The sequence below is a fragment of the Emys orbicularis genome, chromosome 4 (assembly GCF_028017835.1).
Source record: "Emys orbicularis isolate rEmyOrb1 chromosome 4, rEmyOrb1.hap1, whole genome shotgun sequence".
Classification (NCBI taxonomy): domain Eukaryota; kingdom Metazoa; phylum Chordata; order Testudines; family Emydidae; genus Emys; species Emys orbicularis.
This window is the reverse complement of record NC_088686.1, coordinates 149,803,566-149,944,450: the sequence shown is the minus strand read 5'-3', so window position 1 is coordinate 149,944,450 and position 140,885 is coordinate 149,803,566. Positions and strand designations below refer to the sequence as shown.

General features: G+C 48.1%; 5 protein-coding genes across 8 annotated transcripts in view; all 5 read left to right on the top strand.

Annotated features, from left to right (window-relative positions):
* CSDE1 (cold shock domain containing E1) overlaps window positions 1–28,987 on the top strand; it is a 47,513-nt gene extending 18,526 nt beyond the window's left edge. Inside the window, exons 11-20 of the mRNA XM_065403812.1 lie at window positions 2,519–2,659; window positions 2,738–2,896; window positions 3,585–3,692; window positions 7,176–7,351; window positions 8,259–8,371; window positions 9,987–10,106; window positions 10,397–10,575; window positions 14,699–14,862; window positions 17,173–17,305; window positions 27,719–28,987. Of these exons, the coding sequence (XP_065259884.1) occupies window positions 2,519–2,659; window positions 2,738–2,896; window positions 3,585–3,692; window positions 7,176–7,351; window positions 8,259–8,371; window positions 9,987–10,106; window positions 10,397–10,575; window positions 14,699–14,862; window positions 17,173–17,305; window positions 27,719–27,766 (1,341 nt within the window). The 3' untranslated portion in view covers window positions 27,767–28,987. The remainder of the gene's footprint in view (window positions 1–2,518; window positions 2,660–2,737; window positions 2,897–3,584; window positions 3,693–7,175; window positions 7,352–8,258; window positions 8,372–9,986; window positions 10,107–10,396; window positions 10,576–14,698; window positions 14,863–17,172; window positions 17,306–27,718) is intronic.
* A 471-nt stretch (window positions 28,988–29,458) lies between these two features.
* NRAS (NRAS proto-oncogene, GTPase) lies at window positions 29,459–36,884 on the top strand. 2 transcript variants are annotated; one of them, XM_065403810.1, is made up of 6 exons: window positions 29,459–29,558; window positions 29,855–29,981; window positions 31,965–32,143; window positions 32,648–32,807; window positions 34,465–34,588; window positions 35,419–36,884. In XM_065403810.1, exons 2-5 carry the CDS (start codon window positions 29,871–29,873, stop codon window positions 34,582–34,584), a joined length of 570 nt encoding a protein of 189 aa, XP_065259882.1. In that variant the 5' UTR covers window positions 29,459–29,558; window positions 29,855–29,870; the 3' UTR covers window positions 34,585–34,588; window positions 35,419–36,884. The 2 variants fall into 2 exon arrangements, with proteins under 2 accessions (XP_065259882.1, XP_065259883.1); XM_065403811.1 differs by lacking the exon at window positions 35,419–36,884 and having other exon boundaries at window positions 34,465–34,619.
* A 14,613-nt stretch (window positions 36,885–51,497) lies between these two features.
* AMPD1 (adenosine monophosphate deaminase 1) lies at window positions 51,498–70,949 on the top strand. The gene is made up of 15 exons (XM_065403164.1): window positions 51,498–51,519; window positions 60,379–60,553; window positions 61,733–61,895; window positions 63,168–63,333; window positions 64,016–64,235; window positions 64,686–64,815; window positions 65,239–65,433; window positions 65,743–65,874; window positions 66,003–66,166; window positions 66,348–66,474; window positions 67,081–67,244; window positions 69,105–69,225; window positions 69,909–70,082; window positions 70,330–70,440; window positions 70,791–70,949. The coding sequence occupies exons 1-15, from the start codon at window positions 51,498–51,500 to the stop codon at window positions 70,947–70,949; spliced, it is 2,223 nt and encodes a 740-aa protein (XP_065259236.1).
* A 3,837-nt stretch (window positions 70,950–74,786) lies between these two features.
* DENND2C (DENN domain containing 2C) lies at window positions 74,787–125,670 on the top strand. Of its 3 annotated transcripts, none has more exons than XM_065402366.1 (20): window positions 74,787–74,857; window positions 97,261–97,429; window positions 99,835–100,809; window positions 102,953–103,101; window positions 103,615–103,727; window positions 104,772–104,933; window positions 108,588–108,684; window positions 109,467–109,511; window positions 111,030–111,217; window positions 115,540–115,649; window positions 116,241–116,310; window positions 116,808–116,885; window positions 117,774–117,914; window positions 118,341–118,489; window positions 119,079–119,256; window positions 119,599–119,640; window positions 121,899–122,004; window positions 122,670–122,909; window positions 123,043–123,129; window positions 123,602–125,670. In XM_065402366.1, exons 3-20 carry the CDS (start codon window positions 99,980–99,982, stop codon window positions 123,631–123,633), a joined length of 2,817 nt encoding a protein of 938 aa, XP_065258438.1. In that variant the 5' UTR covers window positions 74,787–74,857; window positions 97,261–97,429; window positions 99,835–99,979; the 3' UTR covers window positions 123,634–125,670. The 3 variants fall into 3 exon arrangements, with proteins under 3 accessions (XP_065258438.1, XP_065258437.1, XP_065258439.1); XM_065402365.1 differs by lacking the exon at window positions 74,787–74,857 and adding an exon at window positions 96,466–96,555; XM_065402367.1 differs by lacking the exon at window positions 74,787–74,857 and adding an exon at window positions 96,529–96,608.
* Window positions 125,671–126,222: 552 nt separating this feature from the next.
* BCAS2 (BCAS2 pre-mRNA processing factor) lies at window positions 126,223–134,811 on the top strand. Its single transcript, XM_065403231.1, has 7 exons — window positions 126,223–126,334; window positions 128,255–128,347; window positions 128,599–128,669; window positions 129,725–129,886; window positions 131,884–131,934; window positions 133,552–133,632; window positions 134,393–134,811. The coding sequence occupies exons 1-7, from the start codon at window positions 126,242–126,244 to the stop codon at window positions 134,517–134,519; spliced, it is 678 nt and encodes a 225-aa protein (XP_065259303.1). The 5' UTR covers window positions 126,223–126,241; the 3' UTR covers window positions 134,520–134,811.
* Window positions 134,812–140,885: the final 6,074 nt, after the last annotated feature.

Genomic DNA, 140,885 nt, shown 5'->3' with positions numbered 1-140,885 from the left:
CAAGTATCTTTTTTTAAAATGGATCTGTGTACATAGGCATGTACTCGGGGGGGGGGGGGTATGATGGCTTAATCAGGATTGTTCTGAGGTTTTTTTGCTTTAAGTTGATATATTCTAATGCATCTCTTGACATCTTCACTGAAAACTACTCTGAAGAAAAATGCTTTCCCTTTATTAGTAGTTTACGCTTAACACAGTACTATACTGTATTTGCTTTTTTTCCTCTACTGCTTCCTGATTGTGTATTTCTGGTTCCAAATGATGTGTGTGTGGTTGACTAGTCAGTTCATAATGCTGAGGTTCTACTGTATTTTAAATTAAGGCTTCCTGCTTGCTGACTTTTAAATCAATCCACTCACCCTGAGGTTCAGACTCTGTAAACTGATGTTAGCCCCAATTGTTCCTCTCTAAATCCACATAAGAACTTGTTAGCTCTTCAAACTGTGCGTGCTCTCTACTTCTAGTTTAAGAATTAAGCATAACAAATTCCATGTTTGCTCCAATTAACAGTGGAATTCAGAGAGCTGTTTTGGATGCAAAGTCTCTAACAGCATACTTGCCAAGGGATAGATTCCTGAAGCTTAAGGTAAAAGCTGCTGCAGGATCTACTTGACTGCTACATAAGGTTCTTCCTAAGGCTTCCTGCACATGTGACACCTTCAGTATGGTGTAATGGAAAACTGGTTAAAAGACTTCATTTTCTTCTTCACAGGACAGTTTATGCTCCCTAGTGATTTCAGGAGCTCAGACTCTGTGGTGGACAACACCAAAGAATGTGTGCTGAGGGGGGTGCCTTTCATCCCTATAGACAGTTGAAAAGGAATTAACTGTGGTTTTCAACATAATTTGGGGAAGTTGCTTGGGCCACCATATAATTCAGCATCTCGAATCCAACCAGACACCATAAAATATACTAAACTCTAGGTGATCTGCCTTAAAGAACTTTTCTTCTGCTGTAAGTCCTGACATGCATTTTCCATATATTATAGAAGTGGACAAGGAGGAGCTTGCTCTTGGTATCCATGTTAACAAGCTGTTTGAGTAGCATTTTATTTACTCAAAGACCTGGAACTAATTGACTTATTAAAGAAAAAATATTTGCTGCTAAATAACTCACTCTTCCTTTGTTGGTCATACATACTGTTTGAGTAGCTGGATGACAACTGGCACTCATGAAAGTTTTCACAAATGTTTCATGTTTCCTGAAATTCTCCCCAGATCTGGATTACTCACCATTGGCCTGTTAGTCTCTTTTCTAGTAACAGAGTAGAAATGATACCACGTGACCAGTTGCATGCTGTTTATTGCAGAGAGTGGATACTTGTAATGAACAATTCACAAAGTATTCAAGGTCTGAACTTAGTCCAAACTATTAGGCAGAAATCAGGAATTACTCACATACAGAAAGACCTAAATTACTTGTGTTCAAATACTGTTTGACCAGCTCAAGCAAAGAAAATACCTTGGGAGCCTGCCTGAGCTGAAAATGCAATGTTGAATATGAAGTCTCTCAAAGGGATTGATGTTTGTCTTCAAATGTCTCCTTTGTAAAAACAATGTATTTTGAGTCCCTACTTTGTTAGAGGCAGTGGGGATCTAGTCTCTTATGGGATGTTTTTTTCTTCCCAGCTACGTACTAAACTTCAACTTCGGTTTCTCAGTTTTGCTAGCATCAAACCTTTGGTTCTTCTGCCAGTTCATGTGGAGGTCCTGTCGCAGGCAGGTTCTTCACCAAGATCAAATATTTCTGGCAGCTGGGATCCAGGCATTAGTCATGAGGTCAGATACTGATTGCTAATGAGAAAATAAATAAATCTTTCTAGGCAGCCATAAATCTTTCACAAGAGAAGCATATGCTTTAAAGCTGAAAATATAATCTTTAGTTTCAGTCAAACGTTCCAGACTTTCCCTGAGTTCTGTTAGGGTCACTTGGTAGCTGTATCTATATACAACTACGGTTGTGCATGAATCCTCTAATAGTACATCCTATTAAGTTCTTACACGGACTACTGATCCTTCCTCACTTGAGTTTTAGGACTTCTGTCCATCACTTGCAGAGCTTAGAGACAGGTTTTGAGACTTGGGGTGATGTCTTGGAAATTTGGAATTACTTTTGTCCTTTGGACCACCCTCTAAGAGTTGTTACTGCTAGTTTCCCACAATGGGATCTATATCAGCAATTCTGAAAAGGAGAAAGATGCTTCTTTATACTGTAACTCTTCTAGGTGATTGCATATAAAGATCCATACTTACTCATTTCCCTTTTCAAAGACTTTGAGATGCAAAAGAAACTGGTTGAACCTGTTTTGCATCTCCTCTTGTCCCTGGGGTTGAGTACTATGATCTACAAGGGAGCATGTGCATGTACCAGCAATCATTCTTATAATGCTCTGGCCATGCACTAAGGATATTCTACATCCCACAAGTGCAGCTCTGTTCAGACAGACATCTAAGAACTCTAATTACTTTTCACTGGCTGCAGCAACTGACAAGGTGTCCTGTCTTTGTGTGTCCCCAGGGTGTGATTGCAGCAATGAGAGATGGCTTTGGTTTCATTAAATGTGTTGACCGGGATGCCCGCATGTTCTTTCACTTCAGTGAAATTCTGGATGGAAACCAGCTCCACATTTCAGATGAAGTAGAGTTTACTGTGGTTCCTGTGAGTAAAATTACAACTTTTAAAATACTAATACAAGTATTGTGTTCATTTTAAAGTACTGTGGGTCTTGTTTTCCAGGATATGTTGTCTGCCCAAAGAAATCATGCTATAAGGATTAAGAAGCTTCCTAAGGGCACAGTTTCATTCCACAGCCAGTCAGATCACCGCTTTGTGGGCACTATAGAAAAAGAAGCCACTCCTGCCAAAGCCACTAGCCCAAATAAAAGCAAAGAAAAGGTAATGCTGTTTCTCTAGGTGTGCATTAGCTATTTAGTGTTCTGCTTCGAACTGAGGATACACTTACAAAATGTATTTAACTTAATTTCTGGAAATTTACCTATTCATGAGTGACTGTACTGCATGGCTAATGGTAAAAGTCAGCCAAACAACTGGTATGGTATTTGGCTGAAGCAGAATAATAGAAGTGCAACTTCTGGCTCTCAGAAGGGATGTAGTAGCTGAAAAAATTAGTTCCAGTTTTGTGTGGGATAATTGTCTTAAGAGCCTTGTGGGAAACTTCTCCTCTGGTAGCGGTTTGCCAAGATGCGTGAATTTGCCAAAACACAGCCTAGAGGTAGAGTAGGCATATCCATGCCTCCCAAGTGTTTAAAATTGCCCCATCAAAAGTGACAGTGCTCACTACTTAAGTTTCAGCTAAATGCCTATTTGAAATAGTGGCGCATACCCATTTCAAAAATGTTGTATAGGTAAACCGTGTTTAACTGATAGCGTAAAATTTGGGACTGTTCCTATTTTCAGGTTCTGAATTATGTCTGCCATTTGGTTATTGCCTTTACCGACTACTGGACAGCTATCTTGTAAAACATGTTACATAAACTGCATTTGTATTGACTCAGGCACTTTAAAAAGCATGCATCTACCAATTAGTCTCTGCTTCATAATGAATCTTGCTATTTCTCTTTAGGAAGCTGAAGAGGGAATAATCGCGTATGATGATTGTGGAGAGAAACTGACTGTTCCTTATCAGGCAAAGGATGTGGAAGGATCTACTAACCCTCAGATAGGAGATAAGGCAATATAACTAAGTTCCCAAAATATATATGATCTTTCTGTGAGCTACAAAGTGTGACCTTTGCTTTTCATAGCTATTGCAGTCAAAGACTAGTTCAGAAAGGAGTGAAGAATAATGTGTGAACTGTTTTCCTCTTTACATTACAGAAGAGTAGAGTATTCCCTTTCCCATTTTGGTATTCAGAACACTTCTTCAACCAGGCCTGGTGAATAGCCCTTTTTTTTTTTTTTTTTTTTTTTTTTTCCCCCTGCCAATTATACAGAAGATATTTCTGAAGCTCTTCAGGTGTGCCTCATCTAAGAGTTATACATTGCTTTACTGGTAATTACTTATATGGCATCATACATGTAAAGGGTGCTCAAATGGTAAGAGAGTGTTCCTGAAGAGCATATACTAATTCAGTCTAATATGCATGGGACAATTGTCTACATGTTTTCCTGTGAGGACTGTCCAAGAGGAGATGGATGAAAGAAGACTTTATGCAAAGTGGATTTGAAGGAGAGGGAGAATGCCTGTTCATGGTGTGTAGGAAGCTATTCTTACTGTGAGTGGTAGTATAAAAGGCAGGGACCAATGAAGATCTGGAAGGAATCCCAGATACAGAGAGCGGGTGGTCTTCAGATGGCATACTACGAAGATACTGTTTGTTCAAGCGAATAACCCCCTTCCTCCCCACAAGACCTAAACTGAAATGGACAGTGTTGTGACACTCAAGCTTCTTGAGGATGGAGACAACTGTAGGACAGAAAGGTGAACTATAGGGAAATTATGCCTTGTATGTGGGTAAGAGAATTGATACATCATGCTACATGGTTAGCCTGCCTTTAGCAGTAGCTGCTTACTGCTCACCTGCTGCTTCAAATGGAGTAAGGGACGTCCAAAGGGAACCTATTGAAGTAGATATAAGTGTAATGGGCAAATGTTTGAAGAGCAGTCATCAAGAATGCACTTAGCAAAGGTCCATAGCACTTAGTGTCAGTGGCTACACTGTATAGCTTTATTCCAGGTGTCTAAAGGCTTGACAGGGTTATTACTAATCCGATGCAACCAAGTTAATGATGGACGATTATGTGGCTGCCATCAGACCGTGGCCAGGTAATTTCTTCTCTTGAGCTCAAGTCCAGTCTTGAGGGCTGAATGTGTGGGACTTTATCTCTGAGGCAGAGTATATGGTCAAAAAGTGCCAGACGGTGACTTCAGTCTTCTGAAGGCCTGTTCTCATTAGGATTCTCTGTCTGTCCCTAGAGGAAGTGTGTGAAGGCGGGACAAGATTATGATGATCAATAGATGGCTCAGGCAGTGGTGGAATAAGGAGGGTTTGGGGATGTTTAACCACTGGGAAGCATTTCTGGACAGAGGACTGTTCTTATGGGATGGACTCCTGGGATGGAGGTTGGCAGAACAGCTTTAAACTAGGAGTTCAGGATAGATGGTTGGGAGATGCTAATATTGAGAGGGAGGAAAATAAACTCAGATGATATAGTAATGGGGGGAAAGGAACAGAGGATAGGCAAATGGATAACGAGGAAATATGATGACAGTAACAAGTAGGCAATACTGGCAGTAAAATGACTATATTGGGTGGGGAATATGGGTGAAGCCAAGCAGAAACAACAAAGGTGTCTGTACACCAATGCAAAGACCCTGGGTAACAAACGGAGGAGCTAGAACTACTGGTGTAGGAATTGAAACCATATATCATGGGGATAATGGAAACAGGGTGGAATAGTAGTCAGACTAAAATATAGGTATTGAAGGGTATGTGCTGTTCAGAAAAAGACAAAGGCAAGGGTGGTAGAGTAGCAGTTTATTAATGATGAGGTAGACTAAAGAAATGTAGCAGTGATGGAATGGATAAAATGGAAACTGGGTCAAAATCACTTGAGAAAGAACAGTAACAGAGGCTCCACTGGGATAGTGCTTGTGCATAACCATTTTAGGGTTAATATTGTTAAGTCTTGAGGATCTCAGAAGAACTGGTTGTAGAGGACAAACTTGGTTCGAGTGATCGTGAGTTAATTCAGTTTAAGTGGAGGGATAAACAAGAATAGGTCTCCAACTAGGGTCCTTGATTTTGAAAGGGCAAACTTTAAAAAAATTAAGGGAATTAGGGAAGTGGAGTTGATTTTGAAGAACTCAGGGATCTGAATGTTGGAGCAGGCTTGAAATTAGTTTCTGCAACTTAATAGTATCGGAAGCCTGCATCCCAAGCAAGGAGAAAAAATTCGTAGGGATGGATTGCAGATCAAACTGGATGGAAAAAGCATCTGAAACAAGTTACTGTGAGGAAAGCAGAATGGATGGATCAGCAAGGAACGCTACCTCTTGAAGGCCTTAAAGCAGTGGTCTCCAAACTTTTTTGATCACGCACCCCCATCAGTAAAAAAATTTTGAGCACGCACCCCCTGCCGCGCTGGCTCTACCATTTTTGCCAAAGCGCCCAAAAAAAAAAAAAAAAAGCCACTCGGATTCTCGCCCGAACTGCCGAAGCGCACCAAAAAAAAAGCTGCTCGGATGAAGAAAAAAACGCTCCTCCTGCTGCGCACCCCCAAGGATCCTCTTGCGCACCCCACTTTGGATACCACTGCCTTAAAGTATAGGGGAAAAGTGAGAACTGCTAAAAGCCAAGCATCTTTGGACCTTGCAAAGGAAATTAAAGCTGATTCTTTAGCCATATTTAAAGAAGAAAAAGAAAGAAATGGGAGTGCTAAGCATTGAGGATGGGGTGGAGATTTGGGCCACCTCCTAAACAAATACTTTCTCAGTTTTTAACAGGGATAGTGAGGAGCTTGGGGGCAGTGGCAGGGTGACTTGGGGGATAAGGAAGTAGAAATTACCACATCTGAGGTGGAAGCCAAACTCAAACACTTAATGGGACCATATCCACAGGCCTGTATAATCTCCATCCAGGAATATTGGAGGAACTGCAGCATTGTATCACTTGTTGCTTTGAACTAGACTAAATGGTGGATTTTCTGTAACTGGAAGTCATCAGTAACTCAGCCAGAGGTTATGGGCCTCCTGCAGAAGCGGGTGGTTGAGGTTCTCTGGCCTGCAATACATACAGGAGGTTAGACTGGATGATCATGATGGTCCCTTCTGGCCTTTAAAATCTGAGTAATACATACCTATTGCTGATAAAAATCAAACCATCATATGCATCGTAGTCACTGAAATGCTTCCAGCTTCCTGAGGTCTTCTATAAGCAATGTCCATGTTTTTGATCTGTATAAGATCAGAAATGCAAAGGTTTGATAAATCCGTACATTTGTATTGTAGCCAATTATTTTAGTTTATTCATTTATTGTGTGATGTTATAACTTTACCTTGTTTGGGTGAAGAGCAGTGGCTGGAGTAATACTGCTTTCTCTCTCTTCTTCCCCAGAGTGCAGACATTTCATTAACCCTTCTAATAAAATAAATACGAAAGTTACTTTTTTCTTCATTTTGACAAGTCTCTCTCTCTCTCTCTCTCTCGAACAGGTTGAATTCAGTGTTTGTGAAGTGAAGAGAACAGGTACGCAGACAGCAGTTTCTGTCAGAATGCTTGGTCGCAACTACAGCTCCAAGAGGCTTGTGGGGTATGTGGCAACCCTGAAAGATAACTTTGGATTTATTGAAACGGCCAATCATGATAAGGAGATCTTCTTCCATTACAGGTGAGTGACTCCCTTTTATATTGCTGAGTGTTAATCTGTTTTCTACGCATCATGTGCATAAGTTCAAATACCTGAGAAACTTCTCATTAACCACTTCCACAGGGCTGCTGCAGGCTTTGCTGTTTAACATCCCATATCTTAAGTATTCAGAGATTATACCGTAGATTAGTAGTATAACTACAGCTAGAGGATTGTACTTTTTTAGAGCTTCATTGGTGGTGGCTTATGCAGGTTGAGACTCCTGGTGTAAAGGTATGCTTTCAGTATTCTGAGAGAGGACTTCCCTTAGGAGTAATGGGGATGACAGACTTCTTTTCTGAATCAGTCTTAACTGCCTGCTAGCAGGTTGAAGACACTCTGGCAAGCATATGTAATGGTAAGGAACCAATATCCTACATCAGGTAAGTTGCCCAGCAGAGAATTTGGGAATTGATCAGAGATGCAGTCCTGACTTCTAACGAGCTGGGAAACTCTTGGGATTTGGAACAGCCGTTTCATTTAACATGGGTTTATTTAAGGGATGCTCAGTTTTGGTCTATCCTTCATACAGAATTTAATGCATTATCTTAACAGTTGCTGGTTCAGATTAAGTCTAGTTATTCATGCCCTGAACTTGGATTACTGACAGTAACCTGCTTCATGGGAAGCATAATTTATTTCATTCTGTTCCAATAGCCAAATGGATTACTGTAAACTTCTTGTATGAAGAGGAAAATGGCTATTGGGTAGACTTAAATAATCTTTAAACACTGAGCAAAATGCTTGCATCCAAACTGTAAGGTCTTGTAGTAATGAAAATGGTGAGCCAGCTGAAGTGTAAAGGTTCTGTCCCTTCCACTTTGTTGCTCAGTGGCTTTGTTGATGAGCATGTAACTAAAGCAGAACGTGTATAACTTCTCTCATGCAGTGAATTCTCTGGTGATGTCGATAGCCTGGAACTTGGGGACATGGTGGAATACAGCTTGTCAAAAGGCAAGGGAAATAAAGTCAGTGCAGAAAAGGTGAACAAAACACATGCAGGTAAAACTATGTTCAATAACTTCTCTCTTAGCAAAAGGGCACTTGCAATTTTGTAAGGAGTCCTGGGTTAGTGGAACTCTGGTCTAAAGTAGAACTCGAACACGATTACAGAAATTGTGGTGATGGTGCACAGCAGACCAGAATTGGGCTGATCACTTTAGGACTTCTAAGAAGAGGGGAGAGATCCCTCAGAAAGAGCTCTTTGAGAGCTGCTCACTGTGTCAGGAGAAGTGGGAGCTAATCAAGCAAGAACAGTCTGTAGACAGCAACAGCTCAAAGATAGTGGCCCTTGCCTGATTCCAGCTTCTAGAGTATGCTGCCTGAGTTGTATCATGATTGGATTACTCTTGTCTACCAAATACTGACAACGTGCTTGTGACTGTACAAGACAATTGGCAACCCATGCTATGAAAAGCTTAGTCTAGGAGGGGCATAGAAAGTAGATTGTGAGGCCCTGAGGAAGAGTTGTTGGGTAACTTTCCTCAAACTTTTAAATTCTGTTCATTTGTTTTGGGGGCTGATTCCTAACAAAAATAGGTCTCTCGAAAGGATTTGAGGAAAGGGTTGTTGCCCTGGTATTTGGGGAGTGGGAGGGAATTCAGTGCATAGAAGAGAGAGATAAAATGATGAGCAATAGAAGATCAGGGTGGAAAGAACATGTGAGTAAGAGGTCATGGTTGTGTTAAGCAGAAGAAAAAATATGCTTTACAAAAGAGCATTTAGAAATGTCATAGTGCCTCTATATAAATCCATGGTACACCCATATCTTGAATACTGTGTGCAGATGTGGTCACCCTATCTCAAAAAAATATATTGGAATTGGATTATATTTTCAATTGACATATGCTGAGCAGATCAGTCTCGCAATTAAGATTGTGCACCAATAGCTATAGGTTGTGCACCATAGTTTTGTACTGCATAATGAATAGATGTAAATGTGTGTGAATTCCTAATGTAACTTTTCTCCATTTGTAAGCCTAGAAGCTGGGAATGAGGGACAAGGCATGGATCACTTGATGATTCCCTGTTCTGTTCATTGCTTCTGGGGCACCTGGCATTGGCCACTGTCAGAAGACAGGATACTGGGCTAGATGGACCTTTGGTCTGATCCAGTACAGCCGTTCTTATGTTCTTTACTCCTGTACATAAATCAAGTGCACCAGAAAAGGGAGCTGCAGCTGAGTAGCCTTGGTTCTTGTAGGAAGAATTGAAAATGAAATGAAAACTATGGCATGCCAGTTCAGACATCAGTGTCTGCAAAGCTTTAAGTGGAGTGATGCTGTGGAGACATCCCAGATTCCTGTCTTCTACAATGGGAATGATTAGAATGGCTCAGGATGCTCTAACCCACTCAGCCTTCCTGAATAGGCTGCCATGGGGTAGAATGAGAATCCTTTGGCTCTTTGGTTTGCTATCCAGTTTCTAGAAGCTTCTGGGTTCTTGATTAACACTTGCCCATCCCACTGCTAGATTCTATGTGTCTCAGGTATTGTGCTGAATACAGAAACTGCTAGTAATATTGCAGTGTTCCCAAATGGCCCCAATCGGGTAAAGGTCTCATTGGGTTAGGCTCCAAATTATGTAATCTAAACAGTGTGTACTGTCTGTTTTACAGTGAATGGTGCTACTGAGGAAGCTGATCCAACTGTCTACACGGGTAAAGTAATTCGCCCCCTGCGGAGTGTAGATCCCACACAGACTGAATACCAGGGAATGATTGAGGTCATGGAGGATGGTAAGCAGAAACAAACCTGACTCAGCACTTCTCTGCATTAAAGTGCCAACATACTGTTTGTAAAATTGAGATTACTTTTAATGGGTCTGTTCAGCTCACACTTGATGTAGTTTGACAATGAGCTTTGGCTGTAGTGTAGTAACCTATAAACTAGCAACTTATGTAAACTTTTTAATTCTTCGAGTTTCTAGCTAGAAAAACCATTGTGTCCAATGTAGAAACACTTCAAAATACTTCCTCATGAAGGAACAGAAATAGATCTTAAACTGTGTTTTCCTTCCCTCTCTTAGGGGAGACGAAAGGAGAGGTCTATCCATTTGGAATTGTGGGGATGGCAAACAAGGGCGATTGCCTGCAAAAGGGAGAGACAGTCAAGTTCCAGCTCTGCGTCCTTGGTCAGAATGAACAGACGATGGCTTGTAACATTACACCTTTCCGCAGAGCCACTGTGGAATGTGTGAAAGATCAGGTTAGTGGATTCTTCTTTGAGACAAGAGTTTTCACATAATCCTAGAAATGCAGGGGTGGAAAGGGCCTTGAGAGATTATAAAGTCCAGCCCCCACATTGAGGCAGGACTAAGTAAACCTAGACCATCCCCAACAGATGTTTGTCCTATCTATTCTTAAATTCCCAATGATGGGGATTCCACAGCCTCCCTTGGAAGCCTCCCAGTCAACAAATTCCAGAACTTAATTATAAGGGTAGTTAGGTTTTTTGTATTAGGAAAGACTTCCTAACTACTATATGAGTAACTGTCAAATGGTTCTAACTTGTGAAGATCTGAAATACTGGGACTTGAATTTTGAAGGAAAACAAAATTACACAGCAACATTTGTTCTGTTATCCCATGTGCCCAGTCACAGTCCCCTGTGTCGAGGAGTCATGGGAGCTTGCATCATTCAGCCTCAGTAGGCATGCGGCAATTCTCTAAAAAGGGCCGTATTTTTGGAGTTTAATGTACCCACACTACACAACCACATCATGTATCATTTGAAAGCTTATTTTGGGTACGTTTAGATGAGGTAATATGTAGAGCTGTTAAGTGGTGCCATAAGCCTCTGGGGAAGATGAAACAACGGTACCCAAAATGACTGACTTTGTGCACAGTTCCAGAAACACTCCAACATGATGGATTGCAGTTTATTGTTGATATTAATTTCAATACTTTAATGTGTGTGTGTTGATCAAAGCTACCAAACAATGGTGTATTGAAAGATTTGTATTGGTTTTGCAAGGACAGGTATTGTTTTCCAGAAAGGAACTTTAGCATGTGGCAAAAAGGGCAAATAGAATACTGCAAATGTTGATAACATGAACTGTTTTCATATCACATTCTTAGTTGTCAGAATATTGTACAGTGATTATATTTTCAATTGACATATGCTGAGCAGATCAGTCTCAGAATTAAGATTGTGCACCAGTAGCTATAGGTTGTGCACCATAGTTTTGTACTGCATAATTAATAGATGTAAATGTGTGAGAATTCCTAATGTAATTTTTCTCCATTTGTAAGCTTTGTACATACAATGTAGTTTCTAGCCTGTTTGCTAGGTTTTTATTTGTAATTTGCCTAGGCATGTAGTACTAGTCTTTGAAATATTCTAGAAACTAACTTTTTAATTGACATTTATGCACAAGTCATTAGTGTTAGAAATGACAGTACACAACTTCATACTATGAATGTGCAAAAGGTATGAGAGAAGTGGCCTAACAAGAAGTAGTGACGACAGTCCACAAACAAGTCCTTACCTTTGCACTGAAGAGGGATGAAGAGCATGGTACAGTTCTTGACCAGCCATGTCACCAACAATATGACAAACCCATTTAACTCTGAATCACATCCAGAGGTGCTTATTAACTTATGTACTGGACTGCATGTAACCTCAGATTTACAACAGTCTCTACTGAAAATACCAGATGTTGAAGAACAAATAGAGAGATTTGTGAGAGGTGTACTTGATTCTGATGGGACACACCACTTCTTCAGCCCAGTCAATAAATCTGTCATTAAAACACTTTGCTGGCATGGCCAAGATGACTGAATTTAAGTCTGGCAAGGGAAGGACTTAATCACAGCAGCTGTCAGTCCAGAAATTTGTTTTCCACAGAGCCTTGTCCTTCACAAGATGCAGAGATAATGTTTCAATGGCAACTGTTAGTCACACAGTGTGACCTGTGCCCCTGCCCCTCTTCCATGCTGATGGAACACTTAAGCTTGGTCAACACTACCAACTTACATTGGTATAACTGTTGTTCAGGACGGGGGTTGGGGGGTGTAGCGTTTCCAGAGCGACGTAGTTATACTGACCTAACCCCTGGTGTAGACAGTGCTGTGTTGATGGGAGGGCTTCTCCCATTGACATAGCTATCGCCTCTTGTGGAGGTGGAATATGTACACTGACGGGAGAATCTCTTCTGTCTGTGTCGGTAGGGTCTCCACTAAGCGCTACAGTGGTGCAGCATGGTGCAGTGCTCTAAGTGTAGACAAGCCCTTAAAAGGTCAGACTAAACTGAATTAGGGCATCACCTGGAAGCTCAAGCTGAAAGAATCCAAGAGCTAAGAGCATGCAACAAAGAAACCACGGTGTACATTAGAAATGCCCATGGCTGTCATACAAATGGCTGGAGACGCATTCCACACTTTCACTGATTTGGCTGCTGAGTACTTGAGGTAGGTCCTAACAGGATTTGACAAAGCTAATTCTGTAATCAAAATCTTTGAGAAATATGACAACAGTAACTCTGAAAACTTTGGAAAGACCGCACTGGATAGGATCTAAGATTGGATGCAACAAATAGCTTGACTGGCAGATGCCCTGTGCCTCCATAGAAAGTTTCTAAACTAAAGTGGCAACCAGCAAGCAGTCGCTTGTAAAAATTTGACTACATGGTTCAAAATGCACCTGAGTGTAGGAGCATATCTCCTCCTCCTTCCCCCCGCCCCTCCAGCGATGTGACTGTGCTACCCCTATTTGCTATATGCGGGGGAGGGGAGGGAACCTTTTTAATGTTGTCAAAACAAATGGAGCTCACTGCTTCAGAGATCTACCAAATTGGGGGAGAGCACAACTCAGCCACAATTTCTGCAGCAAGGATGTTGGTAGCAGTGCTGCATGACCAGAGAGAGAGAGAGAGAGAGAGAAGGAGCTCCACAGAGACCTGAATTGCTTGCACCTCAATCTGTCCATCAAAGAGGACAAATCACTGGCCAAACTCTCCCCATGTGAGGACCGTTCTGAGAGCATGTCAGAAGAGCATCTTGGCAAACAAAGATTTGGATGCCTTCACACATAGGTAAACCAGATATTGGATCACGATTGCAACATGGGTGAAAAAATGTGGATGATGAACTACTTTCTATGTTCTTCAAGGGCCCGATAGCATTTGAGCTTCTGCAGGGCTTTATTTTTGCAGTGATGCTACTGTTTAGGCACAATCAACTAATTATCTGTAGTTAAGTCTTCCCTGCACAGAACTGTGTACATTCCAAGGCAGTGAAGACTCTGGTATCCCATATGCACATGACTGATAACTAGAAATGTCACCAGCACTATTACATTTCAGTGATACCTGTACAAACTTTTGGCTATTTTTAGCTTTTAGATTGTTGTTGCTTTCAGGTCCCAAAGAAATCCATTGTCTTGAAATAATACATAGTAATTTAACACAAATTAATGCAAACAATTCAAAGTGGTCTTAACATGTTGATGGTGTCATTGTTCATACCCACATCCATGGTAACAGCACCACTGGACAGTCCCATATCCTACCTCATCTTGGAAATAAGCTTTCAAATCATTTGATATGCATGATGTTTTTCTTATGGGAGAAGTCTGTTCCAACTTCAAGTAGTTAGTCGTAGCTGTGTCCTGAAATATGAGGGCTGATATCCCTTCAGTTTTTATCATAGCTAATGTTGCTGCCAATAGATTATTCGTATAAATGTCTAATCCTTTTTTATTTTTCTACTAAACTTTCTGTATGCAAGTATCTTGTGGCAGTAAAATCCACAATCTGCTTGGGAAGAGATGAGTGCAGGAGGCGGAAGGATGGAATATGTTGCCACCTTAATTTCACAGGGCATTCACTTCTTGTATTAAGAGTCGATAGGAGCACCTGATGGAGGTTTTTGGCCACTTATTGTGTATACTTGCTCTCAAAAGAGTTGAAAATATTACCTCCTGCCTCCTTTCATTTGCTTTCTCTGGACTCTTTCTGCTATCAGACTTCTGAGATGGAGTGTCTGCAGTTTAACTCAGTATTCCACATACGTGTTCCCAAAAAGAAAGATGACCGTATCCGTATTAGGCCACGATTTTAAAAACGAATACGTAAAAGTTAGGCTTCTAAGGCCATATTTAGGACCATAAGAGGCCTGACTTCCAAAAATGCTGCAACACAAACCGTGCCCTTTGGCTTAATAGGTGTCTCAATATGGATTTAGAAGCCTGACGTTAGGCAGGGATTTCTGAAACCCTTGCCTAGACTCCGTTCCTTCTTAATACAACATATAAACCGAGTGGAGTTGAAATGCAATAGTGTGTCCATTTGAAATGACCTAAATGAACTAAATTGCACTGCTGTTTTTCAGTTTGGATTCATTAACTATGAAGTGGGTGACAGCAAAAAGCTCTTTTTTCATGTGAAAGAAGTTCAGGATGGTGTAGAGCTGCAGGCTGGAGATGAAGTAGAGTTCTCAGTGATCCTGAATCAGCGCACAGGGAAATGCAGTGCCTGTAATGTATGGCGTGTCTGGTGAGGAATTGGGATGATCTGGTTTAATCAGGAACAAATCGTCAAATCTCTGCATTTGGGGGGGAAAAGCACGACGTTTCCTGCGTGGGAAAGTGACGCTTGTTTTACGTGACAGACCTTAATGTGCTTTGTGTTAACTGGGCATATTTGGTAAATGACTGCCTCCTGTATTATCAAACATATTGTATAAATCCTGTTCTTAATAGCCACTGGATGGACAGCAGCATTCCTGCCTATTGAAAGGATTAGTATTGTAATTTACAATGGGAAGCACAGGTAAACCAAGTAAAATAATTAAATTAGAAGTCAAGATTTAATAGAATGGGCCACAGGGCTCTGTGAAGTATGAGACAAGGTGGGTGAGGTAATATCTTTTATAGGACCAACTTCTGTTGGTAAGAGACAAGCTGCATAAGTTTGAAAGCTCTTCAACCTTATGGAGCTTCTCTTATCAACAGAAGTTGGTCCAGGTAAACCACCTTGTCTCTCATACCCTGAGACCACCATAGCTACAACAGCATTGCATACAACATATGCAAAATGTGTGGCAGTTCAACAAGGGTTGGAGTCAAAGCTTATGACTAGCATTTTACTGATATTCAAAAAACTTCATTGTAGCTCTGCTGTATTTAGAGGCTGCACACTTGTGTTATAAACCTCTTTCCACTAATCCCTTACTGGTAGACATTTAATGGCAAGAAAATATGGCAGGCAGCCAACTTTGGGTGCTTTGGAAAATTGAGTGTTATGCACTGAGGGAGCTTTGGAAAACTATGCCAAATTTGGGGAGAAATCACCCTGAAGCAAGTGTAGAACACGGAGAGAAGAAATACTTTCCTGCCCTGTGCTGGCTAAGAGTGCACAAATCAAGGTAGAGATTTGTAGACGTTTGAATAAATTGCTTTGATTTTTTTTTTGAATAGCTGACCATTAATACATCAGTTTTACTTTAAAAAGCCTTTTGCAGTAGCAGCTAGGCACACACAAACTTTAAAGCCACGTGGTCACTCTCAAAAATGGGGAAAGGCTAAATCAAAAAGCTTCTTGCATTTGAGTTAGAGCTAATCAGCCTTTGTTTCTGTCACACTCAAGCGAGGGCCCCACCAGGGAGAACACTTGCCACCATTTGCAAAATGTTTAACAAAGAAGCTGACAGCAAGAGCCTCCCAGCTATTCTTAAATGCTGTGAGAGGTATGGGCCAGTCAGTCTTAGATAACCAGGTCCCAGACAACAGGGTCTTTGTTTTTCAATTAACTTCAAGTATTGAGTGTCCAATGTAATGACTCGAATGTAGTCACAGTGGCCTGCCCCACTCAGGAAGCAGGCAATTCAGGCCTTCTCCTGGATCTTCCAGATGTATTTCAAGCATATTCCTAAAGAGAACGGCATTAAGGAGCAGCCAGGCTAGGGGGGGGAGTGGTGCTTTTTCCAACCTCTGCATACAGAGGTGTAGTGGCTGAGTGGTTATGGCGGTTATTCAGACTACAATTCTGAAGGTCATGGGTTTGTCTCGCTTAACCTCCTACTGTGAAAGCCTGCCTCCAGTTCACCTGGCTTCAGTATGGCTACCTCATCCATTGTGAGGGCAGTCAAAGGTGGTTGGATGCGATTCCTGTACCATTGGCCATGAAATTGATGTGCCTTAACTGCATCAGCCTGAGGAGCCATTGGCTCTGGGGACCTATGACTTTGACTGTGTGCAAAATTTACATACCCCCCCCTAATTCTTATGTGAGGAATTACTTTAAATATCAAGATCACTGGGCATCTGCACTAACCCCTTCTGAGATGAAGAGGTATCTCACGCTAGTCAGAGCTATTGTTCCAAGCTCTGCAGACTCATGCAGTTTACGTTTTTGAGGTCATCTCTGCAACTGTAACAGCCAGTTGTTTTTCCAGAGATTCTGGGGAGTTGTTGGCATGTTGTACTACAGCATATCAATGGTTCCTGAGCACTGGCATTAAGCTTAATTGGGATGTGACAGACACATGGGCTGACTGTTGAAGGTTTGCACTGAGAGGAAAGATTGTAGCTTCCTGGCTAGTTGTAGAGGATAAAGCTCTGTGGTCCCCTGCTGCCATCTGAGAACCCAGAGGCTACAGTAGATATCCTAGGACCTTGAGGCTGGTATAACGTACTTTCCAGAAACCCCATTTCAAAATGAGATGAGTTCTTTAGTCTCCATTTCCTTTTTGTCTTGGTACAAATTATCCAGTTCCCTGTCACGTCATGTGCCTTCTTCCCAAATGTTAGCACATTGTCCAGGGAATGCTGCTGCTCCAAGTAACTAGCTCCGTTTCTGTTACAGTGAAGGCGCAAAGGCTGTTGCTGCTCCGCGTCCTGATAGACTTGTTAATCGTTTAAAGAGCATTACTTTAGATGATGCCAGTGCTCCTCGCCTAACAGTTCTTCGTCAACCAAGGGGACCGGATAACTCAAAGGTATACTCTTACGATAATAGCCTAGTGTGCAAAATTACTCTACATAAGTATCTAGAAATAATGGTAATTGAATCTTGATTCTTCAAGATGTGTTATCCATATGATTTGCACTCTTGGTGCACATGTACCCCAAATACATGAGATCAGATTCTTTTTTGCCAGCAGTATCCATTGGGGACAGTGCCTGTGCTCTGTCCTTGAACATACACGTCTCCATCGAAGGATGTAAAGGGGGGCAGTAGGCCCAGCTATCTTAATTCCTTTTTATTGCTGATAGCAATGAGATGAAACTTCTGCAGTATCCACTTGCTTCTGTGTGTATGTAGTTGTGTGTTAGGCTTGTTGGCAGTACACAAAAAATCCTTATTTTAATCAGCTTCTGTTTTTTAGGACAGAAACCTTCCCCTCTGTACAAGGGCTCTAGCAAAATAGCCAAAGTGAAATCTCCAGGATTTAAAATCTGCCCCTCTGTGCAAAACCTCAGTGCCACTTAATGGGCACCTGGTGCCTATTTTGGGAGAGCATTCTACTGCGGGCGATGTGTCATATGTATGTAGATCTGAGTGACTCAAAGAACCGGAAAAAGGCCCACTGAAAATGGTTCTTCCTGGAGTGTTCTGTGGAAGCCTTCCTGGACAGTGAAAGGAAGGATGCAGCTAGACCTCAGTCTTCCGTGAACACCTCGGTGAAGAGCGATTCCACCCCAAGCTCCTGGGCTGTCAACCAAGAGACCCCAGCATCTGCACCCATTCCAGCTTCAACCTCTGAGGTAGGAAGGAGCGCCACGCCAGAGTTGAGCTGAAGTGTAGGTCACCTATCCCTACTGAGCAAGTTATTTATATCACTGTGGTGTTTACAAGCCCTAGTCTTAGACCAGGACAGTATGGTGCTAGGTGCTGTACAAAGACAGTCCGTGCTGCAAAGATTCACAATCAACGTATAGGACAAGGGACAGCAGCTGGATATAGACAGGGCCTGGGGAAGAGTACAAGAAAACAGGACAATGTTGGTAAGCATGATAGGCAGTTGTGCATCTGTGGCCTAACCATCCTCAAGTTTTTCAGAGGCATCACGGCAGCTGGAGGATAATAAGGTAGCTTTGTGGATGCTTATGGGGAGCTTCTCCTAAGCACAAGGGACAGCATGGGAGAAAGGATGAAATTGCTTGCTTGTTTTGAAAACTTTACAAATAGATGGGGAGAGACTGGTACCATAGGCCAATCAGAGTTGAGGTATCTAGATGAATAAGACCGAGATAAGGCGGGGATAGGCTGTGAAGAGTCTTTCAGATGACAACAAGCAGTTTACATTTGATCCATAGAGAAGGGGAGCCAGTAAAGTGATGCAAAGAGAAGCGATATTGGCAAAGTGACAGGCTAGGAAAATGATCTTTGCAGCAGCATTCTGAATGGATATGAATAGGGCAAGATTACATTTGTCAAGGCCAGAGAAAAGGATTTTGCCATAATCGACAAGAGTTAAAGCACAAGATTCTTCTAGGGCTCTCAACAGTGAAGGGGCACCCAAAGGCTAAAGAAGGGTCCCTCTGGCATCCTAATACCAACTGTTGAGAGCACCAATGGTATCCAGTGGACCTGCAAACCATGTCTCTTGATATTGAGCCTTTGGTACCCAACCTACTAGGTGACTTTTCACTGGGCCTGGTACTGGAGTCTCCAAGTTTCCTGCTATCCTAGGACTCTCAGGATGAACATCTGGTACTTCCCTGGGCTGTACTGGATTCTGTGGGAGGGTGGGATGCAGCCATAGTCACATAAGCCTGCATCATCAGCCCCTTCTAGGGTTAGGTTCACCGTCCCCAAAAAGGCAAAATAAACCATCACAGCCAGGTCAGCTAGTGCCTTTCCAGGATCTGAGACTGCAGAAGGAGGAGAGTGAAGAGGAACAACAACTGGAAGGGGAAGAACTTGTCCCTGCTGCCACTTCCTCATCCTGTTCCAACCGGGCAGTAAATATCCCTCAGCTCCTTTCCTTTGAATGGTTTTAAGACCTCACCATTAAGCACATGGCAGACACTCTAGATATATTTCTGGAAGTGGTGCAGAAGAAACCTCAGATTCAAGGACATCTTTCACCCTGCCGTTCCTATAAATGACTGTTAGAGCCTTCAGAAAACCTGTGGCACAAGCCAGTGCCCATTCTGCCCATATCAAAGTGAGCTGACAGGAGGCGTCAAGTTTCTACAAGGGTATTTGAGTACTTGTATTGTCACCTCTTACCAGGGTTGCTTGTGATAGCTGTGGTCCGAGAAAAGTCATAGCAGGAGTGGCTTTCCAACCCTACACCTAGGGGGTGAGACCCAGAGATTGGACCTGTTGGACATGCAACCTCTTTATGTACTAGCCTCCAGATGTCACTGATTACAAAGCTCTCCTGTTCAGCTGTCTCAGTATGTGAACAGGCTACCTCAACACCAAGAGTAACTAAAGACTATTTGTCTGAAGGACAGTTGATAGCCCATATGTCTTTACATGCTGTGCCAGATGTGGCCGACACAGCAGCACATACTATGGTTATGTTGGTGGCCATGAGAACTCCCTGGCTCTGATCAGGGATTCCCAAGGAGGTTCAAACAACTGACGGTCTTCTATTTGATGGCAACAAATTCCTTAATCCAAAGGGGCATGAGGCCATACATTTCCTGAAAGACTCTAGGGCCATTCTGTGCTCCCTGGGCCTCTCAGCCCCAAGAAAGAGGCAAGCAAGACCAGACTTTCGGGCACTATTTCTCTGATTACTATTACCAGCCTCAAGAGACCTCAGTTGCTGAGAAAGAAGTAGAGGTTTCAGCAACAGGGACTCTGACTCTTTCTCTAGTGCTTCACAATGTCTTTCCCCTGGCATTCAGTTTGACACAGTTGTCACGAGCCTAGCAGAACCTCCAGAGGATCTAGTCACTTCTGCCCCCTTTGGCAACCACCTCTTTATTTTTGAGAAACCTGGATTCAGTCATCTCAGACCTGTGGGTCCAAGGAATTGTAACCAAGCCAATTACAATCCCTTCCTACTACTTATCCCCATTTCTCATCCCTTTTCGTGGATCCTTCTCCTAAGATACTGTTAAAACAGTGGACTCCTACAACTAAGCAGTGGAAGAGGTGATCTTGGTAGTCAGGGGCAAGGGTCTTTATTCCCATTACTTATCCCAGAAAAGGGGATTGGCCTCCCATTCTGGACCTTTGTTTCAACACCTTCATCTGCTGTTTCAATTTCAGGATGGTGACTCTAGCCTCCATAATTCCCTCCACAAGATTGGTTCAGAGCTCTCGACCTGCAGAACTCCTCTATTTTTACAGTAAGGTTATTTCCTGTGGGTGAGATGAATTAGATTCCTGGTAGGAACACCTCATTACCAGTGTGGGATCCTACCCTTTGGTCTTCCATGGCACTGAGGATGTTCACATCTGCCAAACGCTTGGTGGTAGCTCATCTAAGGAGACGGATCCAGATCTACCTATATACCTTGAGTGACTGATTCAAGGAAGCTCTCCCCCACCTCCAACATGTGACCAATTCAAATAACCTTAAATTATTTACCATTTGGGGCCTCAAAGTCCAAGAGAAATCCATATACACTCAAAACTTAGCACTCATAGTAGCCATGTTAGATTCCAGGTCAGTGAGAGCTTACCTTACGGAGATTAAGTTGTTTGAGGTTTATCAAGATCACTCAAGAACATCAGCAAGACTGGCCTCTCGGACTCTTGAGACACATGGCCTCATAGAATCTTAGAAATGTAGGGCTGGAAGGGATCTGAAGAGGTCATCAAGTCTAGCCCCTCTGAGGCAGGAGCAAATAAACCTAACCTATCCCTGACCAGTTAATGTCCAACCTGTTCTTAAAAACTATCCAATGGTGGGGATTCCCCAGCCTCCCTTGGAAGCCTGTTCCAGAACTTTTCTGCCCTTTTCTAGTTAATTTTTTCCCCCCTAATATCTAACCTAAATCTCCTTTGCTGCAGATTCAGCCCCATTACTTCTTGTCCTACCTTCAGTGGAGAACAATTGATCACCGTCCTCTTTATAACAGCCCTTAACCTATTCATAGATTACAAGGGCAGAAGAGGCAATTATGATCATCTAGTCCGACCTCAGGTATAACACAGGCAATAGAACTTCCCCCAGAATAATTCCTAGAGCCAAGCTCTTAAAATCAAGATTTGGTTTCTTTTCTAAAAGTCCACCATGACCCATGGTAAATTGTTCCAATTGTTAATTATGTTCACTGTTAAAAATGTACCTTATTTCCAGCCTGAATCTGTCTAGCTTCAACTTACAGCGATTGGATCATGTTAAAACTTTTTTCTATTAGATTGAAGACCCCATTATTAAATGTTTCCCATGTAGTTACTCTCTAATCAAGACACCCCACCTTCTTTGTAAAGCTAAATAGGTTGAGCTCTGAGTCATCACTGAGGCGTGTTTTCTCATCCTTTAATCATTCTCATGGCTCTTTGAACCCTCTCCAATTTACCAACATTCTTTAATTGTGACCACCAGAACTGGACATAGTATTTTTGGCTTGCAAATTGAATGAGTCAGCAGTAATCCCTGGATCCTTTTCAGCAGTGGCCCCAGCTATTGCCCTTGACTGCTCATTTCAGCACTAGTGAACTGCTGACTAGCCCTGAAACAATGTGGAATATTTCCAAGGGTCCATCTGGGAGCAGTATCTGTACATCCTACTCCTATTCAGGGCCATGCTGTACTTTGCCACCCTTCAAAGCCTAGATTTTTTTAAACTTGCGTTTTTCCCCCCTCAGTCTTTCCCATGTTTGAAGACTGTTCCTATTTCTAAAATCTTTAGGGCAGCTGCTTGGAGCTCAGTTCCCACACTTACAATATACTATTCCTTGGTAGAGGCTGCCAGATTGGATGCCTGCTTTGATAGGGTTGTCTTACAGTCATTATCTAAGTATGAGTCCTATTACCCACCCTGCCAAGGAAACGCATAACTTTTGGTTTGAGTCACCAAAAGTGCATCTATGTGGACAATCTCTGAAAAGGGTTACTTACCATACTGTAACTGGCTCTTGTGTTGTCCACATGGGTTCCACAACACACCCTCCTTCTCCACTACTGTGGATTCCTATTCATCTGGGATTCTGTATTGGCGAAGGAAGTGGGGATGATTGGGCCTGCTCTGCTCTTTATCTGGCATGGGGATGCGAGAACATTAGGGTGCACGGGTAGCCTCAGTGGACACTACTGGCTAAAAGAATCTGATCCTGTTTATATCGGCCACATATGCACCAAGAGCAGAATGGGTGTGCACGACACATCACGAAGAACCACATTACTATAAGGTAAGTAACCGTTCTTTTCGTAACCTGTATAATGCTAAATGATGATTAAGGCTAAAACTGTTCTTAATTTGTTTAATCCATTTAAATGTAAAAGTCAAAAATCAAGGCTTCCTATCTTGCTGTGTTTGCCACTCAAGCTGCTTATCCCGGAAAGGACTGTAATGCATGCCCAACTTGCACTAACATAATTAATCCAAATTTCAGAGCTGGGTGTATAGTTACCTCAGCTGGCGGGTGATGCGAACTGTCTTTAAGAATGACAAATTGATTGCTAGAAGGAAAAGTGTACTCTTCTGCAACAACCTGTTTAAAACTCCTAGAGAAACAGCTTCCTAATGAAAGAGCCTATTCTCCTTTGTGCAGAAATAATCCACCTAGGAGAAAGGGGAAAGAGCTGGAGCCTCAGCTCATTGAATTTCATAGGAACTTTTGTTAGCATGGAGGAATCTGGGGGAGCCCAGCAAGCTCACGCCTCACCTGTGTTCCCTCTAAGGTGTGTGCCTGCGCGGCCGCACAGGAGGCCATCAAAGGGCCACGCACACAGGTGAGCGTGGAGGGTGGGTGGGGACAGTGGGGTGAGATGCGGGGCGGTGATGGTAGGTTGGGGTGTGCAGGGGTGGGGTGGGGAGATGAGACTCCTCTCTCTCCCCACCCCAGCTCCGTCTCTCCCCTGGTGAGCACAGTATCTTGATTAGCAGAATGTGTTTTGTCACTGATGGGTTGGTTCACAGAAACCCCCTGGGAGCTGCCACCCGATGTGACAAGACTACCTCTGCCCTTGCCTTCCCTGCCAGCTCAGGGCCCCAGCACCCTGTCTTGCTGAGCCAGACGCTCCCGTCTGCTCCAGCAAAGACCCAGGGTCTGAATTACTTGCCCCAAAGCTGCAGGTTTACCTGAAAGCAGCTAACAGAAGTGTGCTTGTCTTTAACACTCAGATGCCCAACTCCCAATGGGGACTAAACCCAAATAAATCTGTTTTACCCTGTATAAAGCTTATACAGGGTAAACTCCTAAATTGTTCGCCCTCTATAACACTGATAGAGATGCACAGTTGTTTGCTCCCCCAGGTATTAATACATACTCTAAGTTAATTAATAAGTAAAAAGTGATTTTATTAAATACAGAAAGTAGGATTTAAGTGGTTTCAAGTAGTAACAGACGAACAAAGTAAGTCACCAAGCAAAATAAAATAAAATGCGCAAATCTGTCTAATCAAACTGAATACAGATAATCTCACCCTCAGAGATGCTTCAGTAAGGTTTTTTTTTTTTTTTTTTTTTTTTTTCCTCCTCAGTCTGTACACCTTACAGGCCTGGGCACAGTTCTTTCCCCTGGTACAGCTCTTGTTCCAGCTCAGGTGGTAGCTAGGGGATTCTTCATGATGGCTCTTCTCATCCTCTTTGTTCTGTTACATCCCTTTATACATCTTTTGCATAAGGTGGGAATCCTTTGTCCCTCTGGGTTTCCACCCCCCCTCACTGGAAAAGCACCAGGTTAAAGATGGATTCCAGTTCATGTGACATGATCACATGTCACTGTAAGACCCCAAGCCTTCATTCCCCCCAGCCTGACTCACAGGAAGGCTTGCTTGCAAACAGAGCCATCCAGTCAATTGTCCTAGTTGATGGGAGCCATTAAGATTCCAAACCACCATTAATGGCCCACACTTTGCATAATTACAATAGGCCCTCAGAGTTATTTCATATTTCTAGTTTCAGATACAAGAGTGGTACATTTATACAAATAGGATGACCACACTCAGTAGACAATAAGCTTTGTAAAGATACCTTACAAGAGACCTTTTGCCTGAAGCATATTCCAGTTACATTATATTCACTCATTATCAAATTTTTATAAAACCATATAGACTGCAATGTCACAGTCATCACTTCAATAGCCAGGAAATAATGCCTCAAAACAGTCAGACTGCCAGAGAGATGCTTCTGGCAAGCTCTACACCGGTTGATAAGTTTTTTTAACTTCATGTAAAGGTCTTATAAACCTCCATTCTTGGCCATTACCTATCATTTAATTTTTTTCTCCATTACACTAGCTACATTACTTTTTCTCATCCTTTTAAAAAATGGCAAAAATAGTATTTCACGGTCCCTGGCTTACCATTGCATATTAGACCAATTACTTGGATCAACTGGCAGAAATTTTCTTGTGTTGAAGTTAGTCACTGGATCAATATAACATTGCCCCTCAACATCAACTGTGCTCTGAATTCAGAAGTAAGAGCATGTGTCAAGCATTCCATGAAAGCTTTAAGTATCAGGCTGAAGGAGTGAGCCTTTCCCATTTATAGATTGCAAAGGAACAGTCTCTAGGTAAGACAAATAAAGTTGAGACAAATTCTGATAAGTGTGTTTTGGTTGAGCTCCCCTTGGGGAAACTACAGGGTCTGATGGTTGCTATGTGCAACCTCATTAGGGTGAATGTCAGCTGTGCACACTTTTGTTGATGAAATTCAATGTCGATAAATGCAAAGTAATGCACATTGGAAAACATAATCCCAACTATACATATAAAATGAGGGAGTCTTAATTAGCTGTTACCACTCAAGAAAGAGATCTTGAAATCAATGTGGATAGTTCTGAAACAATTTATTCAACGTGCAGCTGCAGTCAAAAAAACAAACAATGTTGAGAATTATTAAAGGGATAGATAAGACTAAAAAATCATATTGCCTCTCTAAATCCATGGTATGCCCACATCTTGAATACTTTGTGCAGATGTGGTCTCATCTCAAAAAAGATATATTGGAATTGGAAAAGGTTCAGAAAAGGGCAACAAAAATTAGGAGTATGGAACGAACGGCTTCTGTATGAGGAGAGTAATAAGACTAGGACTTTTCAGCTTGGAAAAGAGGCGACGGGGGGGGATATGATAGAGGTCTATAAAATCATGACTGGTGTGGAGAAAGTAAATAAGGAAGTGTTATTTACTACGAACTAGGGGTCACCAAATGAAATTAATAGGCAGTAGGGTTAAAACAAAGGAAGTATTTTTTTCACACAACACAGTCAACCTGTGGAACTCTTTGCCAGAGGATGTTGTGAAAGCCAAGACTATACCAGGGTTCAAAAAAGAACTAGATAAGTTCATGGAGGATATAGGTCCATCAATGGCTATTAGCCAGGATGGGCAGGGATGGTGTCCCTAGCCTGTTTGCCAGAAGCTGGGAATGGGTGATGGGATGGATCACTTGATGATTACCTGTTCTGTTCATTCCCTCTGGGGCACGTGGCATTGGTCACAGTCTGAAGACAGGATACTGGGCTAGATGGACCTTGGTCTGACCCAGTATGGCCACTCTTGAAATTCACCCAGGAACACAGGTGGCCACAGAAAGTCCCCCAATGCAGAACTGTTGTGGTTACACTACATGTGAATGGGTAACTTCAGTTGGGTGCACAGAGGACACTGTACCTCCTGTATGTGACACAACTGGGTTCCACGCTAGCTATGCATAGGCCACTATAGAAAGGGGCTTAAGGAATGGGCCAAGGAATGGAAAAAGTCCATGGTTACATGTATCTAGTGGTCATGGCAAGGAATGTTAGACCAGTGTGCAGGAATCACAGGGTCTGGTACAGCAACTGCAAAGAGGATATGTATCTTCTCCGGCCACCGGTTGGGATGTTTGTTCTGTAACACCCCCCCCCCCCCCCCGTGCCTCTATTTCCCCATTTTCCAGATGGGAATAATGATACTGGTCTTCCTCTGTAAAACACTTTGATATTTAGAAATGAAAAGCACTAAATATTGTTGGCTTTTATATTTGTTTTAAAAGGAAATTACCAAAACTAGGACTAATGAAAATGTTTTTGTCTGATTTCCAATTACGACAACTCCCTGTTGTGGATTTAAACCTCCCCCTAGCAATGTTCGCAAAGCTTTTTGTGGGCAGGAGGACATGTAGTTTATCTAGGGGCCTGATCCTGCAGAGTATTACTCATGTAGCCATTATGCCCATGGAAAGAAGTAGAAGAACTTTCATGTCAAGTGAAAGTTTGCCTGAGCTCATGTGTTTGTAAAGTGCTGTGTACATTTACAGAGCTGTGTGTGTTTCACTGTAAAAACTGAGACACTGGAACATTGTATGTGTGCATGGGACTCTGAAGGTGAACTTGACTGCTACTTGTCCAAGCTGATCCAGTGTAAAAATATAAACCACATGAAGATTAAAAGTCATACAGACTATTCAAAGTGCTTTGTATTAATACAAGAGGATGGTAAGGGGAATTTGAGTGGTGTGTTAATTATTTTGAGCCTTAATGTCCTGATTTAAAAAGAAACATTTACTTTAATTTCTAAATTGCGGTATTATATTTTACATTCAGACAAGACCTTTACAGATGAAGCCCTGTCTGAACATTAAATATCTCCAGCATTTTGCATAAGTGGAAAAGATTCTTCCTATCCAAAATTCCCCTTCTTTCCAAACTACTGCACAGTGCTCTGTGCTGCTGGCCTAGCTGGCTGCTGATTTTCCTCACCAGGTGGCTGCCTTTCAGTGGTACATTTATATGCATAGTTTGCAAAGCATGCACTGATCCTTGTGGAAGGAGGCTGTAGGAATGAACAGATAGGTACTGCCGAGGTCACACAGACCTTTCCTAAGACCCAGCTAGGTACTAGCAGTAGGACGTGTTGAGCTCTTGGTGGGATAAGGGTTGTTGTGAAAGTACGGAGATGATGGCGCACATCCACATATTACCTCAATATTGGTGCTGCCCATAACAAAATACATTCCATACATTGATGGAAAAAATTGGAGGGAACACTGCTCCTCACCCTTCCAGGTGTGTAGAGGGGATTCTTCAGGGTTAAAGGAAATGGTATAGAACACAGTGCCTAGGTAGAACTGCAGACAAATGCATGGGAGCTCTGTGCTAACTTGTTCGTATTTGGGGACAAAGCTGGCTCATCAGAAACCCTGCTAACACTGTATCCTGTTAGAAACAAAACCTGAACAGTGGGCTACACTTGACTATTCCAGCTCTCTCAATTTCTCCATCTCTGTTAATGCATATGGTTATTTCAAATTGCAGTTGATTAATGAGGTTTTATGTCATTACAGGGATTTGGTGCAGAGAGAAAGATTCGTCAAGCTGGTGTTATTGACTAACTGATCCATAAAGCACATAACTAAGTACGATCAAGCAGTGGGAGCTGGTGAAGGGTACTGAATATCTCCCTATTCATCCCTTCCAAATTCTAAGAAGTTGTTACACCAGTTTTAACACCTTCCTCATGTTATGTTTAAAAAATTTATGAAACCATTTAAAAATTATGCACAGTTGCATCCTGAAGACTTAAGGTGGCGCCTTATAGTATCACATTTTAGACGCTTTTTGAATGGTGCATTTAACGCAACTGGTAACTGCAAATCTACATTGCCTATGTAAGTGAACATTATAGACAGTTCTACTCTGGTAGACCTTATGAAATTCTGCACTAAAAAGATATATATATACTCTACCTTCATTATTTCTGCCAAGGTATTACTATGCCTTAGCTCTCAGTTGCATTATCTTCCCCTCCACGTGGGAGGCTCACTTCCTGTTTGTTCAGATCTAATTCTGAGGACCATATGAGGGTGGACTATATTAACTTTTTTTTATATAAAATCTGTATGAGCATTCAGATAACTTTATTAAGTTGATGGCCAAATGTTACAATGTTGTTTTCATATCTCATTTAAACTTGAGTCCATGTAGGAAAGTTCTGTTAGATCTCAGTGAAAGTACCTTCCAGAGTAGATCTGTTTTTGTAACTTTCTGCAAATAGTATGTGCAGTGCAGAATTTCAGAAGGATGAGGTGTGCCATCGGTGTGGTAATTTAAATATATAAAACAATGCACAAATTTTGCTGCTGCTTAGAACACTGCAGCTTCTAAACCCAGTTTCTTTTACCGATTTAAATTTAAAAATTGTGCCTGAAGTGAATACATTTTTCTTTTTGCAGCCAGCACCCAGTGTACTGTAAAAGAATAAATACTTAGGCTTTCCATAGCTGTATTGAGATTTTCATCAAGGTGAAATAGTTAATGTCTGTGTGCTTTTTTTTTTTTTTTTTTTTCTCCCCAGCCACACTTTATCAAGCAAGAAAACTGAATGATTGGTCTAAGTATTACTTTAACCAAAAAGATCAGGAGTTATTTTCTTTGAATAGAGGGCAGTACTGTGTTTTTTTTTTCCCCCTCCATATTACCTCTATTCTCAATTTAGGGTTTTTCTTCTCTGGGAGATGCATTATCTTTGTGAAACAAACATTGCTTTCTCCAATTTTCTGTTAATGGCAAAGAATGGAAATAGAATAAAGTTTTACTGATTTTGAAAAAAAAAATGCCTCCAGTTTTGTCTCCAAGTACACATTCTGTGCTCAAGGTATCTTCATTCCAAAGCCTAATGCTGAGTTAGCCCTCTTATTTCTGCCTCAGTTTCCAGCAGTGCCTGCTGGACTGAAGTAGGGGCTGGAGCCTCTCGCCAGCACCGGGGCGTTCACATTAAGTGGGGCTGTTTAAAGCTGTTGCTTTCTGATGCAGTCCCCGCCTGCACAACCCTCAGGCTCAGGGCGGCCGGCACTAGAACTGCCCCGTGCATGGCAGCGCCGCACTCGGCCGGGAGCGTCCCCCCGGGCCGGGGCGTCAGCGCGGCCTGCGCCGGCCCATGACTCGCGCCAGACCCTGCAACGCTCCACAGCCGGGAGCCCAACCTGAGCCCCGCCTCCCTGGGCCGGCCGGGCCTCGCCGCCAGGGGCTCTACCGCTTCCGCTGCGCCTGGGCCATCGGGCGCCGAGCGGCGTGCTGCCCTTCCGGCCCCGCCTGATGACGTGAGCGTTGGGAGCCGGAAGGCCGGACCCACTTCGCAGGGGTGTTCCGCTTTCTCGGGCCCCGCGGAGCCTGTCGGGCCGCAAGGTGAGAGGCTCCCTGGGCCCCGCCCCGCCCCGGACTGGCTGGGCCCGGGGCTGTCACTGGTCCGGGCCCCGCGGGACCGGCATCCCGAGCCTGTGTTGGGGGGTTCGGGGCCCCGCAGGGCTCTGTCCAAACTGGGGCCAAGGGCCCCCCCGTGTCTGGGGGAGGGGACAGGGCTGGCCTTTGCCCCCGTCCGCCTGGGGTGGGGGTCCAAGGCCCGGCTCTCCCCCGCCGCCCCGTGTCTCAGGGTGAGCGGGTGCGGGGCCTTCGCCCCACTGACGTGTGTGCTGTGACCGCAGGTTCCCGGGCAGGGCGATGACAGAGTACAAGCTGGTGGTGGTGGGAGCTGGTGGCGTTGGCAAAAGCGCCCTGACCATTCAGCTCATCCAGAACCACTTCGTGGACGAGTACGACCCGACCATAGAGGTGAGTCCCTGCTGCAGGCGCTCGCTCGCCCGCTGGGGCAGTGAGGGTTGGGAGGCTGGGCGTGGCAGGCAAAGCTTGGTCTGTACAATGCTCCTGAAACAGACGTATTTATTCTTCTGGCTGATTTGACGTTCAGTCACTTTTTGCAGTTGGGCTGTGTTTGCACTGCAGCTTCTGAACCCATTCAGGGAAGTGGCATGGCTCAGAAATAACTAACAAGGTTCAAACGCATTTGTAGTTCCTGTAAACTAGTGCAGCAGGTTAGCAATCCCTTGTCTAGCTCTCCAGGTGAGGCTGACTTAGGCTGTAATGCACTTCTGTGCAACAGGTTTCACTCACCCTTCTCCACTGTAACATACACACAGATTTATTACTTGGGCTTCCCCGGCAATGCCACATTGTACAACCCAGCTAAGTGCTGACAGCATGCTGGACTTCCAAGTTGAGAAGTTCAGTTTTTATTGGTCTTCATGTTCAGATCTACAAAAAGTTTATTTTGAATGTCCACTACTCCAGGTAAACCAGACTATGGCCATTTAAGCTGAAGCAGGTCAGTTGCATGTACCTTAATGTACAGCTTGTTTGTTTCTGTACATGATGCTTTACAGCGTAGATTGTCATCTCCTCCTGATGTCCCACAGAGAGGGAAAGGACAAGGGAGAGTGCTATCTGATTATGAAACTATTTGGGAAACTAATATATCCATCATGAGGCAAACAATGGGTGTTGTCTGTATAAGTGGTTGTGGTTTGAGCCTCTTTTGAAGGACTATTTTGAGACACATCTATTGAGTGCACTGCAGTACAGGTAGGCACCTGTGTGCATTTCATCCCATATTCATTAATCCTTTATTTGCTTGTATGTGTAATCAATCACTACATGTATTTTCATCATTACTATTTTGCTGAAGGGGGGGGCATCCTCTCCATTGGCACTGTCCGTTGAGTAAGTTCTGTGGGGGAAGGGACCACCCTTTTGTTCTGTAAAAAGAACAGGAGTACTACCAAATTTCTTTTTGCGGATACAGACTAATACGGCTGCTACTCTGAAACCTTTTTGTTCTGTGTTTGTACGGCCCCTAGCACAATGGCATCTTGGTCCATGACTAAATCTCCTAGTTGCTACAGTGTTACAACTAATAAAAGTAACTATGAGTAGGGTCATAAATCCGGGGGAAGCACATTCCTGTGTCCTACACCACTGGTTTGATTTGGTTCCCAGGACAGGCTGTCAATGTTTTAATGGGGCTTTATTTGGTGCTGGTCTGGCCAGGATGATCCTGAAGTTAATGCAGTAAAATTATCATTTGTTGTGTCATTTGAGTAATGTTTTATGAGGTAAATAGCATTGAATTATTTGTTTTTATAGGTGAGACATGCATAAAAAATAAAAATAGATGTAAGTATATAAAGCAACCTCCAAATGTTGGACTCTTGCTTCTTCTAAAAAGGACGTAAACTGGAGAAACCTCTTCTGAGTCATGCTCAATATTAGCTTCTTCTTTCTGGGATTCTGTTTGGGAATTATAGAGTCCACTGTATCTGGGGGCATATTCTCCTTGATGCATGGTACAGAGGTACATCATGGGGGCTATTTTGTGAGATATTCGGGTTTCCTTTGCTGATACATAGTTTTATAACTTCCTGTAGATATACTCAATGAATCACAGCAGAGGTTCCTCCTCCCCCTACAGCAACAGTGCAGTAGAAGCCAGTAGTTTGCCTTTCCAGAGGTGAAAGGCCTTTTTGTCACAAAAGTCCATGCTGTGTTAAGGTCACTAGCAATACACCCTGCACTTGAAATGCTTCCTCGGTTAGAGTTCAAGAGAAAGTGGGGCAAGACATGGAACTGCTGCCAGCTTTAGGCTTTCGACTAGGAGGTGCCTTTGAGACACTCACGAATAGAGTCTGAAGTAAGGGATTGCTGCCGCAGCAGCACTAAGTTTTGTCTTTGTTTTCAAAGTTGTCTTTGTATCTCCCTCAGGATTCATATCGGAAACAGGTAGTTATTGATGGTGAGACCTGTTTGCTAGACATTCTGGATACTGCGGGGCAGGAGGAGTACAGCGCTATGCGAGACCAGTACATGAGAACTGGTGAAGGCTTCCTCTGTGTCTTTGCCATTAATAACAGCAAATCATTTGCTGATATCAATCTCTACAGGTACGTTCTGCTCTTCGGGAGGAAGTATTTCCTAGTTTTATTTTGGAGGGGGAAGGCTGGAGTGGCGCAATCTTCAACTGGCATTGAACATTATTCACCACTGGAATTAGTGGAGACCAAACTTGCAAGACAATCAATGATCTTCAAATAATAAATGCTGGAAAATTCCATACTGGGTTTCAAAATGCCTTTTAAAATCGGACTCAATGTTTTAGAGTGGTACATAAATTGTCCACAAATGGAGAATGGAACAGCCACCAAGATAGAGTGTTGAAGATTAGATGGTATTTCAGTGGCGTAGCATACAGGACAAGACACCTGAAATAGTAGCTGAGGGGGAGCACATCAAGGTGGATTCACTGATGGGGTAAGGAGAGGGACATATTGGTTAATGGGCTAGGGGCTAAGTTCTGCCAGCACTAATGTCTGGTTTGTAATAAGATGTTGGTTTAAAACTCAGTTTTTGTACAAGAAAAGCTGGTTTTTAATGTATTCTTTCTCCAGAGAGCAGATTAAGAGAGTGAAAGATTCAGATGATGTGCCAATGGTGCTAGTGGGAAACAAGTGCGACTTGCCCACAAGGACAGTGGATACAAAACAGGCTCAAGAACTAGCTAAGAGCTATGGGATCCCCTTCATTGAGACGTCAGCCAAAACAAGACAGGTGACGAGCTTCCATTCTTCCAGTGTGATTTCTCTCCTTGGTGCTATAAATATGGTAGTGGCCTGGATCCTGTGTGGTACTGATGGCCAGGGGGTGGAGATGGAGATGTGTAAATCACTTTCCCGTTTTTACCTTTGAGTTCAACCGGAACATGCAGAGTAGAACTTTAAGAACATAAGAACGGCCATACTGGGTCAGACCAAAGGTCCATCTAGCCCAGTATCCTGTCTTCCAACAGTGGCCAATGCCAGGTGCCCCAGAGGGAATTAACAGAACAGGTAATTATCCCAGTGATCCAGCCCCTGTTGCCTAGTCACAGCTTCTGGCATACAGAGGTTAGGGACACCATCCCTGTCCATCCTGGCTAATAACCATTGATGGACCTATCCTCCGTGAACTTATCTAGTTCTTTTTTGAACCCTGTTATAGTCTTGGCCTTCACAACATCCTCTGGCAAGGAGTTCCACAGGTTGACTGTGTGTTGTGTGAAAAAAACACATCCTTTTGTTTGTTTTAAACCTGTTGCATATTAATTTCATTGGGTGACCCCTAGCTCTTGTGTTATGAGGAGTAAATAACACTTCCTTATTTACTTTTTCCACACCAGTCATGATTTTATAGACCTTTATCCTATCCCCCCTTAGTCGTCTCTTTTCCAAGCTGAAAAGTCCGTTTTATTAATCTCCTCATATGGCAGCTGTTCCGTACCCCTAATAATTTTTGTTGCCCTTTTCTGAACCTTTTCCAATTCCAATATATCTTTTTTGAGATGGGGGACCACATCTGCATGCACTACTCAAGATGTGGGCGTACCATTGATTTATATAGAGGCAATATGATATTTTTTGTCTTTATTTAATTTCTTTTGCTCTGGACGATATCAAAACCTCAGTGACTCCTCAGGCTCACATTGATGGCCTCAGTAGCTGAATTCTAAAAATGCCAAGTCTTTACCAACCAGATGAGAGTTCAGCCATCCCTCTCTTCTGGAGTAGTCTGTAGTAGGAGCAAATGCTGTTCTTATGAGATTTTGTCCCAAACTGCCAAGTTTCCCTTGGCTTCTAATTAAGGCCAGTGTTGAAGCTAAGTCCGTGACATGTCCTCAGAGCGTGTGTGTTTATATAGAGAGCATTCTCCACTTATTGCCCTCTGTTCAGTAGGCTCCCCCAAGTCATTGCTCTATCCACATCACTTTTCAGAATGAATCTGGAAAGGGGCAATAAATTGCTAAGAAATAGTCTGAAAATGAAACTTGAACAGGGAGGCAATTTGCCGAGAAATAACCCCATTTCCTACTGAGGACATAAGCTTCAGAAACCTACCTCCTCCTATAGCTACAGTCAGCCATTGCCTCCATCGTTAGAAGGCGGCTGCTTGTTTGTGGTTTCCTCAGAGGGAAAATTATCAAAGTCAAGAATGTAATTGTGGGAAATGTGGGCGTATAGTATTGGTTCCCTGCTGCAATGAATTGTGGGATAAGTTGGCCCCTAATGCTCCTGGCTCCCAGTTGGCTAGGAGCTGCCCTGGAGAGAGGAATGCATTTTGAGTAAGTATGTCAAAGAATACTTTGGCGGAATAGTAAAATGATGGATGGAGTGCAAAGTGATGTCCAAGCACATGGGGGAGAGAATACCTGACCAGGACTCTTTGCATTCAGGGTGTCGAAGATGCCTTTTACACATTGGTGAGAGAGATCCGCCAATACCGGATGAAAAAGCTCAACAGTAGTGAAGATGGGAATCAAGGCTGTATGGGATTGTCATGCATTGTGATGTGATAAAGTAAGCTGAGATTAAATCTTTCATTGAACTCATATGAATGCATCTATAAGCCTTGGCAAAAGTAGATTATAATGGACCAGTTGCCACAGCCTTTGCTATATTGTAGAACCTGTTGGTTGATGTCCCATGGATTTAACCAGACCTAGAACCAGTTACTTCTCTGAAGTTTGTTTCATCAATTAGGAGCAAAGTTTGAAAGTGGATGGTCTGTTCATGTATCAGAGGGGTAGCCGTGTTAGTCTGGATCTGTAAAAAGCAACAGAGAGTCCTGTGGCACCTTTAAGACTAACAGATATATTGGAGCATAAGCTTTCATGGGTGAATGCCCACTTCGTCGGATGCATGTAATGGCAATTCCGGTCTGTATGTCCCTTTGTGTCCCCCCTTGCCAGCTGCCTCTGTCCTTTGGGAAACACTGGTTTAATCCAGAGAAGCCCAGCACACACTTCATATTTCCTTATTCTCACACCAATGCCACCCATGATCTTCACAGCTCTAAAATTAGCTTTTGCTTGTGACCTGCTTCTGTACAGCTAACATGGGAAGCACAGCTCTGGGGGGAAGGGGGGGTTTGTAATTGCATCTTCACAGGCAACAGAGGGAGAACCATGTGCCATTCTTGGGCAGCTCAAACAAAACTGCAGTAATTCAAACAAATGAAGAATGCTGTGATGGAGGGTTAGATTCTTTCCAACAGCTGTTCCGAAAGCATTGCCCTGCTGAATAAAGTGGGTAGGTTATCCCAGTACTCGTTACACAGACACCCTGTCATATCACATGTCCATCATGAAATAGTATAAAAGCTAATCAAAGATGCTTTTCCCTTTTAGCCACCAAGAATACCTGGTTCAGATGTAGCTGGAAGACAAGTCTTGATGCCACTCTAAAGCATCTCACGATGATACCCTGGTGCCAGCCAAGCAGTATAAAGTCCTTTTCTGTGCTCCATCTGAAGAGAACATCTCTGAACAGCTACCTCCTTGCTCGGCTAACTGAGCAGAGAAAGCCCCATCTGTTGATGCACTTGGGATTTCTTTTTTCTTTTTTTTCCTGGGTAGGTTCAAACAGAAAACTGGTCACAAGAAAAGCGAACTTTAAACACCAAATACTGTGAAAAAGATGACAACATTTTTACCTCTAGAGTAGATGCTAGAAGTGATGTTTGTTTCCTTTGTATCAGATTAAGACCTGGGGAGGAATAGCTCAGGCAGGGAGGGATAGCTCAGTGGTTTGAGCATTGGCCTGCTCTAAACCCAGGGTTGTGAGCCCAATCCTTGTGGGGGCCACTTAGGGATCTGGGGCAAAAATCAGTAATTGGTCCTGCTAGTGAAGGCAGGGGGCTGGACTCGATGACCTTTCAGGGTCCCTTCCAGTTCTATGAGATAGGTATATCTCCATATATTATATTATTATTAAGACCTGCAGGGCTAACTGAGAAATGTCACTAATCACTGACTGGCAGATAATGTCAGAAATGGCTTTGCCACTGTTTCTTAATACTCTGCTACCTGTTCCAGATTGGTATCTGCTCTCTGTGTGCACCACACAGCCTACTCACAGCACACCATTGTGTCATGCCGTTTACTCCGATCCTCTATCTTTCTGTAATAAAAAGGAGAGATCTTTGTTAATTAAGTGCCTGCTTGCAAAGGAGCTTTAGAGCTTTTCCCCATTGTCAGACTGAAGGAATTACCAAGGATTCAGGTTCCCTTGAGAGCTGGTACACTTGTAAATTATCATGTCTTTGAGAAATGCACATGGTCAGTTTATTTGCGTGACTGGACTCTGCCTCTTCATCTAGAGAAAATTCCCGGCTGGAAGCTCCAGTAGACATGTGGGAGGGGTTCTCCATGTCTAAGGAGCACAAGGCGATGGATCTGTTTTCTGTTCTGTTTTAGTGGGTAGACTCATGTACATTCCCTCTAGCTTTGTCACTGTGCCCATGGCTTCCTTCATCTCCAGGTAGGACCAAACTAATCAGCTGCTCTTGTTAATGTTGGTTGGAAATATATGTGGTCTGCTACTTGACAGGTAACCACACCAGTGGATTTTACCAGTTTGGGTGACTATTAATTGTTCAGATTTGTCTAGAACTTGCAATTCTATTTTAAAATGATTTGCCTCATCACCAAACTTCAAATAAAGCCTCTGTCAAATTAATCTCTGAGAAGAGTAGCTGGAGGACATTCTCAATGGGGAAGGAGTCTTGGATTTCTGACTGGCTTGCACAGTGTGTAGTGTTTGCTCCAGACTGCAGTGCATGCAGTCCCTCCAAAAGTGGGTGAGAAGCTAGCAATAAAATATAGCACAGAATACTGATCTGGCTTCTGATTATGTCTGACTTCAGAATCATCTGTGTCAGGGGTTGGCAGAATGAGGAAGGAAATTCAGTGATCAGCATAGAGAAGTTTTCTTGGTTTGCTGATGGGATTTTGGTGCTTGTTCTACCCCCGGCAGAGTATGAGCGAATCCTTGCACAAATCATGGAGATTCTTCCTGGAGCAAGATACCATTTGCTAGTTGGCATGAACTAGGCCTTACAAGTAAGGGCACTCTTGTAATACTCTCCCAGTTATACAACACTGTGGTATGTTGGGTCCTTCACTAGCCAACGTACCATTGGAATTGGACTCTGTGACCAGATGAGCTAAAGTAGCATATTTCAAAACCAGTCATCATCATCATCGTGGTAAATCCCAAAGGGACATGGCCTCCTTGCAGATCAAGTGCCTCCTGGATCAATCTCTGGATAGGACCTTAAGGTGGTCTGGCTGGATGTTCAGTTTAGGTCTATCACTGGCAATTTTATCACACCATTAAAATTTTGGGCACCCACATGATCACTGGCCATGTAGCGGCATTCCTTAGTAAATATGCTTCAGAATTAGTTGGTTTTTCATACTAATAATATGTCCATATCAGAAAGCTGCTGAAAAAAAAACAGTGCTGAAGGACGTGGTTGCTGGGTTCAGCTTCAAATGTCGGTTTCTTATCTTGTTCTGCTATTTGATACAGAACAGCCGATGAAGACGATGAGAATTGAAAATGTCATGCCTATGTTCTTCAGCCTTCCTCAGCACCCATGTTTCACTTCCGTACAACAGAGTTGATATAACCATGGTTCTATGGATCCACAGCTTTGTAGCAAGCTCGACGTTATGATATCCTCACTGCGGCCTCTGAAGGGCCTGAAATGTGGCGTCACGTTCTGCTGTACAAGTGTCCACATCTTTCAAGCATCCTCCAGCACTGTCTGTGACGCTGCCCAATTATCTGACAGCTCCCATCTTTTCAGTATCTCATCCAAACAAATTAATAGTAAACTGGTTGTAATCTGGAGCTGGAGGTTGCTTGATGGTAATGGCCAGGGACCTAATTTTATCTGGATTAATAACCAGACCAATGCATGCTACTTCTCGCCTGACCAGATCAGCCATCAGCTGTAGATGCACCAGACTGAGCCAACAAGACAATGTCATCTCCGTATTCAAGATCTCGGAGCGCAGTGGTGTTCAGCTCAACGTCACCAACAGCTGCTGCCTCAAGCTTATCCATCAACCAATAGTGCCGAAACGGAACAACAATCATGACTGAACGCAGCCTTGCCAAACTCCTGTGGAGCTAGGAAACCAAGCTGTGTATCTGCCATTGACTCAAATGCAGCTTTCCTTTCCATTATAGAGCTCTTCTGTCAATGATACTATCTTCCTAGGGATGATAAATCACTTCATCAGATCCCACACACTTACTTGAGGCATTGAATCAAAGGCCTGACAGAAGCCTATACAAAGTGTTGTTCAGGGCTTATTAAAGTCAGACACCTTCTCAAAAACCTGTCTGAAGGTAAAGGTCTGGTTGACAGTGGAAAAGCTAGGTCTAAAGCTGCAGGGAGTAACCCTGCCTTTGCCATGCAGTCCATTGTTGATTCCAAAGCAAAGTGTGGTTCCAAATCCCATCCAACCTGATAGTGTGTTTGCTCTAGGAAGAGCAGTTGGTGTATAACTGACAGAGGGAGCTCAGAACCCTAACATGGACCCCACACAGATAGCGGCTGGTGAGGGTTTTGTTTCAGCTTGCTGATAGCAGGATCATAGATTTTACTTTGAGATGTCCTCCTCCAATTAGAAAATGGTGAGAGATAAAGTTAGCCCTTTAATGATTCTTCCATAATCAGCTACATGCCGGCTCCTCCTCCTCAAATGCAGAGGGGAATGCTACTCTAATTACTGTATACCCCCCCAATAATCATTGGTGACATTATAATCAAGTGTAGTTCCTAAAATAACTTTGCTTTTGGCTGGTGTGAAACTGATACCTTATTTCAGAGTAAAATCTCTGTACATAAAACATTAGCTTCCAATGATACGCACACGTGCGCAGGGATGGGCAGCATTATGGAGAGTGCTGCTTGGGATCTGCATGTTGGATTCTTGACTAGGGGTCCTTTTGTCTTGTGATTTCTTGATCCCATTGTTTGAAGTCACAGGTTCCTCCTTACTGGGACAGGTCCAAGAAAACCCTTGGTAGTAAAACGTTTACTGTCTTGTCTGTCAGTAACTGGAAACGTGTACATTTTCTTATGTGACAAGATGTAGTTCTTGATTTGCAAAAACACTCCTAAAACCTTGTACTGGTGGTTGGTTATGTGTCCGGGGTCGGCAGGGGGACACGAGAATTGTGAGTCTGGCATAATGTGTTGTCTGCTTTCTCTAAGCAACCATGATTGTGTTCTGAGGTGGCCCTATTGTGAGGACTTTGGGTCTTGTGTCTTGCATCTGCTCAGTTTATTGAATGTAAGAGCCCACCTGGAAAGATCGTGGTCTGGGGATGCCCTGTGCAGGAGAGGCAGGTGTCTCTGGCCGCTAAGATTCTTTTAGCCAGGTCTGTGCAAATTTTGTAGATTACCTGGAAATGTGAACTATTTTCTTCTGCCAGACTGTGTGGGAAAAGGGACGAGTGCAGTGTTTAAGGGATCTCTTTAGAAAGTGCGCTGTCAGAGCACACTCACAGGAAAGTATTAAGAAATCTTGTTCCTTTACAGCTGTTATTTGATGTTTAAAGGTCATGAATTCAACCATATGAAGATTAAATATCCTATTTGGCTGGGTCTGCAGCATGTTAACTAACTGAAAGTGCATCTGAGATGCGTTCTCCGTGTTAAAACAGTGTAACACATGCTATTTGTTGTTAAAAACACACTAACTATGACTCCAGCTTCTGGGAAGCTCTGGAGTTAATGTTTGAGCTTGCAAACTCTACCTACTTTTTCTATAGCCCCCCTAAGTAGAACCCTTCCTGTTGGGAAATACCAAATCGTAAAGTTAATGAGACTGGACAAGGGTTGTGTAATGTGGATTTTACCCTAGGATCCTTGGACAGGGGATTCAGTGGGAGGTTCTGTAGGACTCTCCCAAGGGTTGTGTAATGTGGATTTTACCCTAGGATCCTTGGACAGGGGATTCAGTGGGAGGTTCTGTAGGACTCTCCCAAGGGTTGTGTAATGTGGATTTTACCCTAGGATCCTTGGACAGGGGATTCAGTGGGAGGTTCTGTAGGACTCTCCCAAGGGTTGTGTAATGTGGATTTTACCCTAGGATCCTTGGACAGGGGATTCAGTGGGAGGTTCTGTAGGACTCTCCCAAGGGTTGTGTAATGTGGATTTTACCCTAGGACCCTTGGACAGGGGATTCAGTGGGAGGTTCTGTAGGACTCTCCCAAGGGTTGTGTAATGTGGATTTTACCCTAGGATCCTTGGACAGGGGATTCAGTGGGAGGTTCTGTAGGACTCTCCCAAGGGTTGTGTAATGTGGATTTTACCCTAGGATCCTTGGACAGGGGATTCGGTGGGAGGTTCTGTAGGACTCTCCCAAGGGTTGTGTAATGTGGATTTTACCCTAGGATCCTTGGACAGGGGATTCAGTGGGAGGTTCTGTAGGACTCTCCCAAGGGTTGTGTAATGTGGATTTTACCCTAGGATCCTTGGACAGGGGATTCAGTGGGAGGTTCTGTAGGACTCTCCCAAGGGTTGTGTAATGTGGATTTTACCCTAGGACCCTTGGACAGGGGATTCAGTGGGAGGTTCTGTAGGACTCTCCCAAGGGTTGTGTAATGTGGATTTTACCCTAGGATCCTTGGACAGGGGATTCAGTGGGAGGTTCTGTAGGACTCTCCCAAGGGTTGTGTAATGTGGATTTTACCCTAGGATCCTTGGACAGGGGATTCAGTGGGAGGTTCTGTAGGACTCTCCCAAGGGTTGTGTAATGTGGATTTTACCCTAGGATCCTTGGACAGGGGATTCAGTGGGAGGTTCTGTAGGACTCTCCCAAGGGTTGTGTAATGTGGATTTTACCCTAGGACCCTTGGACAGGGGATTCAGTGGGAGGTTCTGTAGGACTCTCCCAAGGGTTGTGTAATGTGGATTTTACCCTAGGATCCTTGGACAGGGGATTCAGTGGGAGGTTCTGTAGGACTCTCCCAAGGGTTGTGTAATGTGGATTTTACCCTAGGATCCTTGGACAGGGGATTCAGTGGGAGGTTCTGTAGGACTCTCCCAAGGGTTGACCTTCACAGTCTCTGTATCATTCTTATGAGTTTCGAAACAGCTATAGTTAAAGCAGTTCAATCCTCTAGTGTGGCCACAAATATCCCAGTGTGCTGGTGTATGTGTACAGGAATAAGCTGTACTGATAACTGCAAAGAAAGAGTAACTAGTAATTGGAGCAAGGTCTCAAGTGGGGTTTCACAGGGATCTGGTCTGGATCCGGTGGTGGTTAACATAGAATCATAGAACTGGAAGGGACCTCGAGAGGTCATTTAGTCCAGTCCCCTGCACTCAAGGCAGGACGACGTATTATCTAGACCAGTGCTTCTCAACCTGCGGCCCAGTCAGCACAGAGCTGTGGTCCATGTGACATCCTCAGGGCCATATAAGTAGTAGTGGATGCAGCCCACAATGGTAAATAGGTTGAGAACCACTAATCTAGACCATCCCTGACAGGTGTTTGTGTAACCGGTTCTTAAAAATCTCCAACGACGGAAGGTTCCACAGCCTCCCTAGGCAATTTATTCCAGCACTTAACTACATGACAGGAAGATTTTCCTAATGTCCATCCTAAACCCCCCTTGCTGCAATTTAAGCCAACTGCTTCTTGTCCTACCCTCAGAGGTTATGGAGAACAATTTTTCTACCTCCTCCTCGTAACAACCTTTTATGTACTTGAAAACTGTTATAATGTCCCCTCTCGGTCTTCTCTTCTCCAGACTAAACAAACCCAATTTTTTCAATCTTCCCTCATAGGTCATGTTTTCTAGACCTTTAATAAATTTTTTTTTGTTCTTCTCTGAACTTTCTCCAATTTGTCCACTTCTTTCCTGAAATGTGGCACCCAGAATTGGACACAGTACTCCAGTTGAGGCCTAATCTGCACAGAGTAAAGTGGAACATCTTTATTACAGACCTGGATATAGGAATAAAGAGCATACTGATCAAATTTGCAGATGACACAACGAGGGGGGGATTTGCCAACACTTTGGAGGATAGAGCTAAAATTCAGAGGGATCTTGATAAATTGGAGAACTAGGCTATAGACAACAAAATGAAATTCAACAGATAAATGTAAGGTACTACATTTATAGAAGAAAAAGCAAATGCACAAATACAGAATGGGGGATAACTGGCTTGGCAGTAGCACTGCGGAGAAGGACCTGGGAGTTGTGGTGGATCACAACCTCAACATGAGTCAGCAGTAGGATGCCGTTGCAAAAAAAGCAAATGCTATTTTAGGTTGTATTAACAGAGGCATCCAAGTCACGGGAGGTGATAGTACTGCTCTACTCGGCGCTGGTGAGGCCTCAGCTGGAGTAGTGTGTCCAGTTTTGGCCAACAATGTATAGAAAGGATGTAGAGAAACTGGAAAGGATCCAGAGGTGAGTGACAAAGATGATCAAACGGATGAATTGCAAGCCATATGACCAAAGGCTGAAGGAACTGGGTATGTTTAGTTTGGAAAAGAGGAGATAAAGGGGGGACATGATAGCGCTCTTCAAATACTTGAAAGGCTGCCATAAAAAAAGATGGAGAAAAGTTGTTCTCTCTTGCTACCCAGAGGGCATGACAAGAGGTAATGGGTTCAAACTACAGCATAGCAAATTTAGATTAAATCTCAGGGAAAAACTTCTTAATTGTAATAACAGTGGAACAGACTGGCGAGGGAGGTCGTGGAAGCTCCTTCGCTGGAGGTATTCAAAGAGAGGCTGGATAGCCATCTGTCTTGGATGGTTTAGACCCAACAAATCCTGCATCTTGGCAGGGGGCTAGACTAGATGACCCTTGTGGTTCCTTCTAATCTATGATTCTAAAATTCGATAAGCTCCAGTATAACTCCATCCACACTAGGGGTTGCACATATTAACTATATGTATTCCTAAACCAGTATTGGTAAAGTGGTTCAAAAACTGTGGCTAAGACCAGTGTGAGGCAACTGACTGTACTTTGCCTCCTAGCTATATTTAACTGTAATCACCTTCATAAAAAGGCCATTAACTCTAACAGCCCCCAGTGCACTCAGGTCTCAGGCACACCACACCAGAGTACATAAGATCTCAAGAGCCCTCTTCCCTGTGTGTTATAACACCTGAAGTGGTGTTGTGACAGGTGCTTTTCTCACCTCAGGAATGTCTGCCTTAATCTATTATTCAGCTGAGCGCCATAAGCCAAACTGAACACATCCATCCCTCGTTCACTCAGAGTAACCTGCTGTAGGAGGCTCATTCTCTCCCAGTCCAGAGACTTAGAGTGACAGGCTTGATCAGGGAAATGCATGTTTGGGCAAAAGTCTGGGGCAGGCAAATTGGAGAGACTGTAGATGAGATGGTCAAGTGCAAGCCCAAACTCACTTGGGAGCTAGTTCCTCTGTGTGCTGAGCTCTTACCTAGTATTGGATTCTGTACCATTGCCTCTGCAGCATGAGAGCAGGCCCTTGAGTTATGTCCCTCTGTTGGTGGAAGGCTTTTTCTCTTCTCCTTGCTCTTCTGTTTTGTTTGTTCTCCTTGGTTCTGTTGTCTGGGTCACATCAGGTCATTTCCTAGGTCCTGATCCAAAGCCCAGAAAAGTCCATGGAAAGACTCTCATTGATTTCACTGGGCTTTGAATCGGGCCCATTGTACATGGGCTCTCATACTCCATATCGCTCAGTGGTGATCTCCTGCCAGGATAAGTCTGATCTATCTAAGGGCTTTCTAGCGGTTCACTCCTCTTAGCATCAGCACTGACACCATAGCTCTGTTACTACAAACATCAAATCTAAACCAGGGGTGTGGTCATGATGAAACTGGACTCATCCTTATGCACTCTCACTTGTTCTTCTTTCTCTTCTCCCTCCTCCTTTGCATATGTTGCTACCCCATGGGGTGATCTCAATAAAACTCGCAGCAAACATATTTACCTTCCAAGTGTTTCATGGCTGAGCTGTATGTTTGCTGTTCTGATTGTTCTCCATAAATCCTTTCTGATACTGCAAGCTAGTTGACTGATTCTAACACCCATTAAGAATAAGGTTGCTGTATCCTCCATGCGCAACATCCATTACAGAGTGTAATGTGTTTACTGGTTTTGAGTTGATTTGGGAGAGCGCTAAATGGGGAAAATCTAAGCATATAGCGTGAAAGCAGCACAGCACTCATCTTGCTGGTTAATGCTTTTGTCTGCTGGGATTTTTCAAGCTACAAAACCTGATTTATTATTTTTAAAACATATTTTACATTGGGTTTGCGTATGCATACCTGTGGCCAAATCTCCGTCAGTGTGTCGTCGGCCACTTGTAGGAGTTCTGTGTAGTGGGGGTGGGTCTCAAACCCAGGAATTTTTTAAGGCTAGTTGGGAAGTGAGGGGGCCACAAATCCAAATACAAACAATATTTTAATGTAATTTTTTTTTAAGTTAGTCAATTTAGAGAGTATCAGAGGGGTAGCCGTGTTAGTCTGGATCTGTAAAAAGCAACAGAGAGTACTGTGGCACCTTATAGACTAACAGACTTATTGGAGCATAAGCTTTCGTGGGTGAATACCCACTTTGTCTGACGTCACATGCGTCTGACAAAGTGGGTATTCACCCACAAAAGCTTATGCTCCAATACGTCTGTTAGTCTATAAGGTGCCACTGGACTCTTCGTTGCTTTTTTCAGTTTAGAGAGGTCTTCCAATGTGAACGTCCCCTGTCTGTTAGTGCACAGTAGCCTGGAAGTGAAACTCGCAATGCTACTTTCACTGTCTCAGCTGAGAGAAACAAAGACACAAGCAGCATAAATGAGACCAAGAAAATGAGATTATTTTTTAAAGGTAATCATTGGTTAATAATCTCAGGTGATGGTAACAGAGGAAAGATTTTTTTTTTAAATACATGATTTTTATATCCTGACAGCCCTTGTATCCCTTTAACCAGATAGCAAAGTGGTGACTAGCACAATATTGCTTTAACATCCCCACTCTGCTAATGTTTAAGAAAGTTCAATATGTATTATTCTCACTGTTCATTCTACTGTTGTTTGTAATAGAATTCAGGTATTTACAAAGGGTAGATTTGGTTTCAAGTAATTTCTGGGCTCTTTGGTGTTTCAGTTGTATTCACATGACACTCCACATGCCTTTGGACTGCCAAACCCAGATGAAAATGGTAATGTGCAATCTGCAGGATAGATGGGAACTGTCGGGAGTCTGTATCCTGGATCAAAGGGCTACTTTATGTTCCGTTTTCAATAGACTCTCATTGATTTAAATTTAAAGTCAGTTATTTTGCTTATAAAATTATTTTTAAAAAGAATAAACCTGTGAAATCTTTGGTTATTTATGTGTTGGGGATCATTAACTGGGGAAGGGTACCCACCCTTTACTGCAGCATGCTCACTGGACAATGCTGGCCATCCTTTCTCTGCAAGAATTGTAGATTTCTTGAACAATTCCTCAAATTGTCATCACTGTGTCTCAGCATCAGCAGTAGCCACACACATACATCTGTGAGCTATACAGGGGACTGAAACTGCTACAAGGGACCAATACTATTCTTGGTGGCCACTATCCTGAAACAGGACACTTCCTACAAGTGTGAAAAAATATTTGCATACCTCCTGTTCATTCTCTGCTGATCAGTGTCCCTGATGCAAAATCAGTTGTACTGGGGAAAATTCCATCTTAAATTCTTGTTCTGTAATAGCTTTTGCAATTGTTCAGTCTTTGAGTTAATAAATTCTATGGCGTCAGGTTTTCTGCATGCAGTGAGTTGCAAGTGCTCTTTTAGGACCATTAGACCACGTGTATGTTTCTCTTTGCCATCATGTTGCTGCAATTTGGTGGTGGACACAGAATCTAGACTGTTCCTTATATGTTAAAAAGGAACAATACTATGGAGTTTGTAGTCACAGAACGCTTCACAATTTGAAATGATAGTGAATAAAAAGAACACTGATGTTAAACAATCCGGATTAATAGATTTTAATGTTAGAAAGGAACCATTGTGATGTAGTCTGACTCTTGTATATTGCAGGGCAAAGAGTTTCACCCAGTGAATCTGGCAGTGAAGAGAATTCATTTTGCCTGCTACATAAGCAACACCATCAAGCCCAATAACTTGTGGTTGAACTAGAGTATCTTTTAGGAAGTCATTCAACCTTGTTTTAAAGAGTCCAACTGATGGGGAATTGAGAATCTTTTCAGGAGTTAATTATCTTTGCTGTTTTAAAAAAAAATTACCTCAATTCCAATTTGAATTTTTGTAACTTCAATGTCTACGCATATGACCTCTATGCATGAAACCAAGTAGCGTGCATCACTGAAACCACAGTATCACAGACAAGTGAGACAAGTCTGAACTCTGCCTGATTAGGTTTTTATGCCATATTTGTCACTGCTGCCAGAGTGCTGGTGTGGTGTTCAATTTTCAAAGAAACTTAGGCCATTATTTAAATGTTGACAGTTCTCAGCTCTGTACAGCCACTCTGAGGAGCTCCCCATCTAAATGCATCCCAAACCTCTCTGGTCATGCAGAAGAAGACTATCTTAAAACATTTATTTTTCCGACTTTAGGAATCACATTTGTGAGCTTTGTGGGAGGATTGGAGTCTACTGCTCTCCCTCCATACACTTACTGTTCACCGCAATTCCTGAGAGAGCTATACCTTAGCAGAGTGTTAAAGTCAAGGTGGGCTGTGAAGACATGGATGGAGGAAGCTGCCTCTTTCAAGTGGGATCAAGTGCCATGCTGCCTTCTGGTGCAGGCCTTTGCTTCGCACCAGACTGAAATCCCGCCTGCCAGGTGGTGGCCGCTGCATGTAAGGAGTGTGCTGGTTTCCAGTTCTTTCTGAGCAATGGACTTCTGCCAGTTTTTGCTGCTAACTCCAGCCAGCCCTGTAGCCTTCAAGGTCACCCAAAGTCGAGTTTAGCTGCATGGTTATTTGATATCCCCAAAAATAAGTAGGTTGGATGAGGCCTATCACTTGTACTTATTTTCCTCACCCTCCAAACAGGCACAATAGAATCTGGAGTATGTGACAATCACACAGCAAGTCCCAGCTCCCATGGGGGCAACTATTGTAAAATTTGGAGCTGAGGGCTGCAATCTGATCAGAGATGACACAACAGTGAAGCATCAGGGATTGCTGTTAGTGTAAATTAAGCTGATAAGACGCTGAGAGAGCCATGTGGAATGTTTAGGTGAAGTTTACCGTAGAACAGCATTTTATTTCTGGTGCTATAGGGAAATCTTTACTCTGGCAGGACTCTGGTCTGTCCCTCTGACTGTTACTGACCTCCTCCTGGGATCTAAGTGGCTTATGTTGCAGGGTGGGATGCAAGGCCATTTAACTGAACAGGCTCAGCCCATAGCTGAGGAATCTGGTCAATGAATAGCGAATGGCTGAGAGGAACTCTCTCTGGGAATTAGTGCTAATAACTGGCCCAGTGTGCTGGTGAGGACCTACTGCGTGAATTTCATCACATCATTCACAAGCCGGGGTGTGTGTATGAAATTAATGGAAATGTAATATTTCTCTGACAACTGAGACTGCCTTTTGGCTTGCCTGGCAAAACTGTCAGCCAAGGGTCCGGATTTGGACACCTCATCTGGCAACAGGTGCACCTAGAGACAGCAAGACTGGGGAGAAGGATGTCGCTAAAAGCTTAGATCTGCCCTACTGTCTGACAATGTTTCAGCCTCCTCCCTTGTAAGGAGGCCTGTGCTGAGGAGCAGCCGGGAGCAAGCAAGACAAGTAGGAATTTAGTGCTGGGTTTCTGAGGCCTGTGCCTGGTCAGGCTGCTCAGTGGTGAGAGTAAATGGCTCACCAGTGATGCAGACCAAAGGCTGAAAAAGTTCACAGCTGGACAAAAGTGGAAAGATCACACATTCATGTTCAGTGTTTCAACTTAATGAAGATTTAATTCTGATTATTGTATCACATAACACATCCCTACTAATGTTTCTGCAGATGACCCTGTGATGGGTTGGATCACAGAAACCCCCTTGGGAGCTGCCAACCGATGTGCCAAGACTACCCCGTTCCTATTTTCCCTGCCAGCTCAGGACTCCAACACCCTGTCTTGCTGAGCCAGACACTCCCATCTGCTCCAACACAGACCCAGGGTCTGAATTACTTGCCCCAAAGCTGCAGGTTTACCTGAAAACAGCTCACAGAAGTGTGCTTGTCTTTAGCACTCAGATGCCCAACTCCCTATGGGGTCTAAACCCAAATAAATCCGTTTTACCCTGTATAAAGCTTATGCAGGGTAAACTCATAAATTGTTCGCCCTCTATAACACTGATAGATATGCACAGTTGTTTGCTCCCCCAGATATTAATACATACTCTGAGTTAAAATAACTTTTTACTTAGTAATTATTAAATACAGAAAGTAGGATTTAAGTGGTTCCAAGTAGTAACAGACAGAACAAAGTAAGTCACCAAGCAAAATAAAATAAAATGCGCAAATCTGTCTAATCAAACTGAATACAGATAATCTCACCCTCAGAGATGCTTCAGTAAGTTTTTTCTCAGACTGGACACCTTCCAGGCCTGGGCACAATTCTTTCCCCCGGAGTGGGGGCAGCAGGCCCCAGCCCCCCCCGTCCCGCTCGGGTCCTGCAGGGGAGCGAACGGGGCTGGGCTGCCGATGCCTCCGCGGGATTGCACCAGCTGGGCAGCAGCCCAGACGCGACTGGCCAGGGGCTGGGCGCAGTATGCGCGCTGCTGGGTCCCCGCAACAGGCCCGGGCTCGGGGGGTTCGCGGGCGCCAGAGCCGCAGCCGCCGAGCTTGGCCATCGGCCGCTTCCTCCCCCGGCGGCAGTGGGAGCTGCAGCAGCGGCTGCTCCCGAGTCCCGCTGCCCAGGGGGGGAGAACAGCCGCCACCTGGCCTCGCGGGCCGCCCCCCTACTCTCCCTCCAGGTACCGCCCGACTGAGTCCTGCCTGCGCTCGGGGCCAGGCTGGACTCTCACTCCCCCCGGCCCCGCGCTCCCCCTGCGTCTCTGGGGCATCCCTCCGCAAGCGCTGGAGGGAGGAGGAAAGGGGGGGTTGTTTTTTTGCTCTGCCGCCGTTGTTTTTTTTTTTTTTTTTTTTTTTTTTGCTTTCCCCCCCACATCCCGATATTTGACCTGGGTGATCTGGTCACCCTAGCCCTGGTACAGCTCTTGTTCCAGCTCAGGTGGTAGCTAGGGGATTCTTCATGATGGCTCCTCTCATCCTCTTTGTTCTGTTCCACCCCTTTATATAACTTTTGCATAAGGCGGGAACCCTTTGTCCCTCTGGAAAAGCACCAGGTTAAAGATGGATTCCAGTTCAGGTGACATTATCACATGTCACTGCAAGACTTCATTGCCCTCTTGCCAGCACACACATATACAGGAAGACTCACAGGTAAAACACAGCCATCTGCAGACAATGGTCCTTGTTAATGGGAGTCATCAAGATTCCAAACCACCATTAATGGCCCACACTTTGCATAATTACAATAGGCCCTCAGAGTTATATTTTATATTTCTAGTTTTAGATACAAGAGTGGTACATTTATACAAATAGGATGATCATACTCAGTAGATTATAAGCTTTGTAATGACACCTTACAAGAAACCTTTTGCATGAAGCATATTCCAGTTACATTATATTCACTTATTATCATGTTTTTATAAAACCATATAGACTGCACAATGTCACAGACCCTATCAGTGGAGCTCAGCTGAACTGACTTTTCAGTTTAAAACAATGAGAGGATCGAGAGATCATAGGAAAAAGAAGAAATTTCAGCCTTCAAAGTCATTCTTGGTTTCTGATGTGAATCCTCTGACCTTGACATCCAACCCAAAAAGATTATAAGCAAATGTAGCCTTTATAGGGTAATAATGTGCAGGAGACAGTGGTTTTATAGGATTTAAATAAAAGAATCATCCAGACAGTGATGTAGGGTCTGGGTTCCTAGAACCAAGTCTCAGATTTTATTATTTATAAAGGTTAATCAAAGGAGCAGGGATAGAAGGAAGCGGTGCAAGCCCTGGCTCTAGTCAGCAGTCTTCTATATCTGACTGTGTCTTAGACCAAGATCATAAAGCCCAGGCCCGAGGAGAGGGCACAGAAATCTCTCTTGATTGACAATGGGGTCTGGGTCATGATGAGGGCTCCTAGGTGCTAAGGTAATACAAATAAATAATCATAACATGAGATGGACCGTCCCACCATTCTCCTGATTGCCAGCTGCACGCTCATTTGCAGGCAAGTAAAGCAACTCATTTGCCAAGAGTCTTTGGCAAAGGGCAGGTCCCAATGTACCATCAGGGAAGATAACTGGAGAGTGTAAAAATCAGTGATATAGTCCGAGAACCGCTGAGAGTATCTTGATTATAACCCAGCTGAGCATTAACATGAGAAGCAGTGACACCCACAGAACTTGAATGAACAATGTTTCTGAAAGGTTCTTTGAGTGACTTGGAAATTATTTGTGAAGGTGCTGGACTGGACTCAACACTTCTACTATAGGCTTCCTGTGTGACCTTGGATAAATAATTTCTTCTCTCTGTCTCAGTTCCCCATCTGCAAAATGTGGATAATACTTCTTTAGACCATCCAGCTGTTTAGATTGTAAGCTCCTTGGGGCAGTGCCATATGTGTATGCACAGTGTGTAGCACGATGGGCTCCTGAACTCAGCTGATGTCTCTAGGGGCCACAGTAATGCAAATAATAAAATAATAAATAAGGTCTTCTCGTGGGAGAACTGGTCAGTCTGTTTTCTTCTCTGTTACACAATCACAAGCTGTGTGACTATGACAAGTTTAGCCCTGGGTGTTTTGAGCTGTACTAATTTTAATTCAGATTCTTTTAACCCCTTCCCCAATAAATAGAAACAAAGCCAGCAGCTGGGCCCATTACAGACCCAGTGCTGTCTGCTCCCCCTGTTGCCCAGGCAGCACAGTTCCCCACACGGCTGAGTCCGAAGCTGAAGTGTGATGTCAGCATACTGTGCTGTACACATTCCAGGTGTTTCTTTAAACAGGAACAGCTCTTTAATTCCAATATTTGCTAAGTCAAATAATATCAGGGAATAATGTCAACATTTGCCAAGTCAAAAGGGCATGATGAATAATTCCAGGAATTATCTCCTGGTGGCACAGACTCTAAGTTCTGCATTAGCTTTCTGGTACTTCAGGGTCACTAAAGTTAATGCTGGCCTTCAGCGTCACCTGTTTCACTGAGACTGCTCTTGGCTGCAACTTTAAATAGTTCCATATCTGATCCCTCCTCTCCTTTTAGAGAAGGGACTCTGGTTACAGGGGGATATAGAGCAGTAACATTTGTGTTAGGCTGTTGTGCAGCTTCACTCAGCCGCCCACACTCCCTCACTGCAGCGAGTTACTCGGGGCTCCAACAGCTTGTAGCAAAGATGCCACAAGTGAAAGTTGCAGGTAGGTCTAAAGAAAGTCAATGAGGTGAGCAGCCAGAGAGTGCTCTTTGTCAACTGCAAAGTCTCTCTTGATGTGCCCATTATGTCTGGTGATGCAGATGGCAGCAGCCAAACCTTACAGGGGGTCTCTTGCTTTTTGTTTGGGGATAAAGAGGCAGCTATATGCTATATTGTAGATGGCACAGACACAAGGTGAAAGCCTGGCCCCACTGAAGTCAAGGGGAGTTTTGCGGTGGATTTTAATGGAGCCAGGATTTCACATAGAAGATGTACAGGGTGATAAGCCAAATAAGGGAGACACAGGGCTGCAAATAAATGCACTGAATTAAATGGCCAGGTGAGTGGATTCCACCATGCAGAAGACAAAGCCAGTGGACAGGTCCCCACAACTAGGACCTGCTGAGCATGTAGAGAGGTGATAAAGCAAATTGGGTTCAGTCCTAACACTCAACTTGCAACTGTGACTGATGCCAGCACCCCAGCTGAAGCCAAATGTCTGGATGTATCATGAATGCATCTGAAGAGAGAGAGAGGGTCGGCAAAAAGAATTGGGGCTACTGGAGATTCCCTGTTGCTCTGTCTGGCAAGTAGAGAAGCAATGTGCTCCTGCAGATTTGGACACTGAGTGAAGCTGTGGTGCTCTACTCACGTTAAACTAGCAAGAAATGATTTGTGACTTAGGAAGAACATGGAGCAGAAACGTGAAGGGAGTTTGCAGCAAAGGTAAGGAGCTGACTTAGTAGCTCAGGACTGAACATCCTTTCTGCTCCTCCATCACTCATCAAGCCTCCAGCATTCATCAGACCAGCCTTCCTACCAAGTGCTACGCTGGGTCTGCCCGCATCACAGGTATACCGAGGTGTGTAAGGCTGTTGGATTCTAAGGCTGTGTTAGGTTAATGGCTCAGCGTACTGTAGGGTGACCAGATAGCAAGTGTGAAAAATCGGGATGGGGGTGAGGGGTAATAGGCACTTACATAAGAAAAAGCCCTGAATATCGGGACTGTCCCTATAAAATCGGGACATCTGGTCATCCTAGCGTACTGACACAAATCCCAATTGCTTGGGACAGGGAAAAGTGAAAGGATCCTCTCTGAGTAACCACACCCAGCAGCCAGATTCAAACTGACTGTGTCAAACAAGTGTCTGGCATTGCCTGGCCTTGGGCAAGAACAGAGCAGCCTGTAACATGGCAGATAAGAGGGAGCAAACAGAAGAAAAGAGCTGGGAATGGAACCTGCAAGGCAATAACTAGGATCCCCTGAGACTTGGCAAATTATATGAGAAGTGTGATTATACATTATATAGTATACATTGTACATCAATAATTGTGGATGTGTGCAGGGATCCCAACATGTGGATTTGTGGGTCTCACAATCTGTGCTCAGTTCTACAGACTGCACTAGTGACAGATCATTAGTCCAGATGATTCAGACTAAAGGGGATGGTGGGGCTCTGGTATGCATCATCCAGTCTCAATGACAGGAGAGTAAACTTCACTAATCTCATCCCAATGTGAGTGGGACAGGCGGTGAGCCAGAATTACCTAGAACCAAAGAAAACATTAGGTGGAATAGAAGAGGTCTGGGGTGTGTCAGAGAGGTACAATGTGAGAAGGACTGGAGCCAAAGGAAGTTGGTAGGAGGGGGTAAAGGTCATTAAGGAAGAAGTACTGGCCAAGGAATTCATCTGATCCAGGTTCACTCTAATCAGAAGTGTTCAGCAAGCAGCAGCCAACCAAAGGCAGCGGGTCAGGCCCCTATGACAATCAGCCCATAGAACTTGTTTGCTCTATAGTTTGAATTCCAGATCAGGTGTTTCCACACTCCTGCACTCAAGGGCAGGCAGCACAATCCAGCACAGGATGCCAGAGCACACAGTTAGCAGAGACTCCTTGAGCTCAACTTTTTATATTGAGCTCTAGAGAGTATAAAGCTAACGAAATGCCTATTGTCAATTTATTTTCAATAAAGATAATAGCTGGAAATTTGCTGAATATAAATGACAGGTATTTCCCCAATACCTAACTGTAATCATAACCAGGAAAGCAAGCCCTGGTGTGAACTATGTTTGAAAAGTAGTGGAAGACTGGTGGAACATCTGCCTCCAAAAACATTTGGTGAAAGAACATTCCCACCACATATGATCAAAGTTGCCCCTTCTGCTATTCCTCCAGCAGCATATCATTCTGAGATGTATTAATAGGAGTGTTGTGTGTAAGACATGGGAGGTAATTGTCCCACTCTACTCAGCACTGGTGAGGCCTCAGCTAGGGTACTATGTTCAGTTCTGGGCACCACACTTTAGGAAAGATGTGGACAAATTGGAGAGTCCAGAGACGAGCAACAAAAATGATCAAAGGTTTAGAAAACCTGATCGGGGGGAAAAGTCTTTTCTGGGCATGTTTAGTCTTGAGAAAAGACGTGGGGGGTGGGAGGGGTTGAAAACAGTTTTCAAATATGTTAAGTGCTGTTACCAAGAGGATGGTGATCAACTGTTCTTTATATCCACTGAAGGTAGGACCAGAAGTTTAATCTGCAGCAAGGGATATTGGGGGTTAGATATGAGGAAAAACTTTCTAATTCTAAGGATAATTGGGAAGAGGCTTCCAAGGGAGGTTGTGGAATCCCCATCGCTGAGGGTTTTTAAGAACAGGTTGGACAAACAGCTGGCAGGGATTGTCTAGGTTTATTTGTTCCTGCCACAGTGCAGGAGGCTGGACTTGATGACATCTTGAGGCCCCATCCAGCCCTACATCTCCATGATGCTATAAACCTGAGTTTCTCAGACACCAAATCAAAAGCACAAGCTTGTAGCAATATTCATTTCTTTACCCTCCCCTTGCTGAGGCACAGGCTGTGGGAGTTTCTCACAACCTTTGTTTCTCCCATTGGTGGATCCAGAACAATTTCCAGACCAGCCAAATCGCTAAAACATCAGCTTCTTGTTAGGAGCCAAAGGAGTCTCTGCTAACTCTGTGTTCTGGCATCCTGTGCTGGATTGTGCTGCCTGCCCTTGAGTGCAGGAGTGTGGAAACACCTGACAAGGCTGCCTGGGTCTTATTTGATGAGTCAATGTATTCAATAATTATTCTTATATAATTCTGAATAGGCCATGAGCTAAGTGACGATTATGGAGTGCTAGCTGTCCCATCTCTGGCTGGCCAGAGGATAGACTCCATTAGCAAAAGCTGCTGCCTTGGAGGATCCCAGCTCTTCTCCATCTAACCCTGCTCAGATTCTGTTATCAAATGCTGCTCTCCTCAGATGGACATAGGAAAATCCCGGACCAGGTTTTTAGATAGAGCTTTTGCACAGAACTGAGCTGAAGTTGTTGATGCAGATTTTAGGCTCCATGTAATGGCTGAACAGCCCCCAAATAGGAATGAGATGTTTGCAACACAGTTATTTCAGGTGTAGCATTAAGGCAACCTTGTAAAACAGTCAAAGCAGAATTTGTATGTGTAACTGAGATATTTCCTATCACTGCAAAGTGACACAGTGCACTAGTCTAGTGCAAACAGAACAATTTAGAATATTTGCCACTGAAATAATTCTGCACATTTTTCTGCACAAATGCTAATATTGATGGGAGGGAGAAGCATCTGGGATCTTGTGAGAGCTGATCATCTCTGTTTGTTTTTATTTTACCTCCAACAGCAGAAGAGAAACATGAATATTACTGGCCCTTTCTTGTGTGGCTGCTGGGGTATGAACCAGACAAATTATCACTGGAAATAGCCAATAGACAAATGACCATGGCAATATGTTAACAATCCAAGAAGCAGCCATTTCTCAGCAGTACATGCCAGGAACCAGCCTGGACCACAAGTAGAATTGGTTTCCATATGTTTTGACTGTCTGGCTGTTTACAATCACTAAAGCTGCTATTTGTTATTAAACGTTTCCTTAACAGTTGGTGTTTTGTAAAGTTCCAACTTGACCCTTAACTCCTTGAGCCTGCAGCTCAGGCCAGTGGAGAGGCTGGGCCTCCATAACTTGGGGTACGGTGACCAGATGTCCCGATTTTATAGGGACAGTCCCGATTTTGGGGTCTTTTTCTTATATAGGGTCCTCTTACCTCCCATCCCCTGTCCCAATTTTTCACATTTGCTATCTGGTCACCCTAACTTGGGGTGATATCTCGTTCTCTGTGAAACGAGCAGGACTAAAGGGAGAAAAATTTCGGTTTTCTCCCAAATCTAACAAGTACCTCACTTCTCTGCTGTATGACTCATGCTAACCTAGCATTCTCTGGCCACCTCCTGCTCTCACTGCAGTCAATCCACAGACTTGACTGGGACCAAGACCGGAGCCTTAGTCTCCTTTATCCAGGTCAGGGGCCCACAATGCGCAGCCCCTTGCACCCTCCCCTTCTACCGTGGACATGGTGAGGACAAACTGATAATCTACAAATGCTGGGAAACACACACCCTGTGTCCCCAACTGCCAGCATGATATGAGCAGAGTAGTGGTTCAGAAGTTGCATTTATTCTGATAACGAGAATGCAAATAGCTACGACAACTCAGTGCATCCCTCAGGCTCACGGCAATTTACCACTGCCTGGCCCTTGTGTCACATAGATCTGGAGCTGCTTACATAGCAAAACCTGAACTGCTGAGAAATGGACACAACTCCTGAATTTGCAGTGACGCTGCTGCTGGATGCAGAGTTGAGCATGAGCCTCTTTGCCCCAGGATCTTGCAGTTGCCTCAGCAGCCTTCTCTCAAGGGTGGAACCTTAGAGCTGAAATTCAAATGCCAGGGGATAAAATGCTGCTGCCTCCCTAAGGCCATGTCCGAGTAGAAGCTGTGGGTTCAGAGCAGGAACTCCCCCAATTCAGTTGTTTCTGTCGTGCAGATGGGGCCCAGTCCTGGCACCTCATCACCTGCTCGTTGTGCTTCCATGAAGTGGTGTTGCATGTGCATATCCCCAGCATAGGCCATCCTCCAGCCTTCTGCTCATCACAGTTCACATCCCTCCTGCCATACATGACATTCATGGGCTGCTCAGCTCACGTTCACGGGCTGCCCAGGCTCACTGTGGGGCGGTTAGGTCCAGGGAGCATTCACTTTCTGGAGCTGTTCCAAAGTGTCTGTGCCCTGCAGGGGGCCGTGCAGGAGGCCAGGCGCTGCTTCAACCCCCCAGAAGTGGCTGAGTCCTTGCTAGTGCCTTGCAGCTTTAGGTGGTATGTCAGTTGTGCATAGTTATGCTGGCCTCCTGCACAGGCCTCTCTCCCTTCCAGCAATCTCTGGAGCTGCACCTTGAGGGATACAGGAGCTCATTGGTTTGGCTCCCAGGTGGCTGTTTCTGCATGCTCCGTTGTTGCTATAACATCTGGTAGCTTAAGGAAACCCCTTTCTAAGGTGCCACAAGTACTTCCCTTTCTAAATGTAAGCGGAGGAATGGTTCTGCTATCGTGGGGAACTTTCCTGGCCTATGTGGTTGCCAATTTTGGCTGGACATATTCCTGGACAGGGCAAGCCTTAGGGGCGGGGCCACCAAGCAACTGCCCGGGGGCTCCATGGGCAAGGGGGCGCCGTGCAGCAGCATAGAGGTGCGCACTGCCGGTTTAAAGTCAGAACTTGCTCCTGGCTGACGGGAGTGCCGCGTAGAGGGGTGCCCAGATTTCTCCCTGTTTCCTCCTGGCTGAGGAACGGGGTGGGGGACAAGCAGAGATGCACAGATACTTCCCCCAATGTTCCTCTGCGCCCTGCCCCAGGGGGCTGGGAATGGGGGAGCGAGGAGCAACACCAAGCACTTACACAGCCCAGGAGGGGAAAGTGATCTGGATGCAGGGAGCCATGATGCTGGTCCTCGCTTCCCTCTCACAGCCCCCACGGGTGCGTGGAGGAGCAGTATTTGGGGGCGGGGGGGAGAGCAAGCAGTAATGCCAGCTGCTTCATGCATCCAGGTCAGTTTTCCCACGTGGGCGCAGGAGAGGGGTTCAGGGCTTAGGGGCAAAGGGGGCACAATGCACGGGTTCGGGTGCAAGAGAGGGGCAGGGGTTGGAGATGCAGGCAGCAGGGGAGTGCAAGGGTTGGGGGTGCAGGCGGGGAGTCCATGGGGGCCAGGGACAAAGGGGGGCACCAAAATGCTAGTTCGCCCGGGGTGCCATTTTACTTAAGGCCTGCCCTGTTCCTGGAGGTTTCATCAAGACAAAATCTTTAATGGAAAAATAATTTTTAATTCATGGAGACTCCAGGGCAATCCTGGAGAGTTGGCAACCCTTGTGGAACTGGCTAGCTAAAGGATCTAAGTCCTTGCTCCCACTCCCTTTACCCAGGAGCCTGCCTGCCCTTGAGGGTCCCCTTCCTCCCTCCCGTGGGGCAGAGTCCTCGTAACCCCGACAAGGCCGGGCCCAGGATCCCTGGGGGGTTGGACCCCCAGTCTCGTTGTGGTCACTTAGGACAGTGGCTAGGGTGTCCCCACGGCGGGGTGCTCTCTCTGCCCTGGCCACGTCCCCGACCCACTGCTCATTACATAGAGTTCAAAGCAAACACGACTGATTAAACAGCAACCAACAAACAAAATAAGGCAGGGACGCTGCGGGTGGGCTGCCAGTTTTCAACCGAACACCCGGTTGAGAAAGGGCCCTCCCCGGCCCGGTGAAAATGAGCGAGTGAGTGAGGGGGGGGGGGGGGATGGAGTGAGTGGGGCGGGGCCTCAGAGAAGGGGCGGGGCAAGGGTGTTCGGTTTTGTTTGGTCAGAAAGTTGGCAACCCGGGGCCGCCCTCAGGCTCTAGGTGGCAGGGCCCTTCCCCCCAGCGTTGCCCCCTCCCAGTCCGGCCTGTGAGACCCCTTGGCTGGTGACCTCTCCCTGCGCTGGGCCCTCTGCCTGGGGTCCCCCCTCGCGCTCCCCAGCTGCTCACCGCACTCGGCTCCGGACGGCCCCAGCTCCTGCCTCAGCGCGGCTGCGGCTCTGCCTCCAGCGCAGCTCCCCGGGCTGCCCCTCTGGCCGGCGCGGCTCTGCTCCCGGCCCAGCTCTGCTCTCTGGGCTGCTCCTTTCTGGCTCTGCCCCCAGCCCAGCTCCGGCCCCTGCTCTCCCCTTAGCTCGGCCCTGCGCTGCCTCAGGCAGCTCCAGCCCACTCGGAGGACGGGACCCCAGCTCCTGACTCCCTCATTGGCCTGTCTGCCCTGTCAATGGGGCTGATCTGGAGCACTGACCTCTCCCCATTGGCCCTGGGGACTGTCAGTCTCAGGCTCCTGATTTCTCATTGGCTCTGCCCCTTTCCTTTGGCACTGGGTGAGGTGCCAGTGCTCCCTTTGTGCCATTACAAATAAAGCACTGGCGAGGGCCAACTAAAAACCCTACTAAGTGCCAGTGGGCGGCCAGCAGTCCCCTTACCTAGTGCTCCCAGCCCCATGGAGCGAAACAGGCCAGAAACCCCAGTGGCCCCAGCCTCGCCCCAGAGTGTGGAGCGCAACCGAATGGCAATGAGGTGTCTGGGGCAGCCAAACACCAACGCCATTCATCCCCCATTTGTGGAAGGCCCTGAATGGCACAGAGTAGGGCCACCACCAAATCATGTCCATGGCGCTGAGCACAGGCACCAGCTCTCCCAGTTCAGGCTGGATTGTCTTTAGCAAATGTTGGGTCCCACCTGCTAGACAAGGTCCCTGGAGCAGCAGCAGGGAAACTCCTGCTCTCCCAGTCCTACCCCCAGGGTCAAGTGAATATAAGAATAGCCACCCTGGGTCAGCCCAGTGGCCCATGTAGCCCAGTGTCCTGTCTCTGACAGTGGCCAGTGCCAGAGGCTATGAACAGAACAGGGCAACTATCACATGCTCCATCCCCTGTCATCCAGTCCCAGCTTCTGGCAGTCCGAGGCTTAAGGACACCCAGAGCATGAGGCTGAGTCCCTGACCATCTCAGCTAATAGCCCTTGATCACCCTAGCCTCCATGAACTCATCCAGTTCTTTTTTGCACCCAGTTGTTCTTTTGGATTTCACAACAGCCCCTGGCAATGAGTTCCACAGGTTGACTGTGCATTGTGTGAAGAAGTAATTCCTTATTGTTGTTTTAAACCTGCTGCCTAATAATTTAATTGGGTGACCCCTGGTTCATGAGTTATATGAAGAGGTAAATAACACTTCCCTAGTCACTTTCTCCACACCATTCAGGAGCGTATAGTCCCCTGTCATGTTCCATATACCACTTGGGAAGCAGGTCTATGTCCATCTTCAGCCTCATCACTGCCTCCATCCTACCTTGGATGCTGTGTGTAAGTGACATGCGGAGAGCAGCACCCAGCTGGGGGGTCAGGAAGGGGCTTGTGCTAACTCTCACTCCCCTCCTGTGTGTTCTCCCACATGCCAGCCCCTTCTGGGTCCACCCCCACTCAGTCCCCTGCCCATGGACTTGTTCCCCCCTCAGCCCCAGCCTTCCCCTCGGCTCTGGACCTGCCCCAAGCAAGCATTGCCTATGGAGCTGGGTGAAGTCAGGACTAGGGTGACCAGATAGCAAATGTAAAAAATCGGGACAGGAGGTGGGGGTAATAGGTGCCTATATACGAAAAAGCCCCCAAAATTGGGCCTGTCCCTATAAAATCGGGACATCTGGTCACCGTAGTCAGGACAAGTCTCCAGCCCCACTTAGCCCATGACAGGCCCTGAGAAATTAGCATCAAGACAACAGCTGTTCCCTTGCTCCCCTGTCCTGGGTGGCTGGGACACGCAGTCTTGCTGGGAGATGAAGTGCAAGCAGAAGGGACCAAAGATGTAGCTAACAGCTGAGTTTGGCTCTGCCAGATGGGTATGGGGGTTGGAGCACCTCATCCTGCTGGGTGGGAGGAGTCCTGCCTGGTCATGGGTGGCTGGGCGCAGACTGGCCAGGTCACCAGGGCACCTTCTCCCTGCAGAGACGGATGAGGCGATGCGCTGCTTCGCTGAGAAGGTCTTTGCCTCTGAGGTGAAGGACGAGGACAGCAGGCACGAGGTCTCACCTTTTGATGTGGAAGAAATCTGCCCCATCTTGCACCATGAAATGAGGGAGCACATGATCCACCAGGAGACCACAGCCACGGCTGACAAGCGGTGAGAGCTGGGTGAGGGGCAGTAGGCCTGGGGCACTGTGGGGAGGGACAGGCTGAAAGCTTCCCACCTCTGACACCTGCCCTGGCCCTGCTAGCCCCCAGCTCCGGCCCCTGCATGCCCTTATACCAGGAGACGAGGATGGAAACTTTAACTATGGCTTGGGAATATCTCAGTGAATTCTCTGGGACAACCTGGGCTGGCCACTGTCTGTCTGGCCTAGAGGTTCCCCGGCCATGGCCATGGAGAGCCTGCTGGGCAGCTCATGCTGTTTGTTTCCAGGTGTTTCATCACATTACCTGCCCCCAGCACACACTCCTCCATGGATGCTGGTGTCTGGTGGCCCCAGGAGTGTTGTCTTAGGGGCTGGGCCCACAAACAAATCCCTGTGGTAAGAGGTGGGTACTCCCCTGTGAAAGTGTTTGAAAGCCCTGATTGACTCCGGCCATCCATCCATCCAGACTGTCTGTCCAGTCGCTCTGTGCTGCAGGCCTCATCGTGCTGCCTGAGCATCGCCCACAGGCTGGTGCGTTGAGCCACTGCTCCCCAGAGACGAGCGCTGGGTTGGGCCTCGAGACCAGGGGCCTGGTCCAGGCTCCACCACAGATGCCCTGTGTGCCCTTGGGCCAGTCACTTAGCTTTCCCGACCCTGCCGCCCAGGGGGCAGAGGGGCAACCCCCACTAGTGACTGTGAGGCATTCAGAGACTGTGGTGACAAGGGCCATGCAAGTACTCAGACAGCGTCCAGTTATTCCAGCCAATAATCTAGGATTAGTGTTGAATTAAAAATTGCAAACCCTGCTATGGCTGGAAACATCACGGAGCTCTGACTCCTGGAGAGCCAAGTTTGTGGGACCAAAGCTTCTGCTGCAGCCTCTGCTCCCCCCACCTTTTGGCACACCTGGGACAGGAGCTGGAACATGTCTCTCGCCAGCCATGGCTTGACCCAGGGAGACAAACAGCATCTGGGATGGCCGAGGCATTGGATTGTACTGTTCTATCGGTGCAGACAGCCCGGGTTTGCACTGAGACAGGAAAGGACATGCTGCTAATTGCACTATTTCCCTTTGAATACCTGGGCATAGTCCTTTGACCCCTAGCGCTGGGCAGGGCCCTGCCTTGCCTGCAGGGCACATGGTGCTGCCAGTGCCCAGGCTGAGGTGGTCCCCCCGTTCTCTGCAGGAAGAAGCGGATTTCCCTGAAGACAATTGCACTTGCTCTGCCCATTGCTGAAACTTCTGCAACCAAACTATCCACCATTGAGGAGTTCATCGCTGCCTCGCCACTGTACCAGTCTGTGCCTGACTTCCAGCGTGTGCAGATCACAGGGGACTATGCCTCAGGGGTAAGCGCCAGCGTGCCTCGCTCCCTCCCACGTCTTAGCGCCATTTCCTCTCCCGGTCTCCCCCTCCATGCCCTCTGCCCTCCTCTCTCCTGGCTCCTGGGAGCTGGGAATGTGCACGTGCGTGCCCCTTGTTTAAATGCATAGGAGAGGCCACTTCTCCCAGCTCAGTCTGGGCAGATGGCAGCACCCTGCTAATTCCCTAGTGATCCCAAAGGTGCAAGCCAATGTATGTGGCAGAGAAACTCATGGGCTCTTCTCTGTGCGATGGCTGGGAAGGCACAGGGCCCTTGTGGCCCCTCAAGAAGAGATGCTGCAGGGTGGCAGATGGAGCAGTTGCTGAGACCCCTTAGTACCTCCCTGCATAGTGCTCCAGCCAGTCACCAGGGCAGAGCAGGGGGGCAGAAATGCAAGGCTGTGACTGTGCATGCGCTATGTCTGTCACTGTGTGAATTGCATGCACACACCTGGTGCGGTGACTGCCGGGCCCATGCTCAGCATGCATTCTGCCTGTGGAGAATCACAGAGAGGCCCCTTTCACCTCAGCCCCCACCATGCGCAGGTGCAGCCCCGCCCTTCTGGGTCAGCTTGGGGCCAAGCAGCAAAGGCAGGGGCCATTACAGGATGGCGTGGGTTACAGGTTCTTCTGGCAAGACACTCCTCGGTGCACTGAGATGGCCGCTCCAGCATCACTCCCTAGCCGTGGTCCCAGCCAGCCACTGCAGCTGCTGGGTGGCAATCCCCTGCTCCTGTCGCTCGCCAGCGCCCTGGCCTGACCTCCCGGGGCTGCCCACACAACACTTGCCTTCTGCAGTAAATTAGATGTGCTGATGATATGCTGAGTCAGATGAAATTGAAGCGGGACCAGCTTGTGCTCCTAAAATAGCCCCTGCAGCACCCTAGGCTGCAGCTTCAGAGTGAGATGTCAGACAGCAGCTGGGAGTTGCGCTCCAGGACAGTGCCCCTAATGGCTTGTCCTGGCCTCTGGGGCTTTCCTTCTACCTCAGCAAGGACCTTTCTGAGCTGCACAAAACGCTGTCAGCCAGGCTGAAAGGGCAGGGCTTGGAGAATGGCTGCCAGGCTGCCTGTTTGGGCCATGCATGTGGGGGTGGGCTCCAGGGGAACCCAGGCCTTGCCTTGATTCAGCTGTTCTCCAGCACGTGCACAGCGAGCGTGTCTGTCTGCGCGTCCCAGCAAGGCCAGGAGCTCCCACAGGCCCAGAGCAGGCCCCCACATGCTGCACACACCACTGTCCTCAACAAAGAACTTTTGCAGGTCACAATTGAGGATTTTGAAGTCGTCTGCAGAGGCCTCTACCGGGCTTTGTGCATCCGGGAGAAATACATGCAGAAATCGTTTCAGAGGTTCCCCAAGACCCCGTCCCAGTATCTGCGCAACATGGAAGGCGAGGTTTGGCAAGCCGAGGATGGGCATGCCCCAGGTACCTAGCAGCCATGACTTCCAGGGTAACTCACAACCAGCACAAACAGGAAGCCTTTGAAGAGCAGCTGGGGAGCCCAGGGCTGTGCAGGCGAGGGGGTGTCCCCGGTAGCAGTGCCGGGGGTGCTGAACCTGCATCTATCTGGAGGAAATGACTCCTGTTGTTGAGGCTACAGGAATGCAGCCTCACGCTATCTAGCTTGGAACCAGTCTCCTGCAGAGACTGACCCCATGATGTGGGGGGAGTGGAGCCCCTCTGAATGCCCTAGCTCTCTGCCACGCATACACTCGTTCGTTTCCGTGCCCCAGATCCCTCCAGGGCTGTCAGATCTCCGCCAACAATTTGTGTCTCTGGGCAAGCCGTGCTCTTGCTCAGGCTTTGCGGGCCTGGAGAGACTCAGCAGCCAGAGAGCTGGGATGCCGGCTCCACCACCAGAGAGGCAGGGAGCAGCCCAGGCACTGAGGCAGGGAAGGGCCCCCAGAGGAGCCCGTTGGCGGCAGCCGCCTGTGTCTGTCTGGGCCCCATGCTGGGCAGCCATTGGCCTGGCCTTGGGTTCCAGGGTGGGCTACCTGTGTTCATGCGCAGGCCGGCGCTGACTCTGCCATCAGCCCCAGAGTACAGCCGTGTGGCAAAGGCTGCCCTACCAGGCCCATTGCTCACCTGCACTCTGCCTTCGGGACAGTGTTCACCCCCCTTGTGAAGGAGGGTGAGGACCCTTTCCGGTCGGACAATCTGCCCGAGGACTTGGGCTACTGCGTCTGCATGCAGGGCGGTGTGGTCTACGTCTATGCTGACGCAGCGGCTGCCAGACGAGGGAAGCCCAAGGACCTGCCCTACCCCAACCTCGAGGACTTCCTCGATGACATGAACTTCCTCCTCGCCCTGATTGCACAGGGACCCATGTAAGTGCCCAGCCAGGCCCCCGCCCTGCCACACAGAGGGATGTCAGGGGACCCCAGTCCGGCTGTGCTCCAGCGCTGCCAGGGGTTGTGCACTGCAGAACTTTGCAGCCCTCAGGCAGGACACCAGCTCCCACTTCAGTCAGAGGGGCTGGCCAGGCCCCCAGCAATACCTGCCAGGCCCCTGGTGCCCAGAGGAGCCCAGCCCTGCTGCAGGCCTCCATGTCTGGGCCCGCTCTGGGACTGAAACCTGGCCTGGAGTAGTTTGGCAGGTTGCTGCCACTGCCCCAGCCGCTGGCGCTATAGGATTCAGGTCATTACAGCAGGAATTTCATGACATGTGTGAGCTGCATGGCAGCCGTGCCCTTGTTTGCCCCACCTGTAGCATCCCCAGGTCCCATGCACTCAGCTGGGCCTGAACGCGCCTGGGTTCTGACCCTTTGTCTCTGTCAGGAAAACCTACGCTCATCGGCGCCTGAAGTTCCTCTCCTCCAAGTTCAATGTGCACGAGATGCTGAATGAGATGGAGGAGCTGAAGGAGCTGAAGAACAACCCTCATCGGGATTTTTACAACTGCAGGAAGGTGAGGGCCTGGGACAGACGCACAGACATTGCTGGCCTGTCAGATGGGCTGAGCCAGGGGCATGCAGGCTCTGCCTTGACTCCTTCCACCATAGGGCAGGTGGTGCTCAGGCAGCTTTCCCCATCCCGCACCTCTCTATGGGGCAGCACAAGCTGTTGTGACCCCTGAGCAGACCCTGGGTCGCCCCCGGAGGTGTGAGCGTGCGGAGGCGTGGCTGGGGTGCAGGCACAGGGAGTACCCCCCCGCTAGCCCCCGGTGGTCACCATCGCTTACTGGGATCCAGGCTGATGTGCTCCTTGATGCCAGGGCAGACTTGCCATGGCTGCAGTCAGTGTCAGCAGCATTCCGTTCTATGGGCCTGGCTGCCCTGCCTCCTCCCCACCTGGGCCCTGGCTAGACCGATGGCTCCCCTCTGCCTGGCAGGTGGACACCCACATTCATGCTGCGGCCTGCATGAACCAGAAGCACCTGCTGCGCTTCATCAAGAAGTCGTACCGTGTGGACGCGGAGAGGGTCGTGTATGACGCCAAGGGCAAGAAACTCACCCTGAAGCAGCTCTTCCAGCAGCTCAACATGCACCCCTATGGCCTGACGGTGGATTCTCTGGATGTTCACGCTGTGAGTCTGTTGGCCTCTGCTATAAGACGTCCCATGCCTGCCTTCCCGCAGGGCCATGTCCCCACATGCCCCATGGGCACCCTCACCTACTTCTCCTAGGGGCACTCCATCACATGCCTTCTGTCACCCGGGACCCCTCCCCAGGCACATACTGCACCAGCTCTGTCCCATGGCAGGGTGGCCAATGCTCTTCTCTAGAATTGGGGTTAACCCTTTCCTCTCCAGCGAGGCCTTAGGCTATCGCATCCCGCCCCGTTAGGTCCATGAAGCATTATCCGCCCTCGGCTCTGACCCTGATTTGCACCCCAGGGGCGCCAGACCTTCCAGCGCTTTGACAAGTTTAATGACAAGTACAACCCGGTGGGAGCCAGTGAGCTGCGTGACCTCTACCTGAAGACAGAAAACACCATTGATGGCGAGTACTTTGCCACCATCATCAAGGTGAGCCGGGGGGGTGGGGACACAAGGGGAACCCAACGCAGCAGGAAGGAGCCTGTATGCCCACAGTATGCCGAGTTCCAGCCAAGTGAGTGAGGCACACGTGACCACCTGCACCCTTACGTCTGCAGGAAGTTGGCTCTGACTTGGAGGATGCCAGGTACCAGCACGCGGAACCCCGCCTGTCCATCTATGGGCGCTCGCCAGAGGAGTGGCCCAAGCTGGCCAGCTGGTTCAACAGGCACAGGGTCTACTCCCCCAACATGAAGTGGATGATCCAAGTGCCCAGGATTTAGTACGTGCCATGGGGTGAGATTCCGGGTGTCGGGGCAAGGCTGGCGGGAGCAGGAGCATCCTGACTTACTGATGTGGCAGCTGTGGGGCGTCTGTAGAGCGGCCTCGGGGGGAGGTGTTCTGTCCATGCTGGGGGCTGTGCGGCTCTCCTGCTGGAGGCTAATCCTGGTCTCTGTCCCCAGCGACGTGTTCCGGGCCAAGAACTTCCTCCCCCACTTTGGGAAGATGCTGGAGAATATTTTTGTGCCTGTGTTTGAAGCGACAGTCAGTCCTCAGGCCAACAAGGAGCTGAGCGTATTCCTGCGACACGTGAGTGCTGTACAGAGAGGCCTGGGCCTGACGAAGCGCTGACGGGAGGGGTGGTGCCTCTGGGGCTCAGACCCCACCACTATGTGCCACACTGGTAAGCTTGGCATTAGCACCGAGCCCTCCCCCACAGGTCGGGGAAGTCAGCCTTCCACCCTCCCTGCTCTGGCCCCAACCAGAGAAATGGGTTGGGGTTGGGAGGTGCCAGGAGAGGGAGGCCTGTGAGATGAGCGAGCAAGCTCGTTTCTGAGTTGTCTGGTGCTGGGCCATTAAGAGGGGCCCAGGCTAGTGGGTGGAGCCCGGCACCCCTCCTGCGCTGCATGTGCCAGGCTCTGCATGGGGTTCTGGGCAGGGTGGGCAGGGGATGTGCTGGGGGAGCTGGGCCCCCTCCTGCACTGCATGTGCTGTGGTGCTTGGGGTGAGGGCGGTGTCAGGCACTCAGTGCCGTGTGTCCTGGGTCGGGGAGATGGGTGTCCGAGGTTGCTTAGCCCATGGGGAGGGAGGTGACATCTGGCTTTGCTCACAGACACCCCCCCCCCAATTGGGAGAGCCCTAGGAGCCAGCGGAGGGCGGTGGGGCTGACCCACTCCTGTCTGCTCGTGCCAGCAGATCACCGGCTTCGATAGCGTGGACGACGAGTCCAAGCACAGTGGGCACATGTTTTCCACCAAGAGCCCCAAGCCGGACAAGTGGAGCCATGAGAAGAACCCGTCGTATACCTACTACCTGTACTACATGTACGCCAACATCATGGTGCTCAACAACCTCCGCAGGTGGGTCACCGCATGGGGGTATGTGCTGCTGGTGCCCTCTGGCGGGGACCTGGTTCACGGGCTGTGACCGAGTCCTAGTGGGGGCCATCTGTGGTCACTCAATTAGGGTGAGCTGCAAAGAATGGGGCAGACAATCCCCATAAAGCTGGTGGATATTCCAATACTTAGATTTATCAAGCCAGCATAAAACAGTTTCTTTATTACCTTACCGGTTACTCAGAAGTCCAAACAACACAGTTCCCTTAAAGCAGGGGTTCTCAAACTGGGGGTCGGGATCCCTCAGGGGGTCGCGAGGTTATTACGTGGGGGGTCACGAGCTGTCAGCCTCCACCCCAAACCCTGCTTTGCCTCCAGCATTTATAATAGTGTTAAATATATAAAAAAGTGTTTTTAATTTATTAGGGGGGTCACACTGAGAGGCTTGCTATGTGAAAGGGGTCACCAGTACAAAAGTTTAGGAACCACTGCCTTAAAGTAATCCAGTCTCAGGCCTCCATCTGGGTACCCACGTCAAATATGATGAAAATGTCTTTAAGTCTTATTTCATCATATAAAATAAAAGGTTCTACCAATCCCAAAGGATCAGACACATTACCTCCCAGGTTATTGAATATTCCAGATCTTACCCAAATACATGCTACAGACAATTCTTAATAACTAAACTAAACTTTATTCAAAAACAAAAGAGAGAGAGTAGGGTTAAAAGATCAATATACATACAGACATGAGTTCAATTCACTGATGTTCAGATTAATCGCACAGATGGTGAGCTTTGTTGTTGCAAAGAGCTCTTTCAGAAATAGTTCATAGGTTATAGTCCAATATCCAAAGATCATATTCAGGGCGTACCAGCATAACTGGGACCTCAGTCTTGCAACTCAAACTTCCCCTGATGAAGCCCAAGCAGATCTGAAATGACAGAATCAGGACCCAAGGATCTTTGATACAATTTCATGTCTTTTGACAAGTTGGAATTCAAAAGGTGATTAGCCTGACTTTGAAGGAGGTCCATCACCGGTACTTAGCTATAGAATTAATATAAGGCAATTTGCTTGTTCCTCCATCATTCACAGATTATTTGCTATACATTTCAAAGAGAGATGAATACAGACCTATCCCGTGTTTACAAATCATTTAAACGATAGGATGTTCTTTTGACCTCTGAATTTTCAGAATACAGCATAGACAGGGACTGTTGATTACATTGTGGACCTTACTCATACATATGTAAATACACAAAAACACAAACATTATCTCCCCACGGTGTCTTTTGAGGGTTATTTATTTTGCAGGATGTTTAACCCTTTCTAGCCATGCGTCACACGGGCATTGCGCCCCATGTGGAGGGAGGGGATGTTGGCTGTGAGTTGCCGCCAGCAGAAGCAGAGAGGGACCTGTGTTCGTGCTGTGCAGGTGGTGCTAGGACGGCTCTGCTGGGGTCTATGCTTCCATCGTGGAGATTGCCCAGTGGAGGAGCCCAGAGCCAGGCATTTCTGAAGCTTCCTTGACAGCAGGGAGACATGAGCGATTGTGGCAAACACCTGGGCTCAGCTGAGACTGTCTCCTTGCACCCAGTCTGAATGCACTAGGGAGAATAAAGGGCAAACACTGAGGCCTGGGGCTGGGCTGGGCTCTGGGGGTCCTGTCCCTGGGAGCGGGTCTGGCTGGGCTCTGGGGGTTCCTCCCTGGAAGTGGGCTTCCAGTTCAGCTTCAGCTCCCACCCAGCAATGCCCTTCCACTCCCTGCATTAGCCCCATGTTTAGGCACTGGAACTAGGGGTGCTGGGGGTGCTGCTGCACCCCCTGGCTTGGAGAGGTTTCCATCAGACACAGGGGTTACTGTATTGCTGTCTGTACATAGGGAACGCGGCATGAACACCTTCCTGTTCCGACCCCACTGCGGGGAAGCCGGGGCCATCACCCACCTGCTCGCAGCCTTCATGACAGCAGATAATATCTCCCATGGCCTGAACCTAAAGAAGGTGAGTGTGGGGGAGAGTCGCTTAATGTTGTTGTTCCACCACCACCACCAACGCTCTTATGAGCTGCATGGCTCCAGCGGTGCAGGGGGATGGTCTGGCCAAGGCCCTATCTTCACAGCCAATGCCAGTGGCTCTTGCTTCACACCCTCCCACTGGCCCTGCAGGGCTGGGGCCCGCACGCAGACATTAAGTGACTTGCCCAGGGCACCCTGGAGGTGTGTGTGTCAGGGCTGGCAATTTAACCTAGGTCTCCTGAGCCCCAGTCTGGTGCCATAGCCCCACCCCACATGACTCTTACACACTGAACTGTAATATGCTGTCCCATGTCACTCAAACGCAGCCCCCTGCCTGGAGCACCACGTGTTCCCCAGCACTGACATCCCTGCTCTGGGCCGTCTGCTTGGAGAAAATGCTGAGGAGGTGGGAATCTGTGCTTGCAGGGTGCACAGACCATGGAGAAGACGATTGGCTTAAGCCAAGGGCAAAGCCCAGATCTACTCCCCATGGATTTATAGGACGGTGACTGACCCTCCCCTTCTCAGAAAGCAGCTGTGAGCTCTGCCTCCCAGCTCTCTTTGCCAGGGCATGGAAGGGTTGGGCTGTAGGTAGTGGAGAAGCAGCAGTGTCTGCCACTGCCCTGCTCCCCACCTCTGCCCTGAAGACGGCCACGCTCTTCCTTTCAGAGTCCTGTGCTGCAGTACCTGTACTTTCTTGCCCAAATCCCCATTGCTATGTCCCCGCTCAGCAACAACAGCCTCTTCCTTGAATACGCCAAAAACCCGCTGCTGGACTTCCACCAGAAAGGCCTGATGGTCTCTCTCTCCACGGACGACCCCATGCAGTTCCACTACACCAAGGTATGGTGCCAGGGCAGGCCTGGGCATGGAAATACCACGGAGCTATTTGTACAGCACCCAGCACAATGGGGCCCTGCTCGGAGAGGGTCCTAGGCACTGCCATAACAGAGTAATGGGAATGCCTGCTGCGCCCCCCTAGGCACAGAGCTGTGCAGCAGGCGCTGGGAGGAGTCTGGCTGCAGGGCCAGCTGTTGGTGCAGCACTGTGCACGCTCCTCTCCCCCGATCTGATGCTCGTGTTCCTCTAGGAGCCCCTGATGGAGGAATACGCCATTGCTGCCCAAGTCTTCAAACTCAGCACCTGTGACATGTGTGAGATTGCCAGGAACAGTGTCTTGCAATGTGGTCTGTCCCATGAGGTACGTCTGTCTGTCTGCCACATCTCCCTGGGGGAGGGGCCATCTGCTCAGCAGTTTGCCAGTGGCCTGGCAGTGAGGATGTCCCTTCCTGCAGCTGTCTCCATGTGTGCATCAGAGTGGGTGGGGGAGCTGGAGGGATGGCTCTGCCTGTTCGGAGAGTGACACCTCAGACCTGGCGCTAAAGGGAATTTGAGACACAGAAGCAGCTTCTCTGGGAGACTGCAGAAGCCTGCCAATGCTAACCCGTGCACAGCACGGGCAGCCGGGATCCTGCAGCGGGAGGCTGTCCGAAGGAGATGAGGGCATAGATCCATGCAGTGCCTTTCATTCTGCTCCCTTGTCTCTGCCAGGAGAAGACCAAGTTCCTGGGGGAGAATTACCGTGAGGAGGGGCCCCAAGGCAACAACATCTGGAAGACAAATGTAGCTCAGATCCGCATGGCCTATCGCTATGAAACCTGGTGCTATGAACTCAACCTCATCGCAGAGGGGCTGAAAATCATGGAGTAGATCCCCAAACCTGCCTGGACCCTGACGCCTCCTCCACTCTGTCAGGGCCTGGGGCAGCCTAGAGCCCCACCCATGACTGCACTTTGCTTTCTTGTGGTGGCAGCACTGGGAGATCATGTCCTTTCTCTGTGGTGTTACTAGCCCTGGGTGTTCAAAAATCACTAGTCAGGCCCTGAAAATCATGAGATTTTTAACAAATAATAAAGTTGGCTTCTTTTTCTTTGCTGTGTGGTTTCTGGGTCACTTGGTGTCATGTTTTCAGGCATTTCTCTGTAGCCATGAGGGCTGGAAATGTACTTTTTGCAAGCAAAAGGTGAGAATCTCTCTTAATCACAGGACTCCAGGAGCTGGAGCTTTACGAAAAAATCAGATATTGTGAGTGGCGATTAACTCACCAGAGGTGGTAACACAAATTCTGCCTGTTCAGATATTCACAAATCGGAAGCAAATGACTCAGCTCCAGACTTCTACAAGTGCTGTATCGATGCTGTATGCGGAATAACTCCCAGCCCTATGACAGGCTATACTGCACCAGCCCGCATTGCGTGGATAAGCCTATTCTGAGGGAATCAGCCCTGAAAAGCTTCAGGCTGCCTGTCCTCTTGGCAAGTGCTGACAGTGAGGGGGCACAGGTCAAGGACCACATCAAGGCTATGCTATCTCTGTCCCTTGGAGCCCATGTAAGCAATAGCCCAGAAGGCAATGGAGCCCTGCATGGGTGGGAGTCAGGGAAGGGTGGAGCTGGCAGGCATCCACTCTCTCACACACACACGGGCATGTGCTGGAGGTGTCCTGAGCCAGTGACAGGAAGAAATTTGCTCTCACTAGACTGAAAGACAAATTGAGTAGCCAGTGAATCCCAGGTGGTAGCCAATAACTGGCCTAGCTCCCACTGGTCCATTTTTGTTCAGAAACTGTTACTCAGCATCCTAAGTGCAAAATTATTAAATTATTTCCTTGCCTTTGTAAGCCTCAGCCCTAGTTGTTGTTAACAGATAGCCTAATATCCCATCTATGAGCCGTCCCCACCACTAGTTTAAACAGCTGCTGTTTTCTCTCTCAGCTGTCATCAGTACACAAATGCCCTTTCTCTGTTAGTCTCATCTAGCTAGCTAGATTCTTACTTTGATCATGACATCACCATGACTTATGGCTGCATTGAGTGGGGACAAGAAATACAATTAAAAGGTAAACTGCAGCCAGAATCATATAAGCGCTGGTTGTTGCCTGGCTTCAGCCCCTACTATTCTATTGCAGTAGCACCTAGGAGCCATGGTCATGGACCAGTCCCCCACTGTGCTAGGTGCTGTACAAACACAGAACAAAGATGCTCATGCCTGGAAATAAATCCTTCACTAGGTTGCTGAAGGCTGAAATTGCTCTGTTCATATCAGTGATATGCAACGAATGCTAGAACATAATCAAGCACATACGGATCTGCTGCCATATCTCATCATCATTACTATTTGTAGACCCATAGCATGCAAAGGCTCCCCTTGTGATGGGCACTGCACAGCCAGAGTATGTTTCTTCACTTACGGTCCTAAACTGTGCAGCCTTGCAGGGTTGCTTAGACACGACAGCTTTTTTTCTATGATGGGGAAGTGACTCGTGTATGAATAGTTTGGAAAGTGCCTTGAGAGCCTCATAGATGAAAACGTGCTTTGTAAGTGGAAGTTGTTCTTAGTAATGATTTACTGTCCTATGAGAGTCAAATTCAAATTAATGGAGATATCCCATCTCCTAGAACTGGAAGGGACCTTGAAAGGTCATCGAGTCCAGCCCCCTGCCTTCACTAGCAGGACCAAGTACTGATTTTGCCCCAGATCCCTAAGTGTCCCCCTCAAGGATTGAACTCACAACCCTGGGTTTAGCAGGCCAATGCTCAAACCACTGAGCTATCCCTCTCCCCTAAAAGAGTCAAAGCCTACGATTAAATATTTGTGCCATTAATAAATGTACAGTGACGGGAAGGGAATCACAGTACTGTACAACTATCCTGTCCTTTGGAATGAATGCCTAAATGTTGCCATCTAGTGGCTTTTCGCTGCAATTACACTGCTGTAGCAAACACAACAGCCCTGCATTTACTTGCAAGGGCAGGGGCCCAAAACACAAAATTAAAACATCTGCAAGTTTCAAGCACCCACAAGTAAATGCCACAGCTCCTGCCTCTGAACCCCACAGAACACTGCCGGCATGCCTGGAGTAGTCCTGGGCCCTGTTTTCAGGACTTAGTTTGTTGTACTGGACTGTGGGGTGGAATTTGATTTTCCCTCCAGAGAAATAAATGGAGAGTGTATGGATAGTGTCAGAAGCTGTTAGATGGCAATAGGGTATTTAATTATATAATGTACTAGTCTGTATTGTGTTATACTGAGTAGCTGCGCTGGCTCCCAGGGCTGTCAGCACCCCCCACCTTCCCTTCTGTCTCACAGAGGGGGTCCCAGCCAGTCCTTCCTAATGGGATTTCCTATTAGGCTTTTGCGGCCTGAGGCAGGATCATCCCAGTCGCTGGCTCTTCAGCTGCTGAATTCTGATACCTCGGTGTGAACCAATGCGAGTAAGTGTGAAGAGGCTTTGGGAGGGCTGTGTGGTCGCTGGGAGAGGCTGCACAACACAGATAGGCACACGCCTGCTGAGCTCATCTTTGGCACCTACAGCCCGTAGCACTGACACAGCACCTTGCAGTATGCAGCAGGAGCTGGGGCTTCCTAGCACCTGAGCCTGCATGAACAGATGGCAAGGCGTGACGGGTGTATATCGCTCCGGGTGGGAGTAATGAGGTCACAGGCAGGGTGCGTCACAATGAGCTTTGCCTGAAGTTCCAGCCTTTCCCAATCCTTGCTTTACCCTTGGCAATGGCCAGATTGTCCCCAAGGTGCCAGGCGCCAAGACTCCAGAGGGTGGCACCGCTTCCTGCATGCCCAAAAGAGTGACGGAGCTGGAAAGTGGCAGGCAGTCTGGGGTAGTCGGGAGCTATTATGTAAACTAGGGCTCCAGAGGCACGTGGGGCCACACGTTTCGGGCCTGGATGTTGAGGGCCCCATAGCCTCGCTGTGTTCAGGGGTCAGGAAGCTCAGGCTGGGGTGCAGCCCTTCGGGATGAGGGCCCCATTTCCAAAGGCCTGTTACCCCTGGCTGCGCTGTCAGGTCTCTGCTCAGGATTTGTCAGGAGTGTCCTCCACTCCCCGGCTGGCAAAGGGGATCCCGCCATAGAGCTTGGGTGAGTAGTCACCAGCCAATGGGTGTGTGGGAACCGCTTGCACCCACGATTCACTATTGCCTGTGACTGGTCACCTAACTCACATGGCACTAGTCAGGTCGTGCTCCCCAATTGCAGCCCTGAACTCCAGTGAAGGCGTCACTTCCCCCCGTTTTGGGGATGAATTTTAATTTGTGTAGCAATCCCTGAGATGGGCGGGGTGCCCGTCCCAGGGACACGCTATCACTGTGGGGGCTTGTGACATAGGGAATGTGGCAGGACCATGACTCGAAGGCCCTCCCCAGATCGGTGTCGGCATAGAAGGGGGTGCTCCTGGGGCAGGACAGGTGGGGTCTCCCGGGGAGGCAGGATGGGGAGTGAGGGGCGTCTCCCTGGGGGTCACGTTGGAGGTGGGGGTCTGTCTCCCTGGGGGGCAGGTCAGGGCCGTGGCTCAGGCTGACGGACCCCGATCCGCCCCCCAGCGGCGGGTCAAGGCAGCAGGTGCCAAGGAACGAACCCGCGAGCCATGCAGTGCGTGTCCCTTTAAAAGGCGGAGCTTTGGGCGGGGCCAGATGTCTGAGTGACTGTTGCGTTGCCCAATGGGATGTTGCCCAAATGTATGAAGCTAGAGACGACCGCGGGCCGCGCTGAGCTGGGCTGGAGGCGGGATCGGACCGGGGGTTTTGCGGGGAGCGGCGGAGCAGGTGAGACCCCGGCCTGGGTGGCCTCTGTTGCGGGGACCGGGGCCCTTGTGATGGGCGCTGCGCGGACACAGGGTGGGGGGGCGCCGGGCGCTGCGCGGACCCAGGGTGACCGGGGTGGGGGGGCGCCGGGCGCTGCGCGGACCCAGGGTGACCGGGGTGGGGGGGCGCCGGGCGCTGCGCGGACCCAGGGTGACCGGGGTGGGGGGGCGCCGGGCGCTGCGCGGACCCAGGGTGACCGGGGTGGGGGGGCGCCGGGCGCTGCGCGGACCCAGGGTGACCGGGGTGGGGGGGCGCCGGGCGCTGCGCGGACCCAGGGTGACCGGGGTGGGGGGGCGCCGGGCGCTGCGCGGACCCAGGGTGACCGGGGTGGGGGGGCGCCGGGCGCTGCGCGGACCCAGGGTGACCGGGGTGGGGGGGCGCCGGGCGCTGCGCGGACCCAGGGTGACTGGGGTGGGGGGGTCCCCGTGGCGCCGGGCGCTGCGCAGACACAGAAACCTCTCTTGCCTGACAACCTAAATAAACTAGACAAAAATCAGTAGCATCTTAGTGCCCCGTGTCCTGGGGCTGAGCACTGCGGTGTGGCAGAGGTCGGTGGCGGTGCTGGTACTGGAGCCCAGGCCCTGCCCACTGGACCATGCTGTCTCTCGGCACTAGAGATGCTGGCAGGGCTGTTGGGCTTTACAGAGCCTGTGACTGGAGAATCCCACTTCATCCCCCAAGTATCTATGGCTCCCGGCCGCACTGGGCAGCAGAGATGCCTGTGGGAGGGAAGCTGTCTCCCCTTCCCATTGAGTTATAATTACAGGGCTGCTTACGCGGTGGGGTGGGGGTGGAACCAGGCTAAACAAATCCTCCTCCCTCACTCTGGGAGTGAGTCACCCCTGGTTCCTATCCCTCTCAGCGGGAGAGCGCTGGCCTGCACAGCAGCCGGAGGTGGGGGGCAGACAGATGGGACTGAGCAACCAGACTCTTCGGGTCGCAGCCTGGGCATGCATTGGGTTTGATGCGCTGGCGTGAGTTCCGTGCTGCCAGTCAGGGAGCGTGGAGCTCTTTGGGAACTGCAACAGGGGTGTCCCGAGTTCGGAACAAGACCAGTCCCAGGTTAGTCTCTGGTTTAGTTGCTTTCCTATTGGAGCAGGGTCCTGTGCACTGTGACTGCAGCCAGCAGCTCCCAAATGCTGCGCCTCTGTTTTCCCAGTTGATCTGGGAATTGGGAGAGTTAATGGTCATCGAGTGTCCAGATACCCTGGTGATGGGCTCACACTAGGTACGTGGATGTGTGGAGCGACAGTGCTTTGCAAGGGCGAAACAGGATTTGTTATGTTGTTCTGAGACTTTCTTTACCGTGTGTGGCATTTAACCAGGTCTCAGAGTCCTGACTTTGCAGCCAGACATAGTGCTCTGCATGGGAGTGCTATGCCCCGTTACTGTGCCAGCTTCATGTGTGGTTTTTAATAAGCAGATGGACAGCCAGCGAAGCAGCTGCCATTTCTGCCTAATGGGGCATGAGCTTTTCAGATTCAATTCCTTTTTGTTCAGGTTTCAGTTTTGAGGTGGTAGAATTAGGAGTAAAGGTCAGGATTCTGTACATCCCTGAATCAGTGGTTTTGGCTTTGCCTTGGCATTTCCTAATCTGGTAAAATCAATATCCCAGACTAAGGCCTGGTCTACACTAACCCCCAAATTCGAACTAAGGTACGCAACTTCAGCTACGTGAATAACGTAGCTGAAGTCAACATACCTTAGTTCGAACTTACCGCGGTCCACACGCGGCAGGCAGGCTCCCCGTCGACTCCGCGGTACTCCTCTCGCCGAGCTGGAGTACCGCAGTCGACGGCGAGCGCTTCCGGGATCGATTTATCGCGTCCAGACCAGACGCGATAAATCGAACCCGGAAGTTCGATTGCCAGCTGTCGAACTACCGCGGTAGTGTAGACCTGGCCTAAGTCTTGATTCCTTTGATGTTCTCATTCCAGTGAATGAACATTTAAAGCAAGAGGAATGTGCCAATGGGAGAATCTCTTGGAGTCTCCCAAAGAATTTCTTAAATGCAAAGACATGGCAGATTCATCAGTGGCAATGTCTATCTCGATGGATTAGGAGAAGATGGGAGAACAGCGTTTTGGGGATTGTGCACAGGGAAGGGTAGACAGCTCTTCACATTAAACATCTGTGCAGGCTCTGCTGTTCAGAACAGGCATGGCATGGAGAGGAATCAAAGTGCCTCAATTGTAGATATTTTTTGTTTTCAGTGTTTTGAAGTTTTCACAGCCAAACCAGGAAATGTAGTAATGTTGTCTCGTGACCTTCCATTGTGTTTTGGAGGGGATGACAATAGTGCTTTTTCTAATACAGAAACAAAGGGAAAATGTTGAGTAAGGTTTTTAAATGGTGTCTCAACAACCTGGTGTGATCCCGAAGGAAAAGTTTTTTTGTGTGTGCCTGCTGCAGTCTGACTCCATGCTTCCCTGAGGTAGAGGTGCCCCTGAACACTAGGCTGCTGTTTCTTTAACACCATTTAATGGAGGCAAAATGCTGTTTTAGCAGGTTGGACTTGCAGCACTGTGGGGAAAGGGAAACTTGACTGTTCTAGGGAAGTGCATTCTGCAAACAGAGGCTGTGGTGCCCACTGGAGATGAGTCTAACGCTTTGTTAATGTCTTGTCTTATGCTGAACGATGTTAGGAACATGGGAACTAGCAGACTGGATCAGCCCATGGTGCCTCCTAATCCAGTCTCCTGTGTCTGACAGGGACCAGAATTGGCTGCTTCAGAGGAAGGTGCAAGAAACTCCATAGTGGACAATTTTAGAAAAACCTGCCCATAGGGGAAGTGTCTTCCTGACTTTATCAGTTGGAGAAGTTCTTGCTGTCCTGGAGCCTGCAGAGTCACATTTGCCACTGCTTTGTCTTTACTTTTATTTTTACGCAGGCCTTGCGGTCTCTGTCCTGACGCTGACTGGGTCTCTTTACCATAATATCCGAGTGTCTTGGCCTGCAATGTACTTTTCCTCACAACAGCAGTGAGGCAGGGCAGGGCTGTTATCCCCATCGCGTAGCGAGAGACCAAGTGACTTGCCCAGGGTCCCTCAGGGAGTCTGTGGTAGAGCAGGAAAGTGAAAGCATGTCTCCAGAGTCCCTGGCTAGTGCCCTCAGTCACTTCCTCCTAAGGAGAGCCCGTGCCTGTGAGAGCCCTGGCTGTTAAAACCCCCAGCAGGGGAAACCCTGGGAGCTGCAGAAGGTATGTGCAGAATTCTCCTCTGCAAACTCCCTCAGCCAAGGGGGAAAGAAGCACAGGGGGAAATTCTGGGTTTTCTCAGAAGAAACCAAGTTGATGCAATGGCAGACGGGCTCTGCCGGGAGTTCCAAGCCAGGCCTTGCATTGTGTCCCAGCCCACCGAGCACGGGCCCAGATGGCAGATGGCTCTGCAGGTGGAAGCCCTAGTCTCAGGTTGCTCTGGACTTGGCTGCCCCGGAGGAGAGATCTCAGGACTGCATTGGATTACTTCTTGGCCTGTTGAATGCTTGCCGTCTTTTGCAAAGAGAATGCAATCGTGGCTCAGGGCGAGAGACCCTGGTGATGGGTGTGGGTTAGCATCGGGGTGGGGTGCTGGGACATCCTGGACTGGAATGATGGGCTCTTGCCTTCCTGGAAGAAGCACTGTTGAAATGGTTTGTACAAATAGCAGTGAAACTTTGTAAGTGCAGCTGGCTCATGGGTTTAGTGGCACCTTATTTGCGCTCAGGGTAATGCCTGGTCAGCTGGTTTCTCTCTTATTCTGGGAGGATTGTGTTGCTAGTAGCTTATCTGAGGAAGAAACTGGTATAACGAGACGGTGCGTTAAACTGAACGTGTCCAAACAGGTATGTACTTATGCCTTGTGAGTGATGGGTTTGCCCTGCTGAATGGCTGAGGTTTCCTGTTTCTCACCTCCTCTGAGGGAACGGTTCACCACACATGGGCTGTTTTTTGGGAGCGTCGGGAAGGAGTGAGGAGAAGATGGGTGTCTTCCGAGATGCCCGTAGGGTAAAGTCTGGGGCCCAGGTTCAAGGATGTGAAGCCAAATGAAAGGCCTGTAGTTAGAGCAGGGTGTTGGGAGTCAGGACTCCTGGGTCCTATTCCTGGTTGCCTGTGTGACCTTGGGCAGGTCACGTCCCTTCTGTGAGCCTCAGTTTCTCCTCAAAAATCACCTCTTTGTCATGTGGTGACGTCCAGAGGCCCCAGTCAGGATCAGAGTCTGGGCACTGCACAAACACAGATTGTTTTATACTGACCCCCGCGAACACTGTCCCACCTTGTGGGGCGGGCTGGGAGCATAGGCAGTTAATTCTTGGTAGATGTGTGGGGCATTGGACATTAGCGTTAGGACGGGATCTGAGGGCGCAGGAGTGCTGTAGTTCTCGCTGAAGGATCTGGGCTTCTTTTCTTTAAATGTGCCTGGGGAAAAAGAAAAACCAGCCCACGCAGCGGGCTGACTGTAAGTATGTTTGTTTAGGACCCAGCTGTGGCAATCTGGCCCTTTGTTATATAACGGGGAGCATTAAATGCGGTGGGCGGTCACCATATGGAATACTCCGTACAGAACGCAGCTGCTAAGTGCCTGGGACAGGCGGAAAGTGCCACTCCTGGCAGGTTGTTCTGTAATTATTCGTTACAGGCTGTCTCAGCCCTTTCTCTGGAGCATCCTCAGTTGGGCACTGGGGCAAAACATGGTCTGGGCCAGTCTTGTCAGTTCCTAGGATGACAGGATTTTGAGACCCTCTTTGGGGCTTGGAATTGACTTTGTACCTTGTATTTTTGGCGTCACCAGTGCCTGTGGATGTTTCCTGGGGTGGGTCTGGGGCAGTGTCAAGGCAGACGGGCCTGTAGATTCCTTGTCATGGCTGCTTTGGCTCCATGGTTTCTGGATATTCACTTCCTGCCTATCCCAAGGGGGTGCTAATGCCTGGGTTACTGGCTGAACTTGAACGCTGCCTTCTGCTGACCCTGGGGAGGGGAATGCACCGACCTCGCTGATCCTCCCCCAGGGCTTGTGAAGAAGGGGAGCAGCAGCATACGAAGCTCCGAGCGGTGGTATTCTAGTGCCTGTCTTAGCTCCCCTAGCACGTGGCACAGACCCAGTGACCAGCCGGCGTGGGGCCCCTCCGCTCGGTGACAGTCTCAGTACATTGGGAGCTTTTGCTTTTCAATTTCACCCAGATCAAAGGTGGTGTTGCTACCTCCCCCATGTCCCCTCAAGGACCCACGTCTGTGGGGTTAACAGCTGCGAGTGGCCGGGGGCCAAGGTGCCGGCCTCTCTTGGCGGTGTGGGTCATGTCCATCTCTGGAGCGAGAGGCTGGGGTGCAGATCCATTGCTGCCAGGAGATGCCACGTTGCAGCCTTGTGACTCCGATCTAACTGATGGCATCTCTGTTTCTTGCCTTGCCTTTCAGCTGGTAGGTGGATGACGGTGAGAGAGCAGAACAGGGCAGTGGCTCCCATAGGGACCAGGGACTGGGGATAGTGTCTGTGCCCTATGTGATGGTGTGGGGAAGGCAGCTGGCTGAGTCCCTACCTCACCACATGCTCAGTGTAGCAGTTCTCTGCTCCTGCCAGCCCCAGCTGTTTGCCCTCTGCCTTGTGGAAGATGGAGTGGTCAGCCCCTTTCCTGAGCCCTGGTATGCTAACCAGCCCTAGGACTCGGCTTTGGCAGAAGCAAAAGTGCTCCTGAGACTTTCATGGTGCAGTGGATGCTGGTGTCTCATGCCGATGAGTCTCAAAACGAGAAACATGCAGTCATTGTTTGGCTTTTCCAGGCTTGGCAAGCTGGCTGCTGGCATGTTCCATCCTGCTGATGCATGCTGTAGGGGCTGCTGCTCCATCCAGGCTCTGTGTGGTATGCTGCGGTACGGGGGTAGAGGAACAGCACACGGAACAAACGCTTGCGTGTGATCCTCACTACTGGCCTCTCTTGGGGTATGATGGATTAGTTTAAACCTGCCCATATCATCCCACAGGTGAGAACTGTTTCTGCTCTTGTTTTTTTTCTCTCTTCTGTTTTGTCTCAGTCCTTGACTTTTTCCCCTGGCCCATGTGACATGCCCTGCCCAGGAGATTGTCATCCTGTGTTTGCAGAAAGCAGATGTCTGCTGAGTTCGATTTTCATACTGTGGGTCACTATTAGTGCAGAATCTTTTCCCTTCCCTGTTTCATGGCAGGAGACTGGAGTGAGATCAGGGCGAAGGGTTTTGGGGAAGCTGCTCCTGAGATACTGCAGTGGTGCAAGGTGAAGTTGTGGCAGCTTCTCAGCAGTTCTGGGCAGGTGGTCCATATGGATTCTTGGTTTTGGTCACTGCAAACCCTCTGCTCGCTCTGACACTCTAAATCTCTGTGTGTGAGATGAGTCAGGATTGGGTGCCATGGCAAATCAGATCGTTGCGTTAACTGTGTATGTGCTGGTAACATTAACCGGGAAGACTTTTGTGGCTGGATTCTGAAAAGCTGAGCTAGCGGCTCCGTGAACTGGCCCCCCAGTGGCTGTGTTGCTGGCAAGTTGTGGTTTCTGTTCCATTCCTGAACTGTTAGGTATTAATCCCCTTAGAGTCACAGCCACCTCTTCAGAGAGAGTGCCGAGGTGTTAGCTGGAATGGCAGTCAGGGAGGGTGGGAGTAATGAGGCGGGGAGCAGGAGGGGCTGCTTGCCATAGTGAAGCGAAGGAATGGTGCGGCAGCTAGGAAGGGCAGGTTTGGTGTACGAAAGTGTCCTGACAGTAAACGGGACTCATGGGACAGCAGGGACCCTAATCTTAGGGGTGCTCATAATGGGCTGGGTTAATCCTGCTGGGGTGGAGGGAGCAGAAGGTTCTGCTTCGAGCTGGGGAGGGGAGTGAGATTCTGTGGCATCTTTGAGGGTCAGAAGATGTAGTGAGCAGTGTGTTCATGATAAATGGCGGGTGCTGCGGACAGCCATGAGGCCAGGGACAGAGTAAAGGGTTGTGAAGAGAAAGGAGATGTGGGTGGGGAGTTGCGGCTTCAGCTTGGGGATCTCCCAGCTGACAGAGGTGAGGAAGAGAGGCTCTGGGGTGGAGAGGTGCTGCAGGAAATCTCAGCAGGTGGTGGGGTGTGGGGCAGCTGATGAGTGAGATGCAGCACAACACGACTGCGTGTCATCCTGGAGCAGGAAGACCTGCTCCCTGCAAGATGGCTGTTGCTGCCCTGGGGTGCTGTGCTCATCTCTGTGCACCCCCCTCACCAGCAGGAGATAGGCGTGAGCTCAGAAAAGAGCCGCAGGATGGTCGGGGCTAGAGGGGTTTGTTGGTGGGGAAATGCTGAGTGAAACATGCCTGGCTTGGAGCTTGCGCAACAGATGAGTAATGGGGAAGTGGGCTGGGATGGGCGGAGGGTGTGCGCATTGAGGAGCCAGAGGAATCCTTGAGGGTGGTACAAGGAGCTGAACTGGCAATGAGAGGGGTCTGGGAAAGGGAAATTCAAAGCTGAATATTGGGGCTCCCTGCCAGTGAGTCTGTTAGCAGGGGGAGAGGTGTGTCCCGGGGGCGGTGGGAAACCCCTTTCCTTGGGATATTCAGAACCAGGCTGGACACCTCTCCAGGAAACCTACGAAAGGGAACAAGCCTGAACTGGACCTGTGGGAAGGGCTGGATGAGCTAATAAAGCTTCCCAGTCTCACTTCATAGAATCATAGACTATCCGGGTTGGAAGGGACCTCAGGAGGTCATCTAGTCCCACCCCCTGCTCAAAGCAGGACCAATCCCCAGACAGATTTTTGCCCCAGATCCCTAAATGACCCCCTCAAGGATTGAACTCACAACCCTGGACGTCTCCCAACCTAGTGATGTTTTCCAGCTCTGGCATCTGAATCCAGAAAATGCTTGGCCTGTTGGAGTTGGCTAATAGTACTATGAGGTTATCAAAGTGTTCTCATCCTCCACTAAATTAAGCCAGGGAAGAGGGGGGGCCTTGTGTTTCCAGAGGGGGTTCAGGCTGGGGTGTGGCAGGAGCGAAGAGGAGCTGAGAACCATGGAGTAGGGATATTGAAGCTTCGTTTTTCAGCTCTCAGGCTTGTTTGGGTTTTGTCCCAGTGACGTGTTAACAATCTAATTTACAGCCCTAACAGTGTCGGTGCAGCTTTCTGCCAGGGAATTAATTGTGCTGTGTACACCAGTCGCACTGCTGTTCCCCAAGGGCAGGGATTAGTCCATAGCTATTGTGGTGGCTGTGTCATTACGGTGGTGCCCAGAGGCCCTTGAGGGGAAAACCCTTTTCTGCTGGGCACTGAACATGCACCAGCTGTGTAGCTGCCCTGAATTGCTTGTGATTTTTAAACCATGTGTAAATGCCATTGGTAGATATTGACAAGCCACAGTTGTGGGTCCCCGGCCCCAGCTGAGTTCTGCTCTCTGGGGTGGGAAAGGCTGCAAAGTGCAAAATCCCTTGTTTCAGCGCGTGCTGTTGAAGTAACCAACCAGCTGTTTGCAAGCTCTCTGAGGAGAGGGTTCACGCTGGTCTCTTGTCAGTGCTGAAGTTAGGACAGGGGCACATACTGAATGGCTTTCAAACTCCTTAATCTCCTACCTGTGCTAAACTCTGCTGCGGTAACCCCTGACACGCTGATTCCCCCAAATGCAGTGTGAGCTTGCAGCCCATTCTCCTGGTGGCCCTTGGTGTTTGGCTCCCAAGGCTGGTGCCGTGACATGGCTGCAGTGGAAACAATTCTTCACAGCTCAGGAACACATGGAATTCCATCTGTTTGGAGTCAGATTCGTAGAGTTCAGGGTCTGAAGAAACCATTAGATCATCCAGTTTGACCTCCTGTGTAACACAAGCCATTAAATTTCACCCAGTTACCCCTGTATAGAGCCTAATAACTTGTGTTTGGCTAAAGCATCTCTTCCGGAAAGGCAGCCAGTCTGGAGCTGAAGACGTTAAGAGATGGAGAATCCACCATGTCCCTGAGGAGCCTGTTCCGGTGGTTGATCACCCTCCGTGTTAAAAACTGGGGCCTTATTTCCAATTTGAATAATGTCCAGCTGTTAGCTTTTGTTCGGCCTTTCTCCCTTAAAGAGTCCCTTAGTACCTGGGACTTTTCCCCATGTAGGTACTGACACATGGTGACCAAGTTACCTCTCAGTATTCTTTCTGATAAGCTAAACAGATGGAACGCTTTATGTCCCTCGCTGTCAGGCATTTTTTCCAGCCTTGAATAATTTTTGAGGCTGTTTTCTGGACCCTCTTCAGTTTTTCAACATCCTTTTAGAAATGGGGACACCAGTGCTGGATGCCATATACCTGTATCAGTCTCATCAGTGCCATATTCAGAGGTGAAATCACCTCCCTATTCCTACACCTACTTGCTCCGCCAGTCCAAAGATTGCATTAGCCTTTTTTGGCCACAGCATCGCACGGGGAACTCTCATTGAGTGTCCGTTCTGAGACTGGATCCTTTTCAGAGCTGTTTATTTCCAGGATACTCCCTCGTTCGGCAGGTGTGGCCTGCTTTCCTGGATGTATCACTTTGTATTTGACTGTATTAAATGTGTGTTGTGTTGGTGGCCCAGCTTATCAAGCGATCTGGGTGGCTCTGTATGGCAGCCTGCCCTCCTCATTATCGACCACGCTGTCAATCTTTGTGTCATCTGTGAATTTTATCAGCGGTGATTTTGTGTTTTACTGTTGAACACCTTCCTTAGTGGCCAGGAGGTAAGTATAAAATCCCTGCTTGCTGGGGCCCTCAGTTGTAGCTGCCCTGTTGCATGTAAATGCCATCACAAAGTGCACCCCCTCCTCCACTCGCTCCCCAGACCTGCTGCAAGCCACCCTGCACTTGCCTTGCTCCCCGAGCTGATGTCGTCTCCTCCTAGATGTCAGTCTGGGAGCAAAGTCTCTGCTGGCTTCAGCGCATCCACTTGGGAGAGCCAGTAGCACTTGCAGCTGAGAGCAAAGCCGAGGTGTGGGCAGGTCTGTGTGAGGGGTGTCCGGGGCATCCTGTGACTGCCCCACACCCTGTGCATGCCACCCTGGTCAGCCGTGCAGTAAGAGCCGGCTGGGGTTCAGGTGAAGAATGATTGTTTCCCCAGTCAGTCAGTTTCCCCTTTTCCACTGCTGCCAGTTCTCGGTCAGCTGAGAGGCCTGGATTCTCTGCCAGAGCTGGAACCCAGATCTGCACTGGCCAGAGGGAGGGAAGGTGTCACCTGGGATTCCACTGCAGGTCTAAGCGAGTTCACTGTGTATTGCCCGTGGGTGCCAGAGGAGCGTGAGGAGCCAGAGTGCAGCACTGGTCTCTCTGCGGAGCTGGGGCTGTCTTGGTTCAGTGGGCACGTTAGCGGTAAACTGCGGAGTGAAGCTGCCTGTCTGCTGCTCCCTAAGCATGGATACAAGTGACTTTGTCTTCAGAATTTTATCTCCAGACCATAGAATACCTGGGCCCTCCCATCCGCAGGCCCTAAACTTGCTGTGGTTGGGAGTGAGGGGCTCAGGGACTCTATCCCCACCCTAGCTCCACACAGGGGCGGTACAGATCACGTGAATCCCGGTGCTGACAACTCTGAGCTGCTCCCTGACCAGTGGAGCTGAGTGTGACTGGCTGCACAGGCAGTTGGTTGGGTTGTACATCATGGAGAGGAAAGGCAGAGCATGCAGACTGCTCTTCCGGGAGCTGTGCAACATCCCCGTGGGGTTCTCTGCTCAGGGTCAGACTGGAGATGCGGTACCTTGTACGTCACCGCTTTGAACGTCTGTAGGGACTGGAGATGTGATCCAAAGCCTGTTGAATTCAGTGGAAGGACTCCTGTTGACTTTAACAGGGTTTGGGTTGGGCCCTAAAAGAGAGGGGGGCCAGGTGTCAGACACCTGGCAATTGGTTCCTCTCACCCCTGCACTTCACCATGACCCGTCTCCTCCTTTTGCCGGTAAAACATACAGCCGGGTGCAAGGCAGGGAAGGCAAGGCACATACCTGCCTGCCAGGCTGGTATTCGGCAGCCTACCTCTGCCCTCCTGCCCCAAGCCCTCCCCACACAATGTGCGGGGTAGTAGGAGATTGAGGGCAGGGGGTCAGTCGTGTGCGCTGGTGCTCAGGCTGTAGAGCTCTGACTCGTCATCTTCCGGTGTCTGGCTGAGTTCCTAGAAGGCTCATTCACACAGGTCTGGCTGTAATGAGAATTCCTCGTATTTCTGTTTTATCTGAAGCACTTGAGCAGCCGGCAGAGTAACCAGCCTCTCTAGGCCGGGCTGGGGCAGAGGGCCGGGGAATCTACAGCAGATGAGCCCTGGGGAGGAGCAGAGGGAATAAGCAGAAACCTGCTCAAGCCCAGCAGCTGTCCTAGGTGAAAACAACAAGGAGTCTGGTGGCACCTTAAAGGTGCCACCAGACTCCTTGTTGTTTTTGTAGATACAGACTAACACGGCTACCCCCTGATACTTGTCCTAGGTGAGTCACTCTCCCTTGTGTCCGCATCTCGCCAGGCTCCGAGCTAGGGAGGATCTCTACGCCGGAAGGCTATTTATGGGCAGGCTTTGCTATTTTTAGGTAACGTTGAACATTTGTCACCTCTGGAAGGTGAAGGAGAGCAGGCATCGCTGGGCTCATGCCTGTTGTTCCACTCTGACCCATGAAGATGGCCCGAAAGATTATTTAAAACCTGCTTGGTTTTACCTAAGGAGCTTCAGGGACAGCAAGTCTTGTCTGCTGTGTTTTTGCTGGAGGCTCCTTGGGAGGAGGAGTTTTCTGGGCCCTGGGCTGTGGACTGGGGCTGATGAATCGTTCAGAGCTTTTTGCCCACCCTTTCTCAGGAGTTTGGGTCAAAGAGGGGCACAAAACAGCCTGACTAGCAATCCTGGCTCCTCTTGATTCGCAGGGATCAGCTCCTTGATGGGCAAAACCAGAGGGGATGCGAACCAAGATGTATGGTTTAAAAAAAAAAAAAAAAAAACAGCTTGTTAAAGAAACCTTTGCAGGGGTGAGAAATACAAGACTATGCCCTCTGCCAGTCAGACCCTCCTTCACCTGCATGGAGAAATGAAGCTGGCACGGGCAGTGTGTCTTCCCTTGCAAGTCGCATGTAATTTGATGGGCAAAGCTGTGTCTGTATCTCTCTGCATAGCCAGTTTATGGCTGTACGTTTCTCTCCCTCACTCCTTCCCCCACCCCCCACTCACTCATCTGGCACTTGTGTGTAGGAGGCTCCCCCAGTTTCCCATTAAGCTGAGGATGAAATGCGCGTGCTCTTCTCCCTGGCACGGACAGGCTGTCAGCCCTTGCACTGTGTCTGCCGTCGCTCATGCTGTGCGCTCGGATGTGCGGCTCGTAGGCCCTGCACCCCTTGTGCCTGGCCCAGGGTGCGAGTTGCTGTGTAGGCCCTTCCTCTGCTGCTAGTTGAAAATGATCACAGCCCATCTGAACATGCACCACCTCGCTGGGATTCTGCGAGCCCCTGCTAACAGCGAGAGCTCCTGCCACAGCTCATTCTCAGCTCCAGGGAGGGGAGGAGGGGGGTGATGGGCAGGCAGGAGGCTGGCCAGGAAGGGCAGCCCCTGCATCTGTTTATATCTGAACAATGGTGTTTGTATTGTCCGCTGTCCCATCTGCCACCGCAAAGGAAGGCACAGCCTAGCTAGAGGGGAAAGAGCTGCATGGGCCATCCCTGTCAGGGTGTCTCAGGTTTCAGGGGATTCCTGGGCTCCCCAAATGGGAAGCTGCTGTTACTGTATGTATTTGGGATGATGCACTTGGCAATCATGGTTCTGTCCACATTGGTGCCACTAGCTGAGCTGGTCTCTGGCCATAGGCCCTGTGCTGCTGAGAGCATGCCGTGGACCTGGAGAGCCATTTCAGTGCCATTCGGAATCCAGCTCTAGGCCGCCCCTGTGGTCACTGACGAGGAGATTGTGAAGGCTAGTACTATAACAGGGTTTAAAAGGGAACTGCATAAATTAATGGAGGTTAAGTCCATTAATAGCTATTAGCCAGGATGGGTAAGGAAGGGTGTCCCTAGCCTCTGTTTGTCAGAGGGTGGAGATGGATGGCAGGAGAGAGATCATGTGATCATTACCTGTTAGGTTCACTCCCTCTGGGCACCTGGCATTGGTCACTGTCTGAAGACCGGATACTGGGCTGGATGGACCTTTGGTCTGACCCAGTATGGCCATTCTTATGTTCTTATGATCGGGAGATGCGGAGAACGGGAGGGTTGTGGCTGACACAACAAAACTGTCTTGCTGATGGAATAAGGCCAGGAGTCCAGTGTGCTATCGCTCCCAGGGCTTCCTGCGGGTAGAGTGACCAGACAGCAAGTGTGAAAAATCGGGACGGGGGTGTGGGGTAATAGGAGCCTATATAAGAAAAAGACCCAAAAATCGGGACTGTCCCTATAAAATCAGGACATCTGGTCACCCTACCTGCGGGGCCACTCTGCAGGTCAGTTCTCTGGTAGGGGCTGGGGATTGGCGAGTCTCTCTCTGGCCTTCGGTGAGTCACTGACTCTGTAAAATGGGGTAATACAGGCCTGCCTGGCTGAGAGTGGATTAGTTAATGTTTCTGAGTGCTTTGAGGCTGTGATGCTCTAGAAATGCAGAGACATGAACAGGGAAATATGCTTTGCAGTTGTGAAGGGAAGGAGCTGGGGTCTCAGAGAGGATCACACTTCTCAGAGCGGCGTGTGTCTTCCGACTGCAATGGGGTAGTGAACTGCTTAGAAACGGAGAGACAGCAGTGATCGCTCCCCACTTGTGACATTACTGACCAGCAGAAGGGGCCATTTGAGTTCATGGAGGATAGGTCCATCACTGGTAATCAGCTAAGATGGTCAGAGATGCAACCCCACGCTCTGGGTGTCCCTAAACCTCTGACTGCCAGAAGCTGGGACTAGACAACAGGGGATGTGTCACTTGATAACGTGCCCTGTTCTGTTCATTCCCTCTGAAGCCTCTGGTGTTGGTCACTATCAGAGACAGGACACTGGGCTAGATGGACCGTTGGTCTGACCCGGTGCTGGGCAAGGGAAGTTATTCAGTTAGCTGCTGCTGCTCCTTGTAACCTGAAGGTTCATCTCAGGAAGCAAAGTGCAGTAGTGCTGAGAGAGGAGGTGTGGAGCCAGCTGGGATGCGGCATTTCCGCCCACTGATTTCTCCCGAGTGCCATCTCTGGCTTTTGCTTTCCCGCTTCCTGTGGCTGGACGGGTAAGCGCCCACTCTCAGGATGTCTGTTTTCCATCTGCTCCGCCTGGCTTTTGTTTGCTCTCAAGGCCAGTAGGACCAATAGGAATTGTCTCCCCCAAGCAGAGGGTTGGACACGGTCCAGATCCCAGGGAAGCCGGGCAGTGCGTTGTCTTGGGACGTGAATCTCTGGAATTGGTGGCAGAAGGACGCGTGGTACCTGAAGATTGTAAACTAACTCGCTGACCGATTGTAGACTAACTCGCTGACCGAAGTGGAGCCCTCCATTCCCAGCCGACCAAGAGCCTTATCTCGAGCTTGTCCTGGACAGCTGCAAAGAGGACTGGCCGCAGGGGGTGACAGAGGTGACTCCTTCCTGGAGCTTCTCGAATCAGGTGCTCCTCCCGTGGGAGTATGGGCACGAGACAGTCCTGGCCCCTAGAACTGTTGGGGTGTAGATTGAGCAGCTCCACAAAAGCTGGTGGCTTGGGCTGTGCCAGCAAGGGCAGAGGTAGTGGCAGGCTGGGCTAGGAGCATGGCATGGAGTTACTGCTCCATTCTTGCCTAATGTTTCTGCTCAGCTCCTAGCTGTGTTTGTCCCAGGGAATGGGGATGCTGAAAGCAGCTGCAGCACGGCCCATTGCCAGGGCTGTAGTTCTGAGTGCTCTGCTCAGCACTTTCTGCTGTCCCTGGAGCACTCGGGCTGGAGTGGGGATCTGAGCTCTTGGACTCGCCTGCAGCCAGAGCAACAGGAAGGTACGCTATGGTCCCCCTCGCCTAGACTGAGCTCTTCACGCTCGGCTGTGGTGTGCGGTGCTGACAGTGCTCGGAGCTGTGTGCGCCCCTGGGGCGAGTACAGCGCCTGTCCCTGAGGAGTTGAGACTGAAGCAAGGATTTCGGCTGCCCTGTTTCCCAATTGCTTGTGGAAACTGGGCTCCTGGTACCCTCCACTCTCCTCTGAGGTTAGTGCTTGTTGCCAAGTGTGCCACTTCCGTGTGCAGCTGATTCTAGGGATGCAGCAGATGCCTGGAGGAGGCTGCCTGATGCTCCTGCAGTGAGCAGCCCAGGAGCTGCCCAGTACCGTGCAGTGGGGAGGAGACTCCAGTAGATACTTGGGAGCCCTGCCTCCCTCCTGGCTGGTAGCCCAGGCTGTTCTGCTGCCTGCCAGTCTTGTCCATCACAGGCAGCTGAGACCTGAGGGGCAGCTGAGCCCCTTTCCAGTGAGTGCTGCCAGGTGGCCCTTACCAGTCACCCTGTCGGTGGGAGAGGGGAGGGCAGCTTCCTCCCCGTCAGACCTGCCACCGGTGCCACCTTCCACGGCCGTGTGGGCCTGTGCCTTCCCCAGCCCCAGTCTGGGGGGGAGAGACCCTGGCTCCAGCAAGCCCAGGAGGCTCTGCCTGTTCTGTTGGGAGATTGCAGTGAACCTGACCCTGGGGGCACAGGGATCTGGGTGAGGCCCAGGAGCAGGGGGGAGTGAAACAGAGGCCAAAAGGTCTGGTTTCTCCAGTCAATGCAAACTCTGCTAATGGGGCAAAAGACAATAAAGGCCCCAGCAGGGAGTGGCCCCAGCATCCCTTTTTTGTCTGCTGTGGAATATGCATTTCCTGACTGGTGTCGGTTCTGCATCAAGGATCTACCTCAGGTTATGCTGATCTTTGATCTTATCCCTCCATTCAGCCTGCAGTGCCTCTGCTGAGCTCGCCTGCACCTTGGTGTGAAACTGCAAGGCCCTCAGGCAAACAGCCACTGGACTTGGCTGAAATCCTGCTTCAGAGCTGGGTGGTTTGCTGCCCTTCTAGTGTTGCTGACCCTGGACATTCAGGAATCATGAGTCAGGCCCTGCAGTGATCATGAGATTTTAAAAAATAACTAATGTTGGGCTCTGTTTGTTTGCCTTCTGGTGTTTGAGCCTTTAGAGATCTTCCCTCTGCATCCACAACAGCTAGAGACTTAAAAAACAAACCCCGAGATTGAGACGTGCAGAACTGGGCCTTTTGGAAAAACACCAAGTATAAAATCTGGTGAGTTGGCAACGCTGCACTTCCTGCCTAATGCCGAATGGCTCAGAACCCAGCGAAAGGGGAGGCATTTTTTCCTTAGCTCGTTCGTTCTGGTTAAAATGAAGTGTCGAACATCATTTATGCTCACACTGGTGGTGATCCAGCCTATGTGCTCTGTGCCTGCCTCTGGGGTCTCAGTGGGTATGTCTACATGGCAGCGAGCATCCCAGCCCGGGTCAGCTACTGGCTGTGCAGACCTACCCTGTGGCGCTCTGGAGCTCAGCTCTGCTGCTAGCCCGGTGGCAGCTTCCAGTTCCTAACAGAGGTGGTTTCTGCTGAGCTGAATGACAGAACACAGCATTCCTGGAGTGGTGTTTATTATCTGATACTGCCCAGACTTTTCCACTTCCAGAACGGGGCAGAATTTTGCTCAGAAAAGCATAGGATTTGCATCTGAGCAGAGTAAAAGTGGCTCTGAGATGTATCCTTGTTTGTGCCTTCGCAGTGAGTAATAAATATCTTTACTAACCACCTCTCTCCAATATTTGCTTGGCTGCTTTCCCAGAATGCAAGAGACTTGAAGGCCTCCCCCCCACCCTTGGGTCATTGTGGCAGGAAGACTTGTCACCTCTTGAGCAATTCACAATTGAAGCATTTTGAAACGGGATTGGCTTGGAAAGCTGACAGTCATGAGGAATTAATCTGTGTGGGTCCTGGTGTCTGCTTTGCAGCCTTGTAATAGGAGATGCCGCATACATGTTAATGCCTTTATTTTGCTAATTGCTTGAGATTTTGTGACTGCAGTATGAGGGTTAGCACAGGGCCAGCAGCACCTGCGTTGGGTGGGCTCAACAATGAAGAGTATTTTGTTCCTGAATAATGTTGGCAGCGTTCTCTTTTGGAACATATGGTTTCAGGAAATTGAATCCTGTTGGGATTCTTTGGATGGAAAATGCTTAGAATGCTCTCTGGCTCTCAGTACTGGAAAAAAGATAGCATTCCCTGCCATGTAGTGTTAAAACGCCTCATGCTTCAACTTTCGGCCAAGATTTGGAAACTTCCTCTAGACGTTGAATCTGAGAACTGCATCTTGAGAGGGTATCCTTTTTTCAAGAAATGGGCAATGCTGTTGGCAAATCTTCCTAGGTACAGAAAGATTTTAAATGTTTCTAGATGAGAACATTTTCAAATAAAAGTATATTGATTTAGAATCTCTGCTTAGTGCCTTCAGACGCAAGGCACTGCAAGTATTATCACCATTAATGGGGTGGGGTGGGGGTGGCTGTTTGGCTACTTTTGGGAACACAGGAAAACAAACTGGAGATTATTGAGCCTTCTGGATGCAGTTTGGAGAGAGCCATGTTGAGGTGCAGCAATCATTTAATCTTTTTTTAAAGTGTAAATTTAACTAAAATAGCTTGTAGTTGAAGGCTCCCTGCATGAAGTGCTCCCTGCTCAGAGGCACAGTTAGGAACGTGCAGAGAATGAGCAACGGGATGAGGGGTGAAGAACTTTCTCATGTGTAGGAAGCCCAGGTTTTGTTAGAAGCACTAGAGAATGTACAATAGGGAAGAGGTCTGGAATAGCAAAGACTCATCCTTCCCAAGTCTAACTACTTTGGTCCTGCAGGAGTCCCTGAGTAACCTGCCGGTGTCTCTATGTGAAAGGGTCTGGAAGTACCTGGTTGGTTTTTAGGATTAGAAATTTGCTGATCGGATTTACAACCCCTTGCAAGCTGGAAAACGTTAGAGATCAGAGTTTCTGCAGAGAAGCCTCACAAGATGCTGTCCGATGCGACGCAGTTAAAAGACATGGGCGATTTCAGTTTGTCCCTAGTCCCTCGAGTTGTGCTGTAAAGGTCCCTTGGGTCAGGTTTTGCAGAGATTTTGTGTTACCAGTTTGATTGGATCTCACAGAAATAGGCAACTTTCTTTCACTTAGAGGTCAGACCATCCCAACCTGCTTCAGAGCAACTTCTGTGACTCCTCCTGAGGGAAAAGTCTATGTAGTTTCCTGGGCTCATGTGCTTCACCCTCTGGAGCAGCTTTCATCAAATCCCTCTTCTTTGAGAGCAGCCACCTGTCTCGCAAGCCCATGCAGGTTAAATGCTGCATTCCATTCTTCCAAACGGGGGTGGGGTGGGGTGTATTTGACAAATACCTGTTCAGTGCTGCGCCTGGCTGACTAGACCCAAAGGAGAGGTGATGTTGGCTAGTTCCTTTAGCTCACCTTCCATCAGGTTGTTTCAGAGGTGGAATAGAAATTAATTGTTGTTAATTGTATCTGGCTCTAATTGTAATTACTCAAGGATCAGTGAGACACCTTAGAGACTTTGGGTTCCAGGACTGCAGTCAAAGCTGTGCAGCTTCTTTTAGGAGAAGTTTGAGGTACCTGTTGGTGCTTTTCTCTCCGTAGAGAAGTGGCTGTGAACTGGATGCCTTGTGTTGAGAGTTAGACCCTTGCTCAGTTGAAGAGGAGAAGACATTTGCTGTCTGCTTTATGCCTTGAGCCCAGGAGTACCTATAAACCAAGACAGTTCTGAGCATAGTCTGCCTGAGCTGGCACGCTCTGTTGGTACACCCTCGGATGAATGTTGTGCGGGTATTGTTCAGCTGGCAATGAGGAGACAGGAGTAGAGAACTTCATTTGAGCAGATGTGCCATGCAGTGGGCAGCCAGCACTGCAGAGCGGTGAAAGCTTGCTGGTGAGTTGCTGTTTCTGCTTCATCAAATACTTCTCCCAAGGGCTTCTTCCTCAGCTCTCCTGCAAATGCCATGTAAAGCGTGTGGTCGGGAAAGGCCTGGGCATGCAGGCGTTGCCTGGTAAGTGTACCAGTTTTGCCAACTCCAAGCATTTGAAAAATCGTGAGTAGGGCCTCAAAAAAATCTTGAGGGTGATTTTAAAATCACGAGACTGAAAAAATCGGAGTTGGGTCAGGTGTTTGAGCCATCAGAGGTCATGTTATCAAGCTTTTCTCCACAACCAGGAGGGCTAGGAACTTAGGGGCTGGGATTGTCACGTAATCACCCGAGTACCAAATAGTCTTTTTAAAAATCCCCAAATAGATTAGTGAGATTCATGATAAATGGCCAGAGCTGTGCACCTCTTGTGATAGTTCTTGGTTAGACGCTCTTTCCTTGGGATTTGAGCTGCCCTGAGCCCTACTTGTTGCTGACCTGCTGGCCCATGTGGCTTTGCCTTTTGCCTGTGTGGCCTTATTCCCCTTCCCTGAAGCACTCTCTCCTCTTTGCTGTTGTAAATCATTAGGTGATGGTCGGTTGTGCTGAAATCCTTGGGAGCCGAACAGAAATTTTGCTGCTGTAAACTGTGGATGGATTTTTGCTGTGTCCTTTGTGCTTACTGGGTTCTTGGGGTTCCCTGACTCAAGCCGGATGGTGAGGGCAGGTTTGTGCCCAGAGGAGGAGACCCATGAAGCAGTTTGATTTGTTAGCTGTGTCCTTGGCAGGAAGGAAATGGGTTTGTGATGCTGAAAGAACTGGGCCTGCTGGTTCTGCTACGTGATAAGCACACTCTGTGTTGGGTCTCGTGTCCCTTACATTCGCTCACAGGCTTTAGCAGCTGTAAAAGGGGAGAATCCGAGAACCCACTAGAAAACCCCTTTTCTTAACAAAGGCACAGACGCTCACCCCCACGCCTGTTTCCCCTCTGCCTCTCATCACTTGGGTGGGCTGTTCAAACCTTGGTGAGCAACTCAAGCCTTATCAGGCTGGTTCTGAGGTGGGGCTGGGTACCAGGGTTGTGTGCTCACGCACAACTCTCTGGTTAGTGCCTGGATTCTGATGGCAGCTGGAGAATGCCTTGTGCAGGCCAAACTATGGGCCTTGGTACCCACAGCTGTGGGGTGTCCAGTGCTTTCAGGCGTTGTGGTGCTGTCTCAGCTTGATGGCTTGTGTTGCAGCCTTCCTGGTGTTTCATGAGAACTTGCCTATGAATTCCTTCAGCTTGACATAAATGCTGCAGTATTTTGAATGCAAAAGCTAACTGGCTGGGGAATGGATACTAGTGGGACTGTACAGTGAGACCTGGCTGGGCTAGTCTTATGCCGCTGAGTTACTGAGCCCTGGGTAACTGTGCATCTAGGTGTGCTAGGGAGGGCCTGAGGTGGTTTCCAGTGTAACTGTGGGGACGCAGGCTCCTTCACTGAGCCCCAGAGTGTTAAATACCTGTGATCTGTGCCTCCTGCCTTTCTATAGCTTCCCCAGCCAATGAGATGTGGAGGGGCAGATGTAACTGCTCATGCTTCCTGACAGCAGACATGACCCTCTTGGGAAGAGGGCCTGATGTAGGTGCTGGGGACAGACCCAGGCTGGCCTGTTGTGTAGTGTGATGTGTACTGCAGTTTGTAGCCCTTTGCCCTCCAGACCAGGCTTCTCCAGGCCACGCTGCTCCCTCCTTGTGGGGCACCGAATGGCTGGCAGGAAGTGAAAACCGACACTGCTCCAGGGGAATAACTGAGCCCTCTTGTTCCCTGCTGCCAGGCCCCTTGTGGAGCTGTTACTAGGGGCGTGTGGGCAGAGGGATGCAGAGCGTTAGCCCGCGGAGCACTCTGCCCTGTGAATGATCCATTGTTCCCTGCGCCAGTGGCTCTCGGGCCTGTGTTTTGGGAGCTCTGATAACAGGAGTGATTTCAGCTGCTCCCCTCTCCAGCCCTGCCTGTGAATCGTGCTGCATGGGGGGCTCCCCCCCCCGCCCGCCCGCCCTGCACTCCACCCTGGAGCACAGCAGGTATCAGACCCCGATGGAGCAGAATCTCTTCCTCGGGATCTGGGGATGGCTGCGCTGGGTTCTGGCTCCTGTGGGCTCGTGTGTGGCTGAGAGCATCGCTTTCCGTAATCAGCCACTGGATAGGGTGCTGGATTCTCAGTCTCCAGCCTCCATCCCCAGCAGCCCTGAGCCTTCTGGGCATGTGTGATTGCTCCTGCTGGCTGTTCTGAGTGAGGTCCCTGCTTTCGACAGCCTCTCTCCTCTGCTGCAAGCAGCTTTGTGCTGCTGCTCCCTGCACTCCTATTACTGCTGCCCTGGCCTGCCCTGCCAGTGGCCCAGCTGGTTCCCGGCTCGTAGGTGTCTACTCCCTACATTTGGCTGGGTTCATGGTGTGGTGTCCAGGGGCAGGAGCAGGGAGTAAGGGGCTGTTTTGGCGAAGTTTTTTCCCCAGCCGCAGTGTCTTACCGCTATGACCTTGCCTGTCTTCTGACCCCAGGCCCTGGGTGTCCGCTCCCGGTGGCCTCAGGGTTGGCTTTCTGTGCCTGGGAAGCGAGGGCTGTTATCGCGGTGTGGCAGCCATGGCCACTGAGCGGAGGGGGCACTTTCCTGCCCGCTAATCGAGCTGCGCAGACGGGTTGAGGAAGGATGGCTCCTGGCTCAGGATGTTTGGAGAGAAAGCTTATTTATAGCTGCTGCGTGGGGTCTCGGCTGAGAGGAGGCTCCCGCGTGGTGCTGGAGGGGCGGGTTCCTGCCAGGGCTCTGGCTGCAAGTGGCCAGGCCAGGGAAGGGCTGCTGGCTGGGGCAGCTGGGCCGCATGGTACCATGGTGTCAGTGCCGGGGGGATGGCCCTGATATAGGGCTGTGTGTGTTTGGGGCTTACGTAGGTACAATGGCGAGCGGTGGTTGTGCCTAGAAAGCCTTAGTTTGCACTGCAGCACGCTGGGCTCTCGTCCAGCCCTTGACGCCTTGGGCAGGGGGCAGGTGATGAGGTTTCCGTTATTTGCTACTCCCCTGCCTCCACCTCCTTTTGCATCTCGCTGTCACCCTGCGGCTGCAGGAGGCGCTGCCTGTCGAGTCTTCGCTCCTGGCCTGCTGATGCCAGGGAGGGGAGAGCACCTGTGCTGTAGTAGGGCCGCCATGCTGTACAATGAGCACAGCCCAGATGGGCAGAGGGGTCTGCTGGCAGGGACTGGGGGAATGCTTGTTCCACTCGCTTGGCTGAGTGTACTCTGAATGGCAGGGTCTGTGTAAGAGCTGTCTGCTGCATGGGCTCCCACTCCTGTTGGGAGCTGGGTGCTGCGACTTTCCTAGGTTCAGCCCCGGCATCTGAGCGCTGAGATTTCTGTGTGTGGAGCATTGAGGCTGGAGCAGGCTGCTCGGTGGGGTTAGCACAGACCCCCAGCACAGTGGGGTTACCCAGTGCCGGTCATGTTAACGACGCATTGCAAGCGGGTGGCTGCCGCCTTGCTCGGGATTGGGAGTTGGCTTGGTCATGTGTTTGCTGAAGCCACATGCTGTTTTCTCCCCATCAGGAGAGTGCTGGAGAAGGCGACAGCCAGTACTGTCATCCCTGGAGATGGGCAGCATCAGCCTCTGCTAGGTGCAGCTGCCCCTCAGCCGGAAGAAGGGAGCTCCACTCGGGTGCTGGCTGTGTGTGAGTGCAGCAGGGAGCGGCTGGGACTTCAGGACCTCTGCAGAGAGGTAAGTTCCACTATGCATCTGTGCAGATGCTGAGTCTCTCGCTGCAGCTTCAGTCCCTGCCTGGGAAACTGTGTGCTGTCATGGCTAAAAAGGAGCCGGTTTTGCTAGTTCTAACAGTGAGCTGCCTTGGCCAGTGCATTTCTCCCGCATCTAGCACCAACTGCTGGACACCCCTTTCTTCACCATGCAGCAGGCACAGCCTGTTCCTCCTGCAAAGGGAGGGTCAGCAGCCTCTGCTTGGAGCAAAACCCAGGCCTTCTCCCTTCAGTGCATTTCTGCAAATCCCAGGCGCCAGTGACTTGTGGCAACTAGCTTTGCCAGTAGTTTGAGTGGTGTGGTGATGTAGGATGCCCTCCTGAGAGCTGATCTGCCCAATGCACACCGTGTAAACCTGGCTCTTGGCTGAACGTGCTGGGGCACAGAGCCTGTTCCTCGCGAGGGCAGCAGGCGGCTTGCAGGGGTAGCGAGATAACTGGGCAGGCAGGTTTATGATCTGCTTCTTGCTGACTTAATGCCCTTCCTGTCTGCAGTTCTGCCAGTTTTTACAGGCGCTGAGTCCGTGAGGACCAGGTGGGTTTCATAGCGACTTGGAAAGTCACCGCAGATGGTGCTGATGAGATCAGAAACGGCAGCTTCCAGTGCTGCTTAGCATCGCTCTCTGCCACTGAGCAAGGGGACGTTGTCCCATGGGCTCTGACCTGAGCACAAGCCTGAGCCAGGATCTCTGACACTTGCGCTTGCTGTGGCCCTGTTCAGGTCTCTCCACTTCTCTGGGTCAAGCTTCCCATTTATGCAGCAGGGACAGAGGTGCTGCCGAGGGGTGTTTGGCCTTGTCACTCTGTGGAGAGCTATGTGCTGGGGGCTCAGCAGGTACCTCGATCAGTGTGGCAGTGCTGCGCACACAGCCCCCAGGAGCCAGCCTGCCCTTGCACTGGATTAGCACTGAGTTAGGTTTTCATATTCAAATTGTTCAGGGGCTCACGTCCCACCGGGCTAGGCAGAGGGTAAATACCTGGGCAGGCAGACAGACGGCAGGTGAAGCTGATCCTAGAGACTCCACTCTAAGTTGTGCTCTGGCTCATAGGAGAAGGGATGGGTGAGGATTTGGGCCAAACCCCTCTCTGCAGGGTAAAAGGCAGATGTGGGCACAAGGCTGATGAGATCTTCACAGGCACTGAAGCTGCAGCCGTTCTGCCCAGACCCGAGTGCTGGGTATGTACAGCCCAGCCTGGCTTGCAGCCCTTCCCCTGCACGGCAGCCCATCTGCTTTTCCTGCTGTCAGACGGTGGCCAGAACTACCCAGGCCAACTTCACTTATGTCTGTGGTCAGGATTTCTGTCCTGAACAATGTCACCCAGCTAGAGCCTGGAGGTGATGGTCTCTGAATAGCCTATGCTCTGGGTCCCTGAGCAGATACACCGTGCTAAGGGGTTGTTGGACAGAGCAGGGTGTGACTGACCAGCACAGCACTGCATCCGGAGCGGCTGCTTCTTCTCACTCCCCCAAAAGACACCGTGAGCCACTTCCCTGAGACCTAGAGTCTCCCCGGTGGCCGATCTAGGTCAGGTGTGGGCAGGTGGAACGTCGAACAGGTTCCTCCCCGGCTGTGGGGCAGGCGGGGCACATCCGGAGGGAGGGTTAGTGTTGCCAATCCCTGAGCCGGTCTGCAGTCGACGCAATGAGCCTTTTAGCTTTCCTGTGTCAAACAGTAGCAGCCTCCGATCGAGGATGTCGCTGGCTCACTGCAGACTCGAGTTGGAAGGCCCCTTGCACTATACCTGCGCTGAGCTCTGTCTCAGCACCTCCCCTCACCACTGTGGCTCCCCCGGCGGGAGCTCCAGCACACACAAGATGCTGTTGGCACCTTGGCTACTGTATTGCGCAGACCTGCTCCGAGCAGGATTAGACGACGGGGTCGTGAAAATGCTGCACCGGGTCCACTCTGGAGCTCCTGCCGGTGTTGTTTTCAGGAGTGCTGCACCCGTGCTAGCAACCATGGGCAATGCCCAGAGAGAGCTCAGAGAACCGCAAATCACCAGCCTGTTTCCCAAGCAGTGGGAGCAGCCAGTCCGTCTCCTCCTCCCCCCTTGCCGTGCCCGATGTTGGTGGGGAAAATCAGGGAGCCTGGCACTTCCTACAGCAGGTGTTTAAATCTCTGTAGTTTTGGGGGGAAGGCATTTTCAGGAGTGGGTTGAGGTGTGGGGAGACCAGTCTTGAGCCCTTGGTGAGGAGGGTCAGCACTAGGAGAACAATTACGACTGTGCCCTCATGTTTGCCGCTGAATGCTTTTCTGTTGGGGTGAGTTGGTACTTTCTGCCTCGGAGCCGGACTGATGGATGTGTTCATTCTCTCTCTCTCTCTCTCTTCTCCCCCCCCCCCCCCCGCCCCGCCCCGGGCTGAATTAGGACTTGTTGCTCGCAGGGCTGGTGTCCAAAGGGATTGTCTGTGTTCTGCTCCCTGACTGGAGCCTAGCAGGTGCGCTGGGACTCTGCACCCTCTCACCGTGTGTGTGCCTGCGATGGGGCGTTTGTGAGGATTCAGGCTCCTGCCATGCACCCAACAGGGACCCCGGATGGTGGCTTTTCTCGGTGTGCTGTGCAAACACTTTCCCGCAGCCACTGCCGGAACATCAAACAGAAGATCTCCCAGTGGGAGGGGAAGACTAGAGGGGGCTGCAGCGAGGACAGACAGCAGCCGAAGGACTTTGGGGTACAGTACGACCATGGCTGTGAGGCTCTACCGAAGGCCAAGCCATGGGGCTGTGGGAATGACGGAAAGGCAGGGCTAGCAAACTCAAAGAGCTTGGGCCTGGACTTCAGGGAAAAGGGCAGGAACCATTCTCAGAGCGAGGGTGACAGTGAGAGAGATGGTGATCGCGGTACCTCAGAGATCCTCAGGCCCAAAGTGCACACATGCTGCCCGATTTCCCGGGTTGAGGAGAATGGAGACTGGCGGGGAGGCCTCCTGGACCCAGAGCAGACACTGCCACCAGGGAACTTCTACACCTCACGAGGGCTGTGGAAGAACATAGAAGCTGTTCCTCCTGACAAGGTCCTAGCGATGGCATTGGAGCTGAAAAGGAAAAGAGAGAGCTGTGGCTCGACAGAGCGAGAACTACATGCTGGGGGAGTGGAGCCCCTCAATGTGATGGAGAGGAGCTTCAAAAACATTTATTCGGAGGCCGAGGGACAGGAGACAAGGCCTGCTGCCATCCCTCCCCCGAAGCCCCGCAGGACTTTCCGCTATCTGTCAGAAAGGGACCAAACCAGCTGCGGTAGAGAAAAGCCACTGGAAGGCCAGTGTAAGGATTCCCCAGTAGGCTCCTCCCACGAGCCCGAGCAGAGAGAGGCAAATGGGAAAATCAGAGGGAGATCCAAGAGGTAGGTGGCTTAATTCTTATTTGCTCTTGTATACAAAGTCAACCTGTGGAACTCCTTGCCTGAGGAGGTTGTGAAGGCTGGGACTATAACAGGGTTTAAAAGAGAACTAGATAAATTCATGGAGATTAAGTCCATTAATGGCTATTAGCCAGGATGGGTAAGGAATGGTGTCCCTAGCCTCTGTTTGTCAGAGGGTGGTGATGGATGGCAGGAGAGAGATCACTTGATCATTACCTGTTAGGTTCACTCCCTCTGGGGCACCTGGCATTGGCCACTGTCGGTAGACCGGATACTGGGCTAGATGGACCTTTGGTCTGACCCAGTATGGCCATTCTTATGTTCTTATGCACTGAGCACCTGCCTCCTCAGCCTCTGCTGAGCAAGTCCCTGGCCCAAACCAGGTCACTGAGTGACCCATGAGAATTATTTTGTTTAAAGGCCTCACATGAATTGCACTTTCAGGCGAGACCTTAAAATCTGCGGTAGTGATGATAGCTCTGCCATTGGCCCTTCTTTAGGAGAGTAAGGAGATGGGTATGTCCTGGCTAAAATACCCCCTCCCCACCCTGTGCAGTGCAGTGACTCCTGTGCACAGACTGCCTGGTCCCTAGTACTGCCCCAAACAAACCTCACCCCAGAACCCTGAAACCTGACTTAGCTGTGGTGTCCAGACCCTTGGCAAAGCTGGGGTGCTGCTGCCTGCCCTGCGCTTTGGGATACTTCCCATGGATCATGGGCTACTATCTTCTCCAGTGAGGAGCACTGTTGCTACGTGAGTCAGACATGACTCCAGATGATTGATCTTTTAGTTGCCTGGAGTTTGAGGCCATTAATCTCAGATAACCACCGTGGCAGCAGGCTGGGCTGGGCTGCCCACTTGGATGCGGGTCTGAGAGTTAGACAAGTAACTCAACATATCATTTGTGTTAGCTCTCTGCTAGTCCTACAGATGTAGGAGACGCTGAGCTGAAGCCATCTCTGGGTAAGCATTGTGTGGAGGGGCAGGGAGCTGGTGCTCTTGGATCCTCCGACGCTTTCCATAGTATTAAATGTGCTGCAAAAACTCTGGGGTTTTTAATGGCCTGTGTCTCCCTTAATGCTTTGATGACTGACCCGGACTGGCTTTGGAACAAAGCCCCATACAATTCATCCTTAGGATGAGATTGATATCCGTAAATGTCAATATATGTTCATGTCACTAGTAACACACAAGCTCCGGAAAGAGTATGGCCATCGATGATAACCGAAATGTACAGAGAAGCAAAGTAGGGAAGTGCTGCTTGAGGACTTGTTAGTTTGATTTCAGGATGTTTGCTTGGTATATTTTGACATCTGATGTTGACAATTTGTGTTTTAAAGTTATAATGCTTTCTCTTTCTGAATCTCAATGCCTGCTGTCATTAAGTAATTGTCTGCCCCCCCCATAATTTCCCACAACTATGACAATTTAAATTGATACAAATGTAGAAAAAAGCTTAAAATAAATGTTATCTGTCAAAACTATTAAAAATAAAAACTGAATTCTGCCCACTTGTGCCTGCCCGGATGCAGATATGTTGTTTGTCAGAGCTAAACCCCCCAAAGGAAGCCAAGTGTGGGAATTAGTCTGCAGAATGACTAGGCATCTTCCAGGAAAGAGAGTCCTTTGGGACAGACCCTGTTTCCAGTCCATGTGTCTTTAACCAGAACCCCCAATGTCAGTTGCAGCCCCCTGCCCTGCTCCCCAGGTCAGAGTGCTGGGGATTGCACCACCAGGGAGGTAGGAAGGGGGCAGTGCAGGATCCCTTCGTCCAGATAGCAGCACACCGGGTTCCTGCCCTTGGCTGCGCTACCTGGACAGGGCTTCAGCACTGGAGTCTCTGGGCAGGTACCAGCTGGGAGTGCAGTTCCCAGGCCCAGATAGTCCAAAGCCACCCGCCTCATTTATCAGGCCTACAAGCTCTTCAGGGGAAACAAACATGATTGGATTGGCTGGAAACCAGTAAGTCACTGGCCTGGCGTTGGGGGCCTGGCCAGTTTTTAGGCCTATCCGGGGAGGTGGGGCTGGTGAGTTCAGCGGGCAGGGCCTCGCTTGCTCCTAACCTCTGCGACTTATGTCCCTCTTGAGAAGAAACCACTAGAAAACGTGCCGGTCTGCTTTCAGGAAATCCTTTGAGTTTGAAGACATCCAGGGCTTCCGCAGTCGGATGGCAGCCACCAGCTCCCAGAAGCTCCATGAGGAGCTGAATAGCAGCTCGGGATCTAGACTCTTCTACACACAGTCAGAGGACAACATCTACGAGGACATTATCTGTACGTGTCTGTGCTCTGACGGGGATGTTAGCAGGGGTGGGGAGGAGCCTGTTCAGGTCTGGATCGCTGGGTGGGATGGAGGCAGGGCTAACCACAAGCAGGCTTTCTTTAGTGGCAGCTGGAATAGGACAGAGTGGAGCTGGATTAAGCTTTCCCATCGATGCCACAGGGTGCTTTATATAAACACTTGTGGAAGGAATTGGCTGCTGTCTGGAGGTGCTGATGGCTGTGGTACTGCAGCAGCAGGTCGCTGGGATTTAGTGGGGTCCCTACGCAGGATCCCCACACCCACTGATACTGGAGTTGGAAGGGCTTTGGGAGCCCCGGGGCCATCTTGCAGCATCGTTGTGGGATAGTCCATCTCCAAACCTACTGCCCTGGCACTCCCAGCAGACTGTATTACAGGCATTAGCACTGCTTGGTTCCATTTCTTGGTGACCACAAGGGGCATTTTAACCCTCCCTTCCCCCCCCCCCCCCACTTCATGAGTCTCTTACCTGTTGTTCTCTCCAGATCCTGCTAAGGAGAATCTGTATGAAGATATCAAAGTGTTGCCTTTACCATTGTGGAGGGTACCGTCAGCCTGGAAGTTACCACCCCCAAAGAATGCCTTCAAGCCTCCCAAGGTGAGAGTGAGTCCCAGGCTGGCTGTGTTCAAGTCCACAGGGCACACCCAGCTTGTCCTGACTCCAGAGGGCCCAGGGCTGGGATCTGAAAAGCATCTGTCTCAGAGAGCTCAGCTACAAAACTGGAATTACTATCTGTGGTCAGGTGGCTGTCAATACCCAGGGCTGGACACTCTCACCTGGGTGCGTAAGGGAAATTTAGTGCATGGAAAAATAAAATATTCCTTGGGCCGAAGCACCTGGCTCTGAGGTGAGGTGGGCAGCTGCAGGGCCTCTAGAAGGAAGGTGAGCTTCCCTCTCTCGTGCCCCTCCTCTCCACGCACCTGGAGTTACACCTTCAAATGTCTTCGGTCACCCCTGGCTTTTCTTGTTGAAAATTATGTACATCAGCAATAAACAGCTGTGACTCCGAGGTCACAGGCAGAGGGATCCACAGTGCTTCCTGTTTCCAGCATGAATAACACGTGTCCCTGCTGAGTCGTTGTCGCACGCTGCATCCCACGTTCAGGCCTGGGCAGCTTGAGCTGTTTGTGAATGAAATGCCGGGTCAGCGCTGAGTGTGTGGGGCAGGAACAGAGGGGTGGGAGCTGAGATGCTGTGTGAGTTACGGATCTCATTTTCCCTACAAGCTACATATTAATGGTGGGCACTTCCCATCCTCAGAGGACTTTAGACATTAAGAAGGCCTGCGGGGCAGGGCAGATCTGTCCCTTTAACAACTTCACCTTGCCTGTGACAGGCAGCGTTAGATCTCTCCTCCCCATTAGGCCTCTGTGGCACTGTGGGAGTCTCCAGGTTCCTTCCCTGCTGAAATACCCACTAACCTCCAGGCCTTGTGCCCTCTTTGCAGCTGGAGGGGGCTCAGGAGCTGCTGCGATATATGCGTTCGTATGTCAGAGGGAATTGCTTGTGACACCCTCTGGGGCTGCTTCCCAGGAACTGAGTGGGGCACTCTGCTGTGAGCCCCTTTGGAACCAGGCAAACAAGATGTTTAACTCCAAAGCTTCCTTTACACCTTGTGTGTCTTGTCCTATCCGTTTCCAGCTCCCTCCCAAGCCTACCTTCCTCCATCGCAAGACACTGGAGCTGAAAGCTGCCCGTGCATGCCTCCGTGGGAAGGACACGACCCTGCCCGTTACGCTTACAGAGTGGAAGCTGTTCCGAGCAGGGGAGGCTGCTGGTAGGAAAAGGAAGAACCTTCCCCAGGTGAGACTTGCGCTTTCTGCTTGTGTGTGAATCCCTGTTTCTTGCGTGGCATTTGTGACCCTAAGGGCTGGTCTACACTGGGGGCGGGGGGGAGGGATCGATCTAAGATACGCAACTTCAGCTACGCTATTTGCGTAGCTGAAGTCGAAGTATCTTAGTTCGACTTACCTGGCCGTCCTCACGGCGGCAAGTCGACCACCGCAGCCCCCCGTCGACTCTGCTTACTCCTCCTGCCAAGGTGGAGTACGGGCATCAATTTGGGGATCGATTTATCGTGTCTAGACGAGATGCGATAAATCGATCCCCAATAGATCGATTACTACCCGCCAATCCGGCGGGTAGTGTAGACGTGGCCTAACACTCCACCTTCTCTAGCACCTTCAAATGCTTTGCAATGGTCCTGGAGCCCCGCAGATCAGGGCTTATATCTGCTCTCCAGGTGGACACAGGGAAGGGATGTGGCTTGCCTAGGATCACGTTAGGCTCTCTCAGGTGGTAGAGTGGGGAATAGAACCCATGAGTCCTGACTCCCAGTCTGGTTTGGTAACCGTCCTCCTGATAGCATGAGTCTGCAAACCCCATGATAGCTGCCCTCCGACGTAGATGAATTGGCGCCTTGGCATGTCTGTGCAGAGCAGGAGGGGGGTGTGACTTCCTCCCAGCCTTGGGTCCCAGGGAGCACTGTGGGGTGTGACTGGGTCATTGCTTTCCAGGATAGGCATGTGCTGAGCGTTTCGTGGCATTAGATCTACTATTTACCTGTGGTGGTGCCCGCTGTGTGCTGCGCACTTTCCAGGCATGCAGGGAGGACATTCCTGGCTCTGAGGAACTTACAGTGTAGGACCAACAAGTGTAGCGGTCAGGAACCGGAGAATAACCATGGGGAGTCTTTTTGTACAAGTGAGCGTGACTCATGTCCATTCCATTAAACTATCTGTTGATTAGCTCTTTCGGTGTAAGCGCTTACTCTGTTTGGTTGGCAAGGCCTGGAGCGACCCTGGCTTTCTTGTGGGGGCTTGTTGCTCAGTTATTTGGACCGTTGGTCTATTTTCCTGATCTAATGTTAATAAAAGAACCTTGGCAGCTGTTCCATGTTAAAAGCTGCTGAACAGCTCGTTAGGAATGAGCCTGTTTCATAACACTTGGGTATCGTTCTTCCTGCCGCTCCCTTCTGCGTGAGTAAGGGACACACACCTCTGAGGGCAGAGACATGAAAGGGATTTAATTCCACTGTCATGTTGAAGAAGTCAAACTTTGCTACAATTCCTGCCTGTATCTGCTTGGAATGTTTCCAAATGTTTGTATTAATTAAAAACCCCTAAACCCAACTCAATATCCAGCTCTCCTGATCAATGCTACAATAACAAAACATAGCGCATTGGATGGCGGGAATATCGTAGCTACTGTGGTGAGGCACCATTGGTTAGTGGTTTGAGCATGGGACTCCTAAGTTCTAATTCTAGCTGACAAAAACCTGCTGTGTGGCCCTGGGAAAGTCTTAGGCATCCGTTAGTTCCTCTGTAAATTGGTATAATATTTACCTACTTGGCAGAGGACTGTGAGGTGGAGTGAGCTGCCTGCGAAGTCTATAAAAATGTTAATTAGTAATACCCCTTTTTGTGCATACAAAGATTATTATAAACACCCTGCCTGGCAGTAGGGAGCATGGTGTCAAAAACTATGAAAATGCCATGATAGCAAGTAACCTTTTTCTGGGGTGAAGTGGGAGGGGAATCCTTCCCAAAAACCCAAACCTGTTCCAAAAATCTGGGAGCAATTTACATGCAGGAAGCCTACGTTATTCTCCTGGCACTCAAAGGATTCAGCCGGGATTGCAAGAGAGACTCAGAAAAGGCAAGAAAAGAATTTCAGTCCCAAAAGGCCAATTCTTTCTCAAGCAATAAAAGAAACTTGCTGCTTTGAGTGATCCCAGCATCTCTCACTGGTGACTGAAATCTGCAAAATTAGGAGCAATAACAGAAAACCTCTAGGTGAGAGTAACAGAGGGAAGGAAGCCTTCAAGTGAAACAGCAGCTCCTCTGAAGGGTGTCTCTGCAGTCTCACTGCATTAACAGAATGTGTCTGTCACTGCCCCAGAAAACCAGAAGCAGATCAGAAAACGAGGCAAGCCTGAAATTCGGCCTAGTTCACTAAGATGGGGGATGAGGGTTTGAGCTGGAGAACAGGTTCTGTTGGTGACTATCTTTCTTTTGTGTGTGTGTGTGTGTGTGTGTGTGTGTGTGTGTGTGTGTGTACAGAAATAACTGGGCCTCACCCTACTACCTTTGCTGGGAGCATGTATGGATTCTTAACACTGGGGCAAGAGAGAACTTGACCTCCCCACTGTGTTTAAAAAAATAAATCACCCCACTCCTGAATCAGAAATACCAGCAGGCTCCAACGCGTAGCAACAAGGAGCTCCCTCCAGTCCTGCCTGCGTCTTGGGGCACACAGTGCCTTAGGATGGCAGTGGAGATGCCTTTTAACACCTTCAGCACCAGTGGTGCCCATTTCAGAAATCCTTGCGGGTTTGGTATTAGCAAAGGCTTTAAAAACCAATTGAATCAACAGAAATCCAGCCGCTTCTGCCCGGCATGTTAGAATGCTGGTGCCTTTCTCTCTTCTATTGCTTAGCCCACGTACGGCAGTGGTAATGTTCAGGTTTCTTCTTCCTGTAGACTGGGCCCACCCGGGCCCCTGTGGGGCAGACACAGCATTCTGTCCCCTCTGGGCATGCTAGAGTACAGACGTTCCCTGACTTGCGCAAGCATTCTGTTCCGGAACGCCTTGCGTAACTTGAATTTTGCGTAAGTTGGAAACCTATACCTGACAATTATGCGCCCCAAAAAACCCCAAAACAAAAACACACCCTCCTATTTCTAGCTTATGGAACTTTTTCCGTAAGTGCGGATTTGTATAAGTCGGGTTTGCGTAACCCGTGGGGCGTCTGTATAGAAAATACAAATGCTTGGGTTTTTATAACCGTTCAGCTAAGGAAATGCCTTGGGGCAGTTCCCGTGTCTGTTGTGGTGTTACACACAGAGAAAGTAGAGGACTATGTGCTTTAGAAAACATACTGGGGTCTCAAATTGTCAGGGCATTCTGTACAATCCAAGGAAACTAGGCCAAGCTATGTTGAGGAGCTCTGGCTGGGCTCAGAAAGGATTGGGGTACCTGCAGTTGCACAGAGTTCTGGATCCTTTGCAGAAGGCTTTCTGGAGGCAAATCCTATAGGATGCTGCTGCAAGTTCCTTTATGGTTGGTTTGTCTTGTTCGTAGCCTCAGACCTCCCTGTAGCCTAGTCCCTGCTGCCTGTGCAGCCTGCTTGATAAGCCAAATATAAAGCAACTAGTCTGCTGCTAGAGCACAAGTGCTGCTTGTTTCCTTCCTTCTCCATGGTGCTCTGTATGTCTCTAACTGACTCTATAGTAATTATTCCCAGTCCTGTTAGACCTGTAGAATGCCCAGTATCCAGGGAGTTGTGTTAACAGCATTGTGACCATATCTCTTTAGCAAGGGTTCTGCAAAGCCTTTACTGAATGTGGTTGCATCTGCTGAAGGTCTTCTATGTGCTTTGCAGCTTCGCTGCCACTTGCCACCTCCTCTCATGTGCATATGGCCTGTATTAACGATTGCTTTCTCTTTGGATTCCAGCTTGTGTTAAAAATACAGGAGATCTTTGAGTCTAAACGTGGGAAGAAGAGAGTGAAGTTACTCGCTTATACAGGGAAAGAAGCTCCACCAGCAAAAGGTCTGGAGACGGCCTGCACCATTCTCTTCATTACATAGCACACTTGTGACATGACAACGGACATGTCTAATTCACAACACGCCACAGTCCTGTCAGCACAATGGGGGCTTCATACTGCAGCTACTGCTCAGAGAATGAGCAAACTCTACCACAGCGGTTTGATTTTTCACAGGTGCTGAGCTCCTGCATCTTGCACTGACTCCAGTGGGGGGAGTTGGGTGTTCAGCACCTCTGCAAATCAAGCCCTGTACATCTCTTTAATCCAAGTTTGATAGTGTTCCATAGGGAAGATCCCTTTCTGTGTCTGAGTCTTCAGCGCTGGGGTAGCTCCATGCTGAGGTGTTAAAGCTATTTGTCGTGAGGTCACCTGTTGCTCTCTCATGCTGCTTTCAGGTAGCCCTCTGGGGAGAGACACTTGGGTTCCAAAGCTGCTTTGGTTTCCTAACAACTTTAAATAAAGAATACAAACTGTTTCCAGCCCCAGAGTATTGCTAACTCACCTAGAGGGCTTAAATACCTACTCCGAATCTCCATTCCTGGTCAATGTCTCCCTGGAAGTGGTGGATCTGACTTCATCTCTGATGTTCTTTGGGATTTCTATTATTACTAGCGAAGGGCTGCTTTTGCTGAGACTTCTGTAATGAACAAGATGGCTAACGAGCAGCCCTACATGGTGTAGACTTAAGGGAGGTCTCGGATGCGGCCCCTTCTGCAGCCATGGGTGTCACCCCCCGTTACCATGGCAACTATGATTTTTATGGAAGCCTTGTTTCTTGTTTCAGGTGAAACCAGCGGGAATGAAAGTGAGACGGAGAATCTGCCGAAAAGTGAGTGAGTGAGTCACTGGGGCTGGTCCTATTGGCATAGCATAATTAATGCTGGCAGGGCTATATGGGATTAGCCACTCCTGAGGGTTTTGTGCCTCCTGTAGATAATGTAGGAAGCTGCTACACTTGTGTCAAGCCAGCCTCTTGTGACAGTGAGATGAAAGGATCTGGAGGGGACTGAATCTGCATGTTGAGCCCCATGTGCTAGGTCTCTCAGCCTCTTGGGCTGTGTCACTCAGCTGCCAGTCACCCTGGGGTCACTCCCTCCTCTAAGTAAAATGCGTGTCTTGGAGTAACTCACCCCCGTGGATCGTCTCTGGTGTTCAGAACTGAGCACCGTACCCCTTTTCTCCGTTCACGTTTGCCATGCTGTGAAATGCCTTGTATGGAAGGGAGTCAGCGAGAAGTAGATAGTTTGGTTCCTTGGCTTCATGTAAACACTGGCGGGACAACCAGAACTACAGGCTCAGATCTAGGCGTTCAGTGCTGACTAATCTGCTCTAGTTGGCACAGAAGGGATCTGAGCTTCCACTTCCCAGAGTTGGGAAATTAAATAGTAAAAAATTTGCCTGCAGCCCTGAACTTACTACAGATGAATCTGTCTAGCATGCCTGTTAATGTGATAGCTACGTGCTGGAAGTACCCAGTGACAAGGAACCAGTTGGATTGCTTTAAATGTTTCCTTCCTGTAGATGACGTACAAAAGCCCATAATTTGGGGCTGATGGCAAAACTCCATCCCTCTGTGTTGGGGGGGGAGGTGGTAGGCTGTCTTAAAATAGAGCAAATGAGTCACCGAGTGAGTCTGGCCGGATAGTACAAACCCACAGAGCATGTGTCACAGACCCTTTGCAGCCCCCTGGCTATGCCAGCGTTTCCCATGTGTCTTGTAGGGAGAGTCTGTGATGCTGTGCGGGACAGGCTGGATGGGGTGGAGGGGAGGCGATGGATTCTGCCTCAGTTTTGAATTCCCTTGCTGCTGAAGTTGCCACTCTTATGCTGTAATTACCTGAAGTGTGGCAGCATTATGGAGATTACCCCCCCCACCCACACACACGCCCCATTGACAGAACGAGGCCCCTTCTCACCGTCTTCCCCATCAGCAGCCTTGTTAGCACTCAGACACATGATTTCATCCGTGCTGCTAGAGGTTAGGGGGGAGTCTCTGGGACGTGACAAAAAGCCAGACTATAGGGGAGTTGAAGGTGTTGAGCTGCTGATAAAATCCACCAGGCAAAGGGGCTGGGGACATTACTGCATCTCTGTGGGTGCTTTGTGCTTGTGGGAGCTGAGCTGGGGTGTCCTGCTCTGGGAAAGAGGCACTAGGCTCAGTGTTGGCACCTGACGTCCATTCCAGCTCTGCTACTCACCTGCCGTGTGACCTTGGGCAAGTCCCTTCACCTCTTCACTTGTGAAATGCAAATAATGAGACTTCCCCTTGTTTAAACACTTTGAGAGCCTCAGATGATCACTGTTACAGCCCCAGCCTCCTGTCACTGAATTGGTCCTTATCTCTCAGGTCACCACAAACGCCTGCTGCAAGTACAGTTGACCTCCAAGAGGAACCCGCACTATCAGACCCTGGAGCGGGATCTGATTGAATTCCAGGAGCAGCAGCTGTTTGAGCTTTTTGTGGTGGTGTCCCTGCAGAAGAAGCAGTCGGAGACGACATACACCCCACAGGTCATACAGCAGTTCCCCAGCAAGGTGGGTGCCGCGCAGATGCCCAGTCCCATCAGCTTCACTTTATCTGCTGAATTATTTTTCCCTCCCAGCATTTCCCTCCTCCCTGGCTCTGTGCAGATGAGCAGAGCCAGGATGTCCAGTAGTTAGGGTTCTAACCGCCTGGGTTCAACTTCTGGCTCTGCCACAGACACTCTGAGTAAGTCACCCATCCTCTGCCTCTCATTTCCCTGGTGACAGCACTTCCCTACCTCACAGGGGTGTTAGGAGGAAAACACAGTAAAGACTGTGGGATGCTTGGGGCACTATATTAATGGGACAGTAGACAGATACACTTCTCCTGGAAAGGGTGAATTTCTTCATCATTTATATGACCAGAGGGGACCATTGTGATCATCTGGTCTGACCTCCTGTGTAGCACAGGCCCCAGGCCTTCCCTGAATTAACTTCTGTTTGAACTACAGCACATCTCTTTAAAAAAAATAAAAAAAATCCAATTTTAATTTAAAAATTCCGGAGATGAAAATCCACTACCACAACCCTTGGTAAATTGTTCCAATGGTTAATTACTCTCATTGTTAAAATTTTGCACCTAATTTCAAGTCTGAATTTGTCTAGCTTCAAATTGAGGCCATTGGAGCTTGTTATACCTTTGTCTGTTAGCCCTCTATTATTGAATTTGTTACCCGGGTAGATACTTGCAGACTGAACAAGTGATGTAACCTCTTTGTTAAGCTAAGTAGGTTGAGGTCCTTGACTCTTTCATTATACGGCATACTTTCCAATCTTTTAATCATTCTCCTGGCTCTTCTCCGAACCTTCTCCAATTGATCAACATCCTCCTTGAGCTGTGGGCACCAGAACTGGACACAATATTCCAGCAGCAGTCACACCAGTGCTAAATAGAGGTAAAATAACCTCTCTAGATTTCTATTCAAGATTTTCCTGGTTTTTTTTTTTTTTTTTTTTTTTTTAACATCCAAGAATCCTACTAGCCCTTTTGGCCATGGTGTCACACTGAGAGCTCATGTTCAGCTGATTATTCACCATAATCCCCAAGTCCTTTTCACAATGCGCAGCCAGCCTGTGCTGCTTCCCAGGAGAGAGTCCCCCGTCTGTAAGTATGGCCTGCCTTCTTTGTTCCCAGAGGTATGACTTGACATTTGGCCATACTAAAATGCATATTACTTCAAGATTTTCATGGGGAAAACGTCCTCTCCTGTGACACTTGCCCTGCTACGCACAAAGAGGGAGTGGCACGACCAATCCTTGATTCTTACTGAGCCTGCAGTGTTTGAACCCGTTGTTTGCTCTGGAGCCTCTCAGAAGGTGAGGAGTTTTTTTCTCTTCTCTCTGGTCTCCTGAAGGGTGCTGGTAGAAAGTGATCTAAATGCTGGTCCGAAGAGACAGTTTTACTCCAGTTGTTAACCTTGCTGCTTTAAATCCTGTACATGCAGGCAGCCGTTCCTTTCCTCCTTTTGAGTGTGGCGCTAGAGCCAGGAGAACAGCAGGGTCCAGCATGTAGTTAGACCGTGTGTCACTTGGAGCAGTTATTAAACCTGTTCTGGCTTTCACATGAGAAGGGGTAAAGCTGCTGTGCAGAGCCCTAAAGTGCCCAGGCAGCAGTTAACTTGGGCCTGTCCTCTGCTGCACTAGAAACAGTAATTTACCAAGTTCCTTTTGTAATATGGATACAGCTGGGTTTGTGTTGTGGCAGGCTGTATTCCGCTTCCCAGCACATGGGGCTTGAGACGCATTTCCACAGAGTGCTCTGATACCGATCCAGTGTCCTGGATGTGTCAGAAACCCACGAAGAACCTAGTGTTAGTGGGACAATCACCCCTAGAATCTGGTATTGTGGGTGGGATTGGCAGGGAGTAGAAGCACATGGTAATACTCTTTTCTCTTGCAATTGCTTAGTGCTCAGAGAATCAAGCCCAGGAGGGGTTTGGGTTTCCTCTGAAGTCATTTGAACTGAAAAGGTTGCTGCTGAGCCCTTTTATGAAATGAGAACGGCTCTCCCCACTCCATGATGGCAGGGCTGGAAGAGATTATTTGTTTTTACTTCTTGTGGAAGGTGCTCAGATACCAGTGACCGGGACCTTCTCAAAGCCTGGGCAGACAATAACATCTGAAAACTCCATTCAGTGTAGGACTGTGGAGCAAACTACAATTCACCTCCCTATAGATCTCACATTTATCACCCTTCTCACTCCTTGCAGTTCTGGTCACACCAGGGCTAGTGTGAGGGATCTCTGAGGCTGCCCTTTGCTATGCATTTGGGTCTGAACATGCAGAATGAAAGCCTTGCTGTAGTTGATGAGTTTGCTTATGGCTCTGTAGCTGGCATAGTTGGTCTCGGTTTTGTTCAGTTTGCTTTATGCGGCTTTTCATCTTGATATTTGGGGGGAAAAGAGAATGAAACCCCATGGAATCTAGTCACTGTTTCCTATGCGGCATGAGTCAACACATCCCTCCTTGTCTGTGTATCAACTGCAGCCAGGATGAGGTCAGTCCAGCTTTGGCTCTACAGTTGCATTTCCTCTCCTCTCCTGTGGGCTGCCTCAGCAGTGCACCACAAGATACTGTGGATTTTCAAAGTTTCCAGAAAAGAAGTCTCCCTGGTTCTTGCAAAAAGAAAAAAAAGTTATTATTGGGAATTAGTGTGCCCTTTCTGTAGGGGGTGCAGTCATTTCACCATTATGGGAGGGTAACTGGGGCTGCAAGGGAACCTACTGTGTCCAGAGCTCCAAGTGTTTGACATTCCGTTGAGAGGATTATGGTTAAACGGACTCGGTGACTCACAAAACACGGAAAGGAACACTGCCCGTCCCAGAGATCAGTCTGTTCAACAGGGTGAAAATGAGCGGAGCTGATAAACTCCCAATATTGAAAGGCAGTGAAAATGTGGTTTGAGTGAGTTCTTCCTCCCTGTGACCATCAGAGCCTTTGGGGAGGGGCAGAGCATCTTCCTTCCCTACTGCACCTCCTCAGTGGATCAATTCCAGTCTGCACCACATGGCTGTTGGCCTGGTTTTATAATGATACTGACAAAACTAATGATTTTCTCAATGTCTGTTTACTCTTTGCCTGATTTAGAATATTTTGTTGAATGTAACCAGAATTACACAGGAGGGTCTTTCATGCTGGGATTCATGAGGAAATATCATACCAGTAATTAGGGAGCACTGATTATACCTTGGGTGCTGTGATTACAGATGAGTCTTGACTCTCAAAATAGCATTGCTCCCAAGTAATCTGCCTGTCCCCCTCTTCCATGGGCTGTCTGGGGCCAGCAAAACTCCTGTGCACTGGGCATCCTTTGGAGACCAGCCATGCTACCTTTCTAACCTGTCTCATCTTGTGACACTTGAAGTGATATTGAAGTTCCCATTGAACTGTGTAGTGATTGAAAGCGTGACTCCCAAATATGACTTGCATTCCTTGGAAAAGACCATATGGTTTTCTGTCTCTGTTTCCCATAAATGGTTGAATCCCTTACTCCAAATGCAGCTGAGTCAGTGGTCCCACAGGGAAGCACTAAATGAATCCCACTCTGTCCTTCCTGAGCAGTTCTGAAGGTGGAGGTGCTCCAGTTCTCTCTGAGAGACTTTGACTCTGGCTGAGTGGAGGTAACTGCAGTACCTGATGTCAAAGAATTTGTGCCGTTCTCATCTCTTAATGATGCCCAAAACCTTGCTCCCTTCCCTCCCTTTGTAACAGACCATAGAAGGGATGTACTCTCCTTACTGTGCAAGCTGGGATCTCAGCCTATTACAGACACACAAGTGTAACCTTGAGAAGGTATTTCTGTTCTGTGTTAGGATCATGGCATCTCCTCTCAAGAGGACTGAATGGGATAGTCTCACCCTGCAGTGATCACTAGGGGGAGCTCTCCCAGCTTTATTACATTATAAGCTGGGAAATGCTGCTAAGCTATATCCTCAGCTAAACCTATTAGGCACAGGATGTAGCAAAAAGTCTGTTGTTCTGTTGGAAACGTGGGACCAGGAATTAGCTTTTCTCTTTGGGGAGCTGAGCATCAGCACTGTTTAATGATACAGAAGTATGTACCAGACCAGAAAGAGACCTGGGCTGAATCTGTTGTCAAGGCTGAACCGGGGCTCTGCTTTGAGCTGCATGGAGCAGTATACGAGGAAGCTGGGAATTTGGTGTAGCCAGAGTATATTCTCCTGCAGTCCCTACATCAGGCTTTTGGGGGTTGATGCACACAAGCCCCTGCTGCAGGGTGGAGACTATGCCTAGTACAGTGAATGCTGCCGCCATTGTTCTCTGTGATCCTGGGAGAGCTGCCCTGTATAACAGCCATGTGTTACCTTTCCCAGCCCGAGCATCCCTTCAGGCAGTCAAAGGATACCGAGGAGAGGCTAAAGGTCATCCCCAAGTTCTGCTTTCCAGATCCCAAAGCCTGGCTTCCAACATCAGAGCTCAAAAGGTAAAGGCTTGTGTTGTGAATGGATACTGGTTTCTGGGTTCCCACTGAAGTAACTGAGAGAGACGTGGTGCCAGTACTGGGTGCGTAGGCATCTGCCAGCCACTCTGGCAAAGCCCAGGTGGCTGTAGCTGAATCAGGATGAAATGGAAGAGAGGCCAAGGGAAGGAGAACTTGCTGGAGGTTTTGATCCCATAATCTAGAGTGTTAGGGGAGGATGAGGTGCAGGGGTGGTCCCCTCCACCCCATACAGAGTCTGCAGCACTGTCTCGGGGTTAGTTCCTGCCCGCGTTGGCTGCTGCTATTGGTGCTCGGCAGAGTGGGGGAGCTTGGAGACAGCATCCTGATGAGGAATCTTCTGCAGCCTACAGGCATCCTGTCCCCTTATGTGTGGGAGGGAAGGAATCCGAAGCCAGGGAGCAGCTCTCTAGGTCTCCCACATTGAGATCAAAGGGCTGCAGATGGGGTGTGGGGTGTTGCACTTGTTCCACATTACGTCAGCCCCCGACTGACCTGCTCCCCTGTGAGTCCCCCTCCTCCACCATCAGTGAATTGTATGGTGAGTCTGACTCTGACTGTTCTTGGGCTCCCCAGTGAAACCTTTTCCTTCGTGCTGACAGGCGAGGATGGCAGCCGCTGGTTCGGTTACTGCAAGAAGCTCTTGGTAAGCCGCTGTTTGTGAGACATGCTGCCATAGAGAGGGTCCACACTGATGGGGGTGGAGGGTTTTGCGGTCCAGCTAGGACCTAGATCAGCAGCAGTTTGTTGGCTAGGTGTGAGCTGCATTGCTCTTAATGCCGGTTCTGGGGTTACCAGCCCTCTGACAGAGGGTAGAGCAGCAGTGCAGAGGGAAGGGGTGTGGTGTTGTCCATACCCCATGGCACACAATGACTAGAATGAAGTGTGTGTGTGTGTGTGTGTGTGTGTGTGTGTGTGTGTGTGTGCGCGCAAGAGCCAGTTCTTGGGACTCCTTACTCCCTTTGCGTTTCTAATTGAGTGCAGAGGGATTTGTAGCGAAAAGCACTCAGTGTGAAATCCAGTCACATGGGCTGAATACGTTGGGAGGCTTCAATATCACTCAAGCGCTGGCATGGGCATTCGCTGCCTTGCTTCCCTTGCTCTGCTCCAGATGTAACTCTCTGCATTCCCCTTGCCTTGTAGCCAGAAGGGAAAGGGAAGCGGCTCCCAGAGGTGTACTGCATGGTGAGCCGCCTGGGCTGCTTCAACCTCTTCTCCAAGGTGAGTGAGCAGCCTACCCCACGCGCTACAACCTGTCGCATCGGAGTCAGACCGGTGCCTCTCAAAATGCCTTTCTGACCGTTTGAGAGCTCCAGAAAACAGCTGAGCTGCTGCAGTACAGCCTCGAATAGCATTGCTGCACCTGACAATAGTAACCTTGACCCAGGGCAGGTTGGTTCCCTGCTGCATGTTATCTAGTGCTTTGTCTAGCCCAGTTTAAATGACTCGAGCACTTGGGAGACCATTCCACAGCCAAATCCACTTCAATCTCAGGAAAAGGTTCCTAATGCCAAGCCTTAGTGTCTCTTCTTTACATGTCATCTCCTCATTCCTACTTACATGCCCATGGGGTGTGCAAATATCAGTTAGCCGCCATGTCAGTGATTCTATTCTGACTGGTTTCACAGCTCTGTAACTAAATATCTGTGACCACTATATGCTTGTCTGGGAGGAATCCGATATTCTGAAGAGATTCTGAAGAGGGGTAAAAGGGATGTCTCAAAACTGAAGTCAGTGGGAGCTGAAGGTACTTGACACTGCTGGAAATCAGCCCATTAAATTCCAACAGCAGTTTTATTCCTGAAGTGGGCATGTCCCTCCTATGATGGGAGTTCTCAGCAATGCAATGACATTTATCGACCACGCTGGGGCCCACAGAGCCAGTTCCTTGCTTCCATTCATGGTATCACCAGCTGATTTTTAACATTGTCCACTCTCTATTTGCCTTTTGGTGTCCCTATGTGACACATCTGTGCAGGAGCCCTCCCCAAGGTGCGAGTCAAGGTGTAAATCTGGATTAGAGCCCTGATTATTGGAGCTGCAGTTTGAGGTCATGCATCTAGGGATATATTTCACCCCTAGTCCTCACCAGAGGTTGTTTTCCTGCAGATTCTGGATGAGGTAGAGAAGAGGCGAGAGATGTCCCCAGCCTTGGTGTACCCATTCATGCGCAGTGTCATGGAGGCCCCTTTCCCTGCTCCCGGACGCACAATCACTGTGAAGAGCTTCCTGCCAGGAGCAGGAAATGAGGTAACTGTGAAACCAGGACTTGGCTGCAGATCTGGGTTGCTGTCTGTATAAGGTGACCGTGTGTGCCTGGTATAGTGATGCTTGACCAGTTTGCTGTTGTGTTGTGCAGTGCTGGCTGTAGATTTCTCAGTGAGGATTGTTTCTTAATCTCCACACAAGTCACTGGAGACGCCTATGCTGCCAAGAATGTTAAACTGCAATAGAAATGACTCTTGAGACTTTTATAGAGAAGGGGAGAGCTCAGTACCTTGCACCACTCTCCAAGGGTGAGACGGAGCATATGACACTTGTGAGCTTTGCATCCCACTTTTTGTAGAGCATCCATTGTTTCGTTTTCAGACACATTTCCAAATTCCCAGGTCTGTCTCTACATTGCAGTCTCGCTGTGCATCTCTGTGACTCCTTGCATCTCTGCTCTGTTTTCAGGTAATTGAACTCTGCCGTCCGTTGGATTCCCGGCTGGAACACGTGGATTTCGAGCGCTTGTTTAAGTGCCTTAGCGTCTGCCACCTGATCCAGGTGTGTGCCTCTCTCCTGCTGGAAAGGAGGGTGATCTTTGTTGCGGACAATCTGAGGTGAGAAATGAGTCACACATCTTGCTTTAAGAAGTTCGAGGTTTCCTTCTGCTTCTGTGCCCTTTTTCCTGAACAAATTAATGTTTTATATTTCTTTGAAACAGTTGCCTTTTAAGAGCTTCCTGGGGTCCTGTGTGTGCTAAGAGCTTAAGAGTGCACAAGTTGCCCAAGGCTCTAGGCATGTGGATGTAGGATCTTCAGGCTGCCCTGGGTCCCATGGACAGTCAGTCAAGACTGTTTTCATTCTGCACGTGAAAATTTAACCTGAGTTTTAACTGCAAACCTGTTAAAAGCTAGATCAGAAGCTGAGTCTAAATGGTGCACTTCAAAAGGAGACAAGGGAGCATTTAGCATGTGACCTAACAAGACTGACTTTGTCAGCTGTGTGCTGCTGCTGTTCCCAGCTCCCTTTGAAGATCAGGGTGTGAATAAGTGACAGTGTTAATGGAGACCTTAGGCTCCTTCTCAGTTCTGGTGTGAATGAATTACGTTTTCCCTGAGTACTGGGCACTTGTCACTTAACTCTGTAGCTGGGATCTGACCATTTAATGTGCTGACAATTCATTAGGTGGTTTTTCTCTCCCTCTAGCACCTTGTCTAAATGTGGCCATGCTGTGGTAGCAACACTTTACCCCTTCACCTGGCAACACACCTACATTCCTGTTCTACCAGCATCCATGATCGATATTGTCTGCTCTCCAACCCCATTCCTTATTGGCATTCTTTCTTGCTCCTTACCGCAGCTGCAGGACCTGCCCATAGAAGAGGTGAGACTTGGGGATGTTACAGAGGAAATGCAAGGGGTAGTTCAGATGCTGCTGGCCTGCCAACCATGTGGGAGGAATTCTGTGGATTGTTTTATTTTGCAAACATACTAAATTCTCCCTAATATGATGCACACAGAATCTGTCGGTGACTTGCCAGCCACTTATCGATGTTCCACAGGCTTTTATTTTCTAAATTCCTTAATTTTCACTGATTTGAAAGGCTGGATACGTTTGTGTAAAATGTGTGGCTTGCGTGGTGCTGTGACTGGTGCTTTTCTCTCTATAGCTTCATAGTTCAGCTAGGCATAATAATGGTTAATGTGTCTGCTCCTCTTTCCCTAGGTACTGATTGTTGATCTTTGTGCTGACAGCTTTCTGCAACAGGTGAGTGAAATAACCTTTCTGATGGCTGCCCAGCATGTAGGGCAAAGGGTCACTCCATAGGGCATCACAGGATAAATATGTGCAAGAAACCCAACCAAGTACCAGCCCAAACAGACCTAGATCTGCAGGGCTCCAAGGATAGGACAAAGTGGTGCCTTCCTTCTGATTCTCTGTTAGAGGGAGATGGTACTGGCCTGCAAGTTCCAGAGTTTGCATGGCATACATGACCCTCAATCAAGGTACTACTTATTTGGCTTATGCTTAGGACTGGCCCAAATATTTGTAAGTGCTTTCTCTATGTGGAGTAAGAACACTAGGCTTCCGTGTTGCTTTGACCTCACTCTGGCCTTCTGTTCAAGGTAAGGCAGCTCAGATTCTGATGTGGAATGAGATGGTCGGTTGGAAACTGAGGCACGAGTCCACTCAATTTAGGCTTAATCAGTTTTTCCCTTTATAAATTTTCAAACACAATATTGTCAGTTCTAATTTTTTATCATATATATGTATAAAAAACAGATAGTCAACAGAAAAGACAGAACAGGTAGGAGCCCAAGCTACTGATTTCCAGGGTACCAGGAAGCTCTTATACACTTCATGATGGTCATCTCAATTTCTGGACTGGTGTTCTCCAGCTTGAGCCTTCATTCACTTGGTTTCTTATATATTTACACATTACAGTTTCATTAGCTTTCCTTCAATTAACATTATATATAGCCAGTTATACATTTACCCAAACTTTCATAATTTTTTTTGTTTTCCATTCAGTTATAAATCATTAACAGTACATCAGCATTAAACTAACAAAATGTAACCCTTTATTTTCTTTATGTAACCCATTCAGCAATTTTCTTCATAGTTTAATATTACAATTAATTATATATGAATCATCCTAAATTATTCATTAACATAACCTTTACTTTTTACTTGAGTAGGAAAGTTATGGGGAACAACATGATCTTAATATCAACATATTCTTATGTTTTTTCCAAGCATGAGTTTTCAGGGGACTTTTTGCTCATAGTTTAGCATCACACTTTTAAGTCATTAAAAAGCCTTGTCAATAATTTTGCCAGTTGCATTTTGAGGTGCTTTATTCCGTTTAGGGCCTAGATATTTAATTGTTTCCCAAGGGCACAATTTTCCTGCCTCCCTTCTATTCTGGGCATTTGTTCTCCACAAGGTTTCTATCCTTATTGTCTAGTCAGTTCGTTTCCTAGATTTGGTTTTTTTGAAAAAACACCACTGCTCACTTGATTTTATGCTAGTCTCAAATATTCTCTATTGTTTGAAAAATGCTTTGAGATCCTCAAATGAGAGTTGCTGTATATACATGTTAGAGTATTGTTTAGCGTGTGTGTAACAATTCCCTAGGTAGAAATAAAGCATTATGTTATTTGGGACTAGTGGTCATAGTGCATTCTCTCAGCTGTTTGTTAATTTTAGAATGCTGGATGATTTAATATTCCACTTGATTATAGTTCCTTTTCAAATAATATCACTTCACTAGCACTTCACACTTTAGTGCCATACAAATTTGGCTAAGCATTTTGACACCCCAGGAGGCAACTCTGTATTATCCCCAAAAGAAGGGGAAACTGAGGCAGAGAGGTTTAAGTAACTTTCCTGATCTCAGTTATACTTGGTTCACAGGACAATATTGCCCATTTTTTCTTTGACTTAGTCTTATAAAGTCCTACAGAGACTATAAATGTCCTTGCTGAAGCAGTTCCATTTCCATTATGGTACTGATATGATCTTATTGCCTTTTTCCCCGTTGAGAATTCTCTCTCTGACTCACTGTTCTACTTTGCATTGCAGCCAGCACATGGAGTCTGATAGACACAGGTATTAAAGGATCAGTGCCTCACCAAGACTGACCTTTTAATTTGCTCTTTCTCCACAATAAATTTTGTTTGGTGTTTTATCATGGGCATGTTCAGAGTTTGGATCTGCATACTGGGTGTGTCAGACGTGAAAGTCTCGTTTTGTATCGAGTATCTGTAATATGGGAATTTGAATTTAGCTGCTTTAAGAATCTGGTTTAAATGTTTATATTTGCTTGTCATGTTTTCATTTCTGTGGCCACAAGGCACACATTCTATGCTGTCAATACATGTGGACACCATTCCATAGAGTAACTCCGATATGATCACTTAAACTAGCATGTCACCAGCATCCCTTTCTCTGTTCGACGTGGACAGTCTGTCTTGATGTGAGATGTAATACATGTGCCATAAGAGCCATCTCTCTTTGTTTAGGTATCAGACGAGGATGAGATCCTACCTCATAAACTCCAGGCCGCGCTTGTACAGATTTTGGAGGAACGAAATGAAATTTTGTCCCAGGAGCAGATTTACGCACAAGGTGATTGTATCAAAGTGTTTGCACTATATGGAAGCCTGAAAGATTTTCTCTGGCCGAGATGAGAAAACATGCAAATTAAAGATAAATGGTGGAAAGTGGCTGGGGCCACATGCTAACAAGTTATTTCCATGTGATCTCACTGAGAAGCTTTTCTATTTGGGTGGATTATAAAAAGGGAGAATGAGAAATGCAGTGCCCTAGATATGCCTGATCCACGTGAGACAGCGCCTGTTCTTGGAGGTATTTTTGAGTTTGTGTAATCCTTATACTCAGGGCACATCAATAGGGTCCTCTTCTTCATTAAACGGAGATGAGAGTTTCTGTACTTCAGAGTGTAGTCTGACACATTATGTGCAGAATCAGAGTTTTATACAGTAGCTTTTAAACTTGCTTATCTCAAAAGTGTTTTGCAAAGCAGTGAATCATTCCAGGCAAGTTCATCAGCAGGTCTGTACTAAGCAATCACTCAAATTAAGTTCTGATACCAATTTGTGTGTCTGGTGCAATTCCTATGTTACCACCCATCACAATAGTGGTGACCCATCTAGCCCTATTCAGCCAGAAGGATGGCTGTTATTCTGCTGGGCTTTTAGGAGGAGTGAAGGAGAGATTCTCCCAGGAGACTGCTGCAGTGTGAAATAATGACTTTTGTGTCCTCTTGGTAGGTGATGTAACTCTGAACTCCCTGGTCTCTGAGGCCTTTGTACAGTTCTTTGTGGAGATTGTAGGACATTACTCCTTGCACATGAATGTCACAGAGAAAGGAGAGCGGGTGTTCCAGCGAGAGCCATTTAGAAAGTCCCACACCTCCCGCAATGTGCGCCATTTCCTGGACCTGTTCATGGAAACACAGATGTTTGCAGGATTCATACAGGATCGGGAACTCCGTAAGAGTGGGGTCAAAGGTGAGACCTGCAAAAGTTTGTGCCTGCAAGATGGGGCTCGAATAGATTATGCTTTTTGTTATCAGTGGTGTGGCTTGTTCCATTTCTTTGCACATTGCATCTCAAGTGGCTAAATGATATTTTTCTTCCCTAGGTCTGTTTGAGGTCCGTGCCTTGGAGTATTTGGAGACCATTCCGGAGACTGAACCAAGCGGGATGAACAAAATTCTTCGCAGTCTGGGTAAATGTTTGGTTTTGTTGTTGGCCAGGTCAGTTGTTGAGCCTGCATATAAAGGTGTCCACTGAGCAGGTAGAATGTGGCCAAAAGGGGAGCACATTTTCTACCTTGCATAGTCTTTTACTTTTCTCGGGTGCTGCTAATTCCCCAGAATACTCAAAATGAGCTGCAATTAATTTCTTTACGAATCTATCCCCTGCCAGTGCCACTTGGTACTTCTCAACATGCCTGTTGAGAAATCTTTGGCTAAAATGAATGGTGTTAGCCCCATACCTGAAGACATAAAACAGGGCCAGATGAAGCATTTGGGAACAATCCTGCATTGGCTGAGAATTAACTAAGTCATTTCCATCTCAAACTGATTCTGTTGGCCAAGATGGTTTACAAGGCTTTGAAACTTAAGACATTCTGTTTAATTAACTTCTGATTCTGGAGCCTTTTCAGATTCTAATTTGTCTTGTCCTTTTCTCTGTAGGAAGTAAAATGAAATTTCTTCAAAGGAAGTGAAAACATGGGTGCTGAAACACTGATGAAGAGGGATGTAGTCATCACTGGGACACAAAGGAGTTTTGCATACTAATGCTGCCACCTTGTCCAAATTGTGTCAGATGTACTTACTGAGATGCAGCTCAGTCCATGGAAAGCTCAAATACAGGGAGAAAATGGAAACTAAAAATGAGTACAATCCATCAACTTCCTATGCCTGGTTTCACTGGAGTGTTGCGGAGGCAACTGGAAATGGATGCAGCTGGAGAACTTGATGCTGGATACGCTAATCACCTCATCCCCACTGATGGGGAATTTTAAAGGGGAGCTTTTTCTCTTTGTGAAGCTTCAGACTCCATATTTTTGCTGCTTGGCCTGATGAGCCATTCTTTAGGAAAAGTTTTTTGTTTGGTTAAAACCAATTCAGCATTTAAGGACTAAGCTAATGTAATCATGAGACAGGGCTGTTGGTCATGCTGGGTCCAGGGAATGGGCTGTGCAAATACTGGCGCACACAGAGGGTTCACAGGGCTGCCTCGGGAGCTGGAAAGATTGCTCTGCACTGCCATATGCATGGTGTATGGTTTTGATAGTACCTAGCCATATTCTTTGTTGTTTGGTCTGAACTCAGAAATAACTTCTCATTCAATGTAATTTGTACTTCCTAGTTGTTTATCACAAAGCTTTACTTTTTTGAAAACCAAGTGAAAATGTCAGCTTATTTTCTGCTGATTTGTCCTATATTCTGATTTCATACTGCCCAGTCCTCCCCACCCTGCACACAGACACATGGAATATGCTTGTCCTTTACCTTATTACATACACTTAACTGCTATAAGTTTGGTCTGGGTGACTTCCACAAAACGGAACTGCAATTTTTTGTGATAAAATGGCATCTCTGCGTAGGGAGCCCTATTAATTCTTTAAATGTTGGCATTAAAATCAACTGTTTAATGTTGAATTGGTGCAGATGACAGGAAAGTAGCTCAAGGATGCAGATGCTGAGCCAGATGTTTTTAAAAAAGGATTTTAAAAACAAATCCTTTCTTCCTCTAAACTTTCTCTCTAGCTACTTTGTTCCTTTATCATGGAATTAAAAAGTTGGACAAATGACATTTCTTCCTTTCCTCACCCTTTCCAAACACAGCTATCTTCGTTCTCTGCTGTTGAGAAATGTGGATTCCTCAGCATCTGTTGTGGGGGAAGAATAGATACAGTGGGGGATAGTAATTCAATCCCATGATGGTTTGAACAGTTTACAGTAGCTGCCTGGGTTTATTGTATATATTTATGCCAGTTATTTATACAAAGTAATTAATGCTGTTGCCCTATTATATTTAACCAATTAATCAAACCATTCTCTGGGTCTTTGTGGGCCACTGGCTGCAGCTCGAGGCTGGTTTCTGATGGAGTTCTGTCCCATAAACAGATGTTTACATGTAACTGAAACAGACTCTGACTGAATGCTGAGTGTGTGTAATATACAGTGACTCCAAGAGTGAAGTGAAAAGTCTTCTCTGGTGCGTCAACTTAAGGGCTATGAGAAAGTACTAGCTATGGGTGGAGGAGCTGGCACATGGCATTCATGAAATAGTTTGACACAGCCACATCGCAGTGAGCAATTCCTGATACAGGATTATAAACAGACCGAGCTGATGTTCCTCAGTAGAAGTTTGTCTACATCTGAAAACAGCTGCCTTATAAGCTGGCTGTAGGCTAGAGCCTTTTTTCTTTTTCTCCTCAACAAGAAGCCCGGACTGGAGATAAGTTAGTAGTGTGCATGGCTGAATAGGAGAGGTCCCTATAAAGCCTGGTAGTGGAGTTCAGAGCTGAAGCAGAGGCTTCAAACATCTCCCATGCCTGGTTGCTATTTGTTTTGACAAGAAACTTTAGATGTGTTAACTCACTTTTTTCCAATTCTGTTTTAAAGAAAACCAAAAGTTTTAATCGGTCAGAACTAGTTATTGGACAAGCTCATTTTTTATTAAATCTAAGCTTGTGTTCAGTTCCAAAATGTGACAATACTTAAAACCTATTAAACCAACTGCCTTTGGGGCCCATGTTGACTTGTTACTGTGGCCTTTTGGGTAAGGGTGAGCCCAGGGTAAGCTCAGCATGCAGGAGCTATAGCAGGGAGGCTGGTTCTAAATGGAGGCTACAGGCCCCTGCATCGTGTCAGTCATCCTGCCTCATCCTCAGGCCCGTGTGATGGGGGTGGGTAAAGCGACGGTGGTGGCTGCACCCAGGGACCCATGTCCCTTCAGGAACTTTGTGAATGTGGCCTTTCCGCACGGCTGCCTCGTGTGGCTAAAGCCCTCAGGGTGGGGCCTGTGGTGCTCGCTCAGCTGTCCGCAGCCCCTCGCTGAGGGAGGGCCGGGAACAGCCCTTGCATGGGCCGGGCTGGGGCAGCAACGCTCCCCACCGCCCCGAGGGCGGCTCCTCAACTCCCGGCCTCGGCGGAGACACCACGTGCGAGGGGCGTGGCCACGCGGGAAGTGGCGGGATAAGGCGCTCCACGTTGCGCGTGCGCGTTGGGCAGCTACGGAGCGCGTGTCTCTGCGCCTGCGCGCCGAGGGCAGTGGCGTGGGGCCACCGCGCAGGCGCGGCGGAGCGCGCGGTCATTGCTGCCATGTCGGGCCCGGGGCTGGTGGCTGGGGAGGTAGCGGTGGATGCGCTGCCCTACTTCGACCAGGGCTACGAGGCGCCAGGCGTACGAGAGGCGGTGAGTGCTGGGCCCCGCCCCCTGGGGTACACTGCCGGTGTCGTGGGTGTACGGGGGGACCTAGAGAAGTGTGTCGGGGGGGGGAACGTGTGTGTGTGTGTGTGTGTGTACCGGGGGGGACGGGGACGTGTGTGTGTGTGTGTGTACCGGGGGGGGGAATGATGTGTGTACGGGGGAGCGGTACCCGGGGGGGGGGATGATGTGTGTACGGGGGAACGGTACCCGGGGGGGGGGGGGATGATGTGTGTACGGGGGAACGGTACCCGGGGGGGGGGGAATGATGTGTGTACGGGGGAACGGTACCCGGGGGGGGGGGGGGGATGATGTGTGTACGGGGGAACGGTACCCGGGGGGGGGGGAATGATGTGTGTACGGGGGAACGGTACCCGGGGGGGGGGGGGATGATGTGTGTACGGGGGAACGGTACCCGGGGGGGGGGGGGATGATGTGTGTACGGGGGAACGGTACCCCGGGGGGGGGGGGGGGATGATGTGTGTACGGGGGAACGGTACCCGGGGGGGGGGGGGGGATGATGTGTGTACGGGGGAACGGTACCCGGGGGGGGGGGGGGGATGATGTGTGTACGGGGGAACGGTACCCGGGGGGGGGGGGGGGGGATGATGTGTGTACGGGGGAACGGTACCGGGGGGGGGGGGGGGGGATGATGTGTGTACGGGGGAACGGTACCGGGGGGGGGGGGGGGGGATGATGTGTGTACGGGGGAACGGTACCGGGGGGGGGGGGGGGGATGATGTGTGTACGGGGGAACGGTACCGGGGGGGGGGGGGGGGGGGGATGATGTGTGTACGGGGGAACGGTACCGGGGGGGGGGGGGGGGATGATGTGTGTACGGGGGAACGGTACCGGGGGGGGGGGGGGGGATGATGTGTGTACGGGGGAACGGTACCGGGGGGGGGGGGGGGGGATGATGTGTGTACGGGGGAACGGTACCGGGGGGGGGGGGGGGGGGGATGATGTGTGTACGGGGGAACGGTACCGGGGGGGGGGGGGGGGGATGATGTGTGTACGGGGGAACGGTACCCGGGGGGGGGGGGGGATGATGTGTGTACGGGGGAACGGTACCCGGGGGGGGGGGGGGGGATGATGTGTGTACGGGGGAACGGTACCCGGGGGGGGGGGGGGGGGGGATGATGTGTGTACGGGGGAACGGTACCGGGGGGGGGGGGGGGGGATGATGTGTGTACGGGGGAACGGTACCCGGGGGGGGGGGGGGGGGGATGATGTGTGTACGGGGGAGCGGTACCCGGGGGGTACCTGCAGTCTCTCTCTCACTGTCAAGGTAGGGGGCAGTGTCGCTCCCTGTCACGGTGGAAGGTGATTGGCGCAGGCCCTTCAGCACCTCCCCAGGGGCCTCTCCTCCCCAGGGTAGGAGCTGGGGCCAGGCCCGGCCCTTTCACCCCCTCCCGGTTAGGGTGACCAGACAGCACGTGTGAAAAATCGGGCCGGGGGTGGGGGGTAATAGGAGCATATATAAGAAAAAGACCCAAAACTGGGACTGTCCTATAAACCCGGGACATCTGGTCACCCTATTCCCGGTTGGGCTCTGAGGCCCTACGGCATGGCAAGCGTCTCCGCTTACCTTGTGGGCCTGGCCGGGCAGGACCCAGCAGCTGTGATGCAGGGGAGGGACCAATCAGCCGGTGTGGCGACACAGGGCCATAACCAGAACAGGGCAGCTGCCCTGTGCGCACAGCTGTGGGGACAGAGAAATGACAGGGACCCAGCAGCAGGAGGCGCAGGTGCCTGCGGCTCTGATCTGCAGCTAGCAAGGAAAAATACTGGACATTTCTTTATGTTTCAAAAATCCACGTGGATGGAAATCAGAGGACCACCAAAGAGCTCATGTCCAGGAAAACCCGGTACACTGACCCTGCTCCACTCTGCGCTCTTTCTCTCTAGGCTGCCGCCCTGGTGGAGGAGGAGACGCGACGCTACCGGCCCACTAAGAATTACCTCAGCTACCTGCCCACACCTGACTACAGCGCCTTTGAGGTGAGCAAGGGAGGTGCCGTGGGTGGCCAGAGCCAAGCCCTGAAGTCTCCTGGTTACAGGCTCCTGCCAGGAGGCTTGTGCAGCATGAGGCCAGCTGTGCCCTCACTGTGGGGCTGGGGCGCAAAGAGAACTGCCACCATCAGTCACTGCGTGGCAGGGCTTCAGTCTCTCCTGCCCTCGGGGGTGGGAGCACTCTGGGTCTCTCCTTTCCCCTACTTGGCTGTGGGTAACTGTCTGCTCTGCACCAACAGACTGAAATTATGCGGAATGAGTTTGAGCGCCTGGCAGCCCGGCAGCCCATAGAGCTCCTCAGCATGAAAAGGTGAGTGAGAGTCCGCACAAGTGACTGCTATGAGCCGAGTGGGAAAGGCCTGGTCTGGATGGAACCGTTCCAGACCCTGGCAGGCGTGCTCCTGCTGACGGAAGCAGTGTAATGCACGATTCTTAGGCCAGGTCTACAGTACAGACCCATATCGGTATAACTAAGTCTCTCAGGTCAGTGGTGTGAAAAATCCATACCCGTAAGCGACATGGTTATACCTACCTAATCCCCTGTGTTGACAGCGCCAGGTCGACGGGAGAGATTCTCCTATTGATACAGCTACTGCCTGTTGGGGAGATGGATTAACTAGGGGGAAAGCTCTCCTGTTGGCATAGGAGCGTCTTCACTTAAGTGCTACAGTGGCACAGCTGTATCAGTGCAGCTGCCCCAAAGCAGCATTTTGAGTGTAGATCTGTCCTTATTTGTGCAGCTGCTTTTAATAATGCTTTGTTCTGTTGAAAATGTTGCAGCTTTAATTAGGGCTACCTTTCTTTAAAACACAGAGTCACCTTTTCTAATAGGAGGGACAGAGAAGCCAAAATCACATCTTTTTTTAGATGATGCAGCCATGGAGCCTTAGACTTCTTGGCAAGTTCAAATAGCTTCAACCCCTCTTTATTGGAAACTCAGGATTGCCAGAGTGGAGAGAGATCCAGCCGAGACACACGATTGGCTGACCACCCTTAAGTTTCAGCAGATAACCTTTCCTGTTGTGTAGGTCAGCCCAGCTCTGTTAAATATACTGACAATTTGAAATGGGAACCTACTGGTTTTTTTCCTAGCAGTAACATGCTGTATTTCACTCATTACATTTATTTTGACAAGTAGCTGCACGTTGCCTTGTTTCTTACTAAATAAAAGTGGACTACAAGACTCCTTCCTCTATTTTCTCTATCTAGTTCTGAGATGATGGCTTTCTCTGCATTAGGTTTGACACTAGGTCAGTGTTTGTGCCTCTGAGCAAAATTGGTTCTAGAAGGTCTAAATGCAATGACCTTAATTGTAGTTGAAACATTGTGTTTAGAGACAGATTTTTCTGGTTGGCTTTATTTCAGGTATGAGCTGCCTGCTCCATCCTCTGGTCAGAAGAATGATATCACAGCATGGCAAGAATGTGTTAATAACTCAATGGCTCAGCTGGAGCATCAGGCTGTTCGGATTGAGAATCTGGAGTTAATGTCTCAGCATGGCTGCAATGCTTGGAAAGTGTATAATGAGTAAGCAGTCCCTTCTTTTCTTCTGAAAATATTGGACAAAAGTGGTGTCAATTTTCAGTTCTCCGGGTGTTTTCCATATAACTTCTTCAGAATAATCACCAAATTTTATTGAAATGTCTCTCACAACTTCAGAACCTGTCCTGAACCATGGTAGAGTTCATCTGATCAGACTGTATGCTGATGATGGTGGAAGGGAACTCTCTCCACCCTTCCTATTGAGACCACAGAAATGGTTGCATAGCCTGCTGCAGTAGCCCTGCTACTGCCACAACCCTCTCTGTGCTGGAGAATGATCCAGTGGAGCCATGCACCTAACAGTCACATCCCATATTCCAGCCTCTCCCACTGCTCCAAATACAGTGGGGCCCAGGGAGCCCAACAGAAGACAGCTGCAACATGTGCTGGTTTTGTGTCCATCTGTTCAGGGTCCCCAGATCTTGCTCCTCCCTTTCTGCAGAAGAAGTTTAGTTTTACTAGAGGGCAGATTGGAGGAGGGGGACAGGGTTTTAGCCCTTACAATGAAATCTGTCTTGAGTGACTGTCAAGGGAACCAGCCAGAATCTGCTTTCCTCAGTGGTTCTCAAACTAATTTGTGGAGCCCTTCCTGGGTGGTTTTCAGAATGGAGTATGTTAAAACCTAGGCAGAGGCAGGATTGAGGCATTTGCAGAGATGTCTGAGAGAAGCTCTGAGTTCTACAGAATGAAAGAGGTTGGAGAATTCCTGGTAGATGTTTGTGTCCTTAACAGAAGTGTAAGGTGGGAAACTGAAGCATGAGTCCACCCAATTTATGCTTAGTCAGGTTTTGTCTTTGATTCTATCTGAAAATGTACAAATATTGTCACTTCTAGTTTCTGATCATATTTATGTGACAGATAACAAACAGATAAAATGGAACAGGTAGGGTCCCAAGTTACTGAGTTCCAGGAGACCAGGAAGCTCTTCTCCACTTCATGACGGTCATCTCAATCTGTGGAAGATACTCTCCAACTTCAGTCCTTGTTCACTTTGTATTTTTTAATAATTTTCAACATCACATATGCATTCCAATCAACATTAAGCACTGTGTCTTACATAACACATACAATACACATGCACAAACTTTAATGTATGTAACTTATGTTGTCCACATTATCTTCGTGTCACCTTACTCCTGCTTTTCCCAATCCGGGGACTTTTTAGCATGACGTTTTGTGTATTTTATTGTACTGATTAACTTCCTCTTGTCTGTGTCCTCCAACACAATACATTCTGTGAACAAAATAAAATGTCCTATCAGCTGTGAACATCATTTAAGCAAGTCTTCCTAAGAGAGAAATTGGCAAGACTCATGTCAAGCAAAGACTAGGCCAGAGCCTTAGCATAAGTGTTACACTGGTCTATTCAGCTCGTTCTCTGTACATGGTCATAAACTATTAACATTAAACTAACAAAATGTCAACTTTTTTTTAATATTCAGCAATTTTTCATCTTTGGATATTATAGTTCAATATGTGTGTGTCCTAAATTATTCATTAACCTTTATTTTTCTTATTTGAGTAGGAAAATTATGGGGAATAATGTGCCCCAATTTGAGCATATTCTTATCTTTCCAAATACAGGTTTCCAAGGGACTTTTTGCTCAAAGTTTAGCATCACGCTTGTAAACCAATAAAAAGCTTTGTCAGTAATTTTGCCTGTTGCATTTTGAGGTGCATTTTTCAGCTTAGGGCCTATGTGTTTAATTGTTCCCCAGCAGCAGGTCAACCCAAATCATGCAGGTTTACTGTAAAATGATTGTATAAGATACAGTGTGCCTCTTCAAGGTGAGGTGCAAATATCAGACATCTTGGCCTGGGTGGGGAGTATGACCATCATGTTGTTTATATCATTTTGGAGAAATAAATGACACACCAATCTTTGTTTTTCCTTGCTTCCCTCTATTGATTGTATAGCGTTGAGTGAGCTGATAAATTCCATGTGTTCTCCTGTTTTTACACTTTTCATCTTTGCTTATTAGACACCTGGTTCATATGATCGAACAAGCTCAGAAAGAACTACAGAAATTGAGGTAAGTGCTGCCCTTTCTCATCCTTGTGTTCAAACTTGGAAGAAACTCTAAAGGGAATTCCCCAATAACAGGTATAGAAAGGCCTCCACTCAGCCCTATCACCCCTGCCCTGCCCTAGGCTGCTGCCAGGGTTGTAGAGAAGAGGACCTGGTCATATTTCTTTTGGTTTTGTGCTGAAGCAGCAGGTGGTGAATTAGTCCATCATTTTTGGACAAACTCACTACAATTCCACCTGTTTCCAATCCATACAAACTGTTTCTACCTGGACCCCTACCCAGCAGTAGTGGATCCTCCTTGAAGAACAGCTACTGGTAATGGGCTCCGACTGCTTGGAGTTATTTTTGTCCAGAGGATTCCAATAGTTTTGGCAGGTCTATGTGGTGGCTAGTGTGAGGTTTGGCTTGTTGATTGCTTTGATCGGGGCTACAGCCTTGAATAGACAGCAAATGCAGATTGGTCACCAGTGGAGGGTGTAGGGAACAGGGGTGACCTGATCATGGCAGCTCATCCTGCTGAGATGGACTGGTGCATTCCGTACAGGCAGGAGCTTTTTCATGGATTATACCTTCAGACTCAGATACAGCAAATGACAGTAGTCCAGTCTGAAGGTGACAATCTCATGAAACACTGTGTGGAACTCCTTACCTGAGGAGGTTGTGAAGGCTAGGACTATAACAATGTTTAAAAGGGGACTGGATAAATTCATGGTGGCTAAGTCCATAAATGGCTATTAGCCAGGATGGGTAAGAATGGTGTCCCTAGCCTCTGTTCGTCAGAGGATGGAGATGGATGGCAGGAGAGAGATCACTTGATCATTGCCTGTTAGGTTCACTCCCTCTGGGGCACCTGGCATTGGCCACTGTCGGTAGACAGATACTGGGCTAGATGGACCTTTGGTCTGACCCAGTACGGCCTTTCTTATGTTCTTATGGATCCTTGTCAGAGGGAAGGGCGAAGTTGCCTAGCACGCCATTTCTCACCACTGCCTGTTTTTCTTGGGCAATTTAGGATTCGTTTCTGAGATACAGCGAGTGTGGGAAGCAGGGGTGATAGGGCTCTTTGCTGGAGTTTGGGAAGTGTTCCAGAACAAACTTGGATATGCAATCTGGGTATTGAGACTGACAAAAGCAAGAACCTCATCCGTGTTCTAATTTTATTTAATACAAAATCTAAATGGTCTCTGTGTATCCAGCTCTTCCCAGCCTCTGTCTGGAGCCACTTCCATCCAAAGATATCATTGTTGGCTTCATGAGAATGGTGCAGTTTAGTTTAAGCATCCTGATTTTTCTCAGAGTGGACAAAACAGAACTCTGAGCTCAGACACTCCGACACTCTTTGCTTTTCCTGCCCTACTAGCATGTTTGAGTTTCATTTTACAGAATTTTATGTCCCCAGTCCGCTTTCTCTTTAGACTTGATACTTAGGTTTAGTTTATATGCATGCCTGTGACTGAGGTTCATGCTTCTGGTGCTGTGCATTTGGGTATCCAGGATCCTTTCCGGTAGCCGAGTAAGGGAGTTGGGCTGCATTTCAAGCACAATAGCAAATGTTAAACTTCCAGCGCAGCAGAAAAAGTGAATGCAATTGTGTGGTTAAACAATTAACATTTTCTCCCAGGAAAAACATTCAAGATCTCAACTGGCAGCGAAAGAACATGCAGCTCACAGCTGGGTCTAAGCTACGAGAGATGGAGTCAACGTAAGTGTCTAAAATCTCCTTCTCTTAATCTAATTCTTCCCCAGATACACATTCTGCATGGGGTTTTTTTCTCCCTCGGAGAGGATAGCCTATGACAGGCTTTTGGTGACCCAGTTAGATGCCTTCACAGGATTGGCATCACCTTGCGCATCTTTTATCAGTAACACTAGCTGCAGGTAATACACCTCTACCCTGATAACGCTGTCCTCGGGAGCCAAAAAATCTTACCGCGTTATAGGTGAAACTGTGTTATATCGAACTTGCTTTGATCTGCTGGAGTCTGCAGCCCCGCCCCCCAGAGCACTGCTTTACTGCGTTATATCCGAATTTGTGTTATATCGGGTCGCGTTATATCGGGGTAGAGGTGTAGTTGTTTAACTGGGTAATTCAAGTGTGGCTGCTTGAAGCAGTGACTGAATGGGGAGGGCAGAGGACACATTAGCAATTTGAAATCACCTACAGAACTTACTTTATTTCTAAAACTCTTAGTTTTCTAACTGTCAGGAATCTGAATGCATCAGGTTTTGCACATTGTGGTTTAACATCAAGTAAATAGAATGAACGTTCCATCACTTAGTCTGTTTAAATTGGTCATATGTAGTGGCTGAAGTTTATCAGATATTGAGGAACTACTTCCTTGTTTGTATCTAATGGATTGATCCAAAGGTGCAGCTACCTTCCTTTAATTATAGAAACAGTTATTGCTCTGAACAGTCTTAATTAGTGTTTAAACTCTGGGTTTTTATATGTTCTGTTCCAGGTGGGTGTCTCTGGTCAGTAAAAACTATGAGATTGAGCGAACGATTGTGCAACTAGAAAACGAAATCTTACAAATTAAACAGCAGCATGGGGAGGCCAACAAGGAGAACATCGAGCAAGACTTCTGAGATCTGACCCCTGCCATTCACTGCAGCACATTTGCAACTTTTTTTTGTGGAGAGGCCACGTGTCCTTAAGCTCTCTAATATCTGCATGTGTAATGAGATGGAAAACCATCATCAGTTCTCAGTTTCTTGTTTTAAAGATTAGGACGAGGTAGAGCAGATTCAGGAAAAAAAAATCCTGCTCCATAGACTGAATGCACAAGGATTTCATGTGTGAATCAGTGGTTCTTAGACAGAACCATATCTATTTGTTTTTGTATTTCTGATACCTGAAATAAACATTTTTCTAACTTTCTTTGGCTTCTGATAGCCGTAAACATCTGAGTATTGTCAGATACTAAACCTCATGCAGGTACCTTAAGCTTGTATGCATGTTTCATAAGAGCCATTAGAGGGCATGATATCATCAAAGCCATAGATGGAACAAGTTCTTTCTTGGGGCAAGGTTTTGAATTTATTGATGAGAGTGGCTTCATTGCTGTGGTTACTACCTCCATGACCTTTAGAAAGAGCTTGTGCTGGTCTTTGCAAAAGCTGCTGTTTGCATTTCCTGGCACTCCGGCTTGTCTGGCAGATCCAGGGTTTGCTGCTTTGATCTCATTCTTTCTGTTGTCTAGGCCATCTATCTTTTTCAGTGTATAAGGCACCTGTCCATAGTTCTAGGTGCAGTGTTTAAATTATGCCATAGGTCTTGCTGGAACTACCCAAAGGGCAAAATGCTGTCCAACATTTTTCAGCCACATACGACATCATGGCACAGAAGGAAGAAACAACCCTGACTAGTGACAGTGCAAGAAAAGTTAACGTTAATAGTTTCATGCAAGTCACTAGGCCGTTCTATAAGAGGAACTGGAGCTTGTACTTAATCCAAAGGAATGAATGGCCTTATTCTAATAGCAAGTGTGCATCACGGATTCAAACTGAATGGATTTTCCTTAGTAATAAACAGGATGCAGTTATGTGTAAAGCAAAAAGGGAAATATATTTGCTTCTTAACACTACAGTTAAAGCCTTCTAAAGAGATTAAAATTCTTGCCTTATTTATATTTGTATCATCCACACACTTCAGCATAATGGCTGGATCTTTGTTTGCCACGTGGATGATGTCAAATATAGCTGTCAGAATATTGCTTTCCTGATGGAAGCCTGGTGTGACTTATCTCCTACTGGCAGCCTGACCTTCTCTCCTGCTGGTAGCCTAGTGTGGTCCCCTGCTGCCCTCATCCCTTACTGCTGTGAATTGCTTCCTGTTGCCTCTTAATCTGCATATCATCCCTTTTCAAAATATAAACATAAAATCCAGCTACAGTGGATTAATATAAAATATCCATGTTGTTAGCTTCTTAAACCAAGATTTGAAATTAACAAGGTGCTCTGCTGTTTGTGAGTCAATTTATCTGACAGAGGAAAATTTTATACTAGATCACTGGCTAAATTGCCAAAGGTAGCTACTCTTCCCTCATGGGGATAGATACCCATCCCTCTACCAGTTTTAAAATACAGAATTCACTGCCTTAAACCAGTCTAATGCAGTCATTTCTACAACTGATTCTTTGCTACTTACTCAAACCCAAGTATTTGCTATGCTTGTTCCTCTGTTTCTGAACTAGCACTCTTGAAATTTTATGAAGAGAGTGTCTTACATTAATCACAGTTTGTCCCAGGCACTCTAGGATATAATGAAATGATCAGACCTTATACCAAAGTACTATGCTTCTGCTACAAAATATAACTGAAGTTTCAGGTACTGTGATGCTGTTCCTTCCTTTTTGTCCTGATAGCCACACACACAATCATTGCATATGTGTTATTACAAGTAAGTCCTTTTCTTTCTAGGCATTTTAAAATTTGGCTTTCGCGGTAGTATTTTGAATGCCAAAGATCTGCTTTTGTATGGCAACTACTGCTGAAAATTATTTGTATTGCAGCAGTGCCTTGGAGCCCCAGTCACTAGTCCCCATTACACTTGGCATTGTACCAACACAAGAAAAATTGGTACTCAGTTTTGTTTAAGTCCACATGCATAACTGAAATGTGCACCTGCTGCCATGTCCAATATCCTGTTAACTTTAGCCCTCCTACAGGATACAGGCTCCCTCCTATATCCTGGGTATTTGTAGATGGGAAAGGGAGACTTATGATAAAGTACAGAAGAAATATAGTGCCCAGTAAGGATCCTTCAGTATGCTGGGGTGAGGGAGTGCAAAGGAAGGTTGGCACCTCAATGTGAACATATCTTAAATCCAAACCTAAGCATTCTTTAATGCAGTCTTTATCTCATTTGTGTTAATCAACAGGGCACCTTGCTGCTTTGGCTGCTCGATGGAGAAGTAGGTGATTGTCAGTGTAAAAGTATAGGGAGCCCTCTTTAATAGCCCCACCACACTTCCATGGAACTGTGGTCATTTGAATAGGAGGGGAGGAAATTTCCCTAAATCACATCAGGGAGCTTGGTAAGTTTTTGCTCTGAGACGCATCGTTTTGGGATCTTCACCCATTGCAAGCCCCAGTTAATTTGCTCAGAGAAATTTATGTAATGTGTTGCCAGTGATGCTGTGACTCTCATGAGAAGCAGAGAAGTCTCTTGTAAGAACATAAGAATGGCCATACTGGGTCAGACCAAAGGTCTGTATCCTGTCTACCAACAGTGACCAATGCCAGGTGTCCCAGAGGGAGTGAACCTAACAGGTAATGATCAAGTGATCTCTCTCCTGCCATCCATCTCCACCCTCTGACAACAGAGGCTAGGGACACCATTCCTTACCTATCCTGGCTAATAGCCATTAATGGACTTAACCTCCATGAATTTATCTACTTCTCTTTTAATCCCTGTTATAGTCCCAACCTTCACAACCTCCTCAGGCAAGGAGTTCCACAGGTTGACTGCGCCTTTTATTGTTTTAAACCTGCTGCCTGTTAATTTCACTTGGTGGCCCCTAGTTCTTATATTATGGGAACAAGTAAATAACTTTTCCTTATTCATTTTCTCCACACCACTCATGATTTTATATACCTCTATCATATCCCCCCTTAGTCTCCTCTTTTCCAAGATGGAAAGTCCTAGCCTCTTTAATCTCTCCTCATATGGGACCCGTTCCAAACCCCTAATCATTTTAGTTGCCCTTCTCTGAACCTTTTCTAATGCCGGTATATCTTTTTTTGAGATGAGGAGACCACATCTGTACACAGTATTCAAGATGTGGGTGTACCATGGATTTATATAAGGGCAATAAGATATTCTTCATCTTATTCTCTATCCCTTTTTGAAAATAAGTCTCAAAAATAAGTTTCTTACCTTGTCCATATGTATTCCACTCCTGGCTGTCATGTGCTCTGCCAAAAATTTCTGATCTCAGTGGTGTCTGTTGGAGCCACACCTGTGTCTTGATTGCCCTCATTCCCCACCCCCAAGGGCATAAAGGGTGAAGTAGGACCAGCCATCCCTCAGTTCCTTTGCCAATACAGAACCCAGGAGTTACCAGACTCCTTAGTAGTGGGAAAGGAGGCTGGATTATGGATTACATATTGACAATGCATCTTGAAGAACCTCAGTTATAGAGTAGGTATCCTTTCTTCCATATCGGTGACTAACAAACAGAGACTTGATGTGGAGGAGGTGGGTGCTCAGAATCTACAAAACCAGTGATTGTAAGACCGCTTTGCCAAAATGGGCATCCAACTGGAAAGCTTCAATGAGGGAATAGTGTTTTGTAAATGCATGTACTGATCCTCAAGTAGGTGCCCTACAGATTTCAAAGATGGAAACACCTTTCAAAGAAACCACAGATGCTGCCTGCGCCCTAGTCAAATGGGCTCTGCCCTGACTTGGTGGGTAGGTTTCTAAACTAGCTAATGTTGGGATTCCCTCTGAGACCTTTCCATGTGGCTTATCCAGAACACCTGGTCCAGTTCTGGAAGAAGACTTCATCCAGTTCTCTAGTGTCCAAAACCTCAGTTCAGCTCCAGCTCATCATTCAGGTTACTTTATTAGGCACTTAACAGCTTTTTGCCCAGGCTGGCCAGACGAAGCTGCTGGGAGTTTAGGTACAGGATGAGCCATAATCCCAATTCATGTGTCACATTACACAGTTTATATGCATCTTTCCTAGCTACTTATAGCTATACTTTTTGCATGTGAGGACCAATCACTTTGCAGATTGGTTAAGGTAAACTTATCAGTTCATTGTGTTCCTGCTTGCTTGGTTTACTATAAACATACCTACAATAGTTTCATTAATTTCTCTCTTCCCATACTTACTATAAACGTTCACAATAGCTAGTGGTGTCAGCAATTACTTGTTTGGGCTTGTTCTGCAGTAACTTGTTTGGGCTTGTCTTAACTTGGGCCTACTCATGTCAGCTAAATTAGCCCTACAGCAAGCTCGTAACATAGTAATCCAATCAGAGACCCATTTTGAAAGCCTTTGGGATGATGTAGCTTGACCTTTAACCCTATCTGCAGTAGCAAAAGCAATACAAGGTAAGTGGATAGAGTTCTGAGTACATCTAAGGTATGAAGCCTAGCCTCCCCTTGTTCGGTATGTGATTTTAGGAAAGAACACAGGTAAGGTGGGTCATCTGGTTTAGATGAAGTCAGAGATCACCTTAGGTAAAAATCCTTGCTGGGGTCCTGTGGAAGACACTGTATGGTGGGTCTGCCACAAGTGCCAGCATCTTCCCTGACATTTGGGCTGATAGCCTTTTTAGTGGCAATCACTATCTCTATTAAAAGGAAGTTTAGCAATCATGATGCCAAGCACTCAGAGGGAACCCATCAAGCTAGCTGAAACCACATTGAGATCTCAGGCAGGAGGGGGGTTCTAGGATTGGAAGATACACATGAACTAGTCCTGCACCTACTGTTAGTCTTGTGGAGTCTTTTCTGCTTTGAATTAGAATGTTGAAAATATCAGCAGAGCAGCTTCTTTCCACTGTGGTTAACCAGCCAGCATCCATGCTGTGAGATACTGAGGGGATGGGTCTGGATGAAAAATCTGTTTTGGGAACTTGTCAGGAATCAGAGCTAGCGTTACTGGTGTGTGTTAGTTAATGAATGTTGTTTGGAACAAGCAGTATAGCCCCATTACACTTTGTAATTGCTTCTTCCAAACAATGTCTTCATGGTGATATGAAGACAGAACTGCATTTTGTCTAACTTTGTATGTCTTATGGTTTGTTCTTTAATTTTCTGTCTTCTGTATGATATTAATGTGCAGCAGAAAGATACTATGTAATGAAATGACTATATACTTTATTTAAAAGTGAACAGCAAAGCAACCTGTCACCAAAGCCTGTTCACAATATGAATATTTATGAAGCCTCAGACTGCCGGCAAGGGGGCCAGTATAATCACACCCACTTTTAGGAAGTTATGAAAAACTTTATCTGAACCAGTCAGCAGGGAAAACAAAAGTCTGACAGCTGATGGAGAACATGAAACACTTGGGGTATGTGAAAACTGTGATACAAGCAGGAAAGAACTGAGTAGCTAGCTACAGTGTTGGTCCTAAATGTAACAGTTTTGATTGATTGATTTTAGACTAATTTTTAAGTCTTATCACTTGGATTAGTGATGAGGGACCATGACCCACTATTTCAATGCTGTGCTCATCCAGTAAATTATTTTTATAACTCAGATAGTAATCTTAAAAGCAGGTCTTTTGCTTATTCTTAACCAATTAGTATTTATTCATTCACCACAGACAATAGGTGTTGTCAGTAACAGTAAACAGTATTTTAATCAAATGAGCACATAAGCTAGGCGTATAACAAAATATAGCTTGAGAAAGGAAAAAAGACAATTATTATGGTTTCTTTGACACAATTATTAACATTTTTTCATTTAGATTTTATAGTTGTCTTGTAATCTATGAACAAGTAATATGTTTCAGATGAGGTAATTTATAAGAAATAAGGAGCTGGTCAAATTGACCCACGGTAATTCACACTATTTATCATTCTCTACAAAATGAGACCTCTTAGGTTTCAGCCTAATATGGGGGAGAGATGAATAGGTATGAGAAACTGCTTCAGAGGAAGTGTTATTTTTCTACTCCCTGCCAAGTTTATCTGGGCTCATAAGATAGACAAACCAATACATAGCTTGGCCTGTAGTTCGCCCCCAAACTTATTCACTTTGTAACTGAAAGACCCGAATAGAATGACCTTACCTATAATTTTAAAAAAAAGTGAACAAGAGGCAACTTTTAAATTTTACCACTCTTCTCAACTGCTGGTTCATGCTGCAGGGGGTCAAGCTCTTCTCTTTTTGGTTACTGCAGGGTCTAGGGTTTGGCTTCAGCTCATTGTTTTCAAACTCCCTTTTGGAGTTTACGCAAGCACTATCTCCCACACGTTGCTTTCAACCTC

Coding starts and splice junctions, on each gene's coding strand:
- NRAS (XM_065403810.1), top strand. CDS start 29,871: ATGACAGAGTACAAGCTGGTGGTGGTGGGAGCTGGTGGCGTTGGCAAA. Junction 32,144..32,647: donor GCTGATATCAATCTCTACAG/GTACGTTCTGCT, acceptor TTCTTTCTCCAG/AGAGCAGATTAAGAGAGTGA. Junction 32,808..34,464: donor CGTCAGCCAAAACAAGACAG/GTGACGAGCTTC, acceptor CTTTGCATTCAG/GGTGTCGAAGATGCCTTTTA.
- AMPD1 (XM_065403164.1), top strand. CDS start 51,498: ATGCCACAAGTGAAAGTTGCAG. Junction 67,245..69,104: donor GTGCTCAACAACCTCCGCAG/GTGGGTCACCGC, acceptor GTCTGTACATAG/GGAACGCGGCATGAACACCT. Junction 70,441..70,790: donor AATGTGGTCTGTCCCATGAG/GTACGTCTGTCT, acceptor TGTCTCTGCCAG/GAGAAGACCAAGTTCCTGGG.
- DENND2C (XM_065402366.1), top strand. CDS start 99,980: ATGCACCCAACAGGGACCCCGGATGGTGGCTTTTCTCGGTGTGCTGTG. Junction 100,810..102,952: donor ATCAGAGGGAGATCCAAGAG/GTAGGTGGCTTA, acceptor GTCTGCTTTCAG/GAAATCCTTTGAGTTTGAAG. Junction 103,728..104,771: donor ATGCCTTCAAGCCTCCCAAG/GTGAGAGTGAGT, acceptor ATCCGTTTCCAG/CTCCCTCCCAAGCCTACCTT.
- BCAS2 (XM_065403231.1), top strand. CDS start 126,242: ATGTCGGGCCCGGGGCTGGTGGCTGGGGAGGTAGCGGTGGATGCGCTG. Junction 126,335..128,254: donor CGCCAGGCGTACGAGAGGCG/GTGAGTGCTGGG, acceptor CTTTCTCTCTAG/GCTGCCGCCCTGGTGGAGGA. Junction 128,670..129,724: donor GAGCTCCTCAGCATGAAAAG/GTGAGTGAGAGT, acceptor GCTTTATTTCAG/GTATGAGCTGCCTGCTCCAT.